The 137,906-nt window shown below is 37.7% G+C and overlaps 16 protein-coding genes and 4 long non-coding RNA genes across 60 annotated transcripts in view; 12 read left to right on the top strand and 8 right to left on the bottom strand.

Moving 5' to 3' along the window:
* The window catches only part of LOC104773967 (uncharacterized protein At3g28850-like), a 1,427-nt gene extending 329 nt beyond the window's left edge, over window positions 1-1,098 (top strand). Inside the window, exon 1 of the mRNA XM_087493943.1 lies at window positions 1-1,098. This exon is cut by the window's left edge and continues 329 nt beyond it. Coding sequence (XP_087350069.1) covers window positions 1-856 — 856 coding nt within the window. The 3' untranslated portion in view covers window positions 857-1,098.
* Window positions 1,099-3,733: 2,635 nt separating this feature from the next.
* On the top strand, window positions 3,734-6,180 carry LOC109131620 (uncharacterized). The gene is made up of 4 exons (XM_087496688.1): window positions 3,734-4,274; window positions 4,388-5,044; window positions 5,130-5,257; window positions 5,332-6,180. The coding sequence occupies exons 1-4, from the start codon at window positions 3,734-3,736 to the stop codon at window positions 6,178-6,180; spliced, it is 2,175 nt and encodes a 724-aa protein (XP_087352814.1).
* A 4,162-nt stretch (window positions 6,181-10,342) lies between these two features.
* On the bottom strand, window positions 10,343-12,508 carry LOC147924268 (uncharacterized). Its single transcript, XM_087496687.1, has one exon. The coding sequence runs from the start codon at window positions 12,506-12,508 to the stop codon at window positions 10,343-10,345; it is 2,166 nt and encodes a 721-aa protein (XP_087352813.1).
* Window positions 12,509-16,549: 4,041 nt separating this feature from the next.
* LOC104757640 (NAC domain-containing protein 12) lies at window positions 16,550-18,544 on the bottom strand. Its single transcript, XM_010480395.3, has 3 exons — window positions 18,120-18,544; window positions 17,754-18,019; window positions 16,550-17,274 (listed from the first exon to the last, which is right to left on the bottom strand). The coding sequence occupies exons 1-3, from the start codon at window positions 18,304-18,306 to the stop codon at window positions 16,639-16,641; spliced, it is 1,089 nt and encodes a 362-aa protein (XP_010478697.2). The 5' UTR covers window positions 18,307-18,544; the 3' UTR covers window positions 16,550-16,638.
* Window positions 18,545-32,314: 13,770 nt separating this feature from the next.
* On the bottom strand, window positions 32,315-35,225 carry LOC104757641 (alcohol dehydrogenase-like 3). Its single transcript, XM_010480396.3, has 10 exons — window positions 34,911-35,225; window positions 34,668-34,804; window positions 34,510-34,559; window positions 34,070-34,422; window positions 33,552-33,634; window positions 33,390-33,465; window positions 33,199-33,260; window positions 33,015-33,110; window positions 32,743-32,904; window positions 32,315-32,627 (listed from the first exon to the last, which is right to left on the bottom strand). The coding sequence occupies exons 1-10, from the start codon at window positions 34,945-34,947 to the stop codon at window positions 32,499-32,501; spliced, it is 1,185 nt and encodes a 394-aa protein (XP_010478698.2). The 5' UTR covers window positions 34,948-35,225; the 3' UTR covers window positions 32,315-32,498.
* A 1,449-nt stretch (window positions 35,226-36,674) lies between these two features.
* LOC104757643 (polyadenylate-binding protein-interacting protein 11) lies at window positions 36,675-39,380 on the bottom strand. Its single transcript, XM_010480397.3, has 10 exons — window positions 38,515-39,380; window positions 38,239-38,346; window positions 38,113-38,157; window positions 37,956-38,028; window positions 37,735-37,847; window positions 37,559-37,618; window positions 37,424-37,471; window positions 37,251-37,319; window positions 37,103-37,164; window positions 36,675-37,015 (listed from the first exon to the last, which is right to left on the bottom strand). Exons 1-10 carry the CDS (start codon window positions 38,953-38,955, stop codon window positions 36,958-36,960), a joined length of 1,077 nt encoding a protein of 358 aa, XP_010478699.1. The 5' UTR covers window positions 38,956-39,380; the 3' UTR covers window positions 36,675-36,957.
* A 565-nt stretch (window positions 39,381-39,945) lies between these two features.
* Window positions 39,946-42,689, top strand: LOC104757644 (uncharacterized). Of its 18 annotated transcripts, XR_015587721.1 has the most exons (11): window positions 40,005-40,381; window positions 40,669-40,709; window positions 40,804-40,951; window positions 41,041-41,130; window positions 41,339-41,419; window positions 41,575-41,636; window positions 41,730-41,852; window positions 41,951-41,986; window positions 42,060-42,114; window positions 42,293-42,367; window positions 42,492-42,689. It is a non-coding gene; the product is annotated as an uncharacterized LOC104757644 (long non-coding RNA). The 18 variants fall into 18 exon arrangements; XR_015587719.1 differs by lacking the exon at window positions 41,339-41,419 and having other exon boundaries at window positions 39,946-40,381; window positions 40,804-40,956; XR_015587724.1 differs by lacking the exon at window positions 41,339-41,419 and having other exon boundaries at window positions 42,306-42,367.
* Window positions 42,690-44,995: 2,306 nt separating this feature from the next.
* Window positions 44,996-50,021, top strand: LOC104757645 (uncharacterized). Of its 4 annotated transcripts, none has more exons than XM_087494600.1 (8): window positions 45,165-46,467; window positions 46,572-46,739; window positions 46,817-46,930; window positions 47,355-48,365; window positions 48,455-48,601; window positions 48,690-49,100; window positions 49,215-49,337; window positions 49,426-50,021. In XM_087494600.1, exons 2-8 carry the CDS (start codon window positions 46,731-46,733, stop codon window positions 49,792-49,794), a joined length of 2,184 nt encoding a protein of 727 aa, XP_087350726.1. In that variant the 5' UTR covers window positions 45,165-46,467; window positions 46,572-46,730; the 3' UTR covers window positions 49,795-50,021. The 4 variants fall into 4 exon arrangements, with proteins under 4 accessions (XP_010478701.2, XP_010478702.2, XP_087350726.1 ...); XM_087494601.1 differs by having other exon boundaries at window positions 45,171-46,467; window positions 46,575-46,739; XM_010480399.3 differs by having other exon boundaries at window positions 44,996-46,467; window positions 46,572-46,930.
* A 4,400-nt stretch (window positions 50,022-54,421) lies between these two features.
* LOC104757646 (putative ubiquitin carboxyl-terminal hydrolase 11) lies at window positions 54,422-59,256 on the top strand. Of its 2 annotated transcripts, XM_010480401.3 has the most exons (14): window positions 54,422-54,437; window positions 54,521-54,547; window positions 54,634-54,791; window positions 55,079-55,291; window positions 55,493-55,637; window positions 55,761-55,820; window positions 55,919-56,017; window positions 56,300-56,677; window positions 56,757-56,897; window positions 57,042-57,212; window positions 57,360-57,617; window positions 57,712-57,866; window positions 57,955-58,741; window positions 58,842-59,256. In XM_010480401.3, exons 3-14 carry the CDS (start codon window positions 54,649-54,651, stop codon window positions 58,986-58,988), a joined length of 2,697 nt encoding a protein of 898 aa, XP_010478703.2. In that variant the 5' UTR covers window positions 54,422-54,437; window positions 54,521-54,547; window positions 54,634-54,648; the 3' UTR covers window positions 58,989-59,256. The 2 variants fall into 2 exon arrangements, with proteins under 2 accessions (XP_010478703.2, XP_087350264.1); XM_087494138.1 differs by lacking the exons at window positions 54,422-54,437; window positions 54,521-54,547; window positions 54,634-54,791; window positions 55,079-55,291 and having other exon boundaries at window positions 55,553-55,624.
* Window positions 59,257-60,087: 831 nt separating this feature from the next.
* LOC104757647 (glucan endo-1,3-beta-glucosidase 11) lies at window positions 60,088-62,437 on the bottom strand. Its single transcript, XM_010480402.3, has 3 exons — window positions 61,959-62,437; window positions 60,741-61,867; window positions 60,088-60,384 (listed from the first exon to the last, which is right to left on the bottom strand). The coding sequence occupies exons 1-3, from the start codon at window positions 62,008-62,010 to the stop codon at window positions 60,304-60,306; spliced, it is 1,260 nt and encodes a 419-aa protein (XP_010478704.2). The 5' UTR covers window positions 62,011-62,437; the 3' UTR covers window positions 60,088-60,303.
* Window positions 62,438-68,449: 6,012 nt separating this feature from the next.
* Window positions 68,450-69,863, bottom strand: LOC104757648 (co-chaperone protein p23-1-like). 4 transcript variants are annotated; one of them, XM_010480403.3, is made up of 6 exons: window positions 69,728-69,863; window positions 69,409-69,595; window positions 69,163-69,316; window positions 69,043-69,083; window positions 68,910-68,946; window positions 68,450-68,785 (listed from the first exon to the last, which is right to left on the bottom strand). In XM_010480403.3, exons 1-6 carry the CDS (start codon window positions 69,730-69,732, stop codon window positions 68,658-68,660), a joined length of 552 nt encoding a protein of 183 aa, XP_010478705.1. In that variant the 5' UTR covers window positions 69,733-69,863; the 3' UTR covers window positions 68,450-68,657. The 4 variants fall into 4 exon arrangements, with proteins under 4 accessions (XP_010478705.1, XP_010478707.1, XP_010478706.1 ...); XM_010480405.3 differs by having other exon boundaries at window positions 68,450-68,782; window positions 69,728-69,849; XM_010480404.3 differs by having other exon boundaries at window positions 69,409-69,592; window positions 69,728-69,834.
* Window positions 69,864-70,003: 140 nt separating this feature from the next.
* LOC104757649 (NAC domain-containing protein 13-like) lies at window positions 70,004-72,336 on the top strand. The gene is made up of 4 exons (XM_010480406.3): window positions 70,004-70,068; window positions 70,169-70,357; window positions 70,576-71,553; window positions 71,724-72,336. The coding sequence occupies exons 1-4, from the start codon at window positions 70,047-70,049 to the stop codon at window positions 72,134-72,136; spliced, it is 1,602 nt and encodes a 533-aa protein (XP_010478708.1). The 5' UTR covers window positions 70,004-70,046; the 3' UTR covers window positions 72,137-72,336.
* Window positions 72,337-75,651: 3,315 nt separating this feature from the next.
* LOC104757651 (uncharacterized) lies at window positions 75,652-77,234 on the top strand. The gene has a single exon (XM_010480407.3). The coding sequence runs from the start codon at window positions 75,731-75,733 to the stop codon at window positions 77,105-77,107; it is 1,377 nt and encodes a 458-aa protein (XP_010478709.1). The 5' UTR covers window positions 75,652-75,730; the 3' UTR covers window positions 77,108-77,234.
* A 2,509-nt stretch (window positions 77,235-79,743) lies between these two features.
* Window positions 79,744-80,319, top strand: LOC104759632 (uncharacterized). Its single transcript, XM_010482541.1, has one exon. It carries the CDS (start codon window positions 79,744-79,746, stop codon window positions 80,317-80,319), a length of 576 nt encoding a protein of 191 aa, XP_010480843.1.
* A 1,820-nt stretch (window positions 80,320-82,139) lies between these two features.
* Window positions 82,140-82,775, top strand: LOC147924267 (uncharacterized). The gene has a single exon (XM_087496686.1). It carries the CDS (start codon window positions 82,140-82,142, stop codon window positions 82,773-82,775), a length of 636 nt encoding a protein of 211 aa, XP_087352812.1.
* Window positions 82,776-89,221: 6,446 nt separating this feature from the next.
* On the bottom strand, window positions 89,222-89,884 carry LOC109129913 (uncharacterized). Its single transcript, XR_015587627.1, has 3 exons — window positions 89,849-89,884; window positions 89,601-89,729; window positions 89,222-89,521 (listed from the first exon to the last, which is right to left on the bottom strand). It is a non-coding gene; the product is annotated as an uncharacterized LOC109129913 (long non-coding RNA).
* Window positions 89,885-90,714: 830 nt separating this feature from the next.
* On the top strand, window positions 90,715-96,371 carry LOC104757656 (3-isopropylmalate dehydrogenase 2, chloroplastic-like). Of its 16 annotated transcripts, XM_087497121.1 has the most exons (21): window positions 90,715-90,909; window positions 91,046-91,138; window positions 91,281-91,353; window positions 91,470-92,045; window positions 92,620-92,718; window positions 92,839-92,922; window positions 93,034-93,142; window positions 93,260-93,335; window positions 93,419-93,518; window positions 93,609-93,692; window positions 93,785-93,839; window positions 94,036-94,178; window positions 94,336-94,379; window positions 94,489-94,605; window positions 94,719-94,801; window positions 95,084-95,204; window positions 95,299-95,410; window positions 95,502-95,577; window positions 95,694-95,767; window positions 95,907-96,023; window positions 96,114-96,371. In XM_087497121.1, exons 15-17 carry the CDS (start codon window positions 94,738-94,740, stop codon window positions 95,351-95,353), a joined length of 240 nt encoding a protein of 79 aa, XP_087353247.1. In that variant the 5' UTR covers window positions 90,715-90,909; window positions 91,046-91,138; window positions 91,281-91,353; window positions 91,470-92,045; window positions 92,620-92,718; window positions 92,839-92,922; window positions 93,034-93,142; window positions 93,260-93,335; window positions 93,419-93,518; window positions 93,609-93,692; window positions 93,785-93,839; window positions 94,036-94,178; window positions 94,336-94,379; window positions 94,489-94,605; window positions 94,719-94,737; the 3' UTR covers window positions 95,354-95,410; window positions 95,502-95,577; window positions 95,694-95,767; window positions 95,907-96,023; window positions 96,114-96,371. The 16 variants fall into 16 exon arrangements, with proteins under 16 accessions (XP_087353247.1, XP_087353246.1, XP_087353252.1 ...); XM_087497126.1 differs by lacking the exons at window positions 90,715-90,909; window positions 91,046-91,138; window positions 91,281-91,353 and having other exon boundaries at window positions 91,761-92,045; window positions 96,114-96,215; window positions 96,293-96,371; XM_087497128.1 differs by lacking the exons at window positions 90,715-90,909; window positions 91,046-91,138; window positions 91,281-91,353 and having other exon boundaries at window positions 91,761-92,045; window positions 92,807-92,922; window positions 96,114-96,215; window positions 96,293-96,371.
* A 1,151-nt stretch (window positions 96,372-97,522) lies between these two features.
* On the top strand, window positions 97,523-97,848 carry LOC147924266 (uncharacterized). The gene is made up of 2 exons (XR_015587626.1): window positions 97,523-97,643; window positions 97,756-97,848. It is a non-coding gene; the product is annotated as an uncharacterized LOC147924266 (long non-coding RNA).
* A 651-nt stretch (window positions 97,849-98,499) lies between these two features.
* On the top strand, window positions 98,500-108,315 carry LOC104786455 (histone-lysine N-methyltransferase ATX5). The gene is made up of 43 exons (XR_015587625.1): window positions 98,500-98,913; window positions 99,020-99,100; window positions 99,246-99,313; window positions 99,558-99,721; window positions 99,802-99,898; window positions 100,000-100,067; window positions 100,179-100,237; window positions 100,329-100,360; window positions 100,465-100,943; window positions 101,029-101,233; window positions 101,326-101,415; window positions 101,797-101,950; window positions 102,032-102,139; window positions 102,234-102,347; window positions 102,468-102,514; window positions 102,625-102,668; window positions 102,745-102,830; window positions 102,911-102,948; window positions 103,148-103,195; window positions 103,278-103,309; window positions 103,434-103,478; window positions 103,646-103,727; window positions 103,801-103,889; window positions 104,038-104,113; window positions 104,212-104,312; window positions 104,423-104,459; window positions 104,576-104,906; window positions 104,975-105,030; window positions 105,113-105,326; window positions 105,418-105,546; window positions 105,619-105,685; window positions 105,781-105,849; window positions 105,937-106,028; window positions 106,119-106,211; window positions 106,384-106,519; window positions 106,624-106,717; window positions 106,816-106,915; window positions 107,179-107,303; window positions 107,393-107,477; window positions 107,575-107,759; window positions 107,873-107,956; window positions 108,066-108,127; window positions 108,236-108,315. It is a non-coding gene; the product is annotated as a histone-lysine N-methyltransferase ATX5 (long non-coding RNA).
* A 4,370-nt stretch (window positions 108,316-112,685) lies between these two features.
* Window positions 112,686-116,400, bottom strand: LOC104757652 (granule-bound starch synthase 1, chloroplastic/amyloplastic). 2 transcript variants are annotated; one of them, XM_087497117.1, is made up of 13 exons: window positions 116,015-116,400; window positions 115,548-115,905; window positions 115,364-115,444; window positions 115,119-115,217; window positions 114,941-115,030; window positions 114,754-114,817; window positions 114,572-114,672; window positions 114,308-114,417; window positions 113,959-114,202; window positions 113,691-113,867; window positions 113,314-113,592; window positions 113,071-113,199; window positions 112,686-112,991 (listed from the first exon to the last, which is right to left on the bottom strand). In XM_087497117.1, the coding sequence occupies exons 2-13, from the start codon at window positions 115,869-115,871 to the stop codon at window positions 112,875-112,877; spliced, it is 1,815 nt and encodes a 604-aa protein (XP_087353243.1). In that variant the 5' UTR covers window positions 115,872-115,905; window positions 116,015-116,400; the 3' UTR covers window positions 112,686-112,874. The 2 variants fall into 2 exon arrangements, with proteins under 2 accessions (XP_087353243.1, XP_087353244.1); XM_087497118.1 differs by having other exon boundaries at window positions 115,548-115,833; window positions 116,015-116,371.
* Window positions 116,401-137,906: the final 21,506 nt, after the last annotated feature.

The raw sequence follows: 137,906 nt of genomic DNA, 5'->3' as shown, positions 1-137,906 counted from the left end.
TCTTCTTCCGCCTCCTTCCTCCTCCGCTACCTCCGCTATATCTCCGATGACTCCGCCTGAGAGATTTACTATCAACGGTAAGGAGACGATGGTCGGTAAGTCTGAGCCGACGACGGAGGTTCTTAACTTCTGGGAGCTAATGTCAGGTCTCGACGGCGGCGATACTTGCCGATTCTCTCCTATTCCGGCGAAATGTAATGTCTCCGATGGTGGTGGAGTGATGATGGTGAACAAAGAGAACTCCGATCCTAATTTGAAGAACCCTAGAGATTCAGAGAGCGATTACGAGGTTTTGAAACCGTTAGATCCGAAATTAGCGGAGGAAGCAGAGAGATTGTGCGACGGCGGTGAGGATCGAGTTGTGATTTACACGACGTCGTTGCGGGGAGTGCGGCGGACGTTTGAGGCGTGTAAAGCCGTGAGAGCTGCGATTGAGAGCTTTGGTGTGGTGGTATGTGAGAGAGATGTGTCTATGGATAGAGGATTCAGAGAAGAGCTTTCGAATCTCATGGCTCGGGAAAGAGACAACGGCGGTGGTGGTGGTGATGATTCGTCGACGGCGGCGGTGGTGTTGCCGCCGAGGGTTTTTGTGAAAGGGAAGTACATTGGTGGAGCAGAGGAAGTGATGAGTTTGGTGGAAGAAGGTTTGCTTGGAGATTTGCTAAGAGGGATTCCGAGGAAGAAAGATCGGTGTGGCGGCGGCGGTTGCGGTGGATGCGGTGGGTTAGCGTTTTTGCCGTGTTCGGAGTGTAATGGGAGCTGTAAAGTGGTGGAAGGATGGGGAAGTGAAGCTGTAGTGGTCAAGTGTATGGAGTGTAATGAGAATGGTCTTGTTCGTTGTCCCATTTGCAGCTAAAGCACAAACAAAACAACACTGATTCACTAGTAATAATTGGGAATTACATCTAAATACTGTAAGATAAAGTTTTTCTAATTTCTTTCCTTTTTAGAGTTCTCTGTGTTTCAAGATGCTTGATAGAAGAAGGAGGCAAATGATCTTGGTTTATTATGGGTAGAGATACTTTTAAGTCTTCGATGGTGGTTAGTTACAAACATTACATAAATAATATCCTCCACAATACAAAGCCTTTTGTGTTTCTCAGTTGTTCTAATAATAGCTTGGATTGAGATTGGCCACATTTAGGTGAGGTCACCATGTGTTTGGGAGACTGTTATTATACTCTTCTGGTATAGTAATAAGTAAGGAACCCATTAGCCAAAAAGAAAGAATGATCGATCGATCACTAGTCAAATCGAAATGTAACAACACTACCTCAAGTGACTTGATGTGTCTTTTAAAATCTTCACATCACTCTCCCATTTCTGTGTCGGTTAAACTTAATTCATATGCTTTGTTCAGATTTTGCAGGAGATTTGTTCATGAATGTATTCATTGGAGGATACTGTTTGGTTAAATGACACATTGCACAATACTAAAGTAACACTCACGGACCATATAAGATTTCCACTTGAGTTTTTAACTCTCATCCACTTTTACAAAAGGCTAACTGAATGTGTTACTGTAATGATTGTTTTAGCAATAAATATACTTGCAACATGTTTAGATAAGCCGATTAAAAAGCATATAGAACCGCAAGAAGGTAGGGGTGATAAATATTGGATTGAGTTTACTTAATTGTGTTTAATTTATTGAACAATTGTGAAACACTCATGTGGTCGTTGCTAGTCTTTGGATAATTTTGTTACATTGAATGATAAAATGATATGGGTGCAATAGAGAACGGAGCAAGATAAATGCTTAAGTAAAAGTTGTTTACGGTTACGGTGTTTTATACTGTAACAGATTATTATGACAGTATAAAGGTTTACTAGTGCATGAAAAGTATCCCAAAAATTACATGTAGCATGAATTTGGTGGAGTATGATCAATCCCGATAAGAATTTGAGCAAGACCGAGCAGACGCTTGTAGCCAGATTGAAATTGGGTGAACTTGATTATGAGCTATCTATCTACTCAATACTTAAGTAATATACATGATTTGATTGAAGAAACATGAATGGCGTGACTGATTGGTCGATGCGTGTTGTTTGAGAGCGTGATAATGACTAATGTGAATGTTAAAATGAAAGAGACGAGTACGTAACAAAGATGAAAGGAATCCATGAGCATTTGGCTATATACGTAACAATTTAACTAAAGTTAGAAAATGTGACGATGTAACTAAGTAGCAAAGATGATAGGAAGCCAGTGCCGGTCCGACATTTATTAGTGCCCTATGCGGAACTAAAAAACATGCCCTTTTATATATTACCAAAAAATTATAACTAATGGTATATAAGACTTTATGTTTAGTGTTTTGAAAATTTATTAACACAAACCAAAATCAAAACATTAGTTTTGATGAAAAGATTTATCTAATAGTTTAACAAAGCAAACTATTAACCTCAAAATGGAAAAAATCAAAACTAAAACTAACAATTAACCTCAAAAACTATGATTTGCACTTATATTAAAGTCCACATTTTTGTAAAAATCTTTAGATATATATAAAAACTCTATAATAATTTTACAAAAAAATGCCCTAATTTTTTTTTATGCCCTAATCCTTTGCTTGAGTTGATTGCCCTATGGACCGGCCCTGTAGGAAGCCATGAGCATTGCTGCATCGGCTAAACTTTTGTAGATTGCTACTTTGCTATGACGAACCCTCTTTTTTGTTGATATACAATTTTACGACTGGTCTCTCCTTTCGAAATCGGATTTGGAATTGTTCATTGATGACATGTAAAGATGCATTTTGGGTTTAGTTTTGGTTTATTTACCTTAAACTGATTTTAAACAAATATTTGGCTTAAGACTTAAGACAATCCTTTAACCGAAAGGAATCTAAAACCTCATCCCGATCTAGACCGTGAATGGAGTGTTACAAAGTCCTAGAAATTAAGGAGAAATCTACTGTGAGAACAGAGAATATGCTTCTCCTTCCGAAGTGATTTTAATTGTGGAGGAGCTTGTCGCCGTAAACAGTTCCGAACTAAAATAATAAGAGTTTTAGAATTTGAATTTGTATTGCCTTTTTCTGGAAAAAAATCTCGGGATCCTCTACAAATGACCTCCCCCTTACATATTTATACCGACCCATTTACTACTCAATTAATACGGAATTAATAGTGCGCGATCCGTGCAGCCTAATTAACCCTCTTAAATGCGGGAATCTTTGACCGGGCCCGAGCTGCGAGCTGTCGAGCACGGAACGTCTCCGTGCTCCCTTCCTTTCTCCGGGCCTGATGGGCCGATCAATAACACCTCCTCGGCCCATTAGGCAAGCCTGACTTAGGCCCTCTTGCCTATTGCCCGAGATGGTAGATCGTGGGTACAACAGTTGCCCCCCAAGTCTCCCGAGCTGAATAGTTCGGGAGACTTTTGACCTTCAAGCGATCAATTTTGGGAAACTGAATATTCCCCATATCCCCACGATTTGATCGTGATAATGATGGGATTTGCCTTCCCGAACAGGCCTCGGGGCCCACTAGGTGGCGTGTTGGTTATAAGAGAGAAAGAGAACGGTGTGAGACCTTTCACTTCCCCAGGTAATCATTGCTTCCTTGTGCCGTGTATAAAGGTAAACTCGACTTCTCTCTCACCCCAATTCTTCAATCGTGTTTGTGCTTTTATGTTTTTAGACTTTTCTCTCTTTTCTCTGTAACCTTTGCTTTCGCCGGAAAGTTCTTCAACTCCCGTTTTCTTTTCACACGAATCGCTCAAAGAAAAATGTCTCCTCCGAAATCCTCGTCGGGTAAAACCGTGAAACCCCTGATTCCGGGCGTTTACGGCCCTCACCCACCGTCAATTCTCTCGGCGGAGAATATAGCCGAATTTAGGGGGTCCACCGGGATTTCATCGGAGATTGAAATTAAATTCCCGGGGGCTCACGAATCTCCGGAAAATCCTCCCCCAGGGTATTGCTGCGCGTTTGAGATATTCTTCTCTGCGTGCGGTCTGTCGTTTCCTCTCCCCGAACTCATCGTGAAGATGATGTCCGAACTGGGCTTCGCTCTCCCCCAGATGTGCCCAAACTTCGTCCGCATCGTCATGTGTCTTCAAACTCTGGGGGAAGAGTTCAACTACAAACTGTCCCTAGCCGACTTTCTTCAAGTATACACGGTGAAGACTGGTCGGACTAAGGGGACACTCTATGTAAGCCCGCTTTCCGGACTGAAGGTCTTTGACGACCTTCCCGAGAAGGATGAGAAGTGGCGGAAGTCGTACTTTTTCTTCCCGGTCAACGAGCTCACCTTCGGCCACCTCGCAAGTTCGCACGTATCGAAGTGGACTTCGAAAATTGGTAGAACGGCGCTCTTAGTCAGGTGCCCTTAATATACTATTTTCCTTTCTGTTACTTACTCCTTGTTTTTCTTGTCCCAGATCACTTCGAGCGCGGACTGCTTTGCCCTACATTCGTAGAGTTTTTCTCGAGGTTTTGCAGCCAGGGTCAGATTGCCTGGGACTCCTTTTCGTGCGAAAGGATTAGAGAATCCACAGTGCGGCTTAGGAGTCGTTCCCTCGTTTGCTCCGACCCTATAAGCACTTCGGAGATGAATTACAGAGAGGAACGGGCTTGCCGACTCGCCGAAAAGGAGGCGAAGTTGAATATGGCGGCAGCGCTCGCCGAGGGCAAAGCTCGTCTTCCTAAGAAGTCAGGCCCCTCTTCTCCTGAGGTAGACGGGACTTCGTTACCCCCCACTGATTCTTCCGAGCCGCTTACGGGGGCCTCCGAACCTCAGCCCAGCTCGCCCGAGCCCGCAGTAATTATTGTAGCTGACTCCAGTGACGAGCCGCGGGAGGTTATAGCTCCCCCCGTCGAGGTCAGTTCCCAGCGGTCGGACTCATCCAAAAAGAGGAAGGAACCTGAGACTTCCTCGCCTCTTCGCGAGAAGAGCCGAGCTCGGACTAGTTCGTCTGGAGACGAGCGAAGTAAGCCTAGCTCGAAGGATAGGGGTCCTTCCTCAGAGAGGAGATCTAAGGAGTCCGGGGATTCCTCTGGCAGGCCGCCTTCGAAGGAACGTCGTTCCTCCCCCCGAGGTAATGATAACTCGAGGTTTCCTTTTTTTTTTTTGCTTGCTGGGTCTCGGGGACCAAATAGACTGACGTCATTCGTCCATTTCAGTTCCCCCTGCGTCCCCAGCCGATCTGATGAGGAGTTACACCCGGCCAGGAGTTCGGGTTCCGGTGTTTGCGCACATGTCCGAACTCAACCGTGCGAACTTCTTCCGCTTCGCGGACAAGATTGGCGAGGTTAGTGACACATGCTTTCTCAGTTTTTTTTTATTTACCACCTTCACCGTTTTTAACGAACTGTGACTTCCCAGCTAATGATCGAGTTCAACTCCTCGGTGGCGTCTTATGAAGATCAGCTGTTTTCATCTCCTTCATCTTCCGAGGTGAGCCTCCTCCGGGAAAAGATTGCTGACCTGGAAGCCCAGGTGAAGGAGTACGCCAGGTTAGAGGCCGAGAATGCTGCTACTGTGGAGAAAGCCGAAAAAATCCGGGCTCGGATGAAGAGAGCCGAGGTACAGGTGCTTGACCTCGGAATTGCCAATGAAGACCTCCGAGACAAGCTGAAGAAGGCGGGGGACCTTTACTACGAAGCCGCGGAGGATGCCAAGGCAGCAAGGAGTAGATTGCACGAGATCGAGCTTCGCAATCAGCTACTCGAGGCTGGAAACAGCTGCGAGATTGAGAGGGTGCGAAGGGAGGAAAGACAGGCAATGAGGCGGACTCTCCGTCCTCTGGTCGAGGAGGTGAAGGTCACCTTCGAAGAGAGGGAGAAGCTAGCCCCGCTTCAGATCCGAGCTGCCGAGATTAGGGCTAACCGGATGCTGGTCGAAGAGATCTCTAGAGGCGAGATCCAAGACATGGAGGCCGAGCTCGGACTCCTAAAAACTGACGAGGAGGAAGCTGACGAGAAGGTTTCAAAGGTAACTCCCCGTGAACTCGACCTCGCTGCATTCTCAAACCTTTTGGCGGATACGCCCGATCTCTTATGCAACGAGCACCCGCTTAACGTCACAATCGACGAATCCGGCACTAACCTCGGGCAACTCTCGACTCAGGGGATGGACGACTACCTGGCGACCACTAGGTCGGAAGGGGAGCTAGCGGAGTTGGGCTTGGCCCTTTCCGAGGCGGCGTCTGATCAAGCCCCTCCGAATCAATAGTTCCTATTCTGGGGTTGTCTTGGCACGAGTTGCCCCCCTGTTTTGTAGTACTTGTTTTTAGACTCGCTTCGGAGTGTTTTGGTCGTGGTGACCGCTCCGAGGTCGTTTTATTTGTTTTTTTTTTTAATGTGAACTACATTTCCACAATCTTTCGTTTAAAAAGATGGTACGAGCAGAAATGAACGCGAAGTGAGAACCTCGGCTAAATAGTTCGGAAAAATGACCTCCCAACCTATAAGTAAAGCTGGGTACGAAGTGATTACTTTGGTTTAGATAGGAATTTTGCGAAACTGAGCTTTGACTTTAAGTAAAGCGGAGGACGAAGTGAGGACTTCGGTTTAAATTTTTCGCAAAACTTAGCTTTAAAGTAAAGCTGAATACGAAGTGAGAACTTCGGTTTAGGCTTGCGAAGTTTGACTTCGGCTTTAAAATGGTAGATGCGAAGTCAGACTTCGGCTTTAAATGGTAGATGCGAAGTCAGACTTCGGCTTTTTTTTTTTTTTTTTTTTTTTTTTTTTTTTTGTTTTTTTTTTTTTTTTTTTTTTGGCCATTATTAATAAAAAAAAAGTTTAAGAAAACTTTAGATTTTATTAATATGGATAGCTGGACCCGAAGTGGGCTGCCTACGTACCCTTATCGGGATCAAGCCAAATCGTAGTTCGATACAAAGACATTAACTGTAGAAAAGTTTAAGGTGTAGAGAATTCCACGACCTCGGGACTGGTTTTCCCTCTGAATCCTCGAGCTGATAAACTCCATTTCGGACTTCGCGAGTAATTCTGTATGGTCCTTCCCAATTGATTCCCAGCTTTCCTGCATTGAGCTCCTCGGTATTCTCATGGACTTTCCGCAGGACGAGGTCGCCCACTGCCAAGGGTCTGCCTCGGATTTTGGAGTTATAGTACCGAGCCACCGTGTTCTGGTAATTCTGGATCCGGACTAACGCCTGGTCCCGACGCTCGTTGATTGTATCAAGAGTATCCTGTAGGAACTCCTCATTTTCCTCTGCTCGGAGTGGGTTCAGCGAGGTACGGACTCCGGGGACTTCTATGTCAACTGGGACTACGGCATCAACTCCGTAAACCAGGGAGAAAGGTGTCTCATTAGTGGCCCGCCGAGGTGTTGTTCGGATCGCCGAGAGGACACCCTGAAGTTCGTCCGGCCAGCGCCCCTTTCGAGCATCGAGCCGTTTCTTCAAGTTGGCAAGTATGACCTTATTCATTGCCTCGGCTAGCCCGTTACCTTGCGGGTAATGAGGAGTTGACTTGTTGAGTCGGATTTTCCACTTCGCGCAGAACTCTTCGAACTTCGAAGAGATGAATTGTGGGCCATTGTCCGTGATGATTTCACACGGGACGCCGTAGCGGTAGATTATGCTCTTAAGCACGAACTGTTCCACTTCGTCGCTTGTTACTTTCGCATAGGCTGCCGCTTCTACCCACTTGGAGAAATAGTCGGTAAGAGCGAGCACATACTGGACTCCTCCTGGTCCTCGATGTAGCGGACCGATGATATCCATAGACCACCTCATGAAAGGGTAAGGTGCGGACACCGAGGACAGGAGTTCGGTAGGTTGATGGATTGATGGGGCGTGCTTCTGACACTTCTCGCAAGCTCGAGAATACTTTTTGCAGTCCGTGACCATGGTAGGCCAGAAGTAACCTTGCCGTTTGATTTTGAAAGCCAGAGTCCGACCGCCGGAATGATTCCCATTGGGTCCGTCGTGAACAGCTCGCATTAGCATCGCGGGCTCGCTACCGGCCACGCAAGTCAGATAAGGACCTGCTACACTTCGGCGTAGAAGTATTCCGTTGTGAATGCAGTACCGCGCACTTGTGACCTTGAGTTTCCTAGCTGCCCACTTGTCGGCTGGGAGTTCCCCTTTTTCAAGGTAAGCCCAGATCGGGCTCCGCCAGTCATCTGCCCCCCAACTGTTAGAATTCGTGCTGCTCGAGGTGGCATGTGGGATAACGGCTTGATTGTCAGCTGGTGAGCCCGATGATTCCGGAGCTGAATTTTCGTCGAGCTCGGCGAGAGGTGGGTGAACTTCCATTGGGGTAAGCAAGACAAGGTCCAGATCTTCCGAGGTTCGAGAGTCCGCAGCCGTCTTACGAGCTGCTTCCTCAGCGGCCAGCTGTTTTTTCATTGCGCGGGTCACGACGTGTGTGCCCTCCAGCCGGATGCTTGGAAACTGGATGACTTCGACGGGGATGATCCTTGTTGTCGCAGGATCCAAAGTGGAGGCCAAAGATGCTAAAGCATCCGCAGCAGAGTTCTCACTTCGTGGGATCTTAGTGATTTCGAACTCCTCGAACTTGGCGACTAACTCCCGAGCTGTGGACAAATAAGCCTCCATGCGGCCATCCTTTGTTTCGTACTCCCCCAAAAACTGGTTGGTGACCAGCTGCGAATCGCAAAAAGCTCGAAGTTTTCGGACACCAATCCCCACTGCGAGGCGTAAGCCGGCGAGGAAAGATTCGTACTCAGCTTCGTTGTTGGATGCACTGAAAGCCAAGCGAAATGATTGCTCGATCACTTCGCCTGTAGGAGAAGTGAGGCGGACCCCAATTCCTGCCCCCGATTTGGAAGAAGCTCCATCAACATACAGCGTCCATGGAATTTCGACAGTGTCGCTAGCCGAGGAGGCTAGTGGGAGTTCGATCAAGAAATCGGCCAGCACTTGTGACTTCGCACAAGTTCGAGTCCGGAACTCGATGTCATATTCGCTCAACTCAACAGACCATTTAGCCAGCCGCCCGGATTGGCTCGGACTATGTAATACCGTCCGAAGTGGCTGCGTCGTCAGGATTATGATCGTATGGGACTGGAAGTAAGGCCGCAGTTTCCTTGCCGAAGTGACTACTGCTAGGGCCAATTTTTCCATCATTGGATACCTCGACTCCGCTCTGGTGAATGACTTGCTGATATAGAAAATTGGTCGCTGCTCCCCCCTTTCTTCGCGAACCAAAACTCCACTGACCGCACTATCCGATACAGCTACGTAAAGAAAGAGTGGCTCTCCGAACTCAGGCTTCGCCAAGACCGGCGGTTCAGATAGATAAGCTTTGAGTTGGGCGAATGCTTCCTCACACTTCGCATCCCACAAGAAAGTTTTTCCCCCTTTTCGTAACAGCTGGTAGAAAGGGAGGCATTTGTCCGTAGATCGAGAGATGAAGCGGTTGAGAGCTGCGATCCGTCCGTTAAGGCGCTGCACTTCGCGCAAGGTCCTAGGAGAGCTCATAGACAGGAAAGCCTTAATTTGCCTCGGGTTCGCTTCAATTCCTCTTTCTGTGACGATATACCCCAGAAATTCTCCTGATGGAACTGCGAAGGTGCACTTCGTGGGGTTGAGCTTCATCCCGAACTGATCCAGGACGTCGAAGCAGACTTTCAGATCGGCGAGATGCGAACTGGCTTCCATCGATTTCACCAGCATGTCATCGATGTAAACTTCCATGGTTTTTCCGAGTTGATGCTCGAACATTCGGTTCACCAGTCTTTGGTAGGTTGCTCCCGCATTTTTTAGCCCAAAAGGCATCACCTTGTAGCAATAGATCCCGCGGTCCGTAATGAATGCAGTCTTCTCCTGGTCGTCCGGGTTCATTAGGATTTGGTTGTAGCCAGAGAATGCGTCCATGAAGGACATCAGCTCGTGACCCGAAGTGGACTCAACTAACCGGTCGATATGCGGAAGTGGAAAGCTGTCTTTGGGGCACGCCTTATTCAGGTCGGTGAAATCAACGCAGACTCGCGACTTTCCGTTCTTCTTTTTGACAACGACTGTATTTGCGAGCCACTCAGGGTATTTTACTTCGCGTATCTGTCCCGCCTTCAGCAAACGTTCAACCTCTTTGTTAACGATTTAAGCTCGCTCAGGACCCAGCTTCCTTCGCTTCTGCTTTACAGGTCGGAACGTAGGGTCCACATTCAGCTCGTGGGAAATAACTTCTGGACTGATGCCGGGCATCTCGTCTACAGACCACGCGAAGGTGGCCATTCTTTCTTTCAGGAAGGTTATCAGGGCGGCACGGAGCTCGCTATCCAATCCCACTCCGATCTTGATTTCTTGATCCGGGAACTTGCCATTGATGAAAATGGACTCAGTGAGGTCACCTTTTAGCTGCTTCCGAACTGGATTTTTCGGGACCTCGAGCTGTGGTTGCTATTGGATCAGGAGTTTGTGACTTGCGAGGTAACAGCTCCTGGCCGTCCTTTGGCTTCCCAGAACCTCCCGGACTCCTTGTGGGGTCGGAAATTTGACGCACTGATGGTACGTCGAGGCCACCGCCTTCATCTGATAGAGCCAGGGAGTTCCCAAAATAACATTATAGGCCGCAGGTCGGTCGAAGACCGTGAACTCCACCATTTTAACCACTCCTTGAGTGGACACTGGTAATGTGATCGTGCCCAAAGACATCGACGTCTCGCTAGTGAACGAGACCAGGGGTGAGGGCGGTCCTGCGATGTGCTCTTTCCCGATACCCATTCTGGTGAGCGTCTCAAGGAAAATCAAGTCTACCGAACTCCCAGTATCAATTAGGATTCGGCAGACTTCATGGTTCGCTACATCAAGCGAGATGACGAGCGCGTCATCGTGCGGAGTGTCCAACCCCTCAGTTTCCTTCTCGGAGAAAGAAATTTCAGGTAGATCACTGGCTATCAACTTAGCTCGCTTCGGCTGGGGGCTAGTGAGCTTCCGCTGATGGTCTTTGATCGCAGTGATGGAGTTCCGAAACAGACGCGATCCTCCCATTATCACATCGATTCTTTTCTTGGGAGCTTCACTTCCATCAGACTGCTTTGGTTTCTTTGAAGGTGGAGCGTCCTCGTCCATTTCGGGAATCGCTTTTTGCTCCAATTCTTCAATTGTGACATTCGGCATTTCTCCCGCCACATACTTCTCTGCGAGGAGATGCATCAGCTTCTTACAGTCACGAGTAGAATGACTGTTGGTTTTATGGAGCTCGCAGTACGTGTCCTCATCTCGGACCCACTTGTTACTCGGGAGTACGCCGCTCTTGGAGCGCGGTGAAAATGGTGGTTTGGACGGTGAATTCTTTGGAGAATTCTTCTGGGGAGATTGGGTGACTGCGAAAGTGCTCGGCCCGGACTTCGGAGTCGTAGGCGGAGTCTTTTTGGCAGGTGCTTCGAAGCGCGGTTTCCCTGCAGACGGGGCGTTTTGTTTTTGCGCAGCGGCGAGTTTGTCTTCTTCTGCGACTATCCAGTTCGAAGCCCGGTGTAGTGCGTCCTGAATAGTTGGGAAACGATTCACGGACAACTCTTCGCGGAAGCGAGATTCGTGCCACAGGCCGTTCTTAAGCGCGGCCAGGGCTGTGGAGTCCGAAAGTCCGGGAATTTTGACCTGGATCTCCTTGAACTTTGTTATGTAAGACCGAAGGGACTCTCCAGCCTTTTGGCTTAAGTTCCAAAGCTGAGCATCCGTCACCGCAGTTTCGATTAGGCTAGAATACTGCTTGACGAACGAGGTCGACAGCTCGTTAAAGTTTGTTATGGAGCCAGCTGCTAAGGATGCGAACCAAAGCAGTACCGGTCCACTAAATGTTTCTGCGAACAGCTTGCAGTACCCAGCGTCTGCTTCATGGGGCTCGAGGTCCACCCGGCTAGCTGTCAGCAAGAAAGTCTTGAGGTGATTGGTCGGATCTCCTTTTCCTTCGTAGCTCGAGAACTTAATTTTGCCAGTGTCCTTGATGCGGACTCGGGCTATTTGGTCGGAAAAAGGAGTTCGCCTCGACTCCTCGATCACTCGGAATATATCCGGAGCTGAGGTGGTTGCACTATGCATCACAGACCGCATGTCCCGAATTTCGCTCTGCATGCGGAAGATCTCGGGATTGACAGTATATCCCGCAGCCGAAGTGTTTCCATCTACGGGGAGAGGAAGACGGACTGGGACCTCGGAAGATCGGACGACGCCAGGCTGAACCGGTGTGCGAACATCGCCGGCCAGCGGTAGCGCTGTTTGTGTGTTGGTTTGAGGTGGGAACGAATCTCCCGGAGTGACATTTGTTGCTGCTACTTGCGAGGTGGAAGGTGGTGTCACACCGGAGAAATCCAAAGCGCGTCGACGCGGGTTTTGGTCGGAGGACAGGAGGTCGACCCGGTCGGCGTAGGCGCGGTGGGAGGCCGAGAGATCGGCTACGGACGTCGTGACTTCCTCCAAACGAGTGGAAATCTGCCCCTCCAAATTGTCGAAACGTTCAGTAAGAGCAGCGGAGGCGGCTTGCTGACGGTCGGACTTCTCGGACAAGTCCTGCAGGAGCTTCTGGATCACCTCCAAGGATGCCTGATCGGGAGAGCTGGCTGCCATAGCGGTGGTTGTGTGGAATGAACTTGCGTATGAAGTCGGAACTGGTGAGAGTCAGGCGATACCTCCCCTCCTTCTAGCGCCAAATGTGAGAACAGAGAATATGCTTCTCCTTCCGAAGTGATTTTAATTGTGGAGGAGCTTGTCGCCGTAAACAGTTCCGAACTAAAATAATAAGAGTTTTAGAATTTGAATTTGTATTGCCTTTTTCTGGAAAAAAATCTCGGGATCCTCTACAAATGACCTCCCCCTTACATATTTATACCGACCCATTTACTACTCAATTAATACGGAATTAATAGTGCGCGATCCGCGCAGCCTAATTAACCCTCTTAAATGCGGGAATCTTTGACCGGGCCCGAGCTGCGAGCTGTCGAGCACGGAACGTCTCCGTGCTCCCTTCCTTTCTCCGGGCCTGATGGGCCGATCAATAACACCTCCTCGGCCCATTAGGCAAGCCTGACTTAGGCCCTCTTGCCTATTGCCCGAGATGGTAGATCGTGGGTACAACATCTACGAGTGTGAAAAACTTCGTATGAAGATGATATGGTGAAGAGGACTTTTTATGAGGGTGTCTATGTAAGAAGTAAATATAAATTTTCATTGATAATTAATATTTGAATATTTTTAAGTTACACATATTTTTATATTTAGTTTAGTATATGTTTAAATCCGATTTCAATCTTACACATTTCATTTTGCAATACATTAATTATTTGTTTTATCAAAATAAATCAGATTTTAATTTTACGCAATTCATTGTAATGGATAAGAGCTAAAAAGTTATATCAAAAATAATATGTTTATCATATCAAGTATCTATCTTAATTAATCTTAAAAATAATTAAGAAAATAACATTAGTATAAAAAAAAATCCACAAACTTTTTTTTGGAAAACCAACATTGATCAATAGACTTGACTCTTGTTGTGATCATGTTGATGACTAATTTTGAAACCAAACTTTATATAATAAGATGTGTTGTAATTTGTACCCTAATTTTTGTTAATATGTATGATCTTATATATCTAGAATAAAATATGTATGTAAATATTAACATTGTCACTATAACATCTCTTATTACTTTACAAAATTAAAAAAAAATAATAATAATAAACCAAGAAAAATTAAAAAAACAAATAATTGTTATCTTGGAAATTTTTTTGTATAAGAAATAAAAATTAACAGTAAAATAAAATAAATAATGTCAAAAATTAAATATTTTATTTTGAAACAAAGTATAAATATATGCATTAATTATAACTGATATTTTCTAATTATAAATAAATATTTAATTACTATATACTTACGTTTTTGTGTTTCGTATGACGCGGATAATGTTTTAGTAGATAAAATAATATAAAAATAATTAAATATCTTGAGTAAGATAAACTTCATGACGAAGGAAGGTAAGACAAAAAAAAATTAACATTTAGATATAAAAATTGACTTTAACAGAGGATAATCGAATCTAAAAATATTAAATTTTCTATAAGATAATGAATATTGTGATTCCTAACAATATTAGTGTATAAGGATTATAATATAATTAAGTCGAAGTCATTAAGATATGTGGTTAAAATTCGTCAATTGTCACCAAGATATGTGGTGAATATCTGTCGGCATAACCCAAAATTTGAGATTGTTTTTACAGATAATGTAGGCATATATAGGTCTTCTTTCTAGTATCAGAAAGTTTGAAAACTATGTGACAACTATTTTTTGATAATTATTAGACATGACTTGCCATCTATATTCGTATCTTATGGGTTCCCATTGTTTCATTTATGTATTTCCTTAATCACAGACAGAATTATGATCCTCAATAAAAAAGTTGTTATGAATAAAAAAAAAACTTAAGGGAAACTCGAAGACTTGTTTACATTTGATATGGTTTCCTTAATTAGTAGTCACTTATTTACTTATCCAGGTTGGTTCATGGAAAATATATATGTATTTGGAAAAGATCAATATTAATTTAATTGGTCGATTTTCACTAGTCGAAGCGGCCTCTGACCACCAACAACGCTCCGTGTCGATTGCATCTCACTGAATCACTGTTGAATTTGACTCATTCGAACCAGCAAATTGGATCCATCATCTTATGGCTACAATTCTCGCCCGCCGTCCATCGTATCAGTCGGCTTATTTCAATTTCTATTCAAAACTTCATTAATTACGAGCCTCTTGATATAATGATATTTTTACATTTTGCTCGGTAACTCTTTATAAACCATCTCTATATATGTAAGAAAAGTTCTAACATTGGTCTCTTATGGAGAATTCCAAAAAAAAAAAAAAAAAAAATTTAGCAGGAATGGACTTTTCTAGCATGGTTGTCATTAATTATTCTACAGTTATAAAGAAACTTTTTTAACAGAGTTTTCAGCTATTAAGTAGCTCTAACTTTTTTTTTACACTAATAGTTGTCAGCTAATGGTTATGTTAAATAGATAAATGGTAGATGGATCGTCCCATTTGCACGAAGAATAAGAAATCTGGAATTTCAAACGGAAACGAAAAGATAAAACAGTTGCACTTGCACCAAAAGTTGAATCAATTATAACGAAGCGAGAATCTTACTTAGTATTATGCTGTCGTTAATTATTTGGTACACTTTTACTTAATTAGATGTAAGTCAAAATAAATATCACTTCATTTATCATAAGTCAAAATGACAATGATACTTTATCCAGATAAAATTCCCGTGTCATACGTGACTTTTGTTTTGTTTTTGTTTGTTTTTGTCATCGTCATACGTGAGTTTTGTTTATACATGAATTAACTACACTAGGTAGTCTGATCCTACAATCAAAAGCGCACTACGTTTGACATGACACAAAGACGTTAACCCGTCCCGATCCATGTTAGATACTAGCTACAATCTCAGGAGACAAAAGAAAGATGAATCCGATGAACCACGTTTATATATGCTCACTTATAAAATCCCTAACATATATGCAAATTATGTTCTGGAGGAGGAAGATGATTATCGAAATCTCAACTAACATAATGTATCATCCTCCTCCCAATCAATATATCACAATTCTTCCTACTTTCATATAATTCCAACCGTATTACGACAAACACTCTTATTGTCCAAATAATATATCGGACACATATCATATCTAGGTCGGGTCCTATAACATATAACCATCCACTTAGTTCCTGTAAATTTATTTTTGGCTCAGTTTCGTTGCTCACTCTTACTTAAAACATTAAAAGGTTTTCGAAAGGACTAACCTATTTTTGTCCTCCTAAAGACCTTCATAACTATTATTTGACAGAAAGGCATAATCATGTCGAAAGAACGACTTATTCACGAATTCTCACAGTCTAGCTTGGTTAGCTATTCATCAGCGGTTGAATCATATACCTTACGTTCACAAGCGATCAATCGCAACTACTGATGCTCATTTACAACTAACAATTAAACTATATTGTGATATATTTGTCCAAGAATATTGGTCGAGGCAGCCACGGCCCTTCATCTTAGGTGATTTAAGAGAAAAAACTCTCTAACATTTCCTCTTTTCTAGTGATTTTATAATCATTGATGTAATCTCTACTCTCTCATTTTATCTTTCAAAACTGTATGACTTAATTGTCATAGCTATGTACCTTTAATTTATGCATTTTTAATAGAATAGCTTTTTAAAAAAACATTATTTTCTTATTGATTTTATACTATAATTATAACATTGGAATACGTACAGCATACATCTAATGTATAATTCAGGAGATCTAAAATATTACAACCGTTTCCGATAGTGCATGCATGCATGTAGGAAATGTATATGTTGACCCAAAAAAAAAGATGAGAGAAGTTAATTAAAGGATGTGGAAATTTTAGTTAGGAAAAAAAAAAACTAAGTGGAATTGACCTCTATAAACATGCTTAGTAGTAACCAGTAGTCTAGTAAGCAATCGAAAGAGTCTTTAATTTCATAAATTTTATGATTATAATTTAAAAAAGTTTTTCCCTAGGTACCATAAACATATCTTGATCCCCAATACCAAGACGTGATATCATAGAATATGAGACTTTTTTTTTTAACAAACTTAATTTTAATACTATAGAAGTTATATATATATTTATTTTATTTTCTGTGTGTATGTATTTCGTATATATACTCATACAGACAAATGAAGAAGAGGGTCTAAAGACGAAGGAGACGAAGATGACTCCGTGAAACTACTCCAAAGATCGACATTATCATCATTATTCCAATGAAGATCCCATCGCTGCATCATAGTATCACCATCTTCTTCTTCATCATCAAAACTCTTACGATCACACGTATGAGGACCATTGTTCAATTGCCAAGCCACGAGCCGGTCAAGACTAGCCCAGTTACTGCAAACAGGTCTGCCGGTTATCTTCTCTTTAACGGGAGAGGGATCGAGTTGGTTTGGAGTCATGAAACTTTGGTCGACCTGGCTCTCAGACTTGGGTGTCTCAAGACTTGGGAGTTGCATGAATAAGATATCGTCTTGAAGTTGACTTTTGGTAATTGTTTGGCTCTCGGGCATGCAAATGTTAGAACCGGTACGGTTCATGCAGAGAAGAACATGGTCTAAGACGTTGCCGTTTTGAGTGTTTTGAAAAGTGGGCCTCTTCTCTTCCTCCGTGTCGTCAGGTGAAGAAGATAGAGTGATTTTAGGACAATCGTCGATCTTTTGATAGTTCTTCTTCCTGAAAACTCGACATACCACCCAACCTTCTTCGTTATAACTCATCGGATCTTCGGTTAGGACATCAGAGTAACCCTGTGATAAATGGAACAAATCGGTCTTATAAAATGCAAAATGAAATGATGAAGAAGTAAATGCGACTTTTATTTTGTTTTCTTTTGGAACAATTCGATCTTGTTCGTTCAATACTTGTCGGATGCATAATATAACCCCTTCTTTTTAAAAAAAAATCAACAACCAACCCTTCTTTAACTATTTTAGGCCTTGTACAAACTTTCTATATATTAAATGTACATATGATGTGATAATTATATTTAAAAAAAAACATATAAGCTATTACTTTATGCGTAAATATACTTTATAGAGAAATTATTCTTTAAAATTAGGATCATGTTCGATTACTTTAATTGCACATGCTAAAAGACGGCTCTAGTACATATTAAATGAACCAAAACCTTTTATATAGCATGTAACGAATCTAGCTTATTCTTTGACCTATGGAATCTGTTTCTTCCAACCTAAAATGAATATTGATGATATATATATTATCTTACATTAGTCATTGGAGTATCGTCGAGGCGATACTCATGCATGATCCAATCGGATTTCTGACCGTGAGGAGCTCTTCCTTTGTAGAACACGAGTGTCTTCCGCAATCCAATCCTTCGGACACAACTACATATGATCTTGTCACGTCCCGTAGCTTTCCAGAATCCAGCAACTGTTGCCCGGTTTGTCCTGGTCCCGGTTGGATACTTTTTGTCTTTGTGGCTGAAGAAGTACCAGTCGTTTTGCGGCGTCGAGCCGATTCTACATTCCTCTGCATTTGCATACCAAAATGGTTCAAAATAAAGAACAAAGAAAGAGAGAAAGAGAGATAGAGTTAGTAGAACTTAGTAGGGTTTCTTGTATAAAAAAACCTTGAATATCCCAAGGCTCAAGCTTGTTAAGATCAACTTCACGAATCACATCAAGGTCGATCTTTTGAGAGTTAACTTTCTTACGGAGATAGTAATGGAGAAGTTCTTCTTCGGTGGGATGGAATCTGAAACCTGGAGGCACTTTTGATTGTCCATTAATCGACAGATTTACCTTAGTATCCGCCATTGATGATGATGGCGATATCTTTTCGTTTTGTTTTTGTTTTTGCTCTAGAAGAGTAGAGAAGCTGTATGATTATAAGTGGAAATGGTTACAACTTAGAAACAAGAAAGCAAGCGATGAGATGATTTATAATGGTGGTGGGACTCAACGACACATAGCCCCCAAAAGGGGGAAATTATTATTTAAATAAAGAAGTTTGGAAATTATCATGCGTTAAAGTATCTTTATGGAATTAATATATAATTTAGTAACATATGTCCTATGTTTAAATCGAATTTGATCTACGTAGGTTCTGACGTAAGACATATTTCTTTTGACGTGTCATATCATGTCCTGTGTAATGTATAAAAGGGAAAAATACTATAACGTAGATAAACAGGTTTAGTGGGGGATAAATCTTTGTTTTTCTTGCACTTACTTATTGTAGAATTTGAATTTCATGTGTGTTTGGTCTACTAATTAATTGATGGAAAATATAAAGTATTAGATCCTTATATAAGAAAATGAATGTAAATTATCTTCTTTAACATAATTAAAAAGCTACATTGAAATATTTCCCAACCATTAATATAACTGACGTCGTCGTTTCATGATCTACCTTGTTAAGTTAGTTAACTAATAGTTTATATGTGTTTGGTATGCTCGTCGTTCATTTCCATATATCATCAAAAATGCATTACGAACTATTTTAAAATCTATCATTTTCTCTTATTATTTTGTGCCAATAATCATGTTCCTTCCGTTTTAAAATTTTGTTTTTAAGTGAAGTTTTCAAGTCTATATGCAAAATATTATAGTGTGTTATTTTTACCATTTTTATTGTGCAGTATATTTTTATTGGTTGAATTAATTTACTTAGTAATAATTTTATGTAAAAAAAAAAGTAAATGAAAATTTTCAAATGTGTGTACTTAAAATATTATTTAAAATGAAATAGAGCTAGGGAGTATAATTCTATAAGATAATCATATATATAAAAGTAGAGTTTTAGTCTCTCCTTATTGGTCCACTTGGCAATGCAATTTTAATAAAAAAAACTTATATTAAAACACAAATTTAAAAACAATTAATTTTCACATTTAACTCATATAATATAAAACTGAAATCTTTATAGCTTATCCCTATAAATTATGCATTAACTTTATTTCTCCACTAAGTTGAATTAATCAATTGTATTAAAACAAAACAATAAATTAGAATTGTAACTCTCATTTTTCTAAATATAATTTTTCATCATTTCTCTTCCTATAAATACTCATTATCTTATTCTCTTAGTCTATCACTCTTTCATTCTCTCATCTTCTTCCACTACTATCAAATCTCTTTTTTGTTTTGTTTTGTTTTGTTTTTTTTTTGTTATTGTTGTTGTATGGGTTATAAAAAATCAAATCAAATATCATCGTAAAAGCTTAGTTTTAGAGTTTGTATGATATTTATATCTTATATATTTATTTTAATCTTTTAAAATGTTTATCTCCATTTTCTATTTTATATTAACATCTTATAAGTCATTATTTTCATACTTCCTTACAATATTCACCACACAATAAGATCATAAAGTTGAAATGATCCATATGTAATTATCTATTATGTCTCTGGTTATCTCACATATTCATGTATCATTTTTAATAATTTATAGAGTTTCAGTCTCTCCTTATTGGCCCACTTGGCAATGCAATTTTAACAAAAAAAAATTTATATTAAAACACAAATTTAAAAACAATTAATTTCACATTTAACTCACATAATATAAAACTGAAATCTTTATAGCTTCTCCCTATAAAGTAAAATACTTAGGTTCACCCCTAGGGGTGAACTTCTCCATTCACCCCCTCTTCTCTCAGCCAATCAGAATCTTCCATCTAATATTTTATTTAAAAAATAAATCAAAACTAAATTAAAAAGCAAACTAAATAAGGAAACAAATTCTGCATACTTTTAATTAAGGAAAGATAAATATTGGCTTGGTTTAGATTTTTAAAATTAGAATAAAATTATTTATCGGTTTGGGTTTACAAATGAAGTGGTTAGAGTTTAGATTTTACAATTCAAACGTAATTATATGTCGGTTTGGATTTACAAATGAACTGGTTAGGGTTTAGATTTTACAATTATAACGAAATTATATATCGGTTTGGGTTCACAAATGAGATGGTTAGGGTTTAGATTTTACAAGAAGAACAAAATTATATGTCGGTTTGGGTTCACAAATGAGATGTTAGGGTTTAGATTTCACAATTCAAACGAACTTATATGTCGGTTTGGGTTCACAAATGAGATGGTTAGGGTTTAGATTTTAAAAGTAGAACAAAATTATATGTCGGTTTGGGTTCACAAATGAGATGTTAGGGTTTAGATTTCACAATTCAAACGAAATTATATGTCGGTTTGGGTTCACAAATGAGATGGTTAGAATTTAGATTTTACAAGTAGAACGAAATTATATATAGGTTTGGGTTCACAAATGAGATGGTTAGGGTTTAGATTTTATATATGTCGGTTTAGGTTTATTAAAGAGCGGTTTAAGGTTTTTAATTTTATAATAATATATACAGATTTTATTTTCTTATTTTATAAGGGGGTGAGTGGAGAGGTTCACCCCTAGGGGTGAACCCAAGTATTGTTCCCCTATAAATTATGCATTAACTTTATTTCTCCACTAAGTTGAATTAATCAATTGTATTAAAACAAAACAATAAATTAGAATTGTAACTCTCATTTTTCTAAATGTAATTTTTCATCATTTCTCTTCCTATAAATACTCATTATCTTATTCTCTTAGTCTATCACTCTTTCATTCTCTCATCTTCTTCCACTACTCTCAAATCTCTTGTTTTGTTTTGTTTTGTTTTGTTTTGTTTTGTATTTTTTTGTTATTGTTGTTGTATGGGTTATAAAAAATCAAATCAAATATCATTGTAAAAGCTTAGTTTTAGAGTTTGTATGATATGTATATCTTATATATTTATTTTAATCTTTTAAAATGTTTATCACCATTTTCTATTTTATATTAACACTTATAAGTCATTATTTTCATACTTCCTTACAATATTCACCACACAATAAGATCATAAAGTTGAAATGATCCATATGTAATTATTTATTATGTCTCTGGTTATCTCACATATTCATGTATCATTTTTAATAATTTATAAAGATCAATATAATATTTAAAGATCAATATAATTATCTATTTATCCATTTATAAAGACTATTTTGTTTTGTGATCCAATTGATAAATCTGCAGAGATCAATATAATATATATATATATTTTTTTTTTTATGATTTGAGGTTTTTGAAAACAAAAAGAACATAATTAAACAATTAGTTTTTTGTGTCTTTAATCAAAATAAAAAATGATCCAAAAAACAAATCATATTCAACTGGAACTTAAATATAAAAATAAAATATAATTTTAAAAATATCATTTCACTAAATTCTCTAAAGATGAAACCATTAGTATGAAATCTAGCACTATAAAATTAAATTGATGAATAAAAACCAAAAAAAATATAAGTTATCCTTGAGATTTTTAAAATTATTGAGATTGAAGAATTCATATAACTTTATAAGAAAACTAATTTAGTTTGTCACTTAAAAAGTAATATTTTTATTTTGAATTATTATGTGTAAGTGTTGAGTTTATATCAACAAACAACCAAATCATGTGAATTTTGATTCAGCCACTTGGTATTACTTTTATTTTATGTTATAAAAAAAATTAAAATATTTATTTGTAATTAAAGACATGTAACTCCATTTAACTCAAATGTAACTCCTATCCAATAATTGTACATTAATTCATTCCTCCTACTAACTTATTATCTTTCAAGAGAAATTATTTTTGGTTAAATTTTAATATTTTTTAATTATTTTGGTTGGCTAAACTTATATTCATATTTTGGTTGGCTAAATTAATATATTTCTCACGTAAAATTATTGTTTATAATATATTTCTCATTTCAAAGTTTAAAGCAATATATCATATATATAAAAGTAAGGTTTTGGTCTCTCCTTATTGGTTGATTTTTATTTAATGTTTTCTATTTTTTTTTTTTTTTGCTTTCTAATTTCTTTAAACAATATTTAAGACCCAATAAACCCAAAACATTTAACTCACACATTAAAATAAAATTATAACTGAAAATAAAATAAATTATGCATTAATCACTTTAAAGGCATAAGAGGTCAAAAATAACTTCTATCCAATAATTCCACACATTCCTCCCACAAATAATATATATATGTTCAATATTATATTTAAATATCAAAGAATTTTTTAGTTAGCTAAACTTATAGTCACATATATACAATATATATACATAAGAATCTATATTACTTATTAACACCATAATTCGACCCATTATTTGCTTAACTCAAAATTGGTTTCAAAGCCAACTAAAGAAAAACATAAACGATCTTATTGATATTAGACCAAAACATGGACATAGAAACATAATCACTTACACGGAAAATAATTACTTTTAAAAAATAACTTATTATTGCAACATCAACGTATGAAGGGTTTACATAAGCAGTTAATCAGAAATCTAAAATACAATAAATGTATTGAGAACAATATCAGTCAATGATAAGACTGGATCTTCAAAAGCAAGAAACAACATCCTCATAATTCATAAAAAATAAACGCAACAATTGTACACATCTAAACGAAATGATATAAACATATAGTGTATTAATACAAGTGACTGCGAAGCCCATATATGCCTAATTAAAACGAAATAATACAAAAGAGAAAAAGAAATAGACCAAAAAAACAAGAAAGTGCCAATTACACCACAACCCACGCGTTGCGTGGGGAAGCACCTAGTGGGTAACAAAAGAACTCTTGATGTTAATTTATAGTTATAGCCTTATAGGTGTAATTCAGTGACAAAAACGTATATGAATGAAGTCAAAGAAAACAAAACAAGGCGAAGAGAGCAGGGGACATGCTTTTTTCACAAGGTGTGACACTCCACCTTCATTTCATCATCTATTCACCTCTGCCGAGTGCCCAATTCATGCATGTATATTTCAGTTTTAGCTAGATATTCACCGTAAACAAGAAATTATAGTCAACCACTTGAGTTTTTTTCAGACAGTTTTACATAGTAAGTTTGTAGTGATATAGTAGTAATTCTTAGGTTTTGGGAATATCAAAAGATTTTGAGGGTAAGGGGACTCATATATATGGAGTAAAAACCATTTATGATCTATGATGATACTTACATTGGTAAGATAATAAAGGAGAATATAATCTTAAAAGTATAATCCATTTGGTTACCAAGGATCATCATTCTTACATTTGTTCAGTAAGGGAGATCCTTCATATCTAGGACCCTTGTGATCCAAGTCGTTCTCCGGAGAGTTCAAATATCAATTTGGCATGCTACTTTCATTCCTCTAAAGTCTTCCATTCAACAACTAATTAAGCATATTATATCATTTTTACTAAGTCTAAGAATTTACCACTCCCTCCCCAATGCGACTAATTCGGCTGACAACCTGACTATTGTGCGGCTAGAACATCGAAAAGTCCTCTAACATAACCATATTGTTATGGCATTACCGTAATAACAACGAGCAATAACGTCCGTTTACTATTACAGTCTTCTTATAACATGTTGGTGCGGGATTTAGCATCCCATCATACCGAGCTAAACCAGAAATGTTAATTGATTATCTAACCGGGAATCCGGTTAAGAGATCGATTAGGTTTTCGGGAATCAGTTCGGATAAAGAATAGTCTTGGAGAAGAAGAAACCGACGTCCACTTCGGTGCGGCGGCCGACTCAAGCAATAGGGCAGTTTTCCATATTTCACTTCGTCTGTTAAGGAAAGTTAATATATTATGAGATCTCTGAACATGTATAAATAAGGGAGACTTCTCCATTGTAAATCATTCAGAATCTAATACAATAACCGAGTTCTCTTTTTGCTCTTTACAACAAACCCTAGTTCTTTCGAGCTCTTCTTCTTTACTCCTAATTTCAAGGCTTAGATCTATTTTCTAGAGAGATAACTCTATTGAATTTGTTCCCCTCCATAAACAAATTCATTGTTGAAACCTAGTTTCTACATAACAATTACCCGAATTCTTTTTCCTGATGTATGAAAGAACTGATGACTTTAAATTCAAAAAAAAAAAAAAGAACTGATGACTTTAGAAATTGAAATAGATAAAAAAAAAAAGAAAAAGAAGAAAGAAATAGAGAGAATGAAAGTGGGACTGACAGGTTGGAATATCTACTCCCAACTAAAAAGGTGATGGTTGGATTATGTACACAACATTATTAATTAGCAATTATTTTTCTGCAAATATATAGTCATGATGTTTCAACCTTATAACATAAAAATATGTGTATATGTTCAATTACGGACTTAATTATGGGAATTAAGTATAAGGATCTGTAATATGATTTACATGTAGAGGCTAGAGCAATGGCATTTTAATCGTTTTTCTTATTATATACTTATTGTATGTTAAAGTTGTTACCCTACAAGCACTGTGCTTATCATTTGCCTGTTGATGGGATCTTTGTGTTTCAACATTAATAATGATGTTTAATTTCCCTAAATTCTATGCTTAATCATGGTTTTGGGTACAAAATTGATGGATTAACTAATACCAATAAATGATTAACCACATTTGACCCCCCAATATTTCACTTTTTTCATTTCTTTATTTAAATTTTAATTGAGTTGAATGTGAAGTTTCACCTCGTAATTTGTTCCCATACTAATATTGATTCGTCATTTCGTCATTCCCTTTTGTTAAATCATGTCCCATGTTCACATGTATGTTATTAATTGAATATTAGTTTAGAACAAGATTGATTAATTCTCATTGTCGTCACATCTCAAAATAAGGTTTATAGTTTTACACTAAAGTTTGTGGAATATATTGAATGTATATTTTGGCTGTAGGTAGAAAAAAGAAAAGCTATAGAGATGTAGACCAAAATATGGTGGTGGAAAGATTCCAAAGCCACAACCAATCAAACTCATTGTATCTAGTTAGATCGATATATAAATTGGAAGATTAATTTAGGCTATTCGTCGTAAAACGTATGTCTTGTCTTGAAAATTTAACAGGTAACTAAATCGCGATCGTAACATGGAAGTAAGTTCATGGACGGTCCGAGATTGTTGAAGGTGGTCCGAAGTTGATCTAGCTAGAGGAAGTTAGAATATCACTTCGGAGAACATTGACAAAGGACCGAGATGAAACCGGAGCCAATGTGAAAAATTTTGTTGGGTATTCATTCATTCTTGGTTTAGCCATTTTGGTTCAAATGGTCGTGTATGGTTTGAGATAAAAATTGGGCTCATCAAAGAAAAAGGTTCAAGCTCAAATGTGTTGTTGTGTTCAGCTTAAATTGTTGCCATATATATTACTAGAAAGTTACCCACGCAATGCATGGATTATAAAATCAAATATAAAATAAAATTTCATTAAACTACATATAAAATGCACATAAAGTTATTTATATATGCATTGAAAAGAATTTCAATACATACATTTATAAGTTTATAATTATGGAGTGTGTTAAAAGAAGGACAATTTTACATATTGCATATTGGTTTTAAATTTAGCAAATTATTTCTAAAATTCTAAAAATACTAAAATAGCATCATGCTTTTAATCTTATATTCTAAATACTAAACCATATCTCTTCAAAATTATATTCTAAATATAAAATATAAAATTCAAACCAAGAAAATATAGACAACCATTGGAAATAGTGTAAGCTTTTTTCAGCATAATGACGGATGGAGTAAAGGTTACAGAAAAATAGACAAGAGGTTATGATTGACAACTCAAACAATACCAATGCAATATAAAAGTAGTTTTGCTTTTGTACAAAACATAAACTTAGAAATATATTGTAACTGAAGATCATAGGACTTAAGAGGAGAAATCTAAAGGACTTACAACTATAATATTATGAGTGAATGTTCAAAGCCAAAGAGATTGTGCTTTAGGAGTCAAGCATTAGGCTCATCTTCATCACTTAAGACATCCAACTATAGTTTGAAAGTTAAAAAACCACATTACAAAACAATGCAAAAATTTTAAATCATGACTATCATAAAACATAATCCTTTGAAAGAGGCTAATAAATATTGACAATACTCTGATACAAAAAAGAAAAAAACATTGACATGGCTTTGTAAACAGTTTCTTCAAATAGTCATAGATAAATTAATCTATTAATCATCATACTGCAAGACATTATGTTTTTTAAAAAAAACTTCATAAGAAAAAATAAAATAAAAAATACCATGAGAAATGATGGGAAAAGAAAGACATGTCGTGAGTGATCGTTTTCTTCGTTATTGGTCATGTGAACATTGAATCTTATATAATACACTAAACATTGTTTGAAGTTTGTAAGGAATTCCATTGTTCTGAGTAATCACATTCATAACAATAAATACAGTTATAAAGCATATTAATTGTAATTAATTTGGTCATATGTATTATTGCAAAATGAACAGTTTGAACAAAAGAAAACATCCACCAATAATGTCATAAAAGTAACTGATTGAGAGAAGTAAATGTAATCTAAAGAAATTGAACAAATCAAATGTCCCAAATTAAAAAAATATGTGTGTAGACAATTTAGTTAGATTAGCAATAATGTGTCTTTTTATTTAATTAAAATTGAAAAAAATGACACATGTTAAAAAAATAGAGTGATGCCAAATGACAATTTCTCACAACTCTACTTTATTATAGTTTAATATATAGTAAATATTGACATGTGAAACCGATAAAAATAGTTAAGTAATAAAGTTACGGTTGTGATAAAAAATAAGTGAAAATTTTATAAATTGTAAAAACAAAATAGAATAAATATATTTTTGTAAAATAGATTACTTTTCTTTAACAAAAATAAACTATAGAGATTTTTACTATGAAATAATACTAAATTAAAAACAAAAAATAATTAAAGATTTGTTAGACAAAGAGTAAAGAAATTTAAAAGGAACATTAGTGAGGAGTTTACAAATCGTATAAATTAAATTAAATAAAATATATTCTTGTAAAACTTTTTTTTTTTACCAAAGTAAACTATATAGATTCTTGCTATGACATAATATTAAATAATACAAACCAAAAATAATTAAAGATTTGGTAGAAGAAGATAAAAGAAATGAGAACTTTTCTAAGGAGGGGGTATTGGTTTAGGATTTAGAAAGAATTTTAATGACTTTGTGTTTTTAAAAATCTTGCTGATTTTTAAAATCATAGAAAATTAGAAAGTAAAAATGAAGGATTCTATAATAAGCTTGTATTTTAGAAGATTGTAGAGTATTATTTAGGAAGTTATTTTAAATCTTGCTGATTTGTGTTTCCTAATCTTGTAAAATCTTTCATAAAATCTTTCAAAATATTTCTATTTGATGAAAGAGTTTTCATGACTTTTGTTATGAAGAAAATAATATAAAATCCTAAACCAATAACACCAAACTTGAATTCATTAACAATCCAAGATTCTTTAGTTTTAATTGAATAACATAAAACTTTTAATGACTTTATAAGACTCTTAATCCAATATCTTAATCCAATAACTAGATTTATCAAGATTTTAGATAACTTTTTACAAATACACAACCAATAACACCAAATTTTTAAAGAGTTTTTAAAAGTCTTGATTGAATAACAACATATTTTACATAACTTTTAAAGTCATTAAAATTCTTTCTAAATCCTAAACCAATAACCCCCTAAATAAATAAATTTAAAATATCAAACTTCAAATTAATGTAAAATACACGTGTCGCAAAAACGTTAAATGTCGCATCAATAGGCAAAGTTTAAAAAATCTTGTCATATTATATAAGATGTTATAACATATCGACACAGCTTCTTCTTCTTTGATTCATTCTTTTTTTGTTTTTTTTTTCTTTCGGCAGAACGTAGCACAAATGTGGATGTTTTAAATGACAAAACTTCCACAAATTTTTTTTTTTTTTTCTATCGCACCAAAAGTCCAATTAATAAATACATTTAAACGCGATAAGTGATTGGTTATATTTGCGTATGGTGTGGGTGGTTAGGCGGACTATATACTATTCCATCAAATAACGTTTTGAATGATTAACTAATTAGTGCTTACTGCTTAATTAATCAGCCGTAGTCAATAGTTAGTAACTGAGTGAAACTGCATTAGTTGTTGAAGCTCACAGCAAAGTTTGCATGTCAAGCAATTCCGACAAGAGTCTATTGTCATGGGAACTGGGAAGTCATGTAAATCCATGCTCATACTGACGTAACTATCCACTTTCTGTTTTTTTTTTTGTTTTTTTTGAATTAGTTATTTGAACTGTTTAAATACATATCATCAACTAGACACGTCGTTTACGTAGAAGAATTTGAATTAAATTGCAGTTTTATGAATTCAAATCAGTACTACTACAAAAATAGATATAGTAAATCATAGATTTGAATAGAAAGAGACATCCACTCATAGTTACAATGTATGGCTTATGAGTAATCAAATTCTTTGACTTTTAAGTTAGATTATGTGGTTTGGAGATATATCAGCCTTTTGTGGTATATATTCTTTTTTTTTTTTGGTATATATTCTTTTAACGCTATGTAACATAACATATTCTAATTAATACATAAGTATGTGAAATCAGTATATCACTTGAGTTGAAAATCAAATAATTAAGCGAGATAACATCATTATTATAAAGGACTTACGGCGTGAGTGGATCGACTGTGCTTTTGGGGCGTTTGGAGCGTAATATTTGAATGCGACGATGAATTTATGGTTATAGTGCGTATGTTGTGAGTTGTGAGGTGTTTGGAGAGTACTAAACTAACGCATCATAAAAAACACTTTAGATGATTAACTAATTAGTGCTTAATTAATTAGCCATAGTCAATGGTTAATAATTAAGTTAAACTACATTGGTTGGTGAAGCATTGTAAGAGTTTGCATGTCAAGCAATTTCGACAAAAGCCTGTTGTCATGTAAACCCATGCTCATACTGACGTAATTGTCTACTAATTTCTGCATTTATTTGAATTAGAAAATCTGCACGCACGTATTTTAATCGTTTAGTCTTTAGATAAATATCATGCAAGCAGAGCCGGCCAGGACTACAAGCAGGGCAAGCAGGTGCTTGCGGCCGTCAGATAATATGTACTTATTAATCGGCCTTTTTTACACAAAAGTTCTCTTGGTCTGTTGGTAAAAGTGGTTAGTTATTAATGTCTTGGACCAAGGTTCGAACCCCATCACCTCCATTTTTTTGTAATTCAAAAATTCGATTTTAAAAAAGTTTTTATAAAATTTAGGTCTACTTGAGCTTGCGGCCAATAAATGTCCAGCGCCGGCCCTGCATGCAAGATAAATATCTACGTAGAATTCGAACAAAATTTTATTTATATAATACAAATTAATAATATGACAACTATATGTATAGAATCTTGTAAGTTTTAATTAGATTTGAATAGAAAGATACGTCCACACATATATGCAATGTATATATGACTTATGAGTAATCAACTTATATAATTTAGATTTTAGATAATGTGGTTCATAATTTCCAAGTCATGACGAGTCGCAAAAGTATCGGTTTTTCTTGCTTCTTCGTTTAGCCTGTTGTATTAGGCTAATCGGCTAGCTCTTTGAGCTTCATGTAACACAAACGTGTTAAACTCTTTTCTTGGTTCTTTGATAAAAGATACCCAATTTTTCTTGTTTAAACCTGTCTATATTAATGTATATCAAAATTTTGTGGTTAGTTAGAGCATTTGCAGTAGGAGATTCTCAAAGAAACTATCACCAACATAAAATAATAAAATAATATAAAGTAAGGAAAATAGATGAATATCGGTTATGAAATTTTCTGCACATAATTAGTTTTAGCGTTATTACTTAAAAATTAAATAAACAACTTTGGCTGCAAATGGTTGCACGGTTGAAGAGGTTGAAAAAAAATTATTCAACAAATTCTCACCATTTGCATTGTAAAGGTTGAAGAGGTTGGAAAAAACCATTCAGCCCGTTCAACCCAAAAAGTTGAAAAAATAAACTAATCCTACAGCAAAAATCTTCAACTTGTTCAACCACTATTTTGGAGATGAATGAGTTGAATATTATTCAACTCAATTTTGTTCAACCAATTTTTTCAATTTTGTTTAATTTTGTGCATCCATTTGCAGCCTTTTTTTGTTTTTAGACAAACTGAAGTTTCCATTCAATCAAACAGAAACGTTACGGTTGCAAATAGATGCATAAAATTGAAAAAATGGGTTGAACAAAATTAGGTTGAATAATATTCAACTCATTCATCTCCAAAATAGTGGTTGAACAAGTTGAAGATTTTTGCTGTAGGAGAGAAGCAGATCCCCAAAATTTAAAAGGTTACAAACAAAGACTTTCCCCAAAGCCATCAACAAAGATACAGATAAAATCAAACAAGGGTCCGTGAGAGCTGTGAAACAAACGCTAAGAAGCGGCTTGAAACAGGCGAGGTCACAGTTGCTAGACTGATCATCATCGAGGAACTCGACAGATGACAAGGTGGTCACGGTCTTAAGACATTGTGACGTTGGTAGAGGAATCAGAGCCAAAGGTCTCACCGGAGCGAGGAGCACTAGCAGAAGCAATGCTATGGCAGGGATTTGATGAGCTGTAGCCCGGATGGAGGTGATGGTGCTGAGAGTGGTTTGCTGTAGATCGTCAGATGTTAACATTGGGTTACAGGGCAATATACCATAGAGCAGCAAAGCTTCACAAATAGCACAAGCAAGGGAAGCAGAGACCCAAGGGTGTCAAAGAAGTATGACAAACCGTAGCAATACAGGTGGGTCCTCTCTTATATCGTGCCCTTTGCCAAAGAGATCAAGGAATCCACACAAAGCATGCAGTCGGTTTGTCAATGGAGGGTGAGGAGCAGGCTTGGTCTGTTGGGATGACATTAACACAAACATGGTGCGGTTAATGGGGTTTGGGTAAGAACTGGGTTCGCTAGATAGAATAGGTTTACAATAGGTTTGAAGTTTCCAGTTTTGAGACCCATCAGACAATGTCGACCATTGAGCAGAAACCAGAGACCTAACATACCCTTTGTTATTCCAAAACAGTCTAGATAATGGGAGTCTCATATATAGTCTTCGGACATCAAGATCAACCAGGGAAACTAGAAACCGTTTATCAGGTAACAAGAGAGTAGAAAGAGAAAACCTGGGCTTTTGACAGTTGGGCAAGATCACTTGAATAGCGAGCCGGCCATAATCAGATTGAGAGCTCATCCACAGGAATCCTAAGGATGATGAGGATCACCAAAGAGGTTGATACGGGCGGCGGCTAAACGGAGGGGGTGAAGGAATCCCCAGCTCCGGTGAGAGCATCCATGGATCTACCGAGCTCAGAGGGTGACAAGACGTTGCAACGGAAGTCCAAAAGCAGGGAAAGGTCGCAGCTTTGAATGGTATCTCACCAAACATCGACGCCGTCTCCACCTAGAGAGGCTCAGGTGACGATGCGGGAGAGGGTTTTGCAGAGGCGGATTGCAAGCTGGATTGGGAAATTGAGGGAGCAGAGGAATTTGAAACCGTCGACGGTGAGGCTAAGCTGATGCAGGCGAGGATGGGGTTCAACAGACACACCATCCTTCTGTAGTCGATTTGAGGCAGGCCTTCGTCTGGGTCTGGGTTAAAGGATGTGATTTGGGAAGGTTGCAAAAGGGGAAAAAGATGGGGAAAAAAAAACTTGAATAATAAAACTAGAAGAGCAGAGAGACCAATAGAGAAGAGCAGCGGTTGAGATACCCCGACGCCGGCGAGCAAAAGCCCTGCCGGTGTCGGAGAAATTCGATGGTAGCAGCACCTCGATAATAGTGCCTGGGAAAGAAAGATTATTAGAGTTTTTATCCGAGTAATTAAAAAATTAAATAAACAACTAAGTTAAATTATATGTAATAAAATAAGACAGAACTCAGATACTTTTGAATTTACGTAACATTTAAAAATATAATCAATTATATCAACTGAATTTGAATTGAAATCAAATAATCCTTCAGCACAAAATAAATAATCACGTTATTTGATAATGCTGATACAAATATATAGGTAAGAAAGTAATGGGTAATGCAGTAAAATTAAGCGTTTGTTGGGTTTACGATGTATATCGCGTAGTAATACTATACGAATGTGTAGAGTCAATCATCTCTTGAGAAATTTAGCGATCTGGAGAATACATCGAAGAGATTTTCCATCACGAAGCAGCTGAAACGCATCGTTGATCTTCTCAAATGGAAGCTCATTGGTAATAAAAGGTTCCAATTTCACGACCTACATATCGAAAGATTCCAAAATTAATCACACCAAAACACACAACTTAAATTCCTTTTCTAAAATTAAATAAAATAAATATATTATTGTATCGAGAGATATAAAAATTTCAGACCCCTTTCATGCATTGTTGAGCAAAATTAGGAAGTTGAGATTTGGGCTTGAAGCCGCCAAAAACAGAACCGGCGATTTTACGGCCTTCGAAAAGCTCCATCGGGTGAAGAGGCAATGTTCTTGGCGTCGGATAGATCCCTACAAGCACCGTCGATCCCCAGCCCTATCATTGTTTTGAATTAATTTTCATATTTTCTTGTTTCTCAAGTAACAAAATTAACTCAAGTAGAGAAAAAAAATCACAATTCATATTGTTGCTAATTAAGCACTTACGGCGTGAGTGGATAAAAAGGCTTCACGAAGAACATCAACGTTCCCTGTGCACTCGAAGCTATAGTCCACTCCTCCTCCCGTTATCTCTCGTATCATCTTTTTTATTAATGAATCAAAATCAATTTATACTAAGTTAGTTTAGAATTGTTGGTTATATTTTTGTGTTATGGAATTGATATAGTACCTGATGAACTGGTTTAGTTAAGTCCTTAGGGTTTACGAAGTCTGTTACTCCCATCAGTTTACCTGCAATACTCGAATTGAGTTATAGGGTAATGTAACTCATAGTATTATGGATATGGTCGTGGATGAATAGAACACTATATTAAACGACATAGTAATAGAATGATGGTGTTTTATGAAAAGAAAAGTTACTCTTCTCAAATTTTGAAGCGTTAGCATCAACACCAATGATCCTAGAAGCTCCTCTTGCTCTTGCACCTTCAGCCACCTTCATTTCTCAGTCATGAAATATATATTTATCATTTTGACTTTGTATATATATAAAAAAATGACTTCAGCTAACTATAATCTTACAGCAAGTCCAACAGAACCCAATCCAAAGACAGCAGTCGTTGTTCCTTCCTTCACTTTTGCAGAGTTCCAAGCTGCTCCCACCCCTATTTTTGTCAAATTTATAACAAGCAAACACATCATGTGAATTCACGCTTCTTAGTAATTTGTTTTTTGTTTTTACCATTTGAGAAAAAAAAAGATAAAACTTATATATATATATATATATATATATATATATATATATATATATATATACTAGTGGTGGTTAACGGACCACGAGAATATGTAACATTAAAATCCACATTTATTTGAAAAAGACAAAGATAAATAAATGTGTTTTGGAAACCAGGGTAGTCCAATTGATAGGTCATAGGTCCCTTCCTCCTTTGTTCCCTAGCTTAGCTAGCCCCAAAACTCACTATATTAGCTCCCAAAAGAGATAAGATATCCATTTTAACCAATATTCCTTTAATGGTAAAGACTATATGGACACAAATCCATGAATTCAATTGCTATATAGGAGTAATTAAGTAACTAACCAGTGGAGACGCCACAGCTCAAGAGGCTCATTTGCTTGAGAGGAGCATTAGGGTCGATCTTGACAACGCATGCCGAGTCCAAGACGGTGTATTCAGTGAAGGTTGAGGTGTTAAGGAAGTGATAAATGCGTTGGCTCTGGCTCGAACCACCGTCCTTGGTTGTGGTGGTTGAGAATCTCGTCCCTCCATCATTCACCATCACTCTCTTCATTGGATCTACCTGATATTTCTCACAAAGATTACTCTCTTCTTTCGTACACACTCTACATTCACCGCATTCTCCATTGAAAGTCGGAATCACATAGTCTCCTTCTTTCACATCTTTTACTCCTTCTCCTACACTCTCCACAATCCTATTAAACATTTCCCCAAAACATATAAAAATATGTTTAATTAGCGTCACAAGTGTGCTGTTTAAAAAAATATATATCATGATATACCCGACAGCTTCATGGCCAAGAATCCTTGGAAATGCTCTTTCAGCTTCGTTCTTTTACACACACAAAAAAAAAGAAGAAGAAGATATATTGATTAGATTACAATGGTAATCAAGAAGCATGCATGATTTGTATTGCTTTGAAAATAGGTTCATGAGTACCGTGCCGTTCCAAAATCCTAGATCGGTATGGCAAATGGAGGAGTAAAGGATTTTAAGCCGGACTTCCATTTTCTGAGGAGGATCGACGCATATTTCTTGTATGACGAGCGGCTCTTTTGGACCCCACGCAATAGCAGCTACAAGCATCAAAATACAATTATCATTATAACCATAATCATCATCATCATAATGATAAGAAACTATCACATTGGTGGTGACTGGTGAGCAATTGAATTATTATACCTTTGCAAGTGATGACCTTCCCTTGAGTCTCCGCCATGGTCTTTTTATTAGATATGTCTTATTATGAATATGTAGCTTTATTTATACAGATCAGAGATCTATACATGTCTAAATATAGCCAGGATGTCGAGTCACATGTATCGAGTCAATAATCCCGAGAGAGGTGGGGGTTTGATAAGATTGATATCACCACTTAGTCCCTTTACATATAACTATCAAAATGTTTATCTCAATTTGAACCGAGGATAGTTAAAGACCGATTTAGCCGATGGTATCTTTAATTTGTGTTCCAACTAACTAACTTATATATTTCATGCAAAAATTAAAACTGTTTATCTTCACATAAGATTTGTGAACCTTAACATTAAATACCGTCATTGAAAAACCGCCATTGTTCATGACTAGACAGCGTCACGTCAATGTTATGTACATCGTCATCAAATATTTTGTGTTTCAAACGTCAATGAAATTTTAAATAGAAACAAAATAATCGCAAATTTGGTAATGTATGGTGGAGAAAAATAAGTGGTAGGTTATTGCGGGGACTACTTTACTTGATATTAAATGGCTTTAAATAGCACATCAATCATGCATACAAATGGACAGAGTCTGGCCTGGTGATAGAAGTAGCTAGAAAATTGACCATGATATGTAATGTGTGTGCAGTGTGCGTCAATAGCTTAAAGCCTTTAAACCCGCGTGTGGTGACATTGGAAACTCAAATTTTGGTTACATGTGGTGGACTTGCTAAGAACTCTTTACCATATAGTATTCAGCAAAATTCGAAATTCTAGTGGTTAAATTCAAAAATGTATTTAGAACTTAAAAATCTCTTAAACCAAGACATTATGTAAATAATAAGGAAGGAAATTAAAAAAAAATTGTAGAAAAGGTCTCTATAAGTGGAAAAAAAGAAGGTTTATATGTAAGTGGAGCAACACATTTTGCGTGGATTTTCTAACTAACCACAGGAGTAGCCAAATTAATATGAGCGTCTGTTAGGAAGCCAAGACTTGTGAGTCTTTTATAACAATAATTGAATCTTCTTATATACCGTCACATAACGCGAATTTCTCTAGTTTTTTTTTGGATATTTTTATAGTTTAATCAGTTCAAAATTTTGCCAAAAAAAAAAAAAAAGAAACAGTTCAAAATTTTGCCCAAAAAAAAAATCAGTTCAAAATATCTACAAATTAAAATAATCTGTTATAGAAATAGAAGAAAAACATTTAGGTGGGGTTGGAATCGGACCATGCATGTTTAAAACGTTTGGATTTGTATGATTATATTTGTATCTACGTATCTCAATAAGTACTTGGATGTATATTCCAAAATAATTTCTCATAAAGATAAAAATTCTCGTTTTATCAATTTCGTTAAAAAAAACAAAAAAAATGAAAGGACAAGAGTAAAATCTCGAAATGCACAAACACTTGAGTAAAGCCGTTGTATCTAGACCGCATTTTTTTGTACTGTTATGACGCCACAAAAAGATTCAGAAAACCACCAAATTTTTTTTATTTATTATTATTTCTCGGAATTTCACAAAAGTTGACTTTTTAGAAGATAAAATAAAAGAACTGACAAAAAACAGCTGTACTTAGTTGACTTGTCTGATCCCCAACATACATATTTCTAACACAACACAACTGCTTCTGTTCTAACATCAAATTTGATTCTAACTCTTTTTTGGTTTTTGTCATAAATCAACCTTCTTGACTGTAATAACTGTTAAAGAAAGTTCTAAGTTTTTGATATAGAGTGTTTGTATAAGCTCTTTTTCTCATAAAAAGTAAATTTAAAAACTCTCTACGAGGTTTTTTACCCAAAAGATTCTCAGGTAAGAAGAAAAAAGGCAACGGAAGAAGAAGGAAGCATCATCAAGATCCCAGAGTTACATTCCGAACAACGAAGAGATGAGAGATGCAGACAAACATCTTTACATAACTGTGTATGCTGTTTTTAAGAAGACACAGCCATATATATATATATATATATATATTGAGACACGAGATATGTGAAAGAAAACCTTGTAAAAGCTATAAGATCAATGCATTGGATGCCTCGGTGATCTGGGACGAACAGGCGTCTTTGAAGGACTCACCCTGTATAAACCAAAACAAAACCATCACAATAACGAATTTGTTTTTAGCTGCGTATTCTAACGCAAAGATCTGTTTTGTTTTTCTGACCTTATCGGTAAAGAACCAAGAACAACTCCACTGCAGTTGAGAGCTGCTATTGCGCTTTCTGCCTGCGAAGATAATAAACGATAGATTGATTACTCAGAATTTGACACAAGAGATCAAGAATGGCGTGGAGGTGTATTTTGACAATTACCATTACAAACTCTACAAAAGCAATACGAGTTGAGTGTTGATAATCTCCAAGCAGCCTCAGGCGGTAAACCTGTATTATGACAACATCTTCTCATTAGTACACTATTGCACAAAACAAAAACAAAAAAAAAACAACTTTGCAGTTAGTTTAGCAACTCAACAAGATTTGCTCACCTCTCCACAGAACGATTCGAAAAAGACCTTCACATCAGATTGAGTCACCTGTAAGCAATTTTTACACATGTAAAAACTGAGGTACTTTTCATCAGTTAAGGTAAAGTGAAGAGAAACGTTTCAAGGGAGCCCCACCTTCTTGTCAATGTTAGTGCAGTAGATAGTTCTTGCGCACATCTCACGCTCATCTTCAGTCTGCAATAATAACACCAAACAAACAAACAAACAAACAAAAAAGTACAGGACTAAATCATTTTGTCAAGTCACAAAATCGTCAGAGACTTTGCATATAGTAGAAGAAAAAACCTCACCCTGGGCAAAAATGTCGGGTTAACCGGTGCAATAGCTGTTTTGGATGGCAGAACTTTCACAGGATAGAATCCTAACATAGTCCCCGATAAATTCAGAGCAGTCATCGCACCCTCTGAAGGAAAACAAAAACCACCAAAATTGCCAACATAAGACACTTAACCACTGTAGTAGTACACTGATGATACTCCAAAAATAGACACAAGTAAACGAAAAGAGTTACCTTCATCAGTAAACTCAATAAATGCAAACCGAAGCACCGAGTTTGGGTCACCACATATACGGCAATCAACAACCTGCTAAAACTAAAACACAGTTAAAACACAACAAGCAAGCAAGGTACAAAGATGAGAGTTTATCAATGAGAAGATATTTTTAACCTGTCCACAACTCACAAACAAACCAGCAAGCTGCTCTTCAGTGACCTACAACACAAACCAAAAAAGTCAAGACGAAACGTCCTTGAGGAATGTCATAGAAGAGAGTAAAGGTTAAAGCTTTAAAACCTGTTGATCAAGATCAGAGACATAGACAGTTCTACGGATAACATCTTCCCTCTGAGCCATGCTTGTTCGAGCGTTCATCCTTCTCTTCCCTTGACCAAAGCTCTTCTTCTACATCCCACACACACACACAAATTAATCACAGCTATGAGTCCTAGATTACACAAAACCTTTCCCAATTGTGTCTTATCCTCTGAAAAAGCAATCAGTTAAGAAAAACTCCTAACACAATTCAGTGAATTCACACAAATTTAGACACAAACAGGTGAAAAGTCTTACCCGTCGGAAACCACCGTTTTCGTTTGCAGCACCGGCAAAGCCATTGTTACGGAAAAAGGAACCAGCAGAGGTGAAGAAGCCACCGTTAAGTCCTCCGTTACCTCCTTGTTTATTGAGAGAAGGAGGAACAAACTCTTCAGCCATGGGATTGAGTTTAGAGAAAAGCTCCTGAAGCTCTCTCATATCACGATTGAAGCTCTCACCACCGTCAACGCCGTCGGATCTCGCCACGTGTGACCCGATCTTGCTGTAGAGACCACCACCACCACCACCAACCACTACTTGATCGTGGCGGAGAACTTGATCGATCCTGGAGTGATGGTTCTGATCGTCGGAAGAAACGCCGGAATCTTGACTTGTCATTGAAGAAGGTGGTGAAGACGGCGCCTGGATCACGACCCCTCCTGCTGCATCAGCTGCTACAGTCTCAACAACCGCCATGATCAGAGAGGCAAAAAACCCAGAAATTAAAAAACGAAACTTGAAGAGTGAAAAGGAATCGGGGGGATCGAGGTTAGGTTACGATTTGAGGAGGAGAAAGAGAGGAATCAGCATAAGGTGCTCTCTATGGAAGGAAGGAAGAAGAAGAAAAAGAAAGAGAGAGAAATAAAGAGAGAGAGAGAGAGAGAGAGAAAGGATTAAAGAGTGATTAATCAGAGGATCGGTGATAATTAATGGTATTTGATCAGAGTGATTAAGTAAGGATTCGTTGAGAAAAACCAAACTCGAAACGAGTTTACTTCACTTTTGTTTTGTGTCTTTTATTTTTTCACTGCTGTGAAAAGAAAAAAAAAAGGAGTGTGATTGGATAACGGCGAGGGGAGAGAGAGTGTGGAGTGTTTGGTCTCTTTTATTAGTCTATTCTTGGACTCGACCTTCAATAAGTAGGACCTCAAATACATTTTTTGTTTATAACTTTATAATAATAAAAATCTCTTAACAATTATCGCTTTTTTTTTCTTATCTAAATTTGATTGTTATTAGTGTTAATTTTATTTATTTCGTGATTGGTAAAAATAAGATTAATTATATTTAAAAATTCGGTTTAAGTGGAAATAATAAAACTTATAAAATACAATGATAAAAAAAATTAATCTATATTAACATTTTATATTTTATAAAGTAAAATTCATCTAGCATATATATGAAATCTATATTATTTCTTATATGCATGTATCAAAACAACCTTATAACTAATTCTCAGTCATCCATACAACTAAACATAATCGATGTTTCATAATTAATAATAAAGATATTAATAAGATTTTTGTTAAGATTTAAAAGGATAATTCTTCTATCATCTTTGTTTGATTTTCTTTTTAATTGATATAATTTATCATCTATATATATAAAGTTGCCTTTTACTCATTTCTGGTGCTGCCACATCAGCAACTTCTTCTATATATATAAAGTTGCCTTTTACTCACTCATGATGCTGCCACGTCAGCAACTTTTTCTTTTTATTTTGGATTTTGGATTGGACTTAGCCTAAACTTTTCCAGAGATAATTCAGGCCCACACATTTTTCTATCTTATGGATTAAACCTATTAGTCTCTCTTCCGCGCTGTCAAGACGCTCCATCTCCACCGGTTGCTCTTCTCCTTAACTCACGATCCATGCTGTTTCACCATTTGATGCGAAATGAAGTCTTCCATCGGATCTGCTGATTCTGGCGACGTTCTTGTCGTTCATTACAGCAGACACGGGACGAGGTTGCCCACTGAGACTGGTGAAGACGATGATACGGTCTACGACGAGTGTATTGTTCCTTGCACGTGAATTTAGAGGAGAATCGAGAAGCAACCCAACACTAATCGATGGTCAATGATTCAATCTCTCTTTCGATGCTCCAATCTCTTTCTATTGGTACGATTTTTTTTTAACGGCAAACGGCTTAAGCTGCATCTCCATGAATCGATTAGGTTTAGTTCAATTAGTTTAGCATAGTTTAATTAAGGTTAGATTCACAAGATCGGTTCATGCTGCTTGACAATACTATGGTTTTAAGTCTGGTATAACTGTATTGGGTCTGGTTTGGAATGAGAATTATTTAAGATTATTGTAAGATGCAATTGATAGATTATGTCATTTTGTATTTGAAAACATTATTTAAAAGCTTTATTAACTCTGGAGCCTTGTGGATTTTGTTGCAGATGGTTTCCGACAATGAATCCCCAGAAAAAATCTTATTTAGGTGAGTGTCCTTTAGCCAAAACTGGTTCAAAGTTGACTCTTGCATTTTTTGGTCTATTCTTCTTTTCTTATTAGATGTTCAATTGTTGGTGCAGATGATTTTGTACTTGTGGACAAAATTTGCCTCAAGGATTACAAGTTTGTGTGTGGTGATGTTGTAGTGTTCAGATATGTTCCTTATGCCAAACCACGTTTGAGTCATCTTTTGACAAGAACTATATAATGAGTTTTAGTTGATTACATGTAATGTTAGTCTCCACTCTCCTGTTAATGTCTTATCCTTGATGGTTACAGTATTCTTAATCACATATTAACATAGATTTTGAATGTAGATGATGGATATGATGATGTGGTATGACCTCCCAAAGAGTTAGCAAGATTGGTCGATAAAGCTAATTGAGAAGAAGAAGGAGAATGACATGGTATGTTTCTTCCTTTTCCAAAAGAAAACTCCCTTCTTCATGTTACATCTATATTTTAATCTCAAATTAGAATTATTCATCACGTCTCAATGATAACAAACCGTGAACACATTCTTGTATTGGAACAATGGTTTTAGCTCATATAGTAATTTTTAGCCTCATTGTGGCTCCGGTTTGCTTGCTGGCTCCGATTTTATGTTTATTTCAGGTGTGGCAAACGACTTCTCTTTACCATTTGGTTCACACTGCTGCTCTTCTCTCTGCACCTAGCACCAAATATCCCAACCTTGTAAACTTTCTCTTGTGTGTCATGTTTCTTGCTTGAAGTTCAAGCTGCTTCTTCTTCCTTTTTTAAAGCGAGTTAAAAAAAAAAAAAAAATTAAGAACTTTACCATTGGAGGTATATTTTTCAGTTGTATCTTAATGGTTCATTTCCTTTGTCAGATCTGTTGCAGGATTTAGAACAGTTGAAGCTAAACCAGACATATGAAAGAACCATATACTAGGTTAGTTACTTCTGTTTTTGCAAGTCCGCTTAATTGTCTTGCTTATTGGAGAATAGAAAATTATACTTTTGTGTAAATGGTGAGCTGTTGCAGCAGCAAATTCATAACATTTCTACAAAGAGAACCTACAGCAGGTGGAGATTGAGCTTCAAGCCCAATGATTACAATGGAATCAAGAGAAGGACAGAGAGCTTCATGCGATTAAACTACAAAGAGGTCTGCTAGCTGGTTTATATTTATAAGTGTGTTTGCTATCAGCAACTAACTTGTGTTTCTTAATATAAGTCATTCATATAAGCTTTGAATGTGTTCAGGGCATTGTTGGATTCGACGTTGGGTTAGCAGCAATGGTGAGTGAGTTCTTGCTTGTGTTATTCTTCTGTTCATATTGTAAACAGAGTTATGAATGTTTAATTCTGATAGGGAAATCGAGCAGGAGGAACCTATGAGCTGTAAGTGTATCGAGGCATGTAAGAAGGTGAGGATGGAGATTTGAATGTATCTTTTTTATATAAAAAGCTATTTTCTGTATTTATTTGAGTATTTGACTATGATATGTTGTGTTCTATATAATATTGAGAATCGAATGTTGCAGTAAACAATCTGATTTATAGTTTTTATTTTTCTTTTTGTTCCTTTTACTGTTTTTGGGATAGTGCTGCTTTGTAGGGTGAATCTGGAAGCTACTGTTTTTGGGATAGTGACGCTTACTTTAAGTTACAGATATTGAGGTTAGCGAGTCTTGTTTCTACAAATTGATCCGGTTTAGTATATGGTTTATTCAGTTAAGGTGAGTGATCTCTTGATACAGTTATTAACCATCCTTAACTCTTCAAACTGTTTACTTTTATGCAGAACCAGTGGTGAGTGAGCAAGAACCCAAAAGAGAGAGCTGAAGAGATTAAGAGAGAAGAGGAGCATTTTGTCTAAGACAGAGTAGTTGATGTTTTTGTATATAAGATTTCGTTTGGATTAGTTTTTTTTGTAAAAAATATGTTTTAAATGTATTTTTATGAAATAATATATATATTTAAATATATATTTTTGATCAAATTTAATTTATATAAAAATATAGAAAATATGTAATGCAAAAAAGATATTATAGCAAAAATATTTAGCGATTGTTGACAAACCTATAGTACAAATATTTTGCTACTATTAATTATAATATGGCAAATAAAAAATGCTACAAATAATTTTACTATAGCGATAAAATTGCGTTATTATAGAGAGACAGATAATAGCATACAAAAAAACGCTATTGTATGTATCCGTTCTAAAATAGCACCGGCAAAGACATCGTTTACGAAATCCCTATCAAAACGATATAATAGCGTTTTTCGTGTGCTAATAATACGCATATTTCTTGTAAGCTTACAAAAGTTATTAGCTTTGAATTTGTACTTTTTATAATTAAAATAATGTTAACATATTTGCTTACAAGTTTACCAATGGAGATGCTCTTAGTTATACATGTTTTATATGTTGTAGGAATAAAACCCTTCTCCAGGTAGCTCTTCCGCCGCTGTTGTTGTGCGACCTCAAACGTCTCCCCCCCCCTCTTTATTACGTTGTGTGACCTCAAGCGTCCCTCACCTTCTTCATTCTTTCTTCCCTCCCTTTTCCTCCACATCCTTTCATTGTCTCCATCGTAACGTCTTCCTCTTAAACGGTAATTCAATGTTGTCTCATTCAATTTAAGTCCCACTACTTTTTCTTCAATTGGTGCAAGTTGAAGTCGTATATAATGTCCTCTCCTCCAATTTCATGCCTCTTACAATTTCCTTTCTCTCTTAATTTTATCTTTACTTACATGGATTCCACCACCACCACCACCACCGGATACATTACATTTCGCCGGAATTGGAGAAAATAGGCAAGTATCGCCACTGTCGAGACCTGATAGTAGCTCCCAGAAGTTAATAACCTTCATCGTCAGCTCAGACTTACCAACCATTATCTCCTTACCATTGATAGTAAATCTCTCAGGCGGAGTCATCAGAGATATAGCGGAGGTAGCAGAGGAGGAAGGAGGCGGAGGAAGAGAAGGTAAAGAAGAGTCGAGATTGAGAAGACCATAAGTAGTTTAAGTTAGCTTAACGAAATGGTGGCTTAAGGTGGAGGCATTGAGCTGAGAAAAATACTCCAAACATAAAAGCGTTTAGAAAAATACTACTCCCACAGATTACTAAGTAAAAAAACATATAATAAAAACATTACCTACAACCACATCTAATAAAACCAAATAACAATGAAACGACAAAATGAAAAATAATTTTAATAAACCACAACTAACAACTAAAGCAAGACAACAACAATTTCTATACAAAACTTAACTTCTAATTCTATATTTTATGAAAACAAAAAAAGATAATGATGATTTAAATAAATTTTAAATTTTAAAAATAGACTACATTATACAAATTTAAAATTATAATGTAGACTTTTTCTTTCGCATATATTGTGATTTGATTTTTTTTTGTTGAGGTTCTTAATTGTGATTCAGTTTTTAGGTTTGGTCTAAACCGGTGGAATTGATTCTGGTTGAGTTCTGGTTATCTCTGGTTATTAAATTGGGAGAAGATAAGAAGAAAGGCAAAGATTCTAGTCGCGAAAGAGGTTATGCCGTTATAAACAACAAACTCTTCTTCGTCTTCTCTAGATTCTATTTTTCATACTTTTGTAAAAGAAAAAGAACGAGAGAAGCTTAAGAGACTCCATTGTTGTACAAGCTCGATCTTGAGCTGATTCATCTTCTTTGATAGTGGATTGCTGGATCGAATTTGGCCTCAGACGTAGGCTTTGTCACATCAACTTAGCTTAACTGGGTAAACAAACTTGTGTGTTCTTTGTTTCGCTTTTCTTGCTTTATCTTTCGGATTCGTTCTATTTCACAAATCAATCTGAAGCATCGAGTGCGTGAGTGAGTTTTCACAAAGGATCGGAGTTAGTCCGTAATATTTTTTTAACATATATGTATTACTCAATTAAAAAAAAAGTGTTCAACCTCTCATATCGGCTAAAATATTTAGACAATTATTTATAGTCATATCTTATTATATAAAGTTGGGTTTTGAAAAACGAAATTTTACAGTTTGTTTTCATATTAATTAATAAAATTAAATAATACTTATTTTGTAAAAAAAATTAATATTATTTTATTAAATATAACATCAATTATATAACTAATATAAAAACTTAGCAATAGTTAGTTATTATAACTAATGTAATATTTGTATTAACTGATTCAAAATTAACATCACCTTTTTTTTGCAACTGATGCATAATAACATCACTTTTTTTTTTTTTTTGTTGCAACTGATGCATAATAACATCAATTACAATAATTGCTCTCTCCTATGAGAGATGGTCTTACTTGCTCTCTTATGTAAGTAATCTAAGTCAAAGCAAGTTTCACAAGTTGGAATAAACAATAGTGAAGTTGGGTCTGAGCCCGGCCCATTGTTACATAAAGCCCAGTAAGATCTCGACGGACTTGAGAGGGTAAATTAATTTCGTTAATTTCCCAGCGACGGACGTCAAACGGAAAACTTTGTAGCTCTCTTTCTTTGTTCAGTTCCGCTTCCGACAATCAAACACACAACTACTTCTTCTTGGGAGCAGGGGATTTTGGAATCTCTTTTCAGCTTCTCTGTTACTGCCGCAACTGGAGATGCATAAGTCGAGTTCCGGTTTCTGTCAGAATCATAAAGTCTTAATTTCTTCAGGTGATACGGTTCTTGTTTTTATAAAATCCTGGGCTCTCGAATTTTGAGAGATACGTTTCTTTGATTCCTAGGGTTTTGTTTTTAAAAACAGGCGAATCAGGTTGTTGTTATAAAGATAGGGGTTTTTTTTTTTTTTTGGGTTTAGTTTCGTTTTCATGGCTTCTTGGTCTGTCTAGTTTTTAGGCTAAGAATTATTAGAAATTGGGGGTTAGGGTTTTGTTAGATTTTTGAGATGAAAGGAAGATCGTATCGATTCTCGAGCACGGATCCTCATGAGGATTGGGTTGATGGATCTTGGACTGTGGATTGTGTTTGTGGTGTTAATTTCGATGATGGAGAAGAGATGGTGAATTGTGATGATTGTGGTGTTTGGGTTCATACTCGTTGTTCTCGTTATGTGAAAGGAGAAGAGCTTTTCACTTGTGATAAGTGTAAGAGCAAGAACAATGTTAATGATAGTGAGGAGACTGAGGTTGCTCAGCTGTTGGTTGAGTTGCCCACTAAGACCTTGAGAATGGAGAATTCGTGTACTAGGGGTGTTCCTCTGAAGCGTCCTTTTAGGTTATGGACTGAGATCCCTACCGAGGAAAAAGTTCATGTACAAGGTATCCCGGGTGGGGATCCGGCTCTTTTTGAAGGGTTGTCTTCGGTTTTCTCCCGGGAGCTGTGGAAGTGTACTGGTTATGTGCCTAAGAAGTTCAACTTTAAGTATAGAGAGTTCCCATGCTGGGATGAGGAAGAGAAGGATGAAATCGAGAATAGGCATCAGGAGGAAAACGGTGCAGGGGTTTTGTTTTCTATGTCGAAGGAGAATGTGATTGCTCCTGTGAGTGCTTTGGTTGGAATGAGGAGCCTTGATGTTAGAGGAGCCAATGAATTGATGCTTGCTTGTGCAAAAGACGGCATTAGTTGGGATTCCACTGGCGATGCTGAGATGAAGCATTCTCAGAGTGCAATGAAGAAGGATAAGAGGTTGCTTCGTCCTTTGATCACGAATAAACGAAGGAAAGAATTGTTTGGAGCTTCGAAAGAGCGGATGAAGAAGAAGGTTGAAGTTTCAGATAAAAAAGAGGATGATAAGAAAGGCTTTGTAGGTAGAACAGGTCAGTGAAACACCTCCTCTTAGACCTTTTTTGCTTCACATCCAGACATTTGTGTTTATTGTTCTTAAAAGAATCTCTTTTTTTTGTTTCTTTCAAATTACTAGCAGTGCGACCTACGAGTGATTCTAAACCAATAGAATCTCGTAAGGACATAGAACCAGAAGGTTTTGCTGGCTACGTTGGGATCACGAAGAGTGAAAAGGCCAAGAAAGCTGCTTTTGAAGAATCTAATGATGGTGGCCTTGCTCTGAAAACTGGCGTTGATGAATCTGGTAATTCAGAAATTGGTGTTGAATGCTCCAGAGAACAGAATCTTTCTGACGTTCATGCTAATGGTGCTGGAAAACAGGATGAGAAAGCTGGTCATCAATTCCGAATTGTGCTTAAGAGCGCTGCAGCTACTGATCCTTCTGTCCTCGGAGGAAAAGATGTTCCGCAAAATGAGGCTAACAAGGAGGAGGAGGTATGTCCTTTATTGGCTATAACTTATACTAATATGAATTCTGTCGTTGAATTATTCTTGATTAGATCAGTATGAGTTATATCATAGGGGTTCATCTTGCAACAAATATTGAAGTTCTTTCAATCAATTATCATCATGTTGTTCTAGGTCAATCCATTTCATCTCTTGGTTATTCAATCCCTCATAGAAAAGGCCAAAATTGGAGCTACAAATGAGCTAATGAAGCTTAAGTAGCAAGAAGTGCCTTGATTTCATCAAAAAAGGAAAAGATTTGAATTGACATAGCGTAAATTTGGTTTAGGCAAATTTGTTTCTTTTTGAACTTTTTTTGTTGAAAGGGTTTTAGTCTTGTTTAAGATGATAGTGGGGAAGCAACTAATAATTGGTATTCTACAATAACAAGGGAGATTTTCTTATTTTACAGAGACAAGGCACAATAGCTGACGCTCCAGAAGATACTGCAGTTGATTCATCTGAAAGTTCGCGTATGCCTTCTCCTGGTTCCACGATTGGTAAAGCACGAGAAGCTGAAGAGAGAACTGGTTATGATGCCAGTGGGAATATCAGTTCGAGGAAGAACAAATTCCAAAAAGAAACAGCTGATACTGGAGCTGTAGGCCTGCAGACTCTAGACCCTATGGATTCTAAAGTTTCAGGGACGTCTACATCTCAAATCTCTGGAGCTTCTGAGCTTAACATAATGACACCGAGCAGTTCAGTTCCTGATGAACACAAACCGCAGCCTGTTGGTATCGAATCAGAAGGAATAAGTAGTGGCAACAGAGACAGAGCTACTGAATTAAAACGAGAACTAATGGTTTCGGAAGCAGAAAAAGATATTCTGGAAACAAAGCCTGGATCTAATTTATTTCAAGAGTCCTCAAAGCCTTACAGACCTATTCCGCAGACTGTTTCAGGGAATGGCAGGCCTAAGATGGTAGTATGCATTGGAAAAACATCGTCAAGTTCAGCCACAGAAAAGTCTTCTAGGTGCAATGACAACCTGAAGCCCTCAACTTCCAGGAATTCTATTCCTGGCTCGAAGAACCAACCAGGTGATGATGGTGCTGATGTTGATGCTAAGGCCAATGATGAGGACTGTATTTCCAGTGATATGATCCGAGAGAGAGATGGGGATGATGAACCTTTAGAGAAAGCTTTGAAACATCCTAAATTTCCTATTACATCTACAAAATCGATGCACCATAACCGTAATTCCCATTCTTCAGTTTCCAAGACAAGAGAGTTTTCCTCTTCTTCAAAGACATCTTCAGCAGCTCGGCTTAATGGTGGTTCTTCCGAGGCTCCTAATAAATATTCGCTTTCAGGGACCTTCCCGAAAAATGAAAAGCCTGGACAAACAGTATTCCAATCATCAACAAAGAACCCTGTGCAGTCTATAATTTCCCTTGCTCCAAATCTGAGCGATGAAGAGGTGTGTGAGATAGATTTTTTCCCTTTCTCGTTTGTCTTCCCTATTCTTCTACGGTTTAACATGTTTTGTTTTTTTCCATTAATGACCAGCTTGCGTTGAGACTGCACCATCAACTCAATAGTTCTCCTCGAGTTCCTCGTGTCCCACGCATGAGACAGCCTGGTAGCTTGCCCCTGTCTCCAACCGCTCCTAGTTTTAAGCGCACTTCTAGTTCTGGTAGCAAGGATCACACAACGGTATGATATAAATTCCATCTTTTCTTTTAGCCTATGCTATCTTTTAGGCTCAAGCTTGTTGGCTGATTATATATATCTATTTGGCTAGTTTTCCAGAAGGAAAAACAAGGATGCATCCAAAGAAGGTTACCGAAATTCTCGTGATGATGATGGATGTAGTACAAGGAGTGCCAAAACGCGTCGCTCTCCTGATAGGAGGACACAACAAGACAGTGGAAGCAGAGGAGGGAGTTTGCGTTCCAAGGGAGAAGAAAATGAAACCCTCAAAACCTCTTCTTACTCCTCTCGGAAAGTACTTCTCCCACCAAACTCTACTACAAGCACAAGCAGTGGACCGTGTTCATCCAGTGAGTTGAATGAGCATAATATGCCTTCTCCACACAGTTCCCCTAAGAATAATGGTACTCCAGTACATAGAACTTTGCCAGGCTTAATCAATGAAATCATGAGCAAAGGAAAGAGGATGGCATATGAGGAGCTCTGTAACGCAGTCTTGCCGGTATTATTATGTCTCCTTACCACATATATTTCTGATCTCATAACATCATCTAGGTCACAGATTAGTTGTTCTGATTAGCTGTTCTAATGTGTCGTGTTGGTCTCTTTCTTATAGCACTGGCCTCACTTGAGGAAACACAACGGAGAGCGATATGCATATTCAAGCCATTCACAGGCTGTTCTTGATTGCCTGAGGAATAGGCACGAGTGGGCTCGTTTGGTTGATCGTGGCCCTAAGGTTTGTATACTAACTCTCTATGTATTTGTCGTCTGTTGTCTTCAAAGTATACCTAAATCATCATCTTAATTTTTTGCGCTGGTTTCAGACTAATTCGGGGAAAAAGAAACGGAAGCTTGATGCAGCTGAGGAGGAGTCAGATGAGAATGAAAGCAGTAAGGGAGGAAGGAAGAGACTGCATCAACATTACTCTCAAGGAGAAGAGTTTCCCAAAGGAAAAAGGAAAGCAAGAAAACGGAGAAGGCTCTCTCTTCAAGGAAAAGGCGTCAAAGTGTTGAGGAAGAAGAGAAACGAAGAAGAAGACGAGGTAAGTGAAGAAGATGAGGAAGGTGCGTTCTCGGACACAAGCGAGGAGAGTGTCTTCTGCGAAGAAGAGGAAGAAGAAGATGGCCACACTACTGGTGCTGGACGACAAGTCTCTGCTAGTAACTCTGAGGAAGCTCAAGCCACTTCATGACTCTTCTCTCTTCTTTCCCTATGTAATATAGAAAGTATATGTGTATGCATTATGTAGCTATGTGTATTTTACCAAAAAGCTTTTCTCAATAGACAATACTAATAATTTGTGCTTTTCTAGAGAGGGCCATATTGAGAATGGGGTGGTCATTTTCTGAGTTGTATTTATGGTTTTGTGGTATGATATAATTAAGGAACAATAATCTATTTTAGTGTATGCTTTTCTGAGTTGGTGATTGGTATTCTCTAAATTTTTACTTCAAAGTTGATGTAGAGAATTTTACCTCAAAATAATAGATTGTGATTTTGAAAAAAATTATACTAAATAAAAGTAGAAGCTATAAGTTCCTAAGACTCTTCACATAGGATTTAAAACAAGCTATCAGGATTCGACACGTCACTCATTACCATTTTATACAATTTCCAGAATTTTCTATATTAAGAATTATTTTAAACAACCTATCATGATTTGACATGTCATTCATTAACATTTTTTAATTTTCCAGAATTTTTTAGAAAAAGAAAAATTTTAAATTTATAGACATAAAAGAACTATGTACAATATCCCACATCGGGTAGAAAATTTTTAGACAATGGTTCAGAACCAGTATAAATAAGATTGATATGCTTCCAACAACGAATGAGCAGGAAAACTTGATTTATCAGGCGTCCAATTTTAAAAGTTTTATATAATTTGATCCAGTTTTTTTAATCAAATTAAAACTTTAAAAAGTTTCAAAAAAATATTATAATATTTAAAATTTTTAAAAATTTAAATATTATAAATATTGAAACTTTTAAAAGTTCTTAGCTTTTAAAAAGTTTTTAAATATTATAATTTTTAAATTTTAAAAGTTTAAAATATTATAAATATTGAAACTTCTAAAAGTCTTAGCTTTTAAAAGGTTTCAAAATATTATAGTTTTTAAATTTTAAAAATTTCTTATCATTTAAAAGGTTTTTAAAAAAGTATAATTTATAAATTTTATAAGTTTAAAATATTATAAATATTGAAACTTTTAAAAGGTTCAAATATTAAAAATATTTAAACTTCATAGAATTTTTTAATATATTACAATTACTTAACCTCCATAGAAATTTTAAAATATTATTATATACTAATAAAAAGTTGAAGCTATAAACTCCTAAAGGTGTCCATATAGGATTTTAAAAAACCAATAAGAATTAGATATTTCACTAATAACATCTATACTAAATAAAAGTAGAAGCTATAAGCTCCTAAGGCTGTCCATCTAGGATTTAAAACATCCAATTGGAATTCAACATGCCACTAATTAACATTTTTTAAAATTTTTAGAATTTTCTATATTAAAATATTTTTTAAACGACAAATCGCGAGAATACAACTCAATATTTAACATTTTTAAAATTATGTTAAATTTCTATATTAAAATACTTCTAAATAAGTGTATTTACAACGTCCCAAATCGGCTAGAAAATTTTAGACAATGGCTGAGAACCATTATAAATAAGACTAATATGCTTCCAACTATGAATGAGCAGGAAGTTTGATTTATCAGGCGTCCAAATTTAAAAATTTAAAAAGTTTTAAATATTATAATTATTAAAACTTTTAAAAAGTTGAAATATTATAAATATTTAAACTTTATAGGATGTTTAAAATATTATAAATACCTTCATAGAAAGTTTAAAATATTATAAATATTTAAACTCTATAAGAAGTTTAAGTATTATTAATATTTAACTTTCAAAAATTTAAAACATGTTTTTATGTATGACTTTATAAATGATTTAATATTTTCTGTAAAATTAAAGTTTGGGTTAAAGGAAGAAGGATTGACATCACAAGATCTTGATTTGATGTTATTTGAGTTAATTTTGAGGTTTAAAGAAGAAGGATCGATGACAAGCACACTTGTTTTATTAGCTATACATGTGTTCATATTACTTTCTCTACAAGTAATTTGCAATTTTGTAGTATTAAGGATTTTGGTTTGAAAAGTTTCAATACATGTGGATCTAAAACCGAGTAAGTATACAGGTGAAAGTATCAATACTTGGATGCATGTAGTGACTAAGCTGGTCCGTAAAATTACACAAATTTTATGAGACAAGAGACAATGGTTTTGGTATTAGAGTTTGATGGGTTAACAAGTTGTGTGGTAGTCTAAAAAAAATGTTTTAAATGATTATTCATTGGAAAAATGTGAGGAAGCTGATGAGGAAGAGGAAGAAAAAGAGTATAATGAAGAACAAAGGTAACGTTGTTCTTCATTATACTCTTTTTCTTCCTCTTCCTCATCAGCTTCCTCACATTTTTCCAATGAATAATCATTTAAAACATTTTTTTTATCATGAAAATTTGACAATGAAAATGATATAGATGGTGGTGGTCAATTAAATATGAGAAAATATTAATTCATGATTATAAAAATGTTTTGTTTGTCTGATAGTCAAAGAAACGGTTTAGGATATGTTAGGTAAAAATTTTAACACAAGTGACTTTTATATTTTTAAAAAGTAAAATTTTTACCGATCAATTGTAATTTAAAATTTTATATAAGCTAATATTTTATAACTGTCATCAATCATATATAATGTTTATCAAAATAAATCAAATAAAACCCACGCGTAGCGTGGGTTCAAAATCTAGTTAAAGTTAAGAATTGCTGCTTTTAAAATCGCTGTCAAGAAATTTTGGGGAATTTTTTAGGAAATTGAAACTTAAAAAGTATGATTGGTAAAAATCAGACTTTAAAATATGCATACAAAAATAAAATAAAAACTTATAAATAATGTATCAAACCTTATACAAATCTTATAAGTAATTTATAGAGAATATAGAGAATGTGCAATATATACCATATAAACAGAACATAATTAAAAAAATACCACATTTGGTACATTAGCTGTCTTCAAGGGGTATTATAATTACATTATTGGCCTTAGGTAGGCTAACATCAAATAGGGGACATATATAGTAAATAGGTACCTCTCTGTTTATGTTTTATTAGTAAACAACATGTTGTATGGTAAAAAATCATGTAACTAATGATTATTGTTTCGCATATCAACTAACATACAGCTGTCATTTATTGCATGTGTTTTGTCAAAATACATATGTATTACAATTCACCAACTGTTATTTTTCATAACAAATTTCACCCAATACAACAAAATATTTCTTTCTACATTTCTGTCAAATCTTATGCAACGCAACTTACAATATAATGATGAACGTATTTTCCTAACATAACATGTTTTACAATGAAAAAGACTGTAGTTGTTTTCGTGGTTGCTGCCCTACCACTCGATTGTTAACCATTTTTCTCGATCTCGGTATACACTTGGCCCATTTATTAAAATCCCAGGTTGTTTACTAAAATTACATGATATTGTATGAGATTACGACCCATTTGTTAAAATCCCATATCGTTAACTAAAATTACATGTTACTGTATGAGTTTACGACTCCATCATTGCCTACTCAATACATGCTATTGTATGAGATTACGTCCCATTTAGTAAAATCTCATGTCGTTCAATAAAATTACATGTTATTATATGAGATTACGACTCCATCATTGCCTACTCATGGATTTGTCCCCTACCTATAGAAACCTGTTATCGGCAATGCAGATTTCATGCCTATATCTTGAGGGTACTTCTGTCATGTTGTCCGTACGGAAAGTGGTAGTTACCACACTTCTCTACATTGTGGTATTTTATGAGTTTTAAGCCAAAATTGTGGTATTCAGTAATATTACCCTAACTTATAAATACCTAGATCAAGTTTCTGACTAGTGGTTACCAATCCAAATGTACCTGAGAAACATTAGAAACCTTATAAACATTTTCATATATCTAATGAGGAGCATATTTTAGAAACTTATAACCAAGAATCTAATTTGATGTGTGCTTTTGTCTTTTATATTTGTGTGTGCTTTATAGCAATACAAGTTTTTGGTTGAACGTAAATTGAAATTGTATGATGCAGTTTCTAAGACAGAAAAATATATATACTTAAAAGCCTAAAAATTTAGCAAAGACAATTTTTTCACTAATTAAATCAAAAGACAAATCTATTGAACAGGAAATAAGACAATTGTAGAAATAGTTACTTGTCCATTATACATCTTCTAGCCTCTGTAGTGCAAACTTCCAAAAGAGATTAAGAAAAAATTATTCTAAAAGGCAATTTTTATTAAAAAGTATATCTATGTTCCATGGAAAAATATATACCATTTTTAATTGAAAAAATAATTAAGAGTGTGTCAATTTTCTTCTATTTACGCAAACTAGATAAGAAAACTTAGAGGACAAGCCAACTAAATATAATGTATTTTTCTCTCACAAAGGTTTAAACTCTTTTTAAGGTAACAACAGTACTGGTAAAGAATATAATTCCTACTGTTTATAATTCAAATCCAAATCTAATAAATTCAAAGATAAAAAATTTATTTATAAAAAGATAATTAAAAAAATAAAATAAATATATAGTATAAAATCATAGAGACATTAATAATAATAATAATAATAAATAATATTAAAAAAATAAATGAAAATGATAGTGAAGAAGATCAAAGAAGACATGCATTATAAAAGGGATCAGAGTTTCTTCTTCTCTTCTTATCATCTCTACCGATCAGAGTTTCTGTTGTGGTCTGTTCTCTTTCTCTTCATTTTCCAATAATATAAGATTTTTATTTATTTATTTGTAGTTCTTTTTTGTTTGTCTTTGACAGAGGAAAAAATTATTATTGCGATTTGATGTAAGTTGGACATATCACAAATATAAAATTTTGAATATTGATTGTGTGGTTTAGTTTGATGAATCTTGGTTTTTTTTAAATTGTAGTTTGATTCCAATTCTATGACAATCTCTGATTCGGAATCCATCCGAGTTTGTGAGTTTCCCTGCACTCCTGAGGAAGAGAAACGTATTGTGACGGAGCTGATTAGCGAAGCTGAAGCTGATTTGAAAGATGGAAACTTGTATTTTGTTATCTCAAACAGGTCATCTTTCTATAAATTTCTTTGAACTTTTAGATCATATGTTCTAGATTTGCATAATGCACATAGTTTCCATAGTACTTTGTAATCACTTTGATTTTATTTTAGCAAATCGGTTGATGATGATTTAGTCATCAGCATCATGCATGATCTTTACTCTTGTACTATACATTTATTTCCTTGTTTTACTTCTAACGGGGTTGTTTAATGAATGTTTTTCTCTTCGTGTTATACATAATATATCCTTAGCCTAGATTTGAACGTATCTTAATGTTTATATGTTAGTGCAGATGGTACACAAGCTGGCAGAGATTTGTTGGGATACTAACTGTAGAACTTCTCAGTGGAGATACTTCAAAAGTTATCAGGCCTGGAACAATAGACAATCATGGTATTATTGAAAGTGAAAACAAAGTTAGTGATCCTCAACTTCGCATGATGTTGGAGGAAGGGGTTGAATACGCTCTCGTTCCTCAAAAAGCTTGGAATAAACTCGTGGAATGGTGAGTTTCTCATATATATGTCCTATATAGTAACATAATACAGAACTTTATGTTATAAATCACCTATTTATTACGTTTTATTTTTTAATGATGACATTGACACGATATCAACCATTTTTTTTACATATATTATCGTTGCCCTCTTGCATTTACCATCAAAAGATACTTTCAATAAGATAATTTTGCTTCTATATATTTCAGGTATAAAGGAGGTCCTCCGATACCAAAGAGACTAATGTGCCAAGGAGATTACAACAAGAGCTTTAATGTAGAGGTTTATCCACTATGTCTTAAGTTGACAGACAGTAGAGATGACACCATTACCATCATAAGGTTGAGCAAACAGGTATTGTGTCCTCTCGTTCTACCTTAGATCTGTATTTTTAGGCAGTGAACAAACAAATTACTGCATACCATGTGGAGAGTTTAAGGGAAAGACTATGTGTCATATGAATTGTTGATGTTTCAGGCTTCTATAGGCAAACTTTATGAGATAGTTTGTGATGTAAGAGGGGTAGCAAAAGATAAGGTATTTGCTTTCATTTTCTTTGTTTTGGGTAATATTTATCTCAATTCTTTTTTTATTAGAGATGTATTAGTTGCTCTATATTTGATTTGTATAAGTAGGCTCGCATTTGGGATTACTTCGAGAAGAAAAAAAATGTACTCTTGGATCCTTCATCTAACAAAAGTGTGGAGGAATTATGCCTTCAACTAAACCAGAATGTAAGTGTGTCTTTAAAACCCGCTCGGTTACATAGAACTTTTTGATAGATTGCCTTTGCCTTTATTATTGTTTGTACTTAAAGGTTATTTCTTTTATGAAATTTTTGTTGGATGGTTTGGATATTATTCTTGTTGTTGATCTATGTTTGTTCTCTATATTTCTGGTGAATTATTTTGTGCTTTTGAGCTCTTAAATTGTCATTGAACCAACATCTCGTTTTGACTTTTTTTTTTTTTTACCATATATATTTATGTTTGTCATTTTTTATGTATTCCGTATAGATTCTTCTTGAAGTGGATGGTTCTACATCATCTCAAACTGAAATGAGGTTGACTAAAACTGAATTGGCATTGGTACCTCTAAAACCTACAAGGGCGCCAGTTGCTATGAATATAATTTTTGATGGGGAAACCGTACCTAATGGTCATTCCAAAGATTCTAAGTTTAGCCTATTTCAAAGAAATACTTTGGAAAATGATGTTTTTTTGAGTAGTTTTGGGATAAGAGACAAGAGAGGTTTAGCAGGATTACAGAATTTAGGAAATACATGCTTCATGAATAGTATTCTTCAGTGTCTGGCCCATACACCGCCTATTGTTGAATATTTTCTACAAGACTACAACTCCGACATAAATGCAGACAATCCTTTAGGAATGCGTGTAAGTAATTCAAAATTGTTGTTTTTGTTTCTAACCTCTCATCTGAAGTCATTGAAACGAATCTATATATCTAATGCAGGGTGAGCTTGCACTTGCATTTGGTGAACTTTTGAGGAAATTGTGGTCGATTGGATGTGATAAAATTTTGCCACGTGAATTTAAGAAAAAATTAGTTCTATTTTCTCCACAATTTGATGGTTATAATCAACATGATTCTCAAGTAAGTCATGTTTTCCTTAATGGTCTATGGTGAATGCTTAATAGTTGGAGAAAATTTGTTGTATCTCTTGGCTTTATTACTTCCTCTCACCCCAGGAAACTAGTGCCTTTTTTCCCATGTATGATATTTTAGCTCATTGCTCAGGAAATGCTGGCTTTCCTGTTAGATGGGCTCCATGAAGACTTGAACAAAGTAAAATTAAAACCTTATATTGAAGCTAAAGACTCATATGGTCGTCCAGATGATGAAGTAGCCGAAGAAATGTGGAAGTACCACAAGGCCCGAAATGACTCGGTGATAGTTGATGTCTGTCAGGTAAGCATTTATTACCTCTTCCCCCCCCCCCCCCCTAACAAATATTTGAAGTTATTGTTGATAAAAAAAAAAAAAATGTATTGGAAGTTATTGCCTCTTCTTTGTTTGTTCTTACTGTTTCATATGTTGTATGTGTTTTCACTTCAGGGACAATACAAGTCAACACTGGTATGCCCAGATTGTGCAAAAATCTCAATCACCTTTGATCCCTTCATGTACTTATCTTTGCCGTTACCATCAAGTCGCACTCGATCAATGACTGTTACAGTGATTTCTTGTGATGGAAGCCATCTTCCGATGCCATACACTGTAAGAGTTCCTAAACATGGTTCGTGTAGAGATCTCAGTAATGCATTAGGCATTGCCTTCTGTTTGAACAATGACGAAAGCCTTTTACTCGCAGAGGTAATAATTTTGGTGGAGTCCTTTCCTTACATATATGTGTTGTCCTTACATCTTGTAAAAAAAAAACTGCTAAATTTGATGTTTATTCTCTTAGGTTCATGACCACAAGGTCTTTAAATATTTTGAAAATCCTATGGAGTTGCTTAGTTCAATAAAAAACAATGAAAAAATTGTGGCGTATCGGTTTAACCGGATGCATAAAGTACCAGGAAAAGTCAAGCTTGAAGTTCTTCATGTGGAGCAGGAAAAGTCAGCTTGCCTACTTTATAATTTGCAATTTAATAATTTTTTTTTCTTCTTGAGTTCTATTTCTAATGAATGCTCTCAAATTTTATAGGTCCGATCGTGGCATAGCCCTGAAGCGTTTTGGAACTCCCCTTGTTACTTATATCAATCAAGAACCACTTAGTGGAACTGACATTGATGCAAGTATCTCTGGATTGCTATCAGCCCTTCGTCGGGTTGATATGTCATCTATCGTTCATAGTAGAAACGAGAATGGCCAGAATCCAAATGTTGCAGATGAATCATCCGGAAGGTTATCATCTAGAACAGATGATAATACAGTTGATGATAGAGAGTTATCCTTCAGCCTTTTAATGTCAGATTACCATTCTACCAATCTTGAGCCACTTGAGTTTGATTCCATTGTGAATCCTGGTAGTGTTACAAAGGTTATAGTCAAGTGGAACGAAAAGTTGCATGAAAAGTATGATTCCAACTACTTGAATGATTTACCTAAGGTTCATCAAACAAATTTTTTAGCGAAGAAGAAAAGTCAAGAGGAAATATCTTTGTTTTCATGTTTGGAAGCCTTTCTAGCAGAAGAGCCTCTAGGATCAGATGATATGTGGTATTGTCCTGGTTGCAAAGAACATAAACAAGCGAATAAGAAGCTAGACTTGTGGAAGTTGCCAGATATTCTTGTGTTCCACCTAAAACGGTTTACATATAGCAGACATTTCAAGAATAAGATTCATACCTTTGTGAATTTTCCAATTCACGATCTAGATTTAAGCAAGTACATGACGAGCAAAGACGGTCAATCATATCTTTATGAGCTATATGCCATTAGCAATCATTATGGTGGCATGGGAGGTGGTCACTACACTGCTTACGCTAAGGTTTTGTGCATTTTGTTATCTATTTTAATTTTTCGTTTCTAATTTGAGTCTATAATGACAAATACATGAAAACTAATGTGTGGGCTCTTTATTTATGCAGTTGACGGATGAAAACAAATGGTACTATTTTGATGATCATCGTGTTTCTGCTGTAAATGAATTCGAGATCAAGACTTCAGCTGCTTACATTTTGTTCTATCAAAGAGTGAGAAGTGAATCAGAGACATCGACAATGAAATTGGATTAGTGGAAAAAATCCTTTCATTTAATTTTGAGGATTTAGAGAAAGTTTGCTACTTTCCTCAAGATTCATTTATTGGTCTCATCATGCTCTATTTCTTCTTCCAAAAAGACTAATAGAGTTAGATTCTAAATATTGTTTTGTAAGAGTTCTTTTTTATTACCTTTCTTACCCAGTTTGGGCAGTGAAAAAAATATTATAGTATTGGCATTTTGTTATTATCTTCGTTGAGATATTCAAAGACATAGTTACTAATCACTACTGTTTTGTTTTACATGAGTGTTTACCAGCTAAGTAAATGTTGCAAAAAATATATTATGTGGTCTTGATTGGCTACTCTTCTTTGGATGTGAACCATACTCGGTCTTAATTTCTTGGTTCACGATATTAATCAAAGTTTAAACCAACAACTTTACCATCTATCTTAGCTATTGTTGGTTTCCAATCGGTAAAGAGATTCATTTTCAAACATATATGGACGTTATTGTCATTCATATGAAAATTGTAACTATTTAGAGCTACGATGGTTAAAATACTAATAACAACAAAATGGTTTAGAAACATTTCAAAAAACAAAATATGTATTTGCTTAAATTGATTCATCAAACAAGTACGGTCAGCCATGAAGACTTGAACAAGAAAAACTATATATTGAAGTTCAAGACTGAGATGGTCGTCCGTCCAGATGATGAAGTAGCCGGAAAAATTGTATTGGAGCGTCGATCTGAGATGGTCGTCCGTCCAGATGATGGTGAAGTAGTTTTTTAAAACAAACTCTTCTATGTTTGTTCTTACCTTGTGTTGTATGTATTTTCACTTCAGAGACAATACATATGCCCAGATTGTAGAAACATCTCAATTACCTTTGATAATTCATCTTTTCACCATGTTAAGGTTAACAGCTTAACATTTTCAACATGTCATGCAATAGTTTCAGGTTTTTTTAATTTAATCATTAAAAAATGCTATAAAATTTAAACCATAGTAGTGTATCTTAGATATATAGCTAAAATAGGTACATTAGTTATAGATGATAGATCGATGTACATAATAAATTTACTTATTTTTTTTTTATTGATTAATGTAATAGCCAAGAAGAGAAAGATATTAAACCGAACCTAACAAACATAATAAGAGTATAAAAGTGAATTGAGTGTGACTCCTCGTGCTACATATGGTGCAAAATGAATTTCTAACATAAATATTATATGGGGGGAAAAAATAGCCGTGAAAATAGCTCAAGTAGTAGTCTGGAATTTGGAAGAATGCAAAAGGCTTGGATATAGCTTTTGCTTCTACAAGTTAACTCAGTTTCGTGTAATCAAAGTAAGTGTCTCGCCAGTAACATGCTCATCATCACCACCGCCATTGACAATATTGCACCTTCCCCTTTTCTTTTCCCCTGCAATAATTTGCGCATAAAAGCATATTTTATCACTTCACACACTCAAATGTAAATTTTAGCATCATAGTTTAATAACCCAAAATAGAAGAGATTAAAACAGGATAGTGACACTGATACTAGAGTTGTAGTTAGGTTACATGTTTTGGTCGTAATAGTATCACATTGGAGTTTGAATATAGCAAATTTTTGGATTGCTACTAATACTAACCATTTCTCAAAAAAATTCTTATAGAAAAAAAATCCTTAAATAGAATATTTTTAGTGCATGACAACGTATTTAACCTAAGAGGTTGTAAAATCGAATCTTATGCTTTACTAAAACTTTAAGAAAAAGACAATTCGAAGAATCTTACCGTTACCGGAGCATACGAAATAGCCAAATAGCCAGTTGAGGCACTATCGGGCGCCACCGGAGAAACCGGTGACACCGGCGCCTTTCCTCCTCCTCCACCGCCACTAGCCCCTCTCACGACATCGTTTAAAGTAAACCCAAGAGAATAAGCCTGAGTCCCATCAGGTTTAAACAATCCATAATTCCTCTCCGACGTCGGACCAGGTTTCAAGTTCTCATTAAAAAGGGCAAAAACGTAAATACTGAGATCGTTGCTAGGTCTCAGGGGCGTTTTAGTCTTCTTACCACTCATCATCATCTTGATCAAGTTCCCGTTGTACCTCTTCGCATTCTCCGGCGTAGCTCCGAACTCGTCGTCGTCACCTTTAGACGGCCACCCAGTCTCCGATAACTCAACTCTCAAAGACTTATACCCCGCCGCCGCTAAAGCAGAGTACACGGCGTCGATCTGAGCGAAAAGCATGTTGTCGTAGTGAAACCCGGTGGCCGGATCCACGACTCCTTGGTTCGGCTGAAACAGAACGAAGTCGAGAGGCACCTCTTTAGGGCTGCCTTTGTAAGCGAAGAAAGGGTACGCGTTGATCAAGAACGGAGACTCTGTTTTCCGATGGAACTCGAGGATCGGGGTGAGTGAGTCGAGTAGATCCGGTTGAAACTCCCCGGCGGAAGGCGGGAATGAGGTTTTGAGGATGGAGAGTGAGTGTGCGGTGGTTACGGAGATTTGATCGGAGAGTCCCGCGGTGGTTAGCGCAGAGTGAACTCCTTGCATCGCGGGGAGGAGGCTGAGGGTGAGCGATGAGTCGTTGAGAGCTAAGATCTCGTTTCCTATAGTGATGCAGGTGATGTTAGTCGCCGGTAAAAATGGAGTAACGTTTTGTTTGATCCATGTCAATGCTTTTGACGGATCTTTCATCTTGGAGAGGTACTCGTTTCCGAGTCCGACGATGAACTCGATCCCGGTGTTGGCGAAAGCTTTGAGGATCTGTGGATTCGCGTCGTAGAGTTTTACTTTCCTCGCTCCGATTGATTTTATCAGTGGGATTACTTCGGACGGTGATGGGAGGTTGTCCCCGATTTGGCCGTAGTTTACTCCGATTGAAGCTATCGCCGTTGGGATAATAAACATTACTGTATATAATAGTCACATTGAGAGGTTAAAACCGACGTCGTATTAGTAAATTTTGATAGAGTAAAGAAATGAGATGGTGAGATGAAGAACCTGAGAGGAGGAATAAGAAGGAAGAAGACCGGCGAAAGCTCTTGAGTTCCATGACGCGAAAGAGGGAATGCCGGCGGTCGTTTCCGGCGGAGAGGAGAGAGAAGTGACGATGGAGTTTGAAGAGAAGAAGACAATTTGCAGAGGGTTTGAGTTTATTAGACAACAGTGGTCGGAAAGAGAGAGTGTCGGAACGGAAGCTAGTGATGTGAGATTATGATTCGTTTTTCTACTTTTTGTTTATTAAATTTTTAGGTTTCAGATTTTTGTTTTTATTTTTATTTGAGTCGGTAATTTAAGGAGGGAATCTCGATGTGGTTTGTGTATTTTTAAATAATAATATCTAGAACTAAGTTAAATTCCATAAAAAGATTATACACAAAGAAGTAAACCACAAGATAAATAATACTACTAGTACTTCAGGTCTCATATTGCAAACTTTTAGTATAATTTTACTGAGCTTTTATTTTTAATATGAACTTGTTGCGTTGATAACAAGAAAAATACAAGTATTTATATATATGTAATGTAAAAAAGAAACGAATCTAGAGAGGAGGAGTAAAGAAAAAGAAAAGGGAATGTAAAAGCAATCAAACAAAAGCTTCACATGGACGATTCATTCACTGATTGAATTGAAAAAACGTCAGAAAAAAAATTATTAAGTAAGGTTACGTTTTGGGGGAAACTGACAAAGGTTTTGATAAATGAATGAATCGGCTCTCATATTTTGGGTCCGAATGGTAATCGCGGATTTTGTAGTGCGGGACAAAAAATTTATTAGTGCAGTACGGTTCAACTGCGGTACGTGCGGGACAAATATATTTGCGGGACAAGTGCGGTTAATGCAAAATAAGCGGTACAAAATAATGTTTGATTGGTGAAAAACTATTTACAGTGCGGATTTCATATTATTTTATTAATAACTAGTATAATTATATATTCTAATTTATTTTGTATTAATAATTATATATATATATATATATATATATATATATTTAACATAAGGTATAATTGTAATATATTTTTATAGATTTTTTATACAAAATATATATCTAACATAAGTAAACATAACTGTATAAAACCTAATATCTCTAATTATTAAAATACAATGATAGATAAATTTATATATTTATCATAGAAATATATATATTAGTGGAAGAAAATTAATAGATATATAATATTTTAACAATAACAAAAATTTAAAATTTAAAGTATATATAACCAACTGCGTATTTGGTCCGACCGCTATATACAACCTGTTTTGGCTTCTAAAAGCGGTCTATAGCTAATTTGGCTTCCCAAAATCGCACTCATCACTTTTTTTTCTATTTTGCAAAACCACAAATGTGTAATAAAAATGTTGAATGGTAAAGGAAGTGCGTTTTTCAAATTATGGGTCCAAATGGTAACTGCGGTTTTGGTTGTGCGGTACGGTTCAACTGCGGTACGTGCGGTTTGCGGGACAAGTGCGGTTTATACAAAATAAGCGGTACAGAATGATATTTGATTGGTGAAAAAACTATTTGCAGTTCAGTATTAATTGTGTGAATGGTAAAAAAAGGAAAAGCAGTCCGGATATATATTATAAATAAATTTATTAATAATTAGCATGTTTGTATATTATTGTATGTTATGAATTAATAATAAAAATAATTGTATTTATAAATCTTAAATACTATAGTTGATCAAAAAGTAATATTTTTTACATATTGATAAAAAAGTTCAACCATCAAAAATACAAATTGATTAAGTACATAAATTATAACTTTAATAAATATCTTAGTTATGCAAATTATTTTGTTGGAGAAAAATTATGAAAACAATATCTAATTTTTAAATAAATAATATGATATTAAATTCAAATTTCTTAATAACTAAAAAATACAATTTTAAATTTATAATTTTGTAATAACAATAATAATTTAACTATAAAATAAATTATCTTTAGAATAATGATAGTTGCTATTTTGTGGGGAGAAAAAAAAATTATAAGAAACGATAAGAGAGAGTGTGTGAATATTTATGTGTGTATAACTTTTATTTCTTTCCTTTTATACATAACTTTGACTATTATTTTTAAATTATCAGGGTGCGGATTTTTGGACCGCTGGGTTTTGCTCAGATTACAAACTTGAGGTGCGTTATTCTATTCCTAGTGTATTATTGCTGTATTGAAATACGCAAACAATTTACTTTAAAAAAACCCAAAAAACGCACACTAAAGAATATAAGCTATGATTGGTGACTCATTGGCGTTTTTGTATTTTTTTTTGGAAATCCGCACTCACCTACGTCGCCATTTACTGCCTATGGGTCCGAATGGTAACCGCGGATTTTGTAGTGCGGGACAAAAAATTTACTAGTGCGGTACGGTTCAACTGCAGTACGTGCGGGACAAATATATTTGCGGGACAAGTGCGGTTAATGCAAAATAAGCGGTACAAAATAATGTTTGATTGGTGAAAAACTATTTACAGTGCGGATTTCATATTATTTTATTAATAACTAATATAATTATATATTCTAATTTATTTTGTATTAATAATTATATATATATATATATATATTTAACATAAGGTATAATTGTAATATATTTTTATAGATTTTTTATACAAAATATATATCTAACATAAGTAAACATAACTGTATAAAACCTAATATCTCTAATTATTAAAATACAATATTATTTTAATATTATATAACAATGATATGAAAAGAAAAAGAAAGAGAATAGAAAAGAGATACTAATGATAGATAAATTTATATATTTATCATAGAAGTATATATATTAGTGGAAGAAAATTAATAGATATATAATATTTTAACAATAACAAAAATTTAAAATTAAAAGTATATATAACCAACTGCGTATTTGGTCCGACCGCTATATACAACCTGTTTTGGCTTCCAAAAGCAGTCTATAGCTAATTTGGCTTCCCAAAATCGCACTCATCACTTTTTTTTTTCTATTTTGCAAAACCACAAATGTGTAATAAAAATGTTGAATGGTAAAGGAAGTGCGTTTTTCAAATTATGGGTCCGAATGGTAACTGCGGTTTTGGTTGTGCGGGGAAAGCGGTTTTAGAGTGCGGTACGGTTCAACTGCGGTACGTGCGGTTTGCGGGACAAGTGCGGTTTATACAAAATAAGCGGTACAGAATGATATTTGATTGGTGAAAAAACTATTTGCGGTTCAGTATTAATTGTGTGAATGGTAAAAAAAGGAAAAGCAGTCCGGATATATATTATAAATAAATTTATTAATAATTAGCATGTTTGTATATTATTGTATGTTATGAATTAATAATAAAAATAATTGTATTTATAAATCTTAAATACTATAGTTGATCAAAAAGTAATATTTTTTTACATATTGATAAAAAAGTTCAACCATCAAAAATACAAATTGATTAAGTACATAAATTATAACTTTAATAAATATCTGAGTTATGCAAATTATTTTGTTGGAGAAAAATTATGAAAACAATATCTAATTTTTAAATAAATAATATGATATTAAATTCAAATTTCTTAATAACTAAAAAATACAATTTTAAATTTATAATTTTGTAATAACAATAATAATTTAACTATAAAATAAATTATCTTTAGAATAATGATAGTTGCTATCTTGTGGGGAGAAAAAAAAATTATAAGAAACGATAAGAGAGAGTGTGTGAATATTTATGTGTGTATAACTTTTATTTCTTTCCTTTTATACATAACTTTTACTATTATTTTTAAATTATCAGGGTGCGGATTTTTGGACCGCTGGGTTTTGCTCAGATTACAAACTTGAGGTGTGTTATTCTATTCCTAGTGTATTATTGCTGTATTGAAATACACAAACAATTTACTTTAAAAAAACCCAAAAAACGCATATTAAAGAATATAAGCTATGATTGGTGACTCATTGGCGTTTTTGTATTTTTTTTTGGAAATCCACACTCACCTACGTCGCCATTCACTGCCTATGTTTATCAATTCCGCAAATATGTGGCTTCCATTCAAGGCCTTTATCTCATCTGACTTTGCGTGGCGTTTGCACCGGCATAGGTCGGTCGGCTCTATTATTGAATTTTCTTCTACCAGAAAAGTAAGATATTTTTATGTATTTTCTCAATATATATATATATATATATATATATATGTATTATTTTTTATTATCGGAAGAAAAATATTTTATTTGCTAGTCCATAAATAAAAATATTGTTTTCGAGATAGATTATATTAGTTGATAATATATATATATATATATATATATATATATATATATATATTTTGTGTGTTATATGATATTATATTATTACATTCGGATAATCGGATTATAAATGTAGTGTTGACTGTTGAGTCTATAGGCAAAGAACATATTCTTCGATTAGCCTTCTTTGGTGTAGTTGTCGCTTTTTGCTAACTTTACAGCTTTCACGTTTGGTTCAACTCACAACTTTTTGTAATACTCATATACTTCTTCTAACGGTAAGTTCTTTTTCGTGGCATTAAACAAACCCAACAACAAAAACAACAAAAATGCCTTAAAAACATAATCTGTTTAAGAGAACTGATTAAAGTCTAAGTATGAAGATATAACTGAGATGCCCTAAGCTTTTTCCGCTGGCCTTTGCAAAGCTTAAATCGTCTCTAATTCCAATAAATTAAATCGTCTCTAAAAATTGATAAATAGCTCATGGACTTCTTAAAAAATTGATTAAAATGACGTTTTTATTTTAAAAATCGATTCCATCCTCCTTTTAATAAAAGGGAAGTACACAACTTAAGTTTTGTAGACTTTATAAAAAATATAAATGGTTACCGTTAGATTAGTTCTTCTTTACTTTTATCTCTACATATTTTCTATTTCTTTCTTATCTATCCCATTTAGCGATAAGATACTCGAGTTATGTTTGGTGAACTGGGGCCGTGTTTTATATCCTCCTTCCCCACGGGAAAACATTTGCAGATGCGATCATGAATCGAACCAGATCGAAACATTCAGCTGTTGACGGACAAACCTTTGCCGAAACGTCGACCGCAAACGAAGGATGGCCAGGCCCCGGTTCCCAGGGTTATAGTATTCCCTATTCCTCGCCTACTCGAATCAGAACTAGTTGATTCTCTTTCGCCTATCCGCTGTCGTGGATGAGTGGGCTCCGTAAAATCCAGTAGATTAAGGGATGGAACATAATCCTGATTATGTTTTTAGTTATTTTGGACTAAAAAACAATAATTAATAGTATGTAAATGCATTCATTTTCTCTGCATCAACACGATTTATGATACTATCGGAGTGAATACAGGATCTAATGAAGAGTAGAGGGTAGACTCCATTAGGAGCTGGAGCGCAGCCATCTTATCCACTGAACTAGCTAGAAGCTAACGGAGATAGATAGTATCCTTCTGTGCTATCCCCTATATCCTCGTAGTAGGGTTGAGGGCAGCGAAGTCTCCCGTTTATCCTGTCTTTTTCTCTTGGTTAGTGAGATTGATCAGCTAGCTGGGTTGGTTTGGCTATTCCTTTCTATTGAAAAGGAGTCAGCTGTCTGCGCGAGTCACCTTCTTTTAGGCTCCGCTGAACGACACAGCATTCTCGTTCAAATATAGGTCGGCCGTACTTGTGATGGTTCCCAAGGATCCAATATGAAAAGCCCCTCGACGCTGCATTTTGTTAGGCTATAGATTACAGTAACAAATGCATACTAATAGGTTATATATAAGATATACATTAACCCTGTACTCTTCATAAGATAACTCTTTATATATAGATAATAAATAATAAATCCATAAATCGTGGAGTATATAGATAATAAATAATAAATCCATAAATCGTGGAGCAAATATATCATGAAGATCACAACATAGTTATTTCAAATGATCTTTTTTTTTAATAAAAGAAAAGTACATAACATAGTTTATATTATTTATATTATAATATAAAATAAAGAGAAGTACACAATATAGTTTATATTATAGTGATTAAATTATATTATTTAATTTAAAATTATAATCGCGGAGTTATTTCAAATGATCTCCTTTTTAATAAAAAGAAGTACACAACATAGTTTTTGTAGACTTTATATTTTTAATTAATTATAAATGATTACAAATAGGTTATAGATAGGTTATAGATTAATTCATATATTAATGGTTACACCTAAATATTGGGTGCAACCTTAATTGGAGATATTCCAAATTGATAATTGATATATTAATGGTAATAAATAAAATCATGGATCTTTCAAACTGTATTTTTAGAAGATTTTAGTCATATATCAAGTTGTTTCCAAAGATCTTTAAACACAATATTAGAAATTTACTAATATTAAGATTAAATTTAACAAGTTCATATATCAAGTTCATTCACAATGGCTTTTTTAGATTGTGATCTTTAAACACCATAAGGCATTTTTGTTTACAGGATCAGTTTACAAGATTAAATTTTAACAAGAAGATGGTTCAAATATAAAACCATATCAGTACACAACATGACTGGATACTTTTGTAGCGTTAATGTTTATACTCTCGACTTGCAATCACATTATATGTTAACACTAGTTTATGACAAATACATATAGATACTACAAATCTTCAATCTCCCACATCATCCTTCACACCATTACATCAAAATATCTGAAAGTCAGATATACCATATCAAGTTCAAAGAGAAAGCTGCAAGATCATTAGGACAATCTTAACATAAGATGATCAAACGTAATTCTTCTTCACTTCTGATGCAGCTTCTTTATCTTTCTCTGCATTTTCTTCTTCTTCTACAATCTTCTCCGCTACCTTTGACTCTTCTGTAGTCTCCTCCTCCATATCACTACCACCTTCTGTAAGAAAACATCTCATCACTAAACCAAACCTAATCCTCAAATGTATTTAATTAATACAAAAACTTCTTCAATTTCTCAAAACAGCATTAAACTAAGATCCGATACACGTCCAAATCCTTACCTCCATAGTTGTCATCAGTGTCTCCCATGTTGAGACTCTAATAAATAAATAAAACAACAACAAAACATTAGTTTCCTTATCGATAAATGGAAGAAATTAATGGTTAATCTTTCATGCAAATCATTGGCCTTACATTGAAATTAAAATCTCCAAAGTCCATATCATCAGCTCCTCCTGGCAAATAATTGAAGAGTCAGATAAGTTAAGATAAGTACAATTAAGCTCTTTCAGGGTTAAGTAATCATTCTTATACCTTTATCTTCATCTTCATCAACCCATTTATCCCAATCAACTTTCAAGTACACTGGAGTTTTCCCTTCTTGCTTAATCAATCTGTTCCACCATTTGCTCTCAGCTTTCTTCACCATGTAACATATACACCTCGAGCTTACACTCGCCTTGCTCTCCTACCAATCATCCCAAAAATCACAATCGCCAAAAGATCCAAAACTGATTACAAGAACACACACAAACAAACAAATTCGATTTTTGTACTTACATTCACATCAACACTTTCAAACAGATCAATTTCCACCTCGTACGGTGTCTTGCTAGGTCCACTCGTAGCAGAGAAAAAGAACTTGCCGTGAGGGTCAAGCTTCACCTTAACATCTTCTGCATCCGGCAATTCCACGGTTATGTAAACCTTATCAGACCTTTGCGCCCACTTTACCGTTGGATGTCTACTGAAAATTTCGAAAGCATATCAAAACCAAAAAAAAACTCACCAAACTCATTTACAAATCAAAACGACTTCATGATCAAATAGTACAATTTTCATAGCAACAAAATTAATCACAAAAGTTATAAAAAGATACCTCATTTGTCAACAGAGAAACAGAGTACAAAAAGATACAATTTTTTTCTGGAGAATACAAAAATGTGTTGTATTAAAAAATATATATACAGACCAAAGCTCTCTCTAGACACTTCTGTTGTGTTCTAGTCAATTGCAGAAACAAAATGAAAATTTTATTGGATATTTACAGAGGAAAAGAAAGGCCCAGTTTTGATAGGCCCATATTGGTATTAAAAGCGCGTGAATCTCACGCTTTCTGCGATCAGGCACTTATCCGACGTGTCGTCTCACAAATCCAAACCTTCCTCTCCACGCAAAAAAGCCCCCAATTAACTTAAATGAAAAAACTTAACAAAAAAAGTACGACTCTTCTTCTTTCTTCTTCTTTCATTTGGTACAAAAATCTGTAACTTTTTTTAGGGTTTTTTTTTTTTTTTTTTGGTTTAATTCTCTGTAATAGGAGGAGGGAGAGACGAAGTGATGGATTTGACGGCTCAGAACGGAGGTTTAGCTCCAGGTTTTAGGTTTCATCCGACGGATGAGGAGCTTGTTGTGTATTATCTCAAGAGAAAGATCCGCCGGAAAAAACTCAGAGTCGAAGCAATCGGGGAGACTGATGTCTACAAGTTTGATCCTGAGGAATTGCCTGGTACCCTTTTCATTTTCAGTCTTCTCCTTCCTTGAATTCTTTCAAATTCACTTACTTTTCATGAAAGTAAAAAAAAAAAAAAACTGGGTTGGTTTGCTCTGTCTTCGATGAGTTCATAGTTCAAGAATCTTATATCTATATATATGGTCGATGGCTTGAAAGGTTTGATTTTTTTAGAAGCTTCTGACTCGAAAAAATGGAATCTTTATGTTTTGTAGAGAGAGCGTTATATAAGACTAGGGATCGTCAATGGTTCTTTTTCAGCTTGAGGGATAGGAAACATGGGAGTAGGTCAAGTAGAGCTACTGAACGTGGCTATTGGAAAGCAACAGGGAAAGATAGGGTTATCAAGTGTGATTCTCGACCGGTTGGAGAGAAGAAGACGCTTGTTTTCCATAGAGGCAGGGCACCTAATGGTGAGAGGACTAATTGGGTCATGCACGAGTACACATTGCACGAAGAGGAACTCAAGAGGTGCGGTGGCGGAGATGTTAAGGATGCTTATGTTCTTTACAAGATTTATAAGAAAAGTGGGTCTGGTCCTAAGAATGGTGAGCAATATGGAGCTCCTTTTATTGAAGAAGAATGGGTTGAAGAGGGTGATGATGTTGATGAGCCTGTAGATGTTCCTGGAAATCAGCTTATTGTTTCAGCTGATGTTGATACTAATAACTTATGGGCCAAGGGGATTAGCCAATCTGAGTTGGATGATAATGATATTGAAGAGCTGATGAGACAGGTTAGCGATCAGCCTGGTCCAACCATGCAGCTGAATGGGGTTTCCGGACTGGACTCTCATGTGAATTTCGAAGAAGATATGTATTTGGAAATCGATGATCTTTTGCTACCTGAACCTGAACCAACTTCTCTGGAAGCCATCAAGAAGAACTCCGGTGTCCTGAATGATAATGATTTCGTTGATGCTGATTCATATTTCCGTGATTTGGGTGCGACAAATCTTCAGTCAGGTCCTGTCAGTGTTCATTTCGGAAACGGGGTTGAACAAAGTAATACTATTCTGGTGACTGACCAGACTAATATTTACCAGTGCCAGCAGCAAACAAGGAAGAAACAAGCTAGTAACTGGCCACTCCGTAACAGCTATACCAGACAGATAAACAATGGATCATCCTTGATGCAGGAGCTAAACAATGACAGACTCACCGCTGTCCGGTTTATTGAGGCGCCTGGTACAGGTAACAGATTCCTGAATACCTCTGTTTCGCTTGCATACTAAAATCTTATCTTATTGTGGGCAAAGCCACTGGATGGGGGTATATATAAAGCCAGCTTAAAGAGCTTTTCTGATGATCGTAAGTATATTATATATGTAGGCCAATTTTCCCTAATCATATTCCCTTGACAGGTGTTCCATCTGAATTCATAAGCCCTCTTCCTTCTGGTACAAGTATAACTAAGGAAGATGAAGCAACAAAAGGCGAGTCAAGTCAGTTTGCTTCTAGTCTATGGACTTTCCTGGAATCGGTTCCTGCAAAGCCAGCATATGCTTTAGAGAATGCATTTGTTAAAGTGAACCTTGTCAGAATGTCAAGCAGTGGCGGTCTTTTCAGGTTTGCTTCTAAAAGCACAGGTAAAAATAATAATGTTGTTGTTACAGCTAGTGATTCAGCTGTGAAGAGGAAGAAGTCTGGAGGAAACAATGACAAGAAGAATAAGAACAAGGGGTTCTTCTGCTTATCAATCATTGGGGCACTATGTGCTTTATTTTGGGTGATCATAGGAACAATGGGAGTTTCAGGGAGGTCTTTGTTGTGGTGAGAACCCAAAATTCCAAGAGGTTTGAAGGTCAAGGGAAAGAAAGGCTCGGTTGTTTGTGTGAGTGAGACATTACCGAGTCAAGTCATTGTAATTATTCTCTTAAGACTGTTAGATTCATAAGCCTGCTGTTTTAGTATCAGTTTTTATCTCGTATTGTTAAAAAGTAACTTTAATGGTTAATTTTCTGGTTTTAATCCAAACAAGACTTGTTACTAGAATCATGAAATTGAATCTTAGCCATTTGATTAAGATCTCTAGAAATTTAATTTGCTTTTCTAGTAGTGTTTGGGGATTTAAGGAAATTGAATTCAGCACCACCAACTCATCAGAAACTAATTCTCCATAATTCTTTTGGTGGAACATATTGGCATTTGTATAACGAAAAGCCTAGATCTATCACCTTGGTGGTTAATTATTATTGTTGTGTCTCCTCATCATCCTCTTCAAGCCGTCTCTAGAATCTTCAAAGCCTTCTGGTAGATCTCATTGCTTTCGTGGTGTTGCAGGTTCTCAATATTGTCTTGCCCTTCCCCATTTTCAATCAGTTCACGTCTCCTGCAGCCGCTCCGGCCTTTCAAAATGTTTTCCAAACCATCCAGACACTTTAAGATGGTTCTTACATCTGGACAGAGTATCACATAAAGGTTTTATGCAGCTCTGCTCCACCATCTATCTGTATTACACCTATGGATATCAATTGTGACTTGACCATCTATATATACCATAATTAAGCATGTTAAGAAGTGAAAAAAGAAAAGAAAAAAGACAGACACGTACTTTATGTGATCATGAGAAGCATGTGAGAAAATCCCCCATGCAGCTTCTTTCTTCATGTCAAAATTTCAGCACTTTGAGCCAGATTGACCAAGGTTGGATTCAAAATTGCATTAATGACTACTGGTATATATCATCAGGAGAAAACAGTTAGTGGTAACACAAACAAGACAAAAGAAAAGGGTAATCTAATTTAGTTATGTGTTGTTGTGCACCTGAACTTGTTCTTCAGTGCCTGCAGTGGTATTTGATTTCCATCCAGCAAGCGACCCTTCTTCATCGTGTTGTTCTCATAGTTGCGAGTATTGATGTGTCTGCATTTTAGAGGTTTTTAACCATAGTTTTTGTATTTGTTTTGAGTCTTTTGTTAAGTCCAAGTGTGCTTTTAGAGTCTTTTTAGTCTTGTGTGAGTCTTTACAGGTTCTATGTGACTTTGGAAGGAATCTGAGCGCTTTGGAGATGAAAATATGCATCTGGAGCTAAATTGGTTGAAGACTGATCGGGCTAGCAAGCAGATGGAGTGAGAGCAGAAAAGCATCCGAGATCGGCTGATCCGTATTCGGGATCAACCAGTCCCGCCGTACCCGACTCAAGTTTTCCTTTTTTGTTTTAAACCGGCTTTTAGGGTTTTATTTTGATATTTAAGTTAGAGGCTCGGCCTCCAGAGACATAAGTTTTTTTTTTCTGAGACTATTTTCTATTGAGAGCAAAAGGGAGAAGATCTCTAATCCTTCTTGACACTTTGGAGAAGATTTCTAAACCCTATTTTCTATTCTTTTGCAATTCAATTATGTTATCTTCATCATTGATTTGCTGTTTCTGTTTCTCTATGGCTGAGTAGTTTCATTGTTGGGTTTAGGGTTTCAGAAAGAGTTTTTATGATTTATTGATGCTAGATTTGTTAGATTAGGGATTGATCTTATTGTTCTTGATCTATTGTTGTTCTTAATGCTTAAGCTAGATTGATCACCTAGATTAAGATCTTAGGTTTAATTCATCGGGGTACCAAAAGTGTTGTTGAGTTGCTTGAAAAGAACATAGGTGAGCAAAGTGATCCTTAGCCAACGAAAGTTGAAGTTAAGGCACCTTGTGAACTTATCAAACCTGAACTTATTGCTTGCTAGGATTGCTAGATTCAAACGACGGTTTAGAGTTTAATCAATTCCTTGCATAGATAACTAACGCTGCGACAGTAGGTTAGTTTTACATTCGAGATTTGAGTTCAAGAATTGTGTTTAATGCATCCCTATCTAATCATCTAAATTCGTGATCATAGTCTCTAATGATTCCCTGCATCCAATGTTTTCTATTTTGATTTAAAACACTTATTTACTTTCCGTTTTGATAGTTACTTGTTACACAAACTTTCTTTTTTGTCTTAGCTATATTTAATCTACATAATTTCATAGTGTAATTGTTCGGTCTCTGTGGATTCGATCTTGAAGTGTTACAACGATACCACTAGATCGTGGTGGAGTACACATTAGGTGTTAATTGACCTGTTGATCAAGTATGCATGTTGGAAAGAATGTACCACAAAGCATTTTGTTGTTTGGTTACAGCATTAACATATTTTGGTCTGCTGAGTATTTCCAGAAACTGTAGAGGGTGTCTGCAAAAGAAAAGATATTGTTAGCCTTCATTATCCAAACATGTCACAAAATAGAAAAAAGTAGAGACACGAACTGTGACTTTAATTTCCTTACTAGAAGTCAAATAGAATATGCATAATCTTGGAATCAAAGCAAACAAGAGCAAAGAAAGAGTCACAAATTAAACAGATATTTATATTTTGAACAAACTCACGAAGCGATATAGTTTTGCACATGTTAGGGGTAAAACTCCCCTAATTATTTTGGTTCCTTCTAGTGTTTCACATTTAAACCAAAAAATTATAGATAAAAGCAACTAGTGTTATAATACTAAGCTAAAACTAATTTAGAGAATAACAATTAAATAATGTTTATGTAAAAGATTTACCCACTTACTTAATTTTCCAATTTTCAGCTCAAGAATTTGTATCCATTAATTTTTCATAATATTATGCATCTGTTCAGCAAATTATGTAATTAAGATTCACTTCAATGCATAATTCACAATTGCTACTAGACAATTGATTCATGAAGTGCTCCACTCCATAAGGGTTTCTCGGTATGGGGTTGGTCCAACCTGGTTGGATCAGAAATGGAATCCGAGAATGGCAAATTCTATTTCTGCAAAGTATTGAAATTAAATTTTATTTGAAGACAAAATGTTGAAGATTAGGGAGAGCAAAAGAAAGGAAATATAAAAACAAACTAGATATATAGTAACGGAGCTACCATTTTGTTTTGAGAACAAGTTCAGCATGTCTCACGTGATCAATTGGTTAATGTTATCATGAAGTTGTAGCTACGCATTCAACTTACCTGGTCAAAATAATGCTTCATCTTGAAGAACATGTTATATAGATAATAATAATATACAGTCTCTGAGTCTCGAAATATGATTTAGACTAGACTCACGTGGATCTCAGATCTCTTACTTTGTCAAGATCTAGAAAGTGATTTTCAAAATAGTGCCCTTTATATATAGAAATGTGATTTTTAAGCCTTTCTTGTGAATGATAATTTCCACCACGATTATTGCCGCTACTTACGTCAACTTGTTTTCTTAAGGTTATATTTTATTAAAAGAAAAAAAAAAACACGTTTGATAAGAAATAGAAAATGAAATGAGAACTTCAAAATTTGATTCTTGCACATCTCGATCGAGTCGACACACTCTCTTTCTATTAATAGCTTACTAATTGCTTTCACTCATTCAACACAAGACAACAACATGAACTCTTGTTCCTTCACTCTCTTCACCTTTGCCGCGGTTATCTTTCTCCAGTGCTTAAGTTCCATAGAAGCTGCAAGGTGTCATCCTGATGATGAGGCGGGTCTTTTAGCTTTCAAAGCAGGTATAACTCAAGATCCTTCGGGCATTCTCATCAGCTCCTGGAAGAAAGGTACTTTTTGCTGTGCCTGGCACGGTATTGCATGCGGCGAGAGTGGGCGCGTCGTCACACTCGATATCGCTGGAGAGGCCGTTTATGACAAAAAATACCTCCCTAGTACTATCTCGCCGTCCCTTGCCAAAGTGCAGCACCTCGAGTCGATTTACATCTTTCAACGTAAGCTCACTGGTTCTTTTCCTCAGTTCCTCTTCAAATTACCAAATCTACGTGTAGTGTATTTGATATATACCGGTCTCTCTGGTCCCCTCCCTGCCAACATCGGTGCCCTAAGCCAGTTGGTAGCGTTGAATCTTGTGGGAAACCACTTCACCGGTCCGATCCCTAGTTCGATATCCAATATGACTCGGTTAACTGAGCTAAAACTTGGTGGCAACCGCCTCTCTGGAACCATACCAAGTATTTTCAAATCCATGAAGAGCCTCGAAACTCTTGATCTCTCCCGCAACAGATTGTCCGGGAAACTTCCTACGTACCTTGCAACGACTCTCAAAGACCTCATACTAAGCGAGAACAATCTATCAGGGATGATCCCGAACGATTTATCGAAGTTGAAGGCTCTCAACAATTTGGATCTCTCCAAAAATCGGTTCTCTGGGGTCGTGCCGATGAGTTTTGCCAAGCTGACGGAACTTACCAGTCTCCATCTCTCCCACAATCTTTTAACCGATCCGTTCCCTGCCTTAAATAACACTATAGGTGGCATCGCATCTCTGGATCTATCATACAACAAATTTCACCTAAAAAAAATTCCCGAATGGGTGATCTCGTCGACGTTCAAGAGCGCGCTGAAGCTGGCAAAATGTGGGATCAAGATGAGCTTTGACGACTTGAAGCCGGTGCAACTCAACGACTATGGTTACATTGACCTATCGGACAACGATATCTCAGGAAGCCCCGCATCATTCTTGAACCAGACGGATGACCTTTTACTAGAGTTCCGGGCATCGGGGAATAAACTCCGATTCGACATGGGGAAGTTGGAGTTTAATAAGGCGCTGAAAGTCTTGGTTCTGTCAAGAAACTTGATATTTGGGGAGGTGCCCAAGACGGTGGTTGGACTAAAGAAACTAAACTTGAGTCAGAACCATCTTTTCGGAAAGCTTCCTGCGACAAAGTTTCCCGCAAGCGCGTTTGTTGGCAACGACTGTCTTTGTGGCTCTCCACTTCCTCCTTGTAAAGCTGGGACAGTAGACTAGTCTACTACAATTTTGTATTCTGATTTGTATTTAATTAAACTATCACTAAAACTAAAGTATGTTTAACATACGAAAGCCCAATGTTTTACGATGAAAGTAGTATTTCAAACCCTTACCTTACACATTATATTATCCATACGCTTGAAATGTTAGAACAAATATGAGGACGGCCTGAATTGCTTAATTACAGACCAAAAAAAAAAAAAAAAATTAGCAAAACAAAATTGTTGGTGCGGGATTCAGCACCCCCGACATACCGAGCTAAACCAGAAATACTAATTGATTATTTAACCGGAAATCCGGTTAAAAACTTAATTAGGTCATGAGAAGTCGATTTGGACGAGGTCCAGTCTTGGAGAGAAAGAAACCGACTTCCACTTCGGTTCGGCGGCCGACTCAAGTAATAAGGCAGTTTTCTATATCTCACTTCGTCCGATAAGGAAAGTTAATATATTTAGCGGTCTACACATGTATAAATAAGGAGAGACTTCTCCATTGTAAATCATCCAGAATCGAATACAATAACCGAGTTCTCTTAGCAATAAACCCTAATTTCTTTGAGTTCTTCTTCTCTACTTCTAATTTCAAGGTTTAGATCTATTTTCTAGAGTGATTATCTTATTGAATTTGTTTCCCCTCTTAAACAAATTCATTGTGGAAACCTAGTTTCTACAATTGGCGCCGTCTGTGGGGACGCAAATCCTCTCTAGAAAAGTTACTCTCTAGGAAACTCTCCCTAAAGAAGCCTTGCAATCATGTCTTCCATCGTCAACGAAGTTTCCGAAGCAAACCGCACAACTTCCGACATGCCCGATCTCACTGGCATCACACCTTCTCAGGACAGCATCGCAACACTAGGCGGCGCATCGACCAGGCCTGTCACTGCCGTGTACTCTTGTCACCGCGTGAACACAATGGCAAACCTGTCCCAAACCTCCACCGAACTCCCAGTCGGGGTCAGATCTGAAGGGGAAACCAGCCAGGATGCAGGGCGAACTCGCGAAGAGCCAGTCAACATCGACAAGGAGCCCTCCGATGGAGAAACCCATAACGAGGCAGATGCTCGCGCAACAGAGCAGCAGCTCGGTGCACGAAACGGGAATCTTCCTGTTCATACCACGCCAGCGGTCCATAATCCATAGGTCGTATCCATGGAAGACTTCAAAATCTTGTTCGGCTCCATGACGAAAGAGATCTACCAGATGATCTCCGACACCAACCGCAGAGTCGACGCCGTCGTAACCCAGACAACCCCATCACAAGTCTCCGCTGAACAATCGCCAGCACCCGACTTAGGCGGTCTCACTCGTCGTCTCGACTTTTCGGATGCACAATTCGAGCGGAGGAATCCTCCTCCTCGGACCACGTCAAGTATTCGACCGATAAATCCGAGCTTACGGATACAGGAGAGCTCAGACGCCCCAGGCACTCGCATCGCAAACTCCGGACCTTGCCTCGAACTCGAGGAAATCAAGTCACAGATTAGCGGCATGAACACGCTCCTCCATCGAGTTATCAGCACAGCCCCAGAGATCGATAGGATTGTCGAAGTAACTCGGCAATCACCCTTCACTCAACGGATAGCACGGGCTGCCGTTCCGAACGTCAAGCTGAAGCTCCCGATCTACCAGGGAGACAAAGATCCAGTCCAGTTCATGACATCCTTCATGGTGACCATGTCAAAAGCACGATTCACCGACGAACAGAGGGACGCCGGTTGCTGTCAGCTATTCGTGGATAGCCTTTCCGGTCCTGCCTTGGTATGGTTCACGAGGCTCGAGCCGAACTCGATCGACAACTTCGACCAGTTGTCCAAGGCCTTCCTCAAGAACTACCGAATCCTCATCGAACGAGGCGTGACAAGTTCAGATCTATGGGAGATGGCCCAGGAACCGGGGGAACCCATCGCCAGCTTCTTGCACAGATTCAAGGAGAAACTGACAAAGGTCAACGTCCCGGAGGATGCAGCAATGGCAGCCTTCAGAAAGGGCCTGATCCCTGGATCACCGTTACGGAAGGATCTCAACATCCGCGAACCCAAAGATCTCGTTGACGCGCTGCATCGAGCCTCCAGATTCGCACTCGACAAAGAGGAGGAAGCTCGAATAGCCGCAAAAACCAATGACGAACAACCGTCGCACCCCCCTAGAGCTAAAAACCGGGCCGAACACCACGAACCCCGCAAGCACCACGAGCCTCAGGATCGAAAAAAGGGCGTCATCCACGCAGTCTCCGAGGTGGACGGCCAAGAGAAGCAGCCGTCTGACCCGAAGGAACTCTACTGCGATTTTCACATGTACCCCGGTCACTCTACACAAGAGTGCGTCCACCTGAAGAACTACCTGTACGCAAAGTATCTCTCTGGCGAAGTCGAAGCTACTTATCAGCCAAAAAGCGCCCGTGGAGGCAGAGGTCGCCGAGGGGGATGGCGCGGAGGAGGATCTAACCGAGGCCGTGGTGCAGGCAGCGGACGGGGCTATGGTGGACCACCTAACGCAGACCAACAGCTGGACAACCAAGCACCCGTGAATCACCAGGAAGAAGCGCCCCAGGCAGACGAACTACCTGGCCCTCCCAAGTGACAGAGGGGGCAAAACCCGGAGCGGGTCAATTCCCCTCCCCATGGACGAATAACCATGATACTTGGTCCACCAGAGGACTGCGCAGACTCCGTTCGCGCACTAAAGAAGAGTGCTCCGAGCGAGCCTTCACTCTGTTCGGACCCGATATCATTCACTTCGGAGGACGCCAAAGGGATCCAACACCCCCATTCAGACCCTTTGGTTATCGAAGTCTCGATGGGCGACTTCGACGTCGAACGAGTTTTGATTGACACTGGGAGCACCGTCAATGTACTCTGCTGGCAAACGCTAGAAAAAATGGGCGTCACACCAGACCAACTCAAACCTGAAACTCGAACGCTGACGGGCTATGACAGGGTCACCAAGATGTCAATGGGCGACGTAAAACTACAAGTACGAGCTGGCGGAGTGACCCGGAAGACTAAGTTCGCAGTCGTTGATGCACCACCAATCTACAACGCTATTTTGGGCGTACCATGGATATACGCGATGCAGGCCGTACCATCGACCTACCACCTCTGCCTCAAATTCCCAACTACCACAGGAATATGCACACTTTACGGCGACCAGAGGGTGGCCAGAGTCTGCTCTGTTATCGAAAAGAAGCAGAGGAAGACGGAGGCCACATAGCAATTATAGAGCGGGGACCATCTCACTGGTTCCCGAAAGCCGGAGCGGGATCGCCTCAAATCCCCGGAGTGTCGGATCCTATAGGTGAATATTGACCCCTCCGACCCCTCGCGAACTGTCGGTATCGGGGCCGAACTTGATGAAAACATAAAGACTAAGCTGATCGCTTTCCTGCAATCTCGGGCTTCCACATTCGCCTGGTCAACAAAGGACATGGTCGGGATAAGCCCCGAAGTCATGTGCCACAAGCTCAACATCGACCCCACGTTCAAGCCGATCAGACAGAAGCGCAGGCGTTTGGGCCCGGATCGAGCCAAGGCGGTCCAGGACGAAGTTGAACGACTACTCAAGGCGGATCAAATCATGGAAGTCCAGTACCCTGATTGGCTGGCTAACCCGGTGGTGGTCAAAAAGAAAAACGGCAAGTGGAGAGTTTGCGTTGACGTCACCAATCTCCACAAAGCTTGCCCTAAGGACAGCTTTCCTCTGCCGCACATAGATCGTCTCGTCGAAGCCACAGATGGAAATCAGTTGCTTTCATTTATGGATGCTTTCTCAGGCTACAACCAGATCGCCATGAGCTCAGCCGACCGCGAGAAAACGGCATTCATCACAGATAGGAGGACCTACTGCTACAAAGTGATGCCATTCGGATTGAAAAACGCCGGAGCAACCTACCAGCGCTTAGTAAACATGATGTTCGCGGATCTGCTCGGCAAAACCATGGAGGTCTACATAGACGATATGCTGGTCAAATCTCTGATCGCAGAACAGCACGTCCAACATCTGGCAGAGTGTTTCGATATCTTGGATCAATTCCAGATGAAACTAAACCCGACGAAGTGTACATTCGGAGTAACTTCTCGGGAATTCTTGGGGTACGTCGTCACTGAACGGGGAATAGAGGCAAATCCCAAGCAGATCGAAGCTATACTAGGACTCCCGTCACCGACCAACAAGCGAGAAGTACAACGCTTGACTGGCCGAATCGCCGCTCTAAACCGTTTTATCGCCCGCTCAACGGACAAGTGCCTCCCCTTTTACCAACTTCTTCGCGGGAATAAGGATTTCCACTGGGACGAGGAATGTGAGATCGCCTTTCGTCAGTTGAAGGAATATCTGACCTGTCATCAAGTTTTGGTCAAACCAGAGGACGGCGAAACACTATATCTCTATGTCTCGGTTTCCAGTTCGGCAGTCAGCGGGGTGTTAGTCCGAGACGATCGCGGAGACCAGAAGCCCATTTTCTACACAAGCAAAGCACTAAACGACGCGGAATCAAGATACCCCACACTGGAAAAACTGGCCCTTGCAGTGATCGTCGCAGCACGGAAACTACGACCCTATTTTCAGTCGCATTCTATCGTCGTGTTTACTGACCAACCACTCCGAACCATCCTTCATAGCCCCCTCCAATCCGGACGCATGGCGAAATGGGCAGTCGAACTCAGCAAGTACGACATCGAATACCGTTCTTGCCCAAGTCTGAAGTCGCAAGTCCTGGCTGACTTCATCACTGAACTATCGCCCGAGCTTGACGAACCCACCTCCGCAGTGGAACAATGGACAATGTTCGTCGACGGTTCGTCAACAAATCAAGGATCGGGGTCGGACTCATACTCCGATTCCCCACCGGAGAAATCCTCGAACAGGAGTTGAAGCTCAATTTCAAAACGTCGAACAACGAAACCGAGTATAAGGCTGTTCTTGCAGGACTCTGGCTAGCCCTGGGGCTTGGAGTCAAACACCTGCAGGTCTTCTGTGACTCTCAACTCGTAGTCAGTCAGTTCAGCGGCGAATTCGACGCCAAAAACAAGCGAATGGGGGCATATCGACAGTTGGTCCGCACGTTATCTGGCGAATTTACGTCTTTTTCCCTGACAAAGGTCCCACGGAACGAGAACGCATCAGCTGACGCCCTCGCAGCTCTGGCGAATCGCTCCGACCCCGAGTTACGACGTACCATTCCAATTGAATGCATCCAGGCTCCCAGCATCGATCCGGACAGCCAAATTGCCCTCATCAACGACGACCCAATCCCCATGGAAGTCGACGAGCCAATAGAAGACATGGCGGACATCACCGAGCCTCCCGAGGATTGGCAACTCGAGATCAAACTTTACATCTCCGATGGCACCGTCCCGGCAGACCGATGGGCGGCTCGACGACTGAAGGCTCGAAGTGCCAGGTACATCCTGTTGGACGGAGAACTATTTCGCCGGAGTGCGTCGGGAGTGCTCCTTACCTGTGTTACTCGGGACGAGGCCGAACGCATCATGATGGAAGTGCACGAAGGCGAGGGGGGCAATCATTCCGGCGGACGCGCACTTGCTCTCAAAATAAAAAAGGAAGGACATTATTGGCCTACCATGATGGCTGATTGTGAAACTTTCGCGGCGAAATGCGAAGCTTTTCAGCGCCATGGCCAATGCGGCACGTCCCGCCCGAACTACTAAACACCGTCACTGCTCCGTATCCCTTTATGCGCTGGGCCATGGACGCCATAGGACCTTTGCCGGCATCCAAATCCAAGAAGTATGTCCTGGTGCTGACCGATGACTTCACCAAGTGGGAGGAGGCAGAATCTTTCACAAGGATCCAATCCTTAGACGTGACCAATTTCATATGGAAGAACATCATATGTCGCCACGGACTCCCATACGAGATTGTCACCGACAATGGTACCCAATTCACTTCGATGATCACCAGACGCTTCCTGACGAAATGGCAAATCCGTCTCAGCACTTCAACCCCTCGATACCCGCAAGGCAATGGTCAAGCTGAAGCCACGAATAAATCGATCTTCGACGGGCTCAAGAAGCGACTCGGTCGAAGGAAAGGAGCGTGGGCAGATCACCTGGATGGCGTGCTGTGGTCATACCGCACAACCCCGCGGCGGAGCACGGGGCAGTCCCCCTTCTCCCTCGCATATGGTCTCGAAGCACTTGCCCCGGCAGAAGCAGGAGTCCCGACACTTCGTCGCACTATGATGGTCGATAATCCAAACTTAACGATGAGATGCTGATCGACCACAACGATCTCGCTGAAGAATTGCGCGACAAAGCCCTAGTTCGGATGCAGCACTACCAAGACGCAGCAGCTCGATACTACAATAAGACTGTTCGTCAGCGGCGTTTCAACGAAGGTGATCTAGTTCTGCGAGAAGTCTTCGAGAACACCAAGGAAGTAAACGCCAGTAAACTCGGCGCTCGGTGGGAAGGCCCATACCTAGTATCTAGAGCAGTTTGTCCTGGCGTTTACGAACTGGTAACCATGGCCGGAGAACGGATCAAAAACTCGTGGAACGCGGCCCACTTAAAACGTTACTACAGCTAAGTCGTTGTCACGACTCTGTCTAGGAGTTTTCGGGAATCCGAACTCCATTTATTTTTCAATTGTAATACGAACTACGGTTGGCTTGATCCCCACTTCGGGGTACGTAGGCAATTCCTTATCTTTTAAAGACTAAACGAATGCAGCTAATATATTAATAAAGTTTTTTTTTTCTGGTTTAAAAACTTTATCTTATTCGGCGACAAGCCGGTGTGCAAAAGTCTCCAAAATATCCAACATTCACTTGCATTCCTTATGGCGGTTTTGATAATTCCAATCAAAATAAAGATTCGATAACTAAGTTAATCCCCATTACATGCTTTGGATGTTAATACTAATACAACAAAAAAGAGAGAAGAGAAAAGAGACGTAAAGGGAGAAAATCCCTCCTACGACTCAGGGTCCTAGATGAGAAAAGAAAAAGATCGTCCGAATTCAGAGTTCGGAACGGTCGGAGTTCCACCATCACCGTCTGGGCTGGTCCTGCAGACGAAGTGGAGGCCGCAGACCCGACAGATCGTCCGCCAGCGGTTCCTCCACCGTTACCTTATCCAGTTCGGTTCGCCAGAACTGATGAGATTGCCTCAGGATCTCCAGTCTTTCCCTCGGCACTTCGACACCTCTTAACACCGGGTCCTCCAAAAAGGAACACGGGCCTTCAACCAAGTGCCTCTCACGGAAAATCAGGCCTGCCGACTCCAGAAAATTGGCGTACCGCCTTAACCTTTCTAGAGAAGCCCGGTAGGCCCAGATGTCCACGGTAAGCAGGTGCGCGGTATCTTCGAGAGGCTGACAGTCGGCTTCCAAAAGAATAGGCACCTCCATGTTCGCCACCAGCTCTTGGCACGCCGCACGCGCGGCAAGCAGTCCGGTAATGCGCCACTTCTCCAAGTAGAAGCCCTCGGCGATGATTTCGTTCAGGACCCGAATAGTCCCGTCCAAACGATAAAGCCGACAGACTTCGGCCAATCCGCGGCGCCTCGCCATAAGGTGAGCCCCCAGCCTATAGCGGCGAGCTCGATACCTTTGGAGTTCTTGACACACGGGGCTCCCCTCCACACCCGCCATATCGACATGTGGGACAGGCGCGCGGACTCGGAAAGTCTCTACGCCCTCTTGGGCGGAGGGGTTATCTGACGATTCGGCTCGATTGGAACCACTCGACGAAGTGGCCAACCTTTCCCGAGCCCGTCTCAACCACGCAGATCGAGTAGTCACCATCTTTTTCTCTCAATATTTAGGGAAGTTGTGGTTTTTAGAATGATCTTCCCAAATTCTCAATCCTATTTATACAGGATTAGGAAAGTAACCGCCGCTGAACCCACCAATCAGCGTGCAGTGAGATTTTCGCGAGGTCCGGAGAATAACTCTCAAAGACCACGCAGCGCATTTAATGCGGTGCGTCCTTTATTTCCAAGATGGAAAAGGGAAGTTTCCCTCAAAAAAAAAAAAAAAAATAATAAAATAATATATATATATATATATATATACATATCTCAGCCCAATCTAGACAAAGTATAAGTCCACACTAAATTCATTTCGTTGACACCCTGGCCAGGTGATCAGCTAGGATAAAGACCCACTATTTTCAGGATAAGCCGAACACAGAGTCGCGCCTGACCTTCCTATGTAGAGATAAGCCGGACCAAGAGTATTTTTTCCGCACCCGCTTTTTGTTTTTGGAGTAAGCCGAACCCAGAGTATTTATTTCGCACCAAAACTTTAGTTCGGACGGAATAGTTAGCCGAACCCAGAGAATATTTTCGCAGTCCAGCATCCGAACTAAAACAAAGGAGATAAGCCGAGCCCAGTATCTCGCTCTCCGATTAAATACACTTTGTTAACACTTCGTTGCCAACTTTTGAGGCTCGAGTCGATGTTCCCTACCATCAATTAATAAAAATTGTCTATTGTAAGCCGGGAGACGTCTCGCCTCTGACACATTTTTCGAATAGTAAAACAATTACTAAGCACAGAATAGAGCAGCAAAGCAAATCTCTTATTATTATAAAAATTTATTCTAAGCGAAATTCAAGTTCGCCCGTTACATTGCAGCTAGGTCTTATTAAATAATCAAATAAAACATCCTAATTCAGAACTGGTGCGCCATTCGCAGCAATCTCACGAATGCTTGTCTTGAGTCGTTTCGGCATTGGCCATAGCAGTTGCAACCCAGTCTTTTCCCAATCCTTGGAACGAGTCTCCAGCGCTCTGGCTTTTTGTTCGGATTCGTCAAGCAGATCAGTAGTCTTTTTCCTTTTCGCCTTGAGTAAAACAATCTCGGATTCTAGAGTCCTCAATCGTCGATCGATTCTGCCCCTCTTCATATGAAAGTACTGAAGATCTTGAGTCAGTTCTTGGTGCGTACCCTCAATCTGCATACGCATGATTAACAACAGGTTAGTACGAAAGAGACAAGTTTCGACCGCTTACAAGGAAAGCAAAAAGGAAAAGAGGGTAGCGGTTACCTAACGGAAGAAGGCGTCAGCCTCGGCAAGCTCGGCATCGATTGCGCGCCGGTTAATGTAGAACGGCTTAACATTGCCTGGAATGAAGTCGCCAATTGAGGCAGGATCCATGTGCATCGGTTTCCGATCTGATTCACTTCGGCATTCATTGCAGTACGCAACAAGACATGGCGGCAAATCAGCTATCTTGTCAAACCCGTTCTTAATCCAATCCTTTGGGTGAGACTCCAGCATCTCGAGTTTGAGCAGCAGATCTCGTTGTACTTGTTTTGATGCGGCAAGACGACTGGAATATTCCGTGTGGCGATCTTCCACCTCGTGAAGAAATTCGATCAGTTCGCGCCTTTCTTCGGCATTCGAGAACGTCGGCACATCGTTGCCAACCGGCGGGGATTCTACACTGCTAATCGAGCCTGACATTGTATGGGTTGAAAGTTTTCTTGGGTGTTTAATCCGCATGCAGCACTGGTTAGATTTATACAAGTCTTGGGAGGTAAACCCCTTAAGAAAATTGGAAACTTTCCATGCAACATGGTAGAAATGCAAATTTTCTTACTTCATCAGTTTTCCTTTTGTGATAAAAAGGAAAAATACCGATAATTAAGCCTCTAAAAAGAAAATGGGCCGAACGGGTCGGCAATGTTTTACAAGGGTACTCAGACCCATAAGGATTGACAATATAAAAAAAAACAACTTCAATTTTAAACGTCCAAGGCACCGGACAGATCTGCTTGAAAACTCTCGGCGTTCGAACCGTATGGATGCTCAACGGACTCTGGAGCCGTCTTCTCCGGGGGGGGGGGGGGGAAATCCATAACCGAGCTTGCCTGAAGCCTCACGATTGGTCTTTAAGTTTCGGAAGAGCTCGACTGAAGCCTCACGAATTGTCACTAGAGGGTAGTCACCAAAGTAGTGATAGGAGAAGTGATCACTCTTGTCGTTCCTCCTTTCCAGACGGAACCGATCGGTTGATTCCAGTCCGGCTTCTTCGGCCGAGCGCTTGCGGTTCACTCCCGGTTGCGGCTCAGTGGCTGGGTTATCTCCGGATTGCTTCTTCTTCTTCTTCCTCCTTTTAGATCCAGCTTCAAGTTGAGGAACGTCTTGTTCTTCGTTCGGAAGATCGGCGTTCTCTAAAGCCAAAGGAAGGTTTTCTCCCTCTGCAACGTTGGATGGCTCGATATCCTCTCCGGGTGCCTGAATAGGGTCAGCGACGGTCTGGTCTGGGGTAGGATCAACTTCGGTTAGACCCTGGGATGGACCGATCTCGGCTTCGATGGCAGCTTGAGTGTCTCGGCGAACAACCTGGAGATCTTTGGGTTCCATGATATTGCATCCAGTAGATCGCTCTAGCGAACTGGCGAAACTTGGAAAATTTGTCCTAGCCTTGCCCATTGCTGTTTCGATACGAATACGAGTAATAAGCTCCCACCGACGATCGTACCCGGTTAGCAAAGCGTCTCTGACAAGGAGAAAGTTTGGAGCTAGGCGCGTTGCGCAAAACGGACGATCTGGGAGCAAGACAAGAAACAGTTAAAAATGGTCAGAGGTGCCGAAGTTAATTAAAATATACTAGAAAAATAAGTCTACCAGGATTTTAATTCCACACTCTCCGCTGAAAACCCAACGGATTGGCAAGCGAGTACTGGTCAACGCGGACATAGAAGTAGTGGTCCACGTACTTCTTGAATTTGTTTACTTTTTTACCGGGGAGGAAATTATGGGCTGGCCTCATATTCACTTCCCAGCGGTTCGAACTCTTCGACAACTTAAAGCTGGATAGTTGTTCGAAGCATTGAACTCCAATGTTGACGCCGACTTCGGCTGCTATGGTAAGGGCGGCCATAAAGTTACAAATGGCTCCGGGTACGAACTGGCAGATCGCTATCCTCCGTCTTTGGGCGTAGAGTGATATTAATTCCGGGATTGGGAACAGGAGGCGACACTCGTCAAAATAACCCTCGTACAAGCATATATACCCTTCCGAGGGATTCCAGGGGCGTTGGTCTTCTCGCGGAATCAAAATTGTGACGTTGCTGTTGAATAAGCCACACGAGTTCAGCATGTCGTTCACGGACTTAGTCGAACTCAAACTTTTTTCGCCTCCAATTCGTCCTTCGTGGTCGTACAACGGATCGATATCTTCGATCGAGAATCCGAGGGGTACGAACCGATCTTCTTCTTGTGCAAGTACATCCGGAGTCAGTTCGGTACTTTCCTCTTCGCGACGAACTGACAATGACAAGTTTGAAGCTCCTGTTGAACAGCGAACCAGGTGTGGTGGGACTTCGGAGGCTGGTCTACTTGATTCCCCGATCTGCGCAGAGCATTCAGTGTTGAGAGTTCTTCGTTTGGAAATACGACGAATTAGTTGTTCGCTTTCGATTTCTGGCGAAGAGGCGGGTTCCGAAGTACTCGCCATATCCTGAGTTCGGAGAGCTAAACTAGAAATTCTAATTGATTATTTAACCGGGAATCCGGTTAAAGACTTAATTAGGTCATGAGAAGTCGATTTGGACGAGGTCCAGTCTTAGAGGGAAAGAAACCGACTTCCACTTCGGTTCGGCGGCCGACTCAAGCAATAAGGCAGTTTTCTATATCTCACTTCGTCCGATAAGGAAAGTTAATATATTTAGCGGTCTACACATGTGTATAAATAAGGAGAGACTTCTCCATTGTAAATCATCCAGAATCGAATATAATAACCGAGTTCTCTTAGCAATAAACCCTAATTTCTTTGAGTTCTTCTTCTCTACTTCGAATTTCAAGGTTTAGATCTATTTTCTAGAGAGATTATCTTATTGAATTTGTTTCCCCTCTTAAACAAATTCATTGTGGAAACCTAGTTTCTACAAAAATTCTCTGTGAAATAATTAAGAAACGCGAGCAATTGGTCGTCGCTCTGCTTTTCCTGGTCAGTGATTATAGAAACTGAACTTTGGCGTTGGACTTCTTGATAATTCCTTCGTATTTGTTCTAAACTTATCATATTCTTTTTTTTTTTTAAACAGGGCATTTATTTTAAAAATACATTTTTACCACTCATTTATAGAGAAATTTTTATGCTAGATTTTGGTAAACAAGATTCGATAAGTTTTGATGAATTTGCCAAAATTGGTAGTTTCTAATACCACAATGTGAAATTGGTAGGTTCACGAAATTTTTATTATCATAATAGACTCTAACATTTCCCATATACTTAGTACATTACTTCTCCTCGAACTTCCCTACTCCTAACTTCCCAGCGCATTCTTCAACCACTTACGACACAAACAAAAAGCACATTCTCAAGGCGTCGCTACGTTCTCCTTCGCCAGAGGAGCTATCTCTTCACCCTCGATTCCGGCTTCACTCCCGGCCACATTTAGGGACAATAGTACCTTCTCCCACAACCTCGCAGATTCCTGCATCTCATCAAAATCAAGATTGATTCCAACAACAACCAAAGTTTCAAACTTTAGAATGATGAATTGAAACACTAACCTTCTAGGAGAAGTCTTGGTCCATGCAGTTCTTAACCATCTCTTTCATTGCGGATGTTCCATACACTGCAACGGCTCTCGTCACAGCATTTGCTGTTGCAATCACATCTTCCGGATCCACAACTTCACACTGTAAACAAAGCAAATTCGTAACTCAATTTTAGAATATTAAGCTGTTGTAATGTACCTATCAGAAACACTGTTATAGAGATAGCGCGAAAGCCGGTGATTTTTTTTTTATTGAGTTACCTTGACGTTGAATCTTCCAATGCGGAAACCTGTGTAATTATTGAGTTACCTTGACGTAATCTGTGTAATTTCTATTAAAAATTATTGGTATATACAAAATTAAGCGGGAAGTAATCGGATTGGATGGCATAATCGGATAATCGATACTAGGCGGAGATTAGTCATTAATCGAGGCGGAGAGGGTGGGTCTAGCGATTTTGCGGGGCGTAATTGGTGTTAGGGGGATTTTTAAAACAGGGGTTTATATAGCTAACTATTGAAAGAAACACAAAAGTTGGGATGAGAAAATTATGTGGAATCTGCTCAAAAAATTGTCCAAATCCAAAAACCCACATCTTGCCAAGTAAAAAATCAAACCCTATGTGACACATTTTTCAGTTATGAGAAACAATTAAACATAAATCTTTCTTTTATATGCTTCAAGGACTACTAGTCTACAAAGCTACAGATAAATATGATTATCACTAATCAAGTATGATAAAAGGTTCTAAAGATATGCCTATCATTACCGATGAGCAAAAAAAAAAAGATTTCGTTGTTTGGGATTGGGTTTCCCGGCGACGATCCCTTTTACTGGAATTGGGCTCTCGTAGCGGCGGAGGTTGGTGGAACAAAATTATGTGTCAAACAACACGTGTCCAATTACTCATTTTTATCGTAAACGGGAAAGCCCACGGCTTTAAAAACAACAAAAGGCCCATTAATTAAAGCGGTGCGTTTTCGTCAAAAGGCAATTCAAGAAGAAGTGAAAATTTAGTAATTTCCTTTTTTTCTTACTATTAAAAAAGAATGTATTTGGGTTCTACTTATTTTGGGCTTCAATAAGGTCTATCTGGTCTTTGTTTAGTCCTAAAGAAAATAAAATTAGAACACAGACTCTTCAGAGAGCGAGAGAGATTGAGAGTGTGAGAGATTCTAGTGGCGACGACGAGAGAGAGAGCGACGAGAGATGGAGAGTGTTCGACTCTACTGGAGGCGAGATCACGGGCGATTCTAATGGCGGCGAGATCACGGTCGATTCTAATGGCGACGAGAGATACATATGAACTAAGTCAGCGGAGGTAACTTTTCGTGTTCTTCAAAACCCTAATGATCGATTTGATTATTCGTGTGAATGTTTCGCTTTTGAAATTAAGAGTTTGCTCTTCGCATATAGGGTCATATTAATTAAGGAATGGGTTTGTTTGTTTCTTTTAGGTGAGACGAAACAGGTCTTTGTGTTCGTGTTCCAGCCAGGAAGGACGGATTTTTTCAGAATACAAAAACGGTCACCGGCTGATCGATTGAAAGGTATAATATATAGCTCTCTTTGTCTTTTCCACTTCCTCCAATTTGCTTTTGTTTCAATTTTAGATGGGAATGTGACTGAGATTTTGTCTCTTTGTCTTGTCTGCTTCCTCGAATTTGTTTTAACGAAGCTTCTTCTATGCAGATAGGAGACATGCTATGGTTTGAAGAATGAAGAAAGATGCTGAACCAAACAAAAACAAAACCTTCGCGTTACGGTAACAACGTCAATCTTGAGTTCTTTTCATAGAAAGATGGTTGTTTTATTTGTTGCTTCTCTTGGTATATATATATAATATGGTTCACTCTCTTTCTTCGCATGTATAATTTTTAGGGACGACCGGCCCAACAGCAAGAAGTCACCAACAGCAAGATGTTAAAATGGGCTATGCACCCGCGGGCCTAAACGGGTACTGTACAAAAATTAAAGCCCGTGACCCGTTAATTTACACTATAAAATTAACAGGGTCTAAATGGGTTGACCCGTTTAAACCCGCGGGTTTAACGGGCTTGAACAAAATTAAATGGGTAGCCCGTTTAATTCTTCTTCTTTTATTTTTTTAGTCAAAACGTAGTCGTTTAGTTTTAGTCTTAAAACCCTAGCAACCGAGTCTCTTTGTCTCTTATGCCTTCTCCTCTGAACTAGTAATTGAGATCTCAAAACCCTAGCAACAGCAGCCGATTCCGCCGTCGCCGCCGCTTCTTCCTCTTGCCGATTGGCCGTCTCCAAGTCCGTTGGTCTCCATCCTCTCTGCGTCTAACTTATAATTTCTCACCTACGGAAGACCTCTCCACATACCCATCTGATTTCTCCGGAGATCTCGTTAAGCTCGCTACTCTCTTCGGTGGTAAAGTCATCGTCTTTAACCCGAGTAACCTATATGACTACGGCGGTGGTGAGACTAAGAAGGTAAACGACGGTGGTGGTGTGAGGGTTGTGAGTTGTGTGGAAGAAGGTGGTGGTTTAGGGAATGAGACTTGGATTAGGGTTGAGAGATTAGAGAAAGGTTTGTTAATTGAATTAATTATTAACAAATAATCAGTTTAATTAATTAATTCAAGACGAATATGTAAATACTAAATCGTGAATTTGATTAATTTTTTTTTTTTTTTTTTTTTGGGTTCAAGAAATTTTAGAAACAATTTTTTAAAATTAAGCATAAACGGGTATACGGGCTTTAACGGGTCAGTGTAAATTTCACGGGTCTAAATGGGCAGGGTTTAAACGGGTTCGGGTTTAAATGAGTAATAAAAAAAATCTATTAAACGGGCCGGGTTTAGACGGGCCGGGTTTAAACGGGCCGGGTCCGCCCATATTAACATCTCTATCTGTATGTAAACACTTTAAGATCCTTATCATCATGATATTATTTCCATCTGTTTCAAGTTTTCTGATCCCTCAACCAATAATAATCTCTCTTTTTTTTTTTTTTTTTTTCTTGTTCTTCTATCTTATCACCTTCTCTTCTATTCTCTACTCTCAGAATACAAGATGAATAATATCTGGTGGAAGTATTGTTTTCGTGTCTTTCTTCTTCAACTCTCATCTGATTTGACGAGAAACTCCACAACGACATAAAAAGGTATATATTCTTGGGGCTCACTGTGTGTTTCTTCAACTCTCATCTGAATGTTTTGCTTTCTTAAACATGACGTTTGTTTTATATATAGGATCTTAATTAATGGGTTTGTTTCTTTTGGAGATTCTATGATGAAACAGCCTTCCACATAAAACAACTCGTCACCGGAGGAGAGAAAAAGCTCATTGATGTTTTCCAACAAGTCAGGCAAGGCGTCCCATTACTCAAATTTTTTTTCTCAATACGTTCGCTTCAGTAGTTCCCCATCCATAAGTGAGTCTAAGATTTTTCTGGTTTTCTTGTTTGCTGCTTCTCTAGATGATGGGGGATATATGGAGGTTCACTCTTTCTTCCTATTAATAATATTAGGGATGATGCTGAATTATTGACCCAAACGATGGAAAACAAATCCTCTTCTTATTGCTCTGTAAGTTATCTCAAATTCCTCTCTGCTTTTCTTTATTTTATTTATTTTTTCTGTTTCAAGTTTATCTATCTCCCTCAACCAGTAATCGTTTTGTTTTTGTGTTTGTTGAACAACAAGGTGCTACTGAAGTGGAACTGGACAAGGCACCATAATTGCCTCAAGCCAAAATCAGTAATCACAAAAATGTATAAAGGTATTTGCCATTTTTTATTACTTTTCTGATACCCAAATTGCATAAAGGTAGTTGACATTCTTAATAACCATTCTGATAACCAGGTGAGTCAGTTATTGTTTCAAAATCAGCAAGCTCTTCACTCCACAACTCCAGCTTTTGCCTGCACCACAAAGAAGTACACCACGTCTGCCATAATTCAAGGTAGTCTTAATTAATAACGATTCTGATACCCAAATCTGGTTTCAAGTTCCTTTTGTAATAGTTTTCTGCCCATTTATTGCCTCACTGCAGGAAAACATAGCTAGCTCTACCAAACTGATTCAGGAAAATAGAGCTCTCCAAAAGCAAAAGCTAGATGATGCAAAATCAAGACAAGTGAGCCCAATTGTTACAAAAACAGCATGTTTCACTTGTAATCTCACTCTGCATAACAGAAACTCTTTCCTCCTCATCTGTAATTTATGTAGATTCTCTCAACGACAACAGCAAAACAAGTCAACAACAACAACGGATAAAACCTCTGTAAGTAAACTTTAGATCCTTATCTTGATTTTATTTTCTTCTGTTGCAAGTTTTATCCTTCAGCCAAGCATTGTTGATGAGTAATATTGTTACAAAATCAGCATGATCACGCTGCATGAATGAATCTCTTTCGTCCTCGTCATTTATTTTAATGTGTTGATTTCGTTCTTTAATGTGTTGATTCCTTTTACTGCAGGGAAACGAGTGTTAAAAATAGTACTACCTATCTGATTCAGGAAAATCATAGCCATCACAAAGGTTATGAAAAGTAAGATCACCTTGAGGAACAAAAAGTCCCCCCGGCGTTTTTACAGAACAGCATCAAACTGATTCTAAAAGGTAATCTATGACTTCGTCGTTACTCAGCACCTCCTCTTCTCTTTTCCGCTTCCTCAAATTTTCGCATTTACTAGACTTTTAATTTTGCTGGAAAAGTATTTGACGTCTGGTTAATGAAGGACTTTCTCAATGCATTCTTGTTTCTGATTCTGCTTAGGTTGATCACATTGCTCGTGCTGCATTTGATATTGCTAAGCAAAGGTGCGGTAAACTTTGTTCACTTGACAAGGCTACTATCTTGGAGGTGTTCTTGATGCGATAGATCCAGAATTCATGTTTTCTTTTTCTTCTGAAATTTCTTTGGGTGCAGGGATCGCAGTTGTGGTGGAAAATAGTCATATCAATGGCTTTAGAGTATACTGAGGTTAAAGTGAGTCATCTCTTGATTGACACCGCTGTGATGGATCTTGTTCGGCACCCAGGACAGGTTTTTTTTTTTTCTTTCTTAAAGCCAGTCTAATCTGAAACACTTTTTCCAGCTCGTCATGTATTAACTGCCATGATTCTTACAAAATGCATTTTAACTTTGCTATGTTCCAGTTTGCTGATATTCTTTCTGATGTCGCGGCCAGAGGTTCCCCCAATTACCAAAAATGTGCTTCAGCGAGCTGGATCATTGGAAGGTTCTCTCTCTCTTGTTCCCTTTCTTTTAATGTTGTTGCTGTTTAATTTCATTTACGAGAACTTACTGTTTTCTGCTTAGAATTTGTGGTGGTACTTATCGAATTGAAAGATGTGTGTATTAGAAATTGGCGAGATTCTTGACGAAAAAAAAAACAATTGGCGAGATTTTTTTTCTGAAGAAAGGGATTTAGCATCGTGGGTGGGGTTATTTGGTTGTAATCAAAATGGTTATTTCTTAGCCACTGATATGTCTAAGACATTGCGTCTTTGCTCTGTATTAGGACTGGAATTTAGCTTACGGGAGATGCCTATTGGAAGAGCTGCTCTGGGAGTTCCCTTTCCGGAGGAGACCATCGCAGCTGCAAAAGAATCAGGTGCAGTGCTTCTTGGAGCCATTGGAGGGTATGTCTTCTCTCTTGTCCCAACCTATGTTGTTGGCTGTAAATTTTTTTGGGAAATACAGTTTCTCATATTTTCATGTTTGGTATGATTTAAGGTACAAGTGGGATAACAGTGAAAAGCATTTGAGGCGTGAGAAGGGGTTACTTTAGCTTCGTGCAGGTCTTAAAGTCTTTGCAAATCTGAGACCTGCTACAGTTGTGCCATAGGTAACCATCCTCAGCCTGATCTCAGAAATTCTTGGTAGTCTGAACTTTGTTTCTTGTGTGAAATTCAAATTTTTGTTTTGTTTTTATACAGTTAGTGGATGCTTCCGCCTTGAAGAGAAGGTAGCAGAAGGTGTTGATCTTAAATATTGTAAAAAATCTTACATGAGGTCAGTTTAATTAGTTTATTAAATTTTAAAACTGATTGTAATTCTTGTCTTTCTCGTTATGTAGTGGGACAGTTTCTTTAGATATGATGTCTCATGATAAGGTATTTGTTTTGTAGAGCCAAGGGGCATAAAGACCAATGAAAACGGCGAAGAAGTTGTGTTTAACAGTGAGGTGTATGCTACCCTCGAGGTACATGATTGAAAATCTCAGATACAGATTTCCGTGGATAGATTGTTAAGTACTACGGACTAATATTTTAAAGCAGTTTTTATGTTCCTCAGATTGATTCAATATAACTCTGATGGCAATGCAATATTTTCCTCTGCAGGCCACTATTTAATGGATGAAACGAGTAACAACACTAGCCTCTGAATATGTTGATGTTGAGCTGTCACATATGTATGTTGACAATGCTGCGATGCAGCCAGTTCGTGACCCCAAACAGGTACGTGTATTTGCGAAATTAGTCAGCGTTGCTAACGGTTTGGAAATTGTGTAAATTACATACAATGGGTTGATTATTTCATATGTGCAGTTTACACCATTGCTACAAACAACAAATTAGGTGATATATTATTATCCGGTGAAGCTTCAATGAATCACTGGAATGCTGCCATCTTCTAGTCTCAGTGATTCGGTATAATATAAAACAATCTGATTTACTATGCAGCAGTATGATCTTGTCTAAACATAAACCCTTCATGCTTAATACAGCGACCTGGACTCTTTGAACCTTTACATGGTTCTGCACCTGATATTGCTTGACAGGTTCTAACTTTATTCTTCAAACAAACACGGCTTTTGTTCCCTTATATAAAAACTACTTCCATGCCCCCAAAAATAAAGGGGAAAAATATCATAAAAAGCCTGAACTTTGTAAAATTGGTGAAAAAAAGCATCAATTTTGAATGTGTTGAAATAAATCTCCAATTTTTATTGACTTTCTAGTTTAATCATAAACTTTCGTTGACTTTGCCAAATAAGGCACCTCGCTAGAATAAATTAACGGAACTAAATATATGTTAAGAGATTCTGTAAAGTCGTAAAACGACACCGTTTTGAATTTTTTTAAAAGTTACAAAATTGGGATTCGAACTACTTACCTCTAAGTAGAAATGAAAGTGTTTTAACCAACTGAGCTTGATCGTTTATTTGACAATAGTACATAAAGACATTTACTTATCCATTCTATGTTGCCTAGAGTCTTCTTCTTCAACTTGGTCGTATTCACCAAGCTGACTCAAATCCCTTGATTAGTTTCTTAATCTTCCAAATCTCAATGTTCATATTCGATTTTCTTCTACCATTTTTTGCATCTCTCGAGGTCGGAGATGGAGAAGGAGAAATCAACAGCATATCCTCGACTACCCAAAAGTACAAAATCAAAGCAAATTTGAAAAACGTAAATTTCAGATTCAAATCGAATTAGGGTTTCAACTGAAGTAAAGATCAGAACTTTTATTAAATACGAGTACAGAAAACAGAGTGAATCGATTATGCAAAGAGATTGAAACCACAACAATATTGAGTGCTCATTTCACCGTGTCAATGGAGATTACGGTGACTTTCCTAGTTGTGGAGAAAGACTCAAGCGACCCACAATAGAAATAAATAAATGCGTTTGTGATCTAAAATCAATAAAACACTTAAGCTCAGCTGTTCGTCCTTGTCTTTTTAAAAAATTCAAAACGACGTCGTTTTATGATTTAACAGAATCATTAACAGATACTTAATCCCATTACGAGGTGTCTTATTTGGCAAAGTCAACGAAAGTTTATGATTAAACTAGAAAGTCAATAAAAATTGGAGATTTCTTTCAATAAATTCAAAATTGATGTTTTTTTTCACTACTTTTGCAAAGTTCAGGCTTTTTATAACATTTTTTCCAAAAATAAAGTGCACAACTTCTCTATTATTTGAATTTCCAGGATAAGACGAACCAATTGGCAACCATGCTTCTGAAATACGGACTTGGAGAAGAAAAGGCAATGAAGAGGATTGAAGTTGCAGTGTTGGTTGCTCTGAACAACGGTTCAGAACTTGAGACGTTTACTATGTGGGAACAGTATGTTTCTTAATCCAGTCTTGTAACATGTGTTTCCTTTTCCTTAAAAACGTCTCGAGTTAGTGTAGTGTACAAAGTACAATCTTTTAAAGATACATCTAACTCTGCGCAGGATGATTGTATGTCGAATGCTTTTTACTTTAGATGTTCAGTGGATCTAGTACAGCCTTATGCTGCTGGTCCGATAGAGCAACCTACTTGCCCATTTTGTCTTGGTAAAGTCTTAACCTTTAAATTGTTCAAATGTATGTAGAAATATGGCTTAGTGTAGCACTAGAAAATGTGAGTACATGTATTATTACTAAAATTGACAGTAAACCTCTTTATTATGTAGTCCAAACAGATGCAGTTACTATGTAGTAGACCTCCCTCGTTGTTCCTTGAAACATTTGAATATGTAGCCTCTTCACTTGGTTTTCTTTTATTATGTTAATCACCCGAAATATAACGACTTTGGGTTTGGGGAGAGACTCTAGTCGGATATAAGTCTCTTCTCTTCATCCTATCCTGATTTTCGAAGTCTCTGACCGGAAAAGAGTCTTTTAGTTATTCTTAACTTTTTCTGCTAGTAACATAAGAAAAAGATGAGAAAAAAAAACTTATTTTATTATTGGGCTTAAAAAAGAAACAACAAAAGGCCCACTAATCCCCAAACGAAAGGCCTTTTCTTATTATTATTTTTTACATGAAAAAACAATAACGCATCGTTTTGAGAAAGTAGAAACATTATTAATCCAGAAAGTTCCAAAGGAAGCAATAAATTAAAAAAAGATATATAATTTTTTTTTTGGGTTGTGACCGTTTTTTTTTTGACCGTTTGTTTTTTTTCTGACCGTTTTCTTTTTGACCGTTTTATACATACTCTCTGACGCTCCACCAGTCTCCTGGAGAAATCAAAATCAGTTTAGAGAGAGAGAGAGAGAGAGAGAGGGAGTGCGAGAGAGAGATCGTTCGATTCTAACGGCGGTGAGGCAGAGAGAGAGAGACCGTTCGATCCTAACGGCGGCGAGAGAGAGAGACCGATCGATCCTAACGGCGGCGAGAGAGAGAGAGAGAGACCGTTCTATCCTAACGGCGGTGAGAGAGAGAGACCGATCGATCCTAACGGCGGCGAGAGAGAGAGAGAGAGACCGTTCGATCCTAACGGCGGCGAGAGAGAGAGACCGATCGATCCTAACGGCGGCGAGAGAGAGAGAGAGAGACCGTTCGATCCTAACGGTGGCGAGAGAGAGCAAGCGGACCTGAAGAACAAGTCAGAGGAGGCATCGACGTATCGTTTCGTGTTCTTCTTCAATTTAAATTTTTGTGTGAATGTTTAATTTTTGCTTTTGGAAAAATTTAGGGTTTGTTTCTATTTTTGGGTGAAACTGAAACAGGTCTTGACTCTTGCGTGTTCGTGGACGAGGACTGAGACGATGATTTGATTCGACTCAGAACAAACACGGTCGCCGGCGTGCGTGCGTGTTCGGTGACTCAAACTGATCGATTACAAAATAAAAGATCTTTGTCTTATCGGCGTTGTTCTTCTTGTTATCGTTTTTTTTCTTCTTTCTTTCTTTCTTTCTTTCTTTCTTTCTAATGTATTGATTCTTTTCACTGCAGGGTTAGGGTTAATAACGTAGCGATCACAAGGCGACGAAAGAGAGAGATAGACCCAAAACAAGTCAGAGGTATCTCTCTAATCCCTATTGAATCGATTTTGATATTTATTCTGCTGTTATAATTACAGAGGTGGTGTCGTTGTTTAGCTTTTGAAATAAGAGTAGTTCCTTCTTGTATCTTATTTAACTAATGTGTTTGTTCCTTTATTTCTTTTACCTGGTGAAACGACGATACAGGTTTGTGACTGTGGCTGTGTGTTCTATAGGTTTACCACTAAGAAGGAGGGGACTTATCTGCTAAGTTTGTTGTCAGGACGGTGATGTGTGGTTTGGTTGAGCTGTCATGATGCGTCTCTGGAGGTTTAGCACTTTGGAGCCCAATTGATCTCTTTATCTATCCTCGTCTTCTTAGCTTATATCATGTTGTTAGTCGAAGCTTTAACAATGCCAATGACAAGAGACTGCTTCTGCCCCCAGGTATGAAGTTTAGAACACTAATGTCTTAATACTTATATTTTTTTTACATTATTGGTTTGTTTTTCTTTTTCTGTGATCAGCTTCCTGCTAGTTCCAATTCTTACATGACAAGTGATCCTGGTGTTGTGAACTACTTCAATCTTTTGTTAGAGAGATGAAGCTCAATCGTCAAGTCAGGTGAGTCAGACTCATTACTCACTATCACTCAATACATTCGTTTCAATTTCCCATCCATATGAGAGACTGAGAATTTTGTTTTCCTGCTTGTGCCTCTCTAGATGATGGAGATATTATCAAGGATGATGCTAAACTCGTGGACCCAAATGATGGTAGAATTCTCTTCACTGTAAGTCATCTCAAAATCCTCTGCTTTTCTTTATTTTCTTCTGTTTCAAGTTTATCTATCTCCCTCAACCAATGATCCTTTTTGTTTCTTTTCTTTTTTTTGAACAACAAGGTACCAGAATTTAGGGCAAAACCCTTGATTTTACTGAGCCAAATGGAGTCTGGAAGCAGGTACATTGTGTTTTTTTTTTAATTTCTTTGTCTTTTGTTTTTCTTATTCAAGCATGTAACAAGAATCTCAGGTTTAGGTTTCGGTTTGCAGGTTTGCTTACAATGCTTGAAGCTAAGTATAAGGTATGAAAAAACATGTTCCATTATTCACTAATGTTGGTTGTTATAATTCAGACTTTTAAAAAATATATTAAGGAAGCTTCTTCTAATTCTTTATTTTTGTGCAGATTGGAGATATGCTATGGTTTGAAGAATGAATAAGATTCAGAACCAAAAAGGTAAAACATCAAACTGATTCTTCTTGTTATAGGTGTCTTTGACTCAATACATCTTCCGTTCTCGTCCACTTCGATTTCCCAATCTTTAAGTCAGTAAGTTGCTTTATTTACTTTATTTCAATTTTATAAACTGTAATGCATTACTCGAAGAGAGCTAAATGGTGTCATGAGTGTTTTCTTTGTTTCTTGTTTTTCTTTCTATCAACAGTGTAACAAGAATCTCAGGTTTATGTTTCATTTTGCAGGTTTTCATAAAGTGGATGTGTTTGGAAAAAACATTTTGCAGTAAATTTTTTTTTTTTTTGAGCTCTTCACAGTAACGTTTTTGAGTTATGTTTGGTTAGGCTGAAGGGAAAGAAGAAGGAGAAAATGATGAAGAAGTTGAAGAATCAGAGGGAGAAGAATCTGATTACAGAGGTTATTATCAGGTTTGTCCACATTAATTGTAACATTGTGATTCTTCTTCTCAAGTTTCTTTAAAACTTTGTTCTTCTTAAATGTTTGTTTTTGTAGAATCAAGACTTCAATGATGGTGACAGACGATTATATTTAGGCAGATGATGGAGGGATAATATGGGGATATTAAATAGTGGGTTTCTTTCTTTCTTTGGGCTGAAACAGGTGTGTGTTCGTGTTTTCCAACCAAGACGATGATTGAAGAAAGAAGAAGGTTCATAGCAAAGCAATCAGATGATGCTCTTCTCAGAGCTGTTGGATGGTATGTGGTATACTCGGAACTTTCATTTTAATTTTTTTTCTTGACAATATTATATTTGTATTTTGGATCTGAAGTTAGGATTTTTGTTGCAGGTTCGTGCGGCTCTTGAAGTATTTGTCAATTTTAAGACCGATAACAGTGTTAAAGTGACGAGAGAGTAAACAGGCCTGAACAAGTCAGAGGTATCTTCTCGTTTTCTTCTAAACCTATGAATCTACGTATTTTGATTTTCGTGTGAATTTTTTTGCTTTTAAAATAAGAGTTTCACTTTTTGTATTATATTGGGAATTTTAAATTGTTCTGCTATTATAATTACATAGGTGGTATTGACGTTTTGCTTTTGAAATAAGAGTTTCGTTCTTGTATTATATGGGGATCTTTATTAACTAATGTGTTTGGTCCTTTCTTCTTTTGCCTGCTGAAATGGCGATACAGGTTTGTGTCTGTGGCTGTGTGTTCCAAACCAGGACGATGAATCATAATTTCTCAAGGACGTACGAAAGCATCAAGGTTTATCACTCATAGGGAGGGGACTTATCTTGTAAGTATGTTGTTGTTGTCAGGACGGTGATCTTGGTTGAGCTGTCATGATGCGTCTTTGGAGGTTTAGCACTTTGAGCCCAGTTGATCTTTATCTATCCTCGTCTTCTTAGCTTCTATCATGTTGTTAGTCGAAACTTTAAAATGCCAATGACAAGAGACTGCTTCTGCCCCCAGGTACGAAGTTTAGAACACTTAATTATCTTATTGTCTCGTACTTGTATGTTTTTTACATTATTGGTTGTCTTTCTTTTTCAGTCATAGGCTTCCTGCTAGTTCCAATTCTTACATTACAAGTGATCCTAGTGTTGTGAAGGAACTACGTACTTCTTTTGGTAGAGAGAAGACGCTCAATTGTCAAGTCAGGCAAGTCAGACTCGTTACTCAGAATCACTCAAAGCATTCGTTTCAGTTCCCCATCCATATGTTTTTTACATTATTGGTTGTCTTTCTTTTTCAGTGATAGGCTTCCTGCTAGTTCCAATTCTTACATGACAAGTGATCCTGGTGTTGTGACTTGTAAGGAACTACTTGCTTCTTTTGGTAGAGAGAAGAAGCTCAATCGTCAAGTCAGGCAAGTCAGACTCGTTACTCACAATCGCTCAAAACTTTCGTTTTAGTTTATCCATATGTGAGACTGAGATATCTTTTTTTTTTTTTAATTGGTTTTGTTTTCCTGCTTGTGCTTCTCTAGATGATGCTGAACTCGTGGACCCAAATGATGGTAGAATCCTCTTCATTGTAAGTCATCTCAAAATCCTCTGCTTTTCTTTATTTTCTTATGTTTCAAGTTTTTCTATCTCCCCCAGCCAATGATCATTTTTTCTTTTTTTTCTTGGTTGAACAACAAGGTACTACTCAAGTGGAAGAGCACGGCCTGTGATGGAGTCAAGAGGCAGGTACATTGTTCTATTTGTTTTTGTTTTATCAACAGTATAACAAGAATCTCAGGTTTATGTTTCGTTTTGCAGGTTTGCATGAAGAATGAAGAAGATTCGTAACCAATAAGGCAACAACGTCAAACTGATTCTTCTTTTTAAATGGAGTCAAGAAGCAGGTATATCGTGTTTTATTTGTTTCTGGCTTTTTTTAATCAACAGTGTAACAAGAATCTCAGGTTTATATTTCGTTTTGCAGGTTTGCATAAATTGGATGTGTTTGAAAAAAGCTTGAAGGTAAGTTTAAGTTATGAAAACACACAATTTCCCAGTAAATTATTTTTCAGAGCTCTTCACAGTAACGTTTTTGAGTTATATTTTGTTAGGCTGAGTAACAATTGTGTGTTTTCATACTTCAGACTCCAGTGCCAAATCCAGAACTGATTCTAGTTATTGATGAGTTTTTTCTTAATACCACTGATGGTTTTGGTTGCAGGTCTGAGTGATGAGTTAAGATATGCGTACTAAAGAATCGAGTCCAGAAGCAAGTATATTGTGTTTTATTTGTTTCTTGTTTTTTTAACCAACAGTGTAACAAGAATCTCATGTTTTGTTTCGTTTTGCAGGTTTGGAAGAAAAGCTTGAAGCTAAGTATAAGGTATGAAAAAAAACATTTTCCCGTATAATCTCAGATTTTGTTTTCGTTAAGGCTGATTTTTTATAATTAAGATTTAGTAAAATGTATTAAGAAAGATTCTTCTAATTCTCTACTTTTTGTGCAGATGGGTGATATGCTATGAGTTTGAAGAAAGAAGAAGACCAAAAAGGTAACAATATCAAACTGCTTCTTCTTGTTATAGGTGTCTTTGGCTCAATACGTCTTCCTTTCTCGTCCACTTTGATTTGCCAATCTTTAAGTCAGATTATATTTATTTGATTATTTATAAACTGTAATGCAATTTCAGATGATTTATAAACTGTAATGCAATTTCAGATACTCGGAAGAGCACAATCTGTTAAGCGGGAATCAAGAACCAGTTTAACCTTTTGATCATTCATCCGGGAGCTTACTGGAGGTCAGTATTAAGTGTTTTCATTTGTTGTGGTTATCAAATTGTCAAAGATTGTGTCTTTCTTTGTTGAATATAGGTATTTGCAATGGGAATCCTCGGGGCTTTACCAAAAATGGACAAGGTGAGGAAGTTGGCTTTTGTATTGAGTCCTATTCTGCAAGTGAGGTATCATGTTTTCGCATTTACTAGACTTTTAATATTGCTGGAAAAGTATTTGACGTCTGGTTAATGTAGGAGTTGCTCGATATCATGTTTTCGCATTTACTTGACTTTTAATTTTGCTGGAAAAGTATTTGACGTCTGGTTAATGTAGGATGATGTTCAGAGGACATGGCGTCTTCAACTCTCATCTGATTTGACGAGAAACTCCACAACAATAAAAAAAAAAGGTATACAATCTTGGGGTTTACTGTGTGTTTCCTCATCTGAGTGTTTTACTTTTGTTTCGTAGATAAGATCTTAATTAATGGGTATGTTTATTTTGGAGATTCTGTGAAACATCTCTCCACATAAAAAAACTCATCCCCGGAGGAGAGAAGAAGCTCAGTCATCGACGCAAAGACTCCATTGCTTTTCCCAACAATTCAGGCAAGTCGTTCCATTACTCAACAAAATCACTCAATACATTCGTTTCAGTAGTTCCCCTCCCATAAGTGAGACTGAGACTTTTTTAGTTTCCTTGTTTGCTGCTTCTCTAGAAATTGGAGATATATGGGGGCTCACTCTTCTTGTTCTGTAAGTCATCTCATAATCCTCTGCTTTTCTTTATTTTATTATGTTTCAAGTTTATCTATCTCCCATCACCAGTAATCTTTTTTTTTTTTTTTTTTTGAACTGCAACATGAGCCTAGGAACTATAAGTATGGTAGTGCATTGTTTGAAGAAGAAGAGAGAGATGATGATGAGGATAAATGTGAATAGATTGTTAGATATAATAATTGTAAGATGAGTTCGAGGACCTCGCTTGGAGATGAGACTCGTCCTAAGAAGGAAGGTGTTTATGGGCCAGAGGATTTTTACTCTGGTGATTTGGTTTGGGGTAAATCTGGGAGGAAGGAGCCGTTTTGGCCGGCTATTGTTATTGATCCAATGACGCAAGCACCTGAGCTTGTGTTGCGTTCTTGTATACCTGATGCAGCATGTGTTATGTTCTTTGGTCACTCTGGGACAGAGAATGAAAGGGTATGTTATACTACATTGTCTTCTTATATGATTCTCAAAACTGTTTGTTAACTTGATCGTGTGGGCAGGATTATGCATGGGTTAGAAGAGGGATGATATTTCCTTTTGTGGATTATGTAGACAGGTGGGTCGCCGTTGAATCTTACTATACGAAAGTTGTTTTTTTTTTTTTTTTATGTGTGCTTAATAGTTTAGTTGTTATTTAGGTTTCAAGAGCAGTCTGAACTGCGTGGATGCAACCCTGGGGATTTCCAGAAGGCACTTGAAGAAGCTCTTATGGCTGACTAAGGATTCACAGAGAAACTGATGCAGGATATTCACATGGCCGCAGGTAACCAGACTTTTGATGATTCTGTATACAGATGGATTGAAGAAGCCGCAGGGTCAAGCCAATATCTTGATCATGTTGCTCCAAGTCAGGCAAGTTTCTCTTTGTTTTGGAGTTCCTTTTTGAGCATGTTTAGTTAATTATTTCATGGTCATAGAAATTTGAATTTGTATATAATTGCAGAACATGATGAAGAAATACAGAAATCCAAGAGCCTGTGTAGGATGTGGAATGGTTCTTTCTTTTAAGACGGCAGAGAAAATGAAAGCTCTGATTCCTGGAGATCAGTTGTTGTGTAAACCTTGTTCAAGGGTATGTTTAAAGTTTTTGCTATCCTCCTTGTTCAGTTTCAATTCGATGAACTCAATATAATTATCGTTGCAGCTGACAAAACCAAAACAGGTTTGTGGGATATGCAAGAAGATATGGAGTCATGGATAGTCAGAGCTGGGTAATAAAGCATACAAATTTATGTTAAATTGTTAGTGTAGAAACCACCTAATGTTTTCTTGTAACTTTACTGTTTGATTACATACGGTGATTCAGGTGCGTTGTGATGGGTGTAAAGTATGGGTTCACTCAGCGTGCGATCAAATATCACATAAGCATTTTAAGGTACATGTTCATTTTGCTCGTTGTCAAGGTTTGTCATTCCCAATTACTTTCATGTATTGAGATAAATCTCATTTTGTTAATCTGAAGGATTTGGGGGAAACAGATTACTACTGTCCCACATGCAGAACAAAGTTTAACTTTGACCTATCAGATTCGGAAAAGCAAGACTCAAAATCCAAGTAGATTTTCTTCCCTCCAACTCTTATTGTTAATTCTTACTAACCATTGAGTTGTGAGCAAATTATAAATTTGAGAGTTTTCTGGTATAGACTTGGCAAAAACAATTCCCCAATGGTGCTTCCTGATAAGGTTATCGTTATATGCTCTGGAGTTGAAGGCATATATTTTCCAAGCCTTCATTTGTAAGCTGTCACTATTTTATCTCTATTTCATATCGTTTTGACTTTTATTGCCTCGTAATTATCCTAGACTTGGTGAAGCAACAGCCTTTTAACCTCTTAACTTATCCAGACTTTTAGGTATCTTTGTTGAAATATTCATAGAGTATTTTTTCTCCCTTTGGTTTATATACAGAGTCGTATGTAAATGTGGATCTTGTGGACCTGAAAGGAAAGCACTTAGTGAATGGGAAAGGCATACTGGTTCAAAAGCAAAAAATTGGAGGACTAGTGTTAAAGTGTAAAGCTCCAAGTTGCCTCTAGAAGAATGGGTTTGTTCGAGTTTTCATAGTTTCTCTTTAGGGATATGATCTCTTTCTCTTAAGTTTCTCTAATTATTTTAAAAATTTGAATGCCATATTCCTTCACACTGCAGATGATGAAATTAGCAGAGTTCCACGCAAATGCTACTGCAGCAAAACCTCCTAAACGACCTTCTATAAAGCAGAGGTTGCTTTCCTTTCTTAGAGGTATTTAGCAATTCGGATCTTAGAACCTATCTAAAATTTTGTCTACTTCGTTAAAAGCTGCCTATGCTGGTTTGTTTCTTTTCTTTCACTACTGGCAGAAAAGTATGAGCCGGTCAACGTGAAGTGGACAACCGAGCGATGTGCAGTTTGCAGATGGGTTGAAGATTGGGATTACAACAAGATCATTATCTGCAACAGGTGCTGCTCTAAAATGCTTAGTTTATCTAAATTTTAACGACAAAGCATAGATTTTGATTAAAAAGCATTACTTCGTGCCTATTGTTAACTTTGTGCATGCTTGATTTGACGTTTGCATTATCTTTTGATCACCATACATCTCTTGTATTATTGAAGTTCATGGCCATTATTATTAACAATAATTATATCTTGAAATATCTAGAGGAACAGTATCTGACTTGTGAATATTTTTGTCTTCTGTCCCTTTGCTCTTCACTCTTCAGATGCCAAATAGCAGTTCATCAGGAATGCTATGGGACGAGAAACGTTCTTGACTTCACATCATGGGTCTGCAAAGCCTGCGAGACACCTGAGATCAAACGAGAGTGTTGCCTCTGTCCTGTTAAAGGTATGTATTTCTTTTTTGCGTTTCTTATTTGGTGAAGCATATTTAACATGGTCTTGTCTTTATTTTCCTGTTACAACTACTGCAATCAGTAAAAGGTGCTACTGAAGTGTAACTCGACAAGGCATCAGAACTACTGACTCAAGCCAAAGGCAGTAATCAGAAAAATGCATAAAGGTAGTTGACATTCTTAATAACCATTTTGATACCCCAAATGTGTCTCAGGTTCCTCTTGTTATAGTTTATTTTAATGTGTAGATTCCTTTAACTGCAGGTAAACGAGTGTTTAATACTTATTTAGCACTACCATTCTGAGTCATCAAAATCTAAGCCATCACAAGGGAAAAGCTAGATGACAGGTGAGTCAGTTATTGTTTCAAAATCAGCAAGCTCTTCACTCCGCAACTCAGCTTTTGCCTGCACCACAAAGAAGTACACCACGTCTGCCATAATCCCAAGGTAAATACCTTCCATCAGAGATGATAGTCTTAATTAATAACAATTCTGATACCCAAATCTGGTTTCACGTTCCTTTTGTAATAGTGTTCCGCCCATTTATTGCCTCACTGCAGGAAATCATAGCCAGCTCTACCAAACTGATTCAGGAAAATAGAGCTCTCAAAAGGCAAAAGCTAGATGATGCAACATAAAGACAGGTGAGCCAAAGTTGTTACAAAAACAGCATGTTTCACTTGAAACTCTTTCCTCCTCAGCATAACTGAAACTCTTTCCTCCTCAGCATAACTGAAACTCTTTCCTCCTCAGCATGTAGATTCTCTCAACGACAACAACAAAACAAGTCAACAACAACAACGGATAAAACCTCTGTAAGTAAACTTTAGATCCTTATCTTGATTTTATTTTCTTCTGTTGCAAAACCAAGCATTGTTGATGCGTAATATCTGGTGGAAGTATATTTTTTCGTGTCTTTGCAGGTGATGAACAGAAGAGGACGTTGTTTCATGACGTCTTCAACTCTCATCTGAGTTGACGAGAAACTCTACAACCAGAAAAAGGGAACTATTTTTGGTTTTTCTTCAACTCTCATCCGAGTGTTTTGGTATTTAAATAAAAGTGTTGTTTTTTATATGGGATCTTAATTGATGGGTTGGTTTCTTTTTCTAGATTCTATGAAACAGCTCTCTACAAAAAAAAACTCATCACCAGGGAGAAGAAGCTTAATCGTTGAGGCTAAGACTCCATGTTGTTCGAACAAGTCAGGCAAGTCGTTCCATTACTCACAATCACTCCATACGTTTGCTTCAGATCCCCATCCATAAGTTAGACTGAGATTTTTGGTTTTGTTGCTTCTCTAGATGATGGAGGTTCAGTTTCTTCTCATTAATGTTAGGGATGATGCTGAATTATTACCCAAACGGTGGAAATCCCCTCTTCTTGCACTGTAAGTCATCTCAAAATCCTTTCTGCTTTTCTTTATTTTGTTCTGTTTCAAGTTTATCCATCTCCCTCAACCGATGATCCTTTCCTTTTTTTTTTTTCTGTTGAAAAACAAGGTGCTACTGAAGTGGAACTCGACAAGGCACCAGAATTCAAAGCAAGACCCTGTGAACAAAAAGGTACCAGTCAATGCTTCATGCCAACAATTCCCTTCCACAGGTAATAAATTCCTCTTAACTTTTCTCGCATCATCTTTTTTTTTTCTTCTTGGAATTATCTTTTGATTGAATTCCAACATGCTGTTGTTTTACTTGTCCATTACCGAGCGAGCATTGACAAGAAATTCCGACATGCTGCCGTTTATTTTTTTATTTTTTTTTGGTTTCATGGGTTTGAAGAATGTTGAAGATTGTGACTGAGTAACAACATCAAATTTTCTAGTTATAGATAGCTTTCACTCAATACGTCTGCAAGAGAGGTATCATGTTTTGGCATTTATTAGACTTTTAATTTTGCTGAAAAAGTATTTGACGTCTGGTTAATGTAGGAGTTGCTCAATTGCATTCTTGTTTCTGATTCTGCTTAGGTTGATCACATTGCTTGTGTTGCATTTGATTTTGGGAAGCAAAGGTGCGGTAAACTTTGTTCAGTTGACAAGGCTACTACTATCTTGGAGGTAAATTCTTGATAACTGCATACAAGTATAAAACTTCCAGCTAAATTAGAAACTATTGTGATAGATCCAGAAGTCATGTTTTTTTCTTTCTGAAATTTCTTTGGGTGCAAGGATCGCTGTTGTGGAGGAAAATAGTCATATCAATGGCTTCAGAGTATACTGAGGTTGAAGCGAGTCATCTCTTGATTGACACTGCTGTGATGGATCTTGTTCGGCACCCAGGACAGGTTTTTTCTTTTCTTTCTGAAAGCCAGTCCAATCTGGAACACTTTTTCCAGCTCCTCATGTATTAAACTGCCATGATTTACAAAATGCATTTTAACTTTGTTATGTCCCAGTTCGATACCATTCTCATTCTGACTGGGATGATTTTTGCTGATATTCTTTCTGATGTCGTGGCCAGAGGTTCTCCCAATTACCAAAAATGTGCTTCAGCGAGCTGGATCATTGGAAGGGTCTCTCTCTCTTGTTCCCTTTCTCTTAATGTTGTTGCTGCTTTCTGCTTAGAATTTGTATTTGAAATTGAAAGATGTTAGTATTAGAAATTGGCGAGATTTTTTTTCTGAAGAAAGGGATTTAGAATCGTGGGTGGGGTTATTTCTTAGCCACTGAAATGTCTAAGACATTGCGTCTTTGCTCTGTATTAGGACTGGAATTTAGCTTACGGGAGATGCCTATTGGAAGAGCTGCTCTGGGAGTTCCCTTTCCGGAGGAGACCATCGCAGCTGCAAAAGAATCAGGTGCAGTGCTTCTTGGAGCCATTGGAGGGTATGTCTTCTCTCTTGTCCCAACCTATGTTGTTGGCTGTAAATTTTTTTGGGAAATACAGTTTCTCATATTTTCATGTTTGGTATGATTTAAGGTACAAGTGGGATAACAGTGAAAAGCATTTGAGGCGTGAGAAGGGGTTACTTCAGCTTTGTGCAGGTCTTAAAGTCTTTGCAAATCTGAGACCTGCTACAGTTGTGCCATAGGTAACCATCCTCAGCCTAATCTCAGAAATTCTTGGTAGTCTGAACTTTGTTTCTTGTGTGAAATTCAAATTTTTGTTTTGTTTTTATACAGTTAGTGGATGCTTCCGCCTTGAAGAGAGAGGTAGCTTACGGAACTTTCATTCTAATTTTTTATCTTGACAATATTATATTTGTATTTTGGATTCATCTGAAGTTAGGATTTTTGTTGCAGGTTCATGCGGCTGTTGAAGTATTTGTCAATTTTAAGACCGATAACAGTGTTAAAGTGACGAGAGAGTAAACAGGCCTGAACAAGTCAGAGGTATCTTCTCGTTTTCTTCTAAACCTATGAATCTACGTATTTTGATTTTCGTGTGAATTTTTTTGCTTTTAAAATAAGAGTTTCATGCGGCTCTTGAAGTATTTGTCAATTTTAAGACCGATAACAGTGTTAAAGTGACGAGAGAGTAAACAGGCCTGAACAAGTCAGAGGTATCTTCTCGTTTTCTTCTAAACCTATGAATCTACGTATTTTGATTTTCGTGTGAATTTTTTTGCTTTTAAAATAAGAGTTTCACTTTTTGTATTATATTGGGAATTTTAAATTGTTCTGCTATTATAATTACATAGGTGGTATTGACGTTTTGCTTTTGAAATAAGAGTTTCGTTCTTGTATTATATGGGGATCTTTATTAACTAATGTGTTTGGTCCTTTCTTCTTTTGCCTGCTGAAATGGCGATACAGGTTTGTGTCTGTGGCTGTGTGTTCCAAACCAGGACGATGAATCATAATTTCTCAAGGACGTACGAAAGCATCAAGGTTTATCACTCATAGGGAGGGGACTTATCTTGTAAGTATGTTGTTGTTGTCAGGACGGTGATCTTGGTTGAGCTGTCATGATGCGTCTTTGGAGGTTTAGCACTTTGAGCCCAGTTGATCTTTATCTATCCTCGTCTTCTTAGCTTCTATCATGTTGTTAGTCGAAACTTTAAAATGCCAATGACAAGAGACTGCTTCTGCCCCCAGGTACGAAGTTTAGAACACTTAATTATCTTATTGTCTCGTACTTGTATGTTTTTTACATTATTGGTTGTCTTTCTTTTTCAGTCATAGGCTTCCTGCTAGTTCCAATTCTTACATTACAAGTGATCCTAGTGTTGTGAAGGAACTACGTACTTCTTTTGGTAGAGAGAAGACGCTCAATTGTCAAGTCAGGCAAGTCAGACTCGTTACTCAGAATCACTCAAAGCATTCGTTTCAGTTCCCCATCCATATGTTTTTTACATTATTGGTTGTCTTTCTTTTTCAGTGATAGGCTTCCTGCTAGTTCCAATTCTTACATGACAAGTGATCCTGGTGTTGTGACTTGTAAGGAACTACTTGCTTCTTTTGGTAGAGAGAAGAAGCTCAATCGTCAAGTCAGGCAAGTCAGACTCGTTACTCACAATCGCTCAAAACTTTCGTTTTAGTTTATCCATATGTGAGACTGAGATATCTTTTTTTTTTTTTTTTAATTGGTTTTGTTTTCCTGCTTGTGCTTCTCTAGATGATGCTGAACTCGTGGACCCAAATGATGGTAGAATCCTCTTCATTGTAAGTCATCTCAAAATCCTCTGCTTTTCTTTATTTTCTTATGTTTCAAGTTTTTCTATCTCCCCCAGCCAATGATCATTTTTTCTTTTTTTTCTTGGTTGAACAACAAGGTACTACTCAAGTGGAAGAGCACGGCCTGTGATGGAGTCAAGAGGCAGGTACATTGTTCTATTTGTTTTTGTTTTATCAACAGTATAACAAGAATCTCAGGTTTATGTTTCGTTTTGCAGGTTTGCATGAAGAATGAAGAAGATTCGTAACCAATAAGGCAACAACGTCAAACTGATTCTTCTTTTTAAATGGAGTCAAGAAGCAGGTATATCGTGTTTTATTTGTTTCTGGCTTTTTTTAATCAACAGTGTAACAAGAATCTCAGGTTTATATTTCGTTTTGCAGGTTTGCATAAATTGGATGTGTTTGAAAAAAGCTTGAAGGTAAGTTTAAGTTATGAAAACACACAATTTCCCAGTAAATTATTTTTCAGAGCTCTTCACAGTAACGTTTTTGAGTTATATTTTGTTAGGCTGAGTAACAATTGTGTGTTTTCATACTTCAGACTCCAGTGCCAAATCCAGAACTGATTCTAGTTATTGATGAGTTTTTTCTTAATACCACTGATGGTTTTGGTTGCAGGTCTGAGTGATGAGTTAAGATATGCGTACTAAAGAATCGAGTCCAGAAGCAAGTATATTGTGTTTTATTTGTTTCTTGTTTTTTTAACCAACAGTGTAACAAGAATCTCATGTTTTGTTTCGTTTTGCAGGTTTGGAAGAAAAGCTTGAAGCTAAGTATAAGGTATGAAAAAAAACATTTTCCCGTATAATCTCACATTATCATAATAGACTCTAACATTTCCCATATACTTAGTACATTACTTCTCCTCGACCTTCCCTACTCCTAACTTCCCAGCGCATTCTTCAACCACTTACGACACAAACAAAAAGCACATATTCTCAAGGCGTCGCTACGTTCTCCTTCGCCAGAGGAGCTATCTCTTCACCCTCGATTCCGGCTTCACTCCCGGCCACATTTAGGGACAATAGTACCTTCTCCCACAACCTCGCAGGTTCCTGCATCTCATCAAAATCAAGATTGATTCCAACAACAACCAAAGTTTCAAACTTTAGAATGATGAATTGAAACACTAACCTTCCAGGAGAAGTCTTGGTCCATGCAGTTCTTAACCATCTCTTTCATTGCGGATGTTCCATACACTGCAACGGCTCTCGTCACAGCATTTGCTGTTGCAATCACATCTTCCGGATCCACAACTTCACACTGTAAACAAAGCAAATTCGTAACTCAATTTTAGAATATTAAGCTGTTATAATGTACCTATCAGAAACACTGTTATAGAGATAGCGCCTGGTGATTTTTTTTTTATTGAGTTACCTTGACGTTGAATCTTCCAATGTGGAAACCTGTGTAGCCATCTTTAACAGTGTCCACAAGCCCACCAGTAGATGCCACAATAGGGACGGTTCCATATCTCATAGCGTGCAGCTGAATGAGACCACACGGCTCAAACCTGCTGGGGACAATGATGAAGTCAGCTCCAGCAGTGATCATATGAGCCAATGGCACGTTGAATTTCGCCACTCCAACCGCCTTCCCTGGGAATTTCTCTTCCAGTTCCAGAATCTGAGCCTCCATCTTCTTCTTACCGGTTCCCTGTTGAAAAAAAAATCAGGTAAGATTCAACAAGTTTGTGATCGTAAAGAGGTTATATATATGATCACAACAAGTCCACTGCTTTATGTAGTACTCACAAGGATAACCATCTGAACATGAAGCCCCATGAACTTGGAAATAGCTTCCACTAGAATATCAGAGCCCTTCTGTTCCTCTAACCTCCCTATGAAACCGATAACAGGGACATCCCTGTCCACAGGAAGTCCAACAGCAGCCTGAAGCGCTTCTTTGATCAATGGCTTAGCATCAGTAACCTGTAAAAACAAGAAAATACATGTAACCATTTCCCGCCTACTTGTTCAATTCCAAATGCACTGATCTATGAGATAAAAATAAAAATCTTACAGTGGTAATATCATATTTGATATCTATGTACTTGTCAGTGGAAGGGTTCCATTCTTGAACATCCATTCCGTTGATAATCCCGGAAACTGTTTTCATTCGAAGGTATGTATGGAGTTCCACGCCTCTATCGATTCCAGAGATGAGTTCTTGAGCGTAGTATGGACTAACTGTCAAGACACGGTCCGCTTCCAGAATTGCAGCCTTCATCCAGTTAATTTTCCGTCCTTTTACCGGCTTTTCATACCTGAAAATGGAACATAAGTTTATGTAACTGAAAACAACATATAAAACGGAATAGTGTAGTGTTCTGTGTTGTTCTGAGAAAGCTTTCGTAGACATCAGTACGTACCCGTCAATGAAGTCGAACGAACTTTTAAAACTGGTGGGCAAATTGAGAAGAGAGTAGTCATCAAAGGCAAATCTTCCCTGGTAGGCTATGTTGTGAATGCAGAAGACAACCTAGACAGTAAACACCACCCGATGGCATTTTTTGATATATCGTTCGTTGGTAAATAAGTATGAAAGCTAGAGTCGCAGTTCAAGGTTTGTTAAAAGCTGGATAGCTAAATAACATACATGATGAAGGAACACTGCTAGTTCTATTTATACCTACCTTTGCATTCATGTAGACTCCACGAGATTGATACTTAGATTTGAGGTAACATGGAAGAAGAGCTGTGTGCCAGTCATTGGCAACAAAGACCACATCTTCACCTACAAACATCAGACAAATACGATTTTTGAAACTTTTCAGAAAACTGATGATTTTTATACTCAGAAAAATCATTTTCTCACCATATGGCCCAGAGAAATACTTGCTGCTGTTCAGGTTCAGAACCTGTGGTGCCTCAAGAGCAGCCTACCAAGGTAAATCATATTATTATTGCTTAGCTACATGTTCCAATCAAATGACTCAGAACACAACACCAACACAACCGTGAGAGTTCAACAACTAGAGAAATAAAAAGATAAAGAGTTTTACCTGACACAAGAGACTGAACCGTAGTTGGTTGTCATTGTAGTCTATTCCAGTTATAGGACCATAGATTTTGGATCCTGTTTTGCCCAAAACCTGCATTATTCCTCATGAGCTCGCCAAAAGTACAATACACCTTGTGATTGATTAGTTAACCAATATATACATATATAAACAAACAAACCTTAGCAAGAAAGATTGGATGATCAACAAAGACACGATCAACTCCACGTTTGTAGCAATGAAAGAAACGGACATCCTCAACTTTATCCCCAATTTGGATCTGCATCAGAATAACATTACAAAGAGATATGGCCTCCTTAATTAATGCATCATTTGTAAGAACTGATGCATAATCCTATATATATATATATATATATATATATATATTAAAATACACATACAGAGCAAAAGAGGAGAGAATACTACCTGAACAACAACACAAGTATCCCAAGCATCTTTATATTGGTCATACCGAGGGCAAATCGTCATCACACGGTGGCCTCTAGCCTAACCAAAGAAAAAAAAACAAAACAGAACACATTACGTTCAATAAAGACCTCAAGACATCTAAAAAATCAAGCTAATTCAATGTGTGTATACATGAACTTACAGCCAGAGCTGGAGGCAGACCACCGAGGACATCACCGAGGCCACCAGTCTTGCTCCATGGACCAACCTCAGCTCCAATAAAAACCACAGACATCCCTTTCTCACACACAATCTTACCGGCAGGTTTAACTTTAGGAGCCTTCTTGTTAGCAGCGGAAACTTGAGATGATCTCCTGTGAACCATGTTGGAAGACCTTAACCCACAGTGAGTCATGGATTGACCTTTCAAGGTTATCTGAGACAGATCAGAGCCCGGAGAAACTCCATGGTTGTTGTAAAGTAAAGTCCTTGACACAAAGTGAGAAGAAGCAGTCACAGTTGCCATCGTTAGGTTAGAAGAGACCCTTTTTTTTTTTTGCCTGGATTAGTTCAGCACACACACAAAATAATAATAAAAAAAATCGATACTTTGACTTAGAGTGAAAAAGTTCAAACTTTGCGATGATTCTTTGACAAAAAAAAACTTACAGATTTCACGGCGCCGAAGCTAATGGAGGAGGAGATGAGAAAAGCAGTGAAGAGTGCTGAGACTGAGAGGACTGAGGAGAAAGAATGAATGGTCCGTTATGTTAGTAAAGAAGAAGAGTGGAGGAGGAGGCTCGGAACTTGTAGTGACACGTGGCCTTAATATAGTAGTTGAGTGGGCGATTTCCATCACATGATGAGAGGGTGGTCAGTTTCAATCAATGGCATTGCCCGAGAGGCTAAAAGTTGTTTTTAACTTTTGGTGCGTACGTTTTGGTCGGGGAGAGGCTAAAAGTATCGACGGCTGAGATTTGTGAAAAAACATACTATACATAGGGACTCTCTCTCTAATTTCTAATTGGGTGGGGGTCACTTCCCTTCGCTTATACAAGTGTTGTTTGCTTTTGTCGTCATATATCATGAACGACAACTTTTTCTTGGCCCCATTTGTTTAAAATTCACGGTGTAGAATTTTTGTCATGTTTTCTTTTCTTTTTTGAAAAAAAATTATTATGTTTGTATTTTTTCTTTTGTAAGTGTGTTTGAAGATTTTAGATTTGACGAGTTACAAATAAATAAGAGTTTAATAATAAAATTACTGATATACTAGGAAATCAAAATTTTGTTATATTTTAAAAACATTTTCAAATTTAAAGTATTAAATGACTCCAATACATTTGTTATGGTTAATTTTAATTAGGTTGATATAATGATTTGGGTCAATATAATATGTAATTTCGTTTAGACCATTAATCTATATATAAAAGTAATCCGAATAAATACCATCAAAGGTTATGTTTTTTCAATCGTACATTTTGGATAATTTTCTAAAAAAATCTGTACAAAATCGAGATTATGTGTTTTACAAAAAGTTGTGATTGTTCATTGTAACTTTGTAAAGTTACAACTCTTCATTATAGAGTTATGTCTTTTCACTATATTTTATTTATATTTTATCATCACAAATTTTAATTCTAATAGGTGTGTCTATTTATATAGTCATGCTTTTTGAACTCTCTTTATATTTGTATCTTTATCACTAACTAACAAGTTGTTGAAACAAAATTTTCATTTTATGTTGAATCTAAATAATTGTATATGAATACCTAATATTCAATGTTATTTTATAATCTAACTAAAATTTTAGAAATGATTATAGCAATAGAGAAATTTAATACAACTTAATATAGAATTTACAGTTGCGTATATTTATCTTAACTTTTAGTTAATTTTTTTTTATAAAAATTTTAATATTTAAAAATAATAATAACAATCTAATAAATGAGAACTGACTTTTTGTAGTACTTTTTTGTAAGAAAATTGGTTTTATTTATTTATTTTTTAAAAACTCAAACAATATTATTAAGTACTACGAAACGCCGCAACATGTACTCATAGTTTTTCCTGTTCGAACTAAATTTAAGATATAAAGTTTCTGAAAATTGCAGATTTTGTGATAGTGGCTTTCCGGCCAAATGGCTGAACGGAATTTTCGGGTTTATAGTGGAAAGCTGGTAAAAAGTACTACAAGTGGTATACTCATACGTTCAAAACGAAGTTGATTTAAGGAGGTAAAAAAAAGAAAGAGAAATATGTTTGAGAAAATATCCTTAACTTTTTCTTGGCCCCATTTGTTTAAAATTCATGGTGTAGAATTTTTGTCATGTTTTCTTTTTTTTTTTTGAAAAAAAATTATTATGTTTTTTTTTTTTAAAGTGTGTTTGAAGATTTTAGATTTGAGTTACAAATAAATAAGAGTTTAATAAGAAAATTACTGATATACTAGGAAATCAAAATTTTGTTATATTTTAAAAACATTTTCAAATTTAAAGTATTAAATGACCCCAATACATTTATTATGGTTAATTTTAATTAGGTTGATATAATGATTTGGGTCAATATAATATGTAATTTCGTTTAGACCATTAACCTATATATAAAAGCAATCCGAATAAATGCCATCAAAGGTTGTGTTTTTTCAATCGTACCTTTTGGATAATTTTCCAAAAAAATCTGTACAAAATCGAGATTATGTGTTTTACAAAAAGTTGTGATTGTTCATTGTAACTGTTTTTTTTGTAAAGTTACAACTCTTCATTATAGAGTTGTGTCTTTTCACTATATTTTATCTACATTTTATCATCACAAATTTTAATTCTAATAGGTGTGTCTATTTAAATAGTCATGCTTTTTGAACTCTCTTTATATTTGTATCTTTATCACTAACTAACAAGTTCGCTGAAACAAAATTTTCATTTTATGTTGAATCTAAATAATTGAATATGAATACCTAATATTCAATGTTATTTTATAATCTAACTACAATTTTAGAATAGAAAAATTTAATACAACTTAATATAGAATTTACAGTTGCGTATATTTATCTTAACTTTTTGTTAATTTTTTTTTTAAAACTTTCAATATTTAAAAATAATAATAACAATCTAATAAATGAGAACTGACTTTTTGTAGTACTTTTCTGTAAGAAAATTGGTTTTATTTATTTTTTTTTAAAAAAACTCAAACAATATTATTAAGTACTACGAAATACCGCAACATGTATTCATAGTTTTTCCTGTTCGAACTGAATTTAAGAAATAAAGTTTCTGAAAATTGCAGATTTTGTGATAGTGACTTTCCGGCCAAATGGCTGAACGGAATTTTTGGGTTGATAGTGGAAAGCTGGTAACAAGTACTACAAGTGGTATACTCATACGTTCAAAACGAAAAAAAAAGAAAGAGAAATAAGGGTGTGAAGTGAGCTACTTAGGGTGTTTGAGAAAATATCCCTAACTTTTTCTTGGCCCCATTTGTTTAAAATTCACGGTGTAGAATTTTTGTCATGTTTTCTTTTTTTTGAAAAAAAAATTATTATGTTTGTATTTTTTTTTGTAAGTGTGTTTGAAGATTTTAGATTTGATGAGTTACAAATAAATAAGATTTTAATAATAAAATTACTGATATACTAGGAACTCAAAATTTTGTTATATTTTTAAAACATTTTCAAATTTAAAGTATTAAATGAGCCCAATACATTTGTTATGGTTAATTTTAATTAGGTTGATATAATGATCTGGGTCAATATAATATGTAATTTCGTTTAGACCATTAATCTATATATAAAAGCAATCCGAATAAATGCCATCAAAGGTTGTGTTTTTTCAATCGTACATTTTGGATAATTTTCCAAAAAAATCTGTACAAAATCGAGATTATGTGTTTTACAAAAAGTTGTGATTGTTCATTGTAACTGTTTTTTTTTGTAAAGTTACAACTCTTCATTATAGAGTTGTATCTTTTCACTATATTTTATTTATATTTTATCATCACAAATTTTAATTCTAATAGGTGTGTCTATTTAAATAGTCATGCTTTTTGAACACTCTTTATATTTGTATCTTTATCACTAACTAACAAGTCTGTTGAAACAAAATTTTCATTTTATGTTGAATCTAAATAATTGAATATGAATACCTAATATTTAATGCTATTTTATAATCTAACTAAAATTTTAGAAATGATTATAGCAATAGAGAAATTTAATACAACTTAATATAGAATTTACCGTTGCATATATTTATCTTAACTTTTCGTTAATTTTTTTAAAAAATTTTAATATTTAAAAATAATAATAACAATCTAATAAATGAGAACTGACTTTTAGTACTTTTTTTGTAAGAAAATTGGTTTTATTTTTTTTTTTTTTTTAAAAACTCAAACAATATTATTTAGTACTACGAAACGCCGCAACATGTACTCATAGTTTTTCCTGTTCGAACTGAATTTAAGAAATAAAGTTTCTGAAAATTGCATATTTTGTGATTGATTTTCCGGTCAAATGGCTGAACGGAATTTTCGGGTTGATAGTGGAAAGCTGGTAACAAGTACTACAAGTGATATACTCATACGTTCAAAACGAAGTTGATTTAAGGAGGTAAAAAAAAAAAGAGAAATAAGAGTGTGAAGTGAGCTACTTAGGGTGTTTGAGAAAATATTCCACATCGGAAATGGAGAGTGTTTTTCATTCATTTATATATGGTTTCACATTATTCTAGTTTCAAAAGTCTGTAAAAGGAAGAGAGAAGGTTCCCACACACACGCTGTGGGCCGTGAGCTTTTGGACTCTTGGGATTTTCACATCGCCGAGTATTTTTTGGACTGCATTTAGGCCCATTTATATTTTGGTAAAACTTGGCGTGAACTCCAAGTAACTTGGGAAATACTCCAAGGAAATTACGGAGTACTCCAAGAATATTCTCTCGAGATTCTACCTCCTTCCACTATATATAGAGCCCGAAAGCTCTCATTATTTGTCAAGCTCTAAACACACAAAAACTAACTCTAAAATGACCTTTCTCTCTCTCTATTGCTTCGTCCAAAGTAAGTTCTTAGACCTTCTCCATTGGGGGTTCATAGAGGAGATCTTAGACCTTCTTTATCGGTAGTCACTTAGGGCATCTTTATAGGCATAACTTTTTTTTGTGTTCTTAGATTAAATATATTAGGAAAATAATCTAAGATCAGTAGTTAAGATCTTTTGCTAAAAAGTTAGTTATAGGGAGAACATGTTTAAGATCATAAGATTTAATAATATAATATTCTTAAACATATTACAATTTTAAAAACTTTAAAAAATAACATTTAAATTGTAAATTGCAAATAATATAAATTTCAAATTGTGAAAAAGTCAGCAGCTCTATAAAATTTCTCTCGACGACCAAAAATTTCTTTCCAATAAAAATTGAACACGTCACACAAGAACAACATAAAAAACAGTTCTCAAATAAGATCAATTTTACTGATCTAAGCCCACTTTATAAATTTTTCCAATTTAAATAAGCCCAAGAACACTCTCATAATTATACCTATAAAAATGGCCTTAGAGGCGTTCATAGTGTTTTGTAGCAAAAAAATAAATAAAAAAAGCTAAGGACATTTTTAAAGGAATAACACTTTTTAGTGTTCTTAGATTAGATATATTAGGAAAATAATCTAAGATCAGTTGTTAAGAACTTTTGCTAAAAAGTTAGTTATCGGGAAAACATGTTTAAGATCATTAGATTTAATAATAAAATATTCTTAAACATATTACAATTATAAAATCTAATAAATTTTGTATATAATATTACAATAAAACTTATTACAATTATATAATATTTCTTAAACATTTTTTTAAACTTATAAACTTTTAAAATATAAATATTATAAAAGAACATTTAAATTTCAAACTTATAAAACTTATAATAAAATTCATAATACAATACCAAATATTGATGAAACAACAAAACATTGTAAATAAAATTTTGTAAAAAAGAACAAACAAACATATTACTTAATTAATTAAACAAGACAAACATTTTATTTAATTAATACATAGTTTAAGGTCCAACTTTATTCCATATATGCTCAATCAAATCCTCCTTTAAATTGTGATGTGCTTGTCTATCACGAATCATTGTATGGCCATCACCTAATCCCTCAAGATTTGAAGACATATTTACCAAAAACGTAAGATCCGGAGTAGTTCCAGTTCCATCATCTTGTTGGAATTCTTGTTCGTCATAGAGTGTGTATGAATCTCGTTAATCTTCGACAATCATATTATGGAGTATTAGACATGCTCTCATAATATATGAAATTTTACCCTTTGACCATAAAAGAGCTGGATTCTTAATCGTGGCGAATCTAGATTGCAGGACTCCAAATGCACGCTCAACATCTTTTCGTGCACCTTCTTGACGTTCTGCAAACAATTTATGCTTCGGGTGTTGTGGTTGTGGGATGGATTTAACAAATGTTGCCCACTTGGGGTAAATACCATCCGTAAGATAGTAAGCCAAATTATACTCATTTCCGTTGACATAGTACGTAACTTCGGGAGCTCGACCGTAAATAATGTCATTAAATACTGGTGATGGATCAAGAACATTTAAATCGTTACAAGTACCTAGAGCTCCAAAAAATGCGTGCCATATCCAGAGATCTTATGAAGCTACCGCCTCCAAAAAAATTGTTGGCTTACCGGTGCCTCGTGAATACATTCCTTTCCAAGCGGTTGGGCAATTTTTCCACTTCTAGTGCATACAGTCGATGCTTCCAACCATCCCGGGAAAACCCCGCTTTTCTCCATAAAAGAGTAGCCTTTCAAGATCCTCTGGTGTGGGCCGACGTAGGTATTCAGTGCCAAACAAGTCCACTATTCCGACGATGAAATGTTCCAAACATTTACGAGCAGTACATTCAGCAAGACGTATATATTCGTCAACCGAGTCCGTTGCAACCCCATATGCTAATAGTCGAATTGCTGCAGTACATTGTTGTAGCGGTGAAAGACCATTCCGTAAGGTTGCATCCCTTTTTGGCTTAAAATATGGAACTTCTTGACTGAGACGATCCACAATACGCAAGAACAATGGTTTGTTCATTCGAAACCGTCGGCGGAATTGGTGAGCATTGTATGTCGGATTATCAGAAAAATAATCGTTCCACAAACGTTCATGCCCTTCTTCGCGTTTTCTATCGATATATGTACGCGGTTTCCTTTCGGCAAGACTTTCCTCTTCAACAGCTTGAAATTGGTTATTAAATTACTCTTGAAAGTATTGGTTTAAACTATCGTTATTGGCATCATAATGGTAGTGAAAATTGTTGGAAGAAGATGCCATAACAGGATTAAGAAAGAAAATGTCTTTGATGAGAGGAAGAAAATGATTTGATTTTACAAATACCTTGAGTAAAATAAAAAAGGTGAACAAAAGAGAGAAGAGTTGGTACGTTTGAGTTGGTATGTTTGACTTCGTAAGTTTGAGTTGTTTTCGTCTCATATATATAGTGCGAGCTTGGTGCATGTGAGAGTGTGAGGTTGGTGCATGTGAGTTCGGACATTGAGAGTGTGAGGTTGGTGCATGTGAATTTGATGCATGTGACTCTGTCTTTGTAACTAAAATCCAAACATACGAAAACAAATACATGTGACCAAACATCAAGTCTTTCATAGGCCTAAATCTTGAGTTTTTATTGGCTCCTCATCAGACCTAAGTCTGCATGCCAAATGTTGGCTCCTCATCGGGCGTAAACCTGCATGCCATAATATATATAAAGAAAAATCCAAACTCGTCTCTTGGGTCGTCACCCTACAGCGCGCCTCCGGATCGTCATCCGAAGTCGATATACCAACCATACTCCCAAGTCACAAAGTCTCCGAGTATGGCAGTACTAGGAGAACAAAGGTCCCCCAAGAGTCGCGAGCAAACGATTCTGAACACATCTAAGTCTTATCCCTATCCAGGTTTCCTTCCCGTGGCTCGCGTAAAACATCTCAATGTCCTACCAACCACATATCCCCTCACTGGAATACCTCATGACCACACAAGGATCATATACATGCCACAAGGGCCACCACAAAGGCCAAACAAATGTCCTAAAGAGGACCGCCACAAAGGCCAAACAAATGTCCTAAAGAGGACCGCCACCAAGGCCAAACAAATGTCCTAAAGAGGACTGCCACTAAGGCCACTCGTCCCGAAGGACTGTCACAAAGACCATCTGTCCCGAAGGACCGTCACAAAGATACTCTGGCTACACAGCCCGCCACAAAGGCCAAATAATTGGCTAAACAGCCCGCCACAAAGGCCACACAATGGCTAAACAGCCCGCCACAAAGGCCACACACGGCTAAACAACCCGCCATAAAGGCCACACAATCTCTAAAAAGACTGCCACAATGGGCACACTGACTCGAAAGTCCGCCACTAAGGCCACACAAGCCCTTCCAAGGCTCTCCACCGCTAAAATGGACAAATTCTAACTCCCGTAAAACTTTCCATATTTAGCACTTTCCATTTTTGGAAACTTTCCACTTTTAGAAACTTCTATTCCAGGAAAACTTTCCTCCAAAACCCCGCCTCACGGAAACTTTGTACCCTGAGCACCACCCCATCTTGTTACTGAGTCGCACAACCAACCACCCCAAGCGACCGAGTAACAAGAGAGATGGGCTGGAATACTCCATTCCCGCTCCAGCCACGGATTACAGATGGGACCTAGCTAGAAAAGTTCAAGTCGCGGCTTGCTTCTCATACCTCTTCTTAAACCTTGCCTTCATCTTCGCCTCAGGCTCCCAAGTCTGCTCCTCAACACCATCACAGTCCCACATGACTCTCATTAAAGGAATCTTCTTCTTCCGAAGTTCCTTGATCCTCCTCTCGAGAACCCTCACTTGTCTCGCCTCCAATGTCATGTTAGGCTGAAGATCCTCAGGAATATTAGCCAACACCTGCTCACCCTCACGGAGAAACTTTCGCAACATAGACACATGGAAAACCTTATGGAATGCACGCAGAACCTCGGGTAACTCTAGTCTATATGCCACTGGTCCAACCCGCTCAATCACTCTGAATAGGCCCATATACCTCGGACTCAACTTAGTCTCTGACAATGACCTATTTGGACCCTGAAACATGGCCATCTTGAGGTACACTCTGTCTCCTACCAGAAACTGAAGATCTCTCCTCCTCCTATCAGCATAACTTCTCTGCCTATCCAAAGCCTCCTTCATGTTCAGCTTGAGAACCTGAATCTTCTTTGAGGTCTCCTGAACAGAACTAGCACCAAACATGCTCCTCTCCCCCACCTGAGTCCAGCATAACGGTGTACGACAAGGTCTCTCATACAAAGCCTCATAAGGAGCCATCTTAATACTCGTCTGATAACTGTTGTTGTAAGCAAACTCTACCAGGTTCAGGTGATCCGCCCAATGGCCACCCCAATCCAACACACACATCCTCAGCAAATCATCCAGCCTCTGGATTGTCCTCTCAGACTGTCCATCTGTCTGGGGATGATAAGCTGTACTCATATGCACCTTAGTGCCCATCTCTGCCTGAAATGCCTTCCAGAACATCGAAGTGAACTTAGAATCCCTGTCAGACACAATGCTCGCTGGCACCCCATGCAATCTGACTATCTCCCTCACATACTTCTTAGTCGGCCTGGGCACTAATACCCGTTACCCGTACTCGATCCGTTACTCGGCTCGTACCCGTCCCAAAAAAAAGGGTACCCGCAGCTTTAGGATCGAGTAAAGGGTATTATATTTATATTACCCGTGAGTAAGGGACGAGTATAGGGTATTAGTTTAGTTTTCAATACCCGTCCCGTTACTCGGCCCTTTACCCGTTTTGCTACCCGACCCGTAAATACCCGTTAATATTTTGTACTATTATTATTATTATTATTTATTATTAATTTATAGAGTTAGAGTTAAAACCTAAGTTCAACTTAGCCTAACTGAATTAATATATTATTTTTATTTTCAAAATTCGTAATTTTATAATTTTGGAACTATATATTACATAAATTTATGAATTTTTCATTTTTTGGATTTCAAAAGATAAAATTATTATTGCGATTATTAACATTTTTTTATCGGGTACTCGTTTTCCGGGTAATAATAAAGGGTCGGGACGAGTAAAGGGTCAACTATTTTTTACCGGGTACCCGTTTCTCCGGGTACCCGTTATTTAAGGGTCGAGTATGAGTAAATTTTTTCTGTTACCCGTTAGGGTCGGGACAAATAAAGGGTCGGAGAAAATTCAAGGGTACCCGTCCCGTGCCCAGCACTACTTCTTAGCCAAGACTGCTGCTCCATCAGTCTTCTTAATGGCCAGAAAATGTGCTGACTTAGTCAACTGGTCCACAATGACCCAGATAGCATCAAAAGTCCGTGACACTGGCAATCCTACTACAAAATCCATTGTAATCATATCCCACTTCCACTCTGGAATGGATAGACTCTTTAGTAATCCGCTTGGAACCTGATGCTCAGCCTCCACCAGCTGACACACGTCGCACCTCGCGACCCAACTAGCTACAACCTTCTTCATCCCGACCTAATGATAGTACCTCTTGAGATCACGGTACATCTTAGTCGCTCCTGGATGAATAGAAAACATGCTTGCATGAGCCTCCCTCAAGATCTCCTATCTCAAATCCTCATCCTTGGGCACACAAATCCGACCGCGCACCAAAATAGTACCATTAGCTGAGACATGATACTCTAAATCGATATCCTTAGAGACATTCGCCATCCCCAAATCCTTCTCCTGAGTCAGCCACACCCTGCTCAGAAGATCCGCTCCATAAGCCGCCTCCTAACCCAATGGTTCTCGAGAAACCGTACACAAGCTCAACGCACTGATCCCTCCTACCAGAGACTTCATCTCCTGGTCCTGTAGTAACCTATCAAACCAAGGAACTCCTGATCTCAGTGACATTCTGTAGTCTAGGCCAATCCCTGATAGCCTGAATCTTCTCCAGATCTACAGAAACTCACTCTACAGAAACAATGTGGCCCAGAGAACCCATCTCACGCTGCCAAAAACTACACTTGCTCAACTTAGCAAACAATTTATGCTCCCGCAGCTTCTCTAGAACTGCCCTCAACTTCACTGCATACTCCTTAGGACTCTTAGAAAATACCAGGATATCGTCAACGAAAATGATGACAGACACGTCCAGAAACTCCTTAAACACACTGTTCATCAACCTCATAAACTCTGTTGGTACGTTAGTCAACCCAAAAAGGCATCTCCACGAACTCATAATGCCCATACCTCATCCTGAAAGCCGTCTTTCTCACATCTGCCTCATCTATCGGTATCTGATGATAACCCGACGCTAGATCTACCTTAGAGAACCAAGTAGCACCCCTCAACTGATCCAACAACTCATCGATCCTAGGAAGAGGGTACTTGTTCGTCACAGTGACCCGGTTCAAATCCCGATAATCAATGCACAACCGGAAACTCCCATCCTTCTTCTTGACAAATAACACTGGCGCTCCCCACAATGATACACTAGGACGGATGAATCCCTTAATCAACAAATCCTCTAGCTGCTTCTTCAGCTCTGCCAAACAAACACTCAAGTATACCGACATCAACTTGAAGCCACCTGAATGTCAACCCTCTTGTTCGTCCAAGAACCTCTAGTAACTTGTCTCTTATGGAAAACTTCCACAAGATAGATTAATCCAAAATTAGCTTTCCACTTAGCTATTCTCCACAGCAAATCATCAATACAAGCGTAATAAAACAAACAAGTACCATACGTTCGCATATTCCGATTCAATGTATCAAATGCTTTGCAGACTGCCAACTTAACCTACTTGACTTATTTTCCCCTAGCAAGCTTACCAAAACCTTAAATCTAGTAACCCTGTCCATCTCCAATGAACTTCATCCACCATCGTCGCAACGATTAGTTTATCCTGCCATGAAGGCTTCTCGTGAATCTTATGTACCTGGCAACCGTGCCCTTACCGGCTCATATCTGCTGCAACTCTCCTTCCCGGGACTCCAACACCACCGGCCACTCAATCCTGGCACATCAGCCACACATTCTTGACCACTCAGTCATAAAACCCTGGCCCACCGGCCAACATAATCCTAAAATCCAAGATTAAACCATCATCACTCTCGAGGTCTACATTCCGTCGTTATGTTCATACTCACGTTCTATACATTGCTTGCTCCCAACTCTTCCTCTCTTAGGTCGCAACCTTTGAGCCATACCGATCTCACTCTCAGACCAGCGTCTTCGAGTTATACCGTTTCACTCTTGGACCACAATCCTCAAGATCTCGGTATCAGGGGAACTACTCATCCCCTCAGGGGAACATCATCCCCTCTGCCACTCTCGGAGCCCTCATCCCCTCGAGCTATCGGTATTCAGGGGAATCACCATCCCCTTAGGAGCAACAATCCTTAACGACTATAAACATCTCTCGACACAAAGTACCTCCTGTGGTCCGAGTATAACATTGCAAAGTTACACCTGCCTACTAAACTTCTAATATCTAACTGGATTAACCCCAAACAGAGAAATATCTGCTCCAACTGCATATGTCCACCTATCCGCCTCTTTAGGCCCGATACCCCTTGAGATTAATCTCATACCGATCATCTACATTCGCTCCATCCTCCTAACATAAGAAGGAAAAAACCTCAACATCCACAGCCCTCGGCTGCACCCCGCCACATGCGGTACAACTAGAGCCTACACTGGTACTCCTCTCGGTAACCGCTCCAACAGCACGCCAATAGATCCGCCAAGCGATCATCTCGACCCTGGGCTCCACCTGCTGCAACCCCACACCTGGGTTCCCAGCACCCTCGGCACGCTCACCGGCTAACCCCCTCTGGTCCCTCCTGATATGCTTGCGACCCTCTGACGTACCTCCTCGTGGAACTCTGGACCACACACTCGCTGGCCTCGGGACCCGCCCGACAATGACCACGACCACGTCCCCGTCCACGACCAACAACTAAACACCTTAACCACTGATCTTCCAAGAACAGAGGCTAACAAGCAGAAAACAAATCAATACCACACAAAGAAACATAACAATAACTCACCGTGGAATCTCATTGAAGGCTCGAAGAGGATGTTCTAGGACTCCATGCCACACACAATTGACTAACTCACATAATCAATCAAAGCATGCAATCGAAAACATCACAACCGAAACCTAGCGAACCCAAACATAGAACCGTAAGGGCTGTGATACCAAAATGAAAGGACCGACCTTTTAAAAAAAAAATAATAAATAAACTACAACTAGTGGTCCCATATCCACTAGCCACCTAACCATAATCACAACCAACAGTGGAATAACAATACCAACAAACATATAACCAATAAATATAACATCAACAATATCCAATAATCAAATAGCAGAAATCATAGAACCAGCAACCTAGCAATGTTCTAATTACTCAACTCTAGCAACCTAGCAAGCCAGAGAACATCAAACCGAGTCCCTAGAACATCCTCCTCTTCATTGCATGGATTTCACGATCACACTTTGCCTTTACCTGCACCACAAACAGATATTGCAATGCATGAGTATTTTATAAACACTCAGTAAGACAATCCTCCCATCTACTGGGCTATACACACAAGCAATAGAGTATCAATAACCAACACACAACAATCAACAAACAACAATTAACAAACCAGGACTCAGCATCGGCCGACGCCAACATGCATCGACCGATGCCAAATGGGGAAGCATCGATCGACACAGAAGCTGCATCGACCGATGCAAGCGTAACTTGCATCGACCGATACCCAATCCGCATCGACCGACGCATGCTCGACGTAACACGAAAACCCTATAGTTTTACGCGCCGTCCTCGCACTTGCATCGACCGATACCCAATCCGCATCGACCGACGCATGCTCGACGTAACACGAAAACCCTATAGTTTTACGTGCCGTCCTCGCACTTGCATCGACCGACGCATAAGATGCATCGATCGACGCAACGTCGAGTACCGTATTTTCCCTGAAGCTTCTCGCCGGATCTTCGTTCCTACAACCACAAAACTCGATCCCAAGTCACAAGAAAGCTTTCTAACGTCCATAGCAACGATCTAACAAGTCTAACATCACACAACAAACAGATTAAAGAGTCCTCTAGCTTAGATAAGCCATGGTCATGCACTTACCTTAACAAGTGATTCACAAAACTAAATACAACCAAATGAGAGGCTTTCCAATATCCAAGAACAACCAAACTTGTTCCTACTACCAATCACAACAACAAACAAATATTGAAAACAAACTGCCAGAAAAAACAGAAAAGAACAACCTCACAAGTGAAACCACGAAATCAAAACGAACCGTTAACTTTCTAATCCCTCCAGTGAAAAGTAAGGTCTATACGTTCAGAAGCTTCGCCCAAAATTTCAGCACGATCGGATCTTAGATAAAACCACAATCGATCCCGTAACACTCGCTGGTCTCACTCCGCGAATGAGAAGAAACGCCCCACAAAAATTTCAAAACGATTTGACCAGTCGAATCCTCCTTCTCCCAAACCCTGACAGTTCTGTTTCTCTCTTAACACTAAGGAAAAAGCTTGATCTCCTTCTCTTTCTCCTTTGCACCAAATAACCAACACTTAACTGTCTTTCTCTCCCTCTCTCAGATGAAAATGTCGACCAAAACACAAAAGCATGAGAGGAGGCGTGAGTTGAGAAAGAGATTAGGGCTTTTTGGTTTAATTAGATTAAACCATGATTTAATTAAACCAAAATTAATTAAAATCCACTCTTTTGATTTACTCAACATAACCAAACTCTATTCCCGGAACACGGATGTTACATTAAGTAACATCCACCCCTTTCTTCCTTTCTTTCGCTTCATAAAGTGCACTTTTCAGATTATCAATACTCAACCTCCCAGGTATGAAACTCGCTTGCGCAAGGCCGGAATTAACACCAGTAACACATCATTTTTCCTTGGTGGAAGCTCCCTTGAGTCAAAGAATCGTAGAAAAAATTGTGTCACCGACTCACCAACAACCTCCCAACACTGCTGGTAAAATCCTAGTTGAAACCCGTCAGGACCAGGGGCTTTGAACTGGCCCATGCTCCTCAAAGCGGCTTCAACCTCATGCAGGACTACCGGCCTACACAACCCGCATCTCTCACCATCTGTTAACCATTAAAACCCATCCCGCGGGAGTCCTTCAACCAGATCCTCGAGATCCTCCATAGAGTAAAGCCTCTGATAATAGCTCATTGCCATCTGCTCTAACTCCTGCTGATCCGAGATCCACCTACCATCATCACTTTTCAGATTATCAATACGATTTCCCCGCCTCCAATTCACCGTAGACATGTGAAAGAATTGAGTATTTCTATCTCCTTTTGTAATCCACTTCTCTCGAGATTTTTGAAACCAGAGAGTCTCCTCATGCTCTAGTACCTGATCCAGTTCTTTAATAAGAGCATTCTCTCTCTGTAGAAACACATCAGATTAGTGCTGATCTAACTCATCCTGCACTCGCTGAATCTCAGCCAACAACTCCTCCTGTTGTCTATTCACATCCCCAAAAACTTCTTTATTCCACTTCTTCAAAGCCACCCAGGGAATTCAATGCCACCGGAGTTGTCATGTCACTTCTCCAAGACGACACTAAAACCTCCTTAAAACCAGTATGCACCAATTAAGCAGCCTCAAATCTGAAAGGACGTCGACGGGGATCCCGGCTTACGTCAAGCTCACTTGAAGACGCAAGGGCGTATGATCAGATGCAAAAAAGGGGAGATGAGTGACCGACGCCTCCGGCCACTTCAACCGAGCTTGAGCACAACATAGTACACGATCTAACCTTTTGGCAACAAAAACCTATGTTCCCGACCTCTCCGCCAAGTAAAATTGTTACTGGTGTAACCTATGTCAATTAAGGATTCTTCATTATTCTCCGAATGCTAATGAATCTGCGGATAATCTCCCATTCCCTCCAGTTCTCTAATCAGTACGAAAAATAATATTGAAGTCTCCACCCACCACCAATGGTCCATCAATACCTTGTATAACCTGATGAAGCTTATCCCATAATCCACTCTTCCGATTAACTGAAGGGGCCACATAAACTACGATAAGGTTCAAAACATCCAAACCATTTTCCACCTTAGCATAAATGTACTGATCCGACACCTCCATGATCACAACATTACCCACATTCGACCTCCATAAGAGCCACAACCCCCCCCCCCCACTTTGGTCTTCAGCATCCACCCGAAACGAGTGATCAAACCCTAGTCCCCGGAAAATACGACTTGCTCTCTCACCTCCTGCGTGAGTTTTGAATAAAGCAAGAATATCCGTAATGAACTTCTTTAACAGATAACGTATCGACCCTCGAAAGTTGGGTTTATTCGTCCCCGACAATTCCATAATATACAATTCATGATGATTACCTCCAACAAAGTAAGAACCACCGGGGCAACTAGTTATTGCAACCCACCATCCGTCGCCGAACGATCGCTTTACAGCCAAGGTCAACCATCGCATGATCACCGCTACTCCCTCACTGCTCAGAGTCCTCCCCAATTCATTCTCTCGGATCAACTCCATACTACTGGACTGAATCAGAGCAAAACCACCACCATGACTCTCTAGAGCCTCCTTTTCAACTCGGGGTCGCTTGCCATTCACCGTAAACTCTGTTTCACCTTTTGCCGGACCAAAAATTAATCCCTTAAGAGGCCTATTAACCTTAGTCATTTTGGGCCGTGACGTGTGCTTCATCTACCCCTTACGTTGGGCTTCCTTCTGTCCTAAACTCCCCTCACAAGGCCCAATAGCTCAATTATCCATAGTGCCCCCAAAAACTACTTTTCTCGCTTGAGTACCACTCTTTCCATCCCAAATCTGATTTCAATAATCAACATTCTCCTTATTCGCTCCATAAATGATTCTTCTTTCCTTTTCTACCGGGGTTGCCAAATCAACAGCTAACCTACCAATACTGTTTGAGACTGCGATATTCGCGGGATTATTCTCTCTCCGAGAATCACAGTGGTGGTTTACTTTATTCACGTTGCCCCCATAACCGCCAACTGGTTGGTTCGCAGCGAACGTTCTGACGGCTTCCCCCGGTGTCTCATTACTATAAACCCATCCCCCGCCTGGGCAGGTGCATTTTCCATCGCTCTACCTACCGCTACTGACGGCATAGGAGAGAGAATTAGATGTCCATGGGAGTCACTTCCCGATCATTGACTCTACTGGGACACAAGTGAATTAGATGTCCATACAAACCATATCCTGCATAGATCTCTGATAACCCCTCATAAACCACATATACAAAAAAAGTGTTTAAGCTACCGTGCCTTCAGTTTAAGTCCGTGAAGTTTCTCCTTCATGCTCCATTATATGATTTATGTAATAATATCCAGCAAATACCAAGCAGAAAATATAGGAAACACACTCATAAGTTTAACCCCACCATCATATACTACTTGATATTAATGTAAATTCAAAACTTACATAGCCTTGTGATGCTCAAGTCCTCCAAACTCCGGTTTTATAAAGATCTTGGAGGAGGCCAATGTGTTTACAGTACACAGTTCACCTAGGGATGTTTAAAATGTTATTAAAGTTTTGTGAATGAGTATACCCATAGTGTTTAGCATTTGTTCAATCTAGCAAGTGTTATTAATAGTACATACCTTCATACTCTCCAACCTTCCAGAAACACAGTACATAAAACACCGGTTCGGTTTGATATGTGAGATGGCATCCAGATGACTCCCATGAAGACATGAAACGGGTAGCATAGTTGTTTATTGCACGACACTTTGTAGTTTCATTCCTAAAGATGAAGATAGTCGATACATTTTATAAAAGAGCCAAACTTATAAATCTTTGTATCATGATAGGTGGAATAAATGTGTTTTATCCATTTAATAGCGTGAAAACAACTTCATTACAATTATTTCCACCTCCATGATTTCTTTTGCCCTTCACAGCTACTACACATCCGTAAACATCTATTTTGGCAAAAAGTCATAAATTTACTTTCCAATGAGATGAATGAATTTTTCCAAATCTACTTAACATTCACATATAACTATTTTGGTAAAAACAAGTTCAATTTGTACTTTTCTATGGGAGGGACCAATACACAAAGTTCCAAAATTCCTAAAAAGTCTCAAGATTTATCAACACAAAGATAGCAATTATCTATATTCACGGGGTTTCACTGAACTTATTTAAAACTATTTTTAAAAAAACGTACCGTAAGAGATGGGATGATGGATTCTTGCACGATATATATCGTCCAAATCTTCGAATCATAAGTAAATTTTGGAATTTTTTGATTGGAGCAGAGTCATGGTTGAATCATCTGTAAACTTGATCTGATAAGGATGATGAGTATTCCTCTCCCTTAGGATTGGATTGATGATTTTCTGCAACATCCGTGAACTGAAATCCTGGTTTGGCATGTGCATCGATCAATGCAGTAGGAGCAGCGGTCGATGCTGGTTCAATTTCATGCGTTTTGACTTAAGTCAAACGCTGTGTTTTGGGCAAAGGGGAATGGAAAACCCTTAAGTCGTTCTTTTTGGTCTCATTAGACGACTTTAGCCATTTTTGAGAAACAAAAGAAAGAGAGAACTGTTCTTGAACGTTTTTGGTAATTTCTGGAGATTTATGGCGTTTCTTGGTGAGATTTGTAGCTGGGATCATTGTAGGAGCTTCCTAGGAGCTTGTTCTTGGTTGTTTGAGGTTCAGTTTCTTCTGTGGCAAAGGTAAGTGCAGGACCAAGGCTTATCTAAGCTAGAGAACTCTTTAATCTGCTTGTGGTGTGATGTTAGACTTGTTATATTGTTGCTATGGATGTTAGGAAGCTTTCTTGTGGCTTGGGATCGAGTTTTGTGGTTGTAGGAAGGAAGATCCGGCGAGAAGCTTCGGAGGAAAATGATGCTCGGCATTGCATCGGTCGATGCACTTTGTGCGTCGGTCGATGCAGATGCGAGGACGGCGTGTAAACTCTAGGGTTTTCGTGCTATGTCGAGCATGCGTCGGTCGATGCATTGGGAGCATCGGTCGATGCAAGTTAACCTTGCATTGGGAGCATCGGTCGATGCAAGTTAACCTTGCATCAGTGGACGCAGATCTTGCGTCGGTCGACGAACCTCCATTTGGTGTCGGTCGATGCATGTTGGTGTCGGTCGATGCAGAGTCCTGGTTTGTGTATTGTTGTTTGGTTATTGTTGTTGATGGTTAGAGATGACTCTATTGCTTGTGTGTATAGCCCAGTAGATGGGAGGATTGTCGTACTGAGTGTTTATAAAATACTCATGTATTGCAATATGTGTTTGTGGTGCAGGTAAAGGCAAAGTGTGATTGTGGAATCAAGCAATGATGAGGAGGATGTTCTAGGGACGTTTTATGTTGTCTGGCATTGCTAGGTTGCTAGAATTGGTTCATTAGAACATTGCTAGGTTGCTGGTTCTATGATTTCTGTTAGTTGGTTATTTAATATTGCTGATGTCATGAATATTGGTAATTTATATTTATTGGTTATTATTGGATATTTGTTAGTATTGTTATTCCGCTGTTGGTTGTGATTGTGGTTAGGTGGCTAGTGGGTATGAGACCACTAGTTGTAGTTTATTTATTATATTATATTTATATATTTATTATTAAAAAAAGGTCGGTCCTTTCAGTTTGGTATCAGAGCCTTTACGGTTCTAGGTTTGGGCTCACTAGGCTTTGTGCTGTAGATGTTTGGGATTTGCTTGCTTTGATTGATTATGTGAGTTAGTCAATTGTGTGTGGCGGCCCTTGTGGCATGTATATGATCCTTGTGTGGTCATGAGGTATTCCAGTGAGGGGATATGTGGTTGGTAGGACATTGAGATGTTTTACGCGAGCCACGGGAAGGAAACCTGGATAGGGATAGGACTCAGACGTGTTCAGAATTGTTTGCTCGCGGCTCTTGGAGGACTTAGGATCTCCTAGTACTCCCATATTCAAAGACTTTGTGGCTTGGGAATGTGGTTGGTATATCGACTTCGGATGACGATCCAAGGGCGCGCTGTAGGGTGGCAACCCGAGAGACGAGTCTTGCATTTTCCCTTATATATTATGGCATGCAGGTTTAGGCCCGATGAGGAGCCAACATTTGGCATGCAGACTTAGGTCTGATGAGGAGCCAATAAAAACTCAAGGTTTAGGCCTATGAGTAGTGGAAAGTCCAAATAGTCGAGAGCAAATAACGCCTGGAGCGTGAGTCTATCGCCTAGAGGTGACCTTCTGTAGATCGGTCGGAGGAGTGCGGGTCGTGGAGATGGTTGCACGGGAGTCCTTGGCTGATGGTTGTTCGAGTTTCGAGGACGAATCTAGATTGGTGGGGGAGAATTGTAACATCCGTGAACCGAAATCCCGGTTTGGGATGTGCATCGAACGATGCAGTAGGAGCAGCGGTCGATGCTGGTTCAATTTCATGCGTTTTGACTTAAGTCAAACGCTGTGTTTTGGGCAAAGGGGAATGGAAAACCCTTAAGTCGTTCTTTTTGGTCTCATTAGACGACTTTAGCCGTTTTTGAGAAACAAAAGAAAGAGAGAACTGTTCTTTAACGTTTTTGGTGATTTCTGGAGATTTGTGGCGTTTCTTGGTGAGATCTGTAGCTGGGATCGTTGTAGGAGCTTCCTAGGAGCTTGTTCTTGGTTGTTTGAGGTTCAGTTTCTTCTGTGGCAAAGGTAAGTGCAGGACCATGGCTTATCTAAGCTAGAGAACTCTTTAATATGCTTGTTGTGTGATGTTAGACTTGTTAGATTGTTGCTATGGACGTTAGGAAGCTTTCTTGTGGCTTGGGATCGATTTTTGTGGTTGTAGGAACGAAGATCCGGCGAGAAGCTTCGGAGGAAAATGATGCTCGGCATTGCATCAGTCGATGCACTTTGTGCGTCGGTCGATGCAGATGCAAGGACGGCGCGTAATCTCTAGGGTTTTCATGCTATGTCGAGCATGCGTCGATCGATGCATTGGGAGCATCGGTCGATGCAAGTTAATCTTGCATCGGTCGACGCAGATCTTGTGTCGGTCAACGCAACCTCCATTTGGTGTCAGTCGATGCATGTTGGTGTCGGTCGATGCAGAGTCATGGTTTGTTTATTGTTGTTTGTTGATTCTTGTTGATGGTTAGAGATGACTCTATTGCTTGTGTGTTTAACCCAGTAGATGGGAGGATTGCCTTATTGAGTGTTTATAAAATACTCATGCATTGCAATATGTGTTTGTGGTGCAGGTAAAGGCAAAGTGTGATCGTGGAATCAAGACAATGAAGAGGAGGATGTTCTAGGGACTCGGTTTTATGTTGTCTGGCATTGCTAGGTTGCTAGAGTTGGGTCATTAGAACATTGCTAGGTTGCTGGTTCTATGATTTCTGTTAATTGGTTATTGGATATTGCTGATGTCATGAATATTGGTAATTTATATTTATTGGTTATTATTGGATATTTGTTGGTATTGTTATTCCGCTGTTGGTTGTGATTGTGGTTAGGTAGCTAGTGGATATGAGACCACTAGTTGTAGTTTATTTATTATATTATATTTATATATTTATTATTAAAAAAAAAGGTCGGTCCTTTCATTTTGAAAGTCCTAATATCATACCGTTCACCCTCGTCAATATACTTCCGGAGCTTGGCAAGTGTAGTTGGTATAAAGGCAACCTCAATTGTGTCACCCTTCAAATTTTGATAATCATTGTGTAAGAAATCTATTATAAGCACTGCTAAAATAACAAATATAAGTAGTAGTATCGTTCTATTAGCTACTCTAACCTTTTCGTCCACAAGAAGAAGAACACGTTTTGTGAAGAATTCGTTGACATGCCAAGAATTTAAGACCTTGGCGTGGATACACCAACTCGTCCTTCCGGGATGAAGTTTAGAAATATAATCGATTCTCATGATTTTCACAAATTAGGTTTTTTCCTGTTTATTCTCTGTTATCGTAAAAGAAAAGGGGATTCCAGATTAGTAAGAATACAAACAGTCAGGATTAAACGTTGCGTCTTAAACGTTTTAGTGTCTCACCCTTTTGTTTGTCTATTAAATATTTTTAATAATTATTATTATATATATAATTACAGATTAAAGGCAAAGTTTGTAGTTAATAGATATGATGTAAAGTTATAATTAAATGTGTTTGGAGTTTATAGTTAATATTTACACTTTATGATACAACTAACAATTATATATTTCCAAACAACATTGTTGAAACAAAATAAAATATAACCATGTTAAAAATTTTAAATAATATGTTCTTAGGACATTCCAACCCCACTCTATTTTAGAGTGAAAACTCTATTATAGAGCAACATTTGCTCCATCCCTACTCTTTATTTTCTTCTAAAATAGAGAAAATGATAGGATTGCTCTATATATACAGCAACTCTATTCTCACCTTTATTTTTTTTACACTAACTCTATTTTAGAGTTGAAAATAGAGTAATACATTGGAGGAAAATAATGCTATATTTTAGAGAAAAAAATAGAGATATACATTGGAGATGGTCTTAGA

The sequence above is a fragment of the Camelina sativa genome, chromosome 17, assembly GCF_030686135.1.
Source record: "Camelina sativa cultivar CO46 ecotype springtype chromosome 17, ASM3068613v1".
NCBI classification, from domain to species: domain Eukaryota; kingdom Viridiplantae; phylum Streptophyta; class Magnoliopsida; order Brassicales; family Brassicaceae; genus Camelina; species Camelina sativa.
The sequence above is the reverse complement of the archived record's forward strand: the minus strand, read 5'-3'. Positions and strand labels throughout refer to the sequence as shown.

Excerpts from the sequence above, each read along its gene's own strand:
- LOC109131620 (XM_087496688.1), top strand. The coding sequence starts at position 3,734 with ATGTCTCCTCCGAAATCCTCGTCGGGTAAAACCGTGAAACCCCTGATT. Across the intron at positions 4,275-4,387 it reads CACCTTCGGCCACCTCGCAA|ATCACTTCGAGCGCGGACTG; the intron begins GTTCGCACGTAT and ends TTCTTGTCCCAG. Across the intron at positions 5,045-5,129 it reads ACGTCGTTCCTCCCCCCGAG|TTCCCCCTGCGTCCCCAGCC; the intron begins GTAATGATAACT and ends CGTCCATTTCAG.
- LOC104757651 (XM_010480407.3), top strand. The coding sequence starts at position 75,731 with ATGAACTCTTGTTCCTTCACTCTCTTCACCTTTGCCGCGGTTATCTTT.
- LOC104757643 (XM_010480397.3), bottom strand. The coding sequence starts at position 38,955 with ATGGCGGTTGTTGAGACTGTAGCAGCTGATGCAGCAGGAGGGGTCGTG. Across the intron at positions 38,158-38,238 it reads TCTCTGATCTTGATCAACAG|GTCACTGAAGAGCAGCTTGC; the intron begins GTTTTAAAGCTT and ends TTTGTGTTGTAG. Across the intron at positions 37,619-37,734 it reads ACCCGACATTTTTGCCCAGG|ACTGAAGATGAGCGTGAGAT; the intron begins GTGAGGTTTTTT and ends TTATTATTGCAG.
- LOC147924267 (XM_087496686.1), top strand. The coding sequence starts at position 82,140 with ATGGGGGCATATCGACAGTTGGTCCGCACGTTATCTGGCGAATTTACG.
- LOC104757656 (XM_087497121.1), top strand. The coding sequence starts at position 94,738 with ATGTCGCGGCCAGAGGTTCCCCCAATTACCAAAAATGTGCTTCAGCGA. Across the intron at positions 94,802-95,083 it reads GCGAGCTGGATCATTGGAAG|GACTGGAATTTAGCTTACGG; the intron begins GTTCTCTCTCTC and ends GCTCTGTATTAG. Across the intron at positions 95,205-95,298 it reads CTTCTTGGAGCCATTGGAGG|GTACAAGTGGGATAACAGTG; the intron begins GTATGTCTTCTC and ends GTATGATTTAAG.
- LOC104757645 (XM_010480399.3), top strand. The coding sequence starts at position 45,597 with ATGAAAGGAAGATCGTATCGATTCTCGAGCACGGATCCTCATGAGGAT. Across the intron at positions 46,468-46,571 it reads AGGCTTTGTAGGTAGAACAG|CAGTGCGACCTACGAGTGAT; the intron begins GTCAGTGAAACA and ends TCAAATTACTAG. Across the intron at positions 48,366-48,454 it reads CAAATCTGAGCGATGAAGAG|CTTGCGTTGAGACTGCACCA; the intron begins GTGTGTGAGATA and ends ATTAATGACCAG.
- LOC104757648 (XM_010480403.3), bottom strand. Across the intron at positions 69,084-69,162 it reads TGATGAAGATGAAGATAAAG|GAGGAGCTGATGATATGGAC; the intron begins GTATAAGAATGA and ends ATTATTTGCCAG. Across the intron at positions 68,947-69,042 it reads TTGGAGATTTTAATTTCAAT|AGTCTCAACATGGGAGACAC; the intron begins GTAAGGCCAATG and ends TTTATTTATTAG.
- LOC104757641 (XM_010480396.3), bottom strand. The coding sequence starts at position 34,947 with ATGGCGGAGACTCAAGGGAAGGTCATCACTTGCAAAG. Across the intron at positions 34,423-34,509 it reads CTTGGCCATGAAGCTGTCGG|GATTGTGGAGAGTGTAGGAG; the intron begins GTATATCATGAT and ends AATGTTTAATAG. Across the intron at positions 33,111-33,198 it reads TAACTAAACCAGTTCATCAG|ATGATACGAGAGATAACGGG; the intron begins GTACTATATCAA and ends TTAATAAAAAAG.
- LOC104757652 (XM_087497117.1), bottom strand. The coding sequence starts at position 115,871 with ATGGCAACTGTGACTGCTTCTTCTCACTTTGTGTCAAGGACTTTACTT. Across the intron at positions 115,218-115,363 it reads ATACTTGTGTTGTTGTTCAG|ATCCAAATTGGGGATAAAGT; the intron begins GTAGTATTCTCT and ends ATTCTGATGCAG. Across the intron at positions 114,203-114,307 it reads TCGTTCGACTTCATTGACGG|GTATGAAAAGCCGGTAAAAG; the intron begins GTACGTACTGAT and ends TTCCATTTTCAG.
- LOC104757646 (XM_010480401.3), top strand. The coding sequence starts at position 54,649 with ATGACAATCTCTGATTCGGAATCCATCCGAGTTTGTGAGTTTCCCTGC. Across the intron at positions 54,792-55,078 it reads TATTTTGTTATCTCAAACAG|ATGGTACACAAGCTGGCAGA; the intron begins GTCATCTTTCTA and ends ATGTTAGTGCAG. Across the intron at positions 55,638-55,760 it reads TCATAAGGTTGAGCAAACAG|GCTTCTATAGGCAAACTTTA; the intron begins GTATTGTGTCCT and ends TTGATGTTTCAG.
- LOC104757647 (XM_010480402.3), bottom strand. The coding sequence starts at position 62,010 with ATGGAACTCAAGAGCTTTCGCCGGTCTTCTTCCTTCTTATTCCTCCTC. Across the intron at positions 61,868-61,958 it reads CTTCTTATTCCTCCTCTCAG|TAATGTTTATTATCCCAACG; the intron begins GTTCTTCATCTC and ends TATTATATACAG. Across the intron at positions 60,385-60,740 it reads TTTCGTATGCTCCGGTAACG|GGGAAAAGAAAAGGGGAAGG; the intron begins GTAAGATTCTTC and ends AAATTATTGCAG.
- LOC104757640 (XM_010480395.3), bottom strand. The coding sequence starts at position 18,306 with ATGGCGGATACTAAGGTAAATCTGTCGATTAATGGACAATCAAAAGTG. Across the intron at positions 18,020-18,119 it reads TGAGCCTTGGGATATTCAAG|AGGAATGTAGAATCGGCTCG; the intron begins GTTTTTTTATAC and ends ATGCAAATGCAG. Across the intron at positions 17,275-17,753 it reads ACGATACTCCAATGACTAAT|GGTTACTCTGATGTCCTAAC; the intron begins GTAAGATAATAT and ends CATTTATCACAG.
- LOC104757649 (XM_010480406.3), top strand. The coding sequence starts at position 70,047 with ATGAAAAAACTTAACAAAAAAA. Across the intron at positions 70,358-70,575 it reads TGATCCTGAGGAATTGCCTG|AGAGAGCGTTATATAAGACT; the intron begins GTACCCTTTTCA and ends TATGTTTTGTAG. Across the intron at positions 71,554-71,723 it reads TATTGAGGCGCCTGGTACAG|GTGTTCCATCTGAATTCATA; the intron begins GTAACAGATTCC and ends TTCCCTTGACAG.
- LOC104759632 (XM_010482541.1), top strand. The coding sequence starts at position 79,744 with ATGATACTTGGTCCACCAGAGGACTGCGCAGACTCCGTTCGCGCACTA.
- LOC147924268 (XM_087496687.1), bottom strand. The coding sequence starts at position 12,508 with ATGGCAGCCAGCTCTCCCGATCAGGCATCCTTGGAGGTGATCCAGAAG.